General features: G+C 42.3%; 3 protein-coding genes across 3 annotated transcripts; 1 reads left to right on the top strand and 2 right to left on the bottom strand.

Moving 5' to 3' along the window:
* Positions 1-18,628: 18,628 nt before the first annotated feature.
* GNPNAT1 (glucosamine-phosphate N-acetyltransferase 1) lies at positions 18,629-35,810 on the top strand. Its single transcript, XM_060753197.2, has 6 exons — positions 18,629-18,770; positions 27,129-27,326; positions 29,590-29,652; positions 31,327-31,454; positions 31,714-31,775; positions 34,506-35,810. Exons 1-6 carry the CDS (start codon positions 18,713-18,715, stop codon positions 34,651-34,653), a joined length of 657 nt encoding a protein of 218 aa, XP_060609180.2. The 5' UTR covers positions 18,629-18,712; the 3' UTR covers positions 34,654-35,810.
* A 3,356-nt stretch (positions 35,811-39,166) lies between these two features.
* On the bottom strand, positions 39,167-76,884 carry STYX (serine/threonine/tyrosine interacting protein). The gene is made up of 11 exons (XM_060753209.2): positions 76,425-76,884; positions 62,111-62,143; positions 59,188-59,241; positions 58,135-58,232; positions 54,196-54,256; positions 53,586-53,622; positions 51,702-51,741; positions 51,564-51,614; positions 44,308-44,380; positions 41,876-41,960; positions 39,167-39,710 (listed from the first exon to the last, which is right to left on the bottom strand). Exons 1-11 carry the CDS (start codon positions 76,479-76,481, stop codon positions 39,640-39,642), a joined length of 660 nt encoding a protein of 219 aa, XP_060609192.1. The 5' UTR covers positions 76,482-76,884; the 3' UTR covers positions 39,167-39,639.
* Positions 76,885-89,701: 12,817 nt separating this feature from the next.
* On the bottom strand, positions 89,702-115,088 carry PSMC6 (proteasome 26S subunit, ATPase 6). The gene is made up of 14 exons (XM_060753222.2): positions 114,968-115,088; positions 111,981-112,060; positions 109,585-109,624; positions 109,319-109,371; positions 107,652-107,719; positions 106,586-106,700; positions 104,666-104,753; positions 103,231-103,292; positions 100,529-100,652; positions 99,307-99,368; positions 96,502-96,622; positions 96,135-96,215; positions 92,378-92,449; positions 89,702-90,164 (listed from the first exon to the last, which is right to left on the bottom strand). Exons 1-14 carry the CDS (start codon positions 115,050-115,052, stop codon positions 90,046-90,048), a joined length of 1,170 nt encoding a protein of 389 aa, XP_060609205.1. The 5' UTR covers positions 115,053-115,088; the 3' UTR covers positions 89,702-90,045.
* Positions 115,089-121,896: the final 6,808 nt, after the last annotated feature.

Here is a 121,896-nt window from a genome sequence, read left to right as displayed (position 1 = left end):
CAAGCATGTGGACAATTTCAACAGAAAGGAGGAAACCATGAAAACGAACAAAATCTGGCTACTAGTATTAAAAAAACTCTTGGATCATAACAGTAATTAAAGAACAAAACTCAAACACAGGACAACTCCAGACAAGAAACAATCAGGGCCAACTAATCACCTCCCAACAAAGGATTCCCCCAGGCAGTAAGAAGCCAGAGCTTGAAAATTGCTAGGCCATTAAATGCTAATCAAGATGGCCAATTGCTACATTCACACCTACCTCAAACAGACAAGAGTTCTTTCTCCCACCCGGGAAATTCCGCAGATATGTAAACTTACCCAGTTTTCAACAGATCTCACAACCTCTGAGGATTTTTAGTCGTGTCAGGAGCAAGTCGCTTCTGGTGTGAGAGAATTGGCCGTCTGCAAGGACGTTGCCCAGGGGATGCCTGGATGATTTGATGCTTTTATCATCCTTGTGGGAGGCCTCTCTCATGTGCCCACATGAAGAGCTGGAGCTGATAGAGGGAGCTCATCCGCCTCTTCCCGGATTCGAACCTGTGACCTGTCGGTCTTCAGTCCTGCCGGCACAGGGGTTTAACCCACTGCGCCACCGGGGGCTCCTACCTCTGAGGATGCCTGCCATAGATGCAGGCGAAATGTCAGGAGAGAATGCTTCTGGAACACAGCCATACAGCCTGGAAAGCACACAAGAACCCAGTCTTTTCCTATCATTGGGGTCATCTTGACCCAGGTAAAAGGAGAGGCAGGAGAACCGTGCACGAATTCTTGGTGAAGTCAGCAGCCCGTTTTGTGAGGACAGAGAGGCGGCTATTGCATGCATTCCTCGCCCTCGGCTGGAACAAAGATTATTATTTCTGAAAAGCACTGTCCTGCTTCCCATGGCCCTCGGTTGACCCCCTTTCCTCTTTGTAGCTCATTCCCACACTGACTTCAGATGTTTCGCCTTGATCTAGATGTGGGCAGCCTTTTCCAGCCGCTCTCAAAGCGAAACTCCTCTCTTGATGGGGTGATGCTAACCGGGCAGGATGGGGACAGCCTTGCTCTCTGCAAGCGCCACATGATGAAAGCGTGTTCCGGTAGCATGCAACTCCAGCATCCACATGATGAAAGCGTGTTCTGGTAGCATGCAACTCCAGCATCCACACAAGAAGGGTCTGTGCTGGGTCAAACCAAAGGTCTTTTCTCTTAGTGGCCAAATAGATCCTTCTGCTTACTAGCCACGGTTTGAAGCCAAGTTGCCTTCTTAACCAAGTTTGTACATTGGCACATTTTCAACTTCTGACTTCTTGGCGCTTTCCAAAATCTCTGTCTGAAGAGCTTTTGCCAGCCATGCTACTTCACTGTTTCTCAACCTGTGGGTCGGGACCCTTGGGGGGGAGGGGTTGCAAGGGGGTTTCAGAGGGGTTGCCAAGGACCATCAGAAAACATAGATTTCTGATGGTCTTATGAACCCCTTTGGCAGAAAAAGTTGAAGATCTCTCCGCTTGTCCTTCTCTTCCTTTTTGGAAATGATAGTGAATCCTCCCACCAAAAACCCTCCTCTGCAGTGATTGGCTGGCATTTCGGCCACGGGGAGGGCTGTTTCTGAGACTCCAAGCGAGAAGGGGAGAGCAGGCGTGCTCGGCGTATGGCAGCGTGGTGCACATGTGTAGACGAGGGAGAGCATGTGAGGCTGGAGGGAGGCTCACGCCAGCGAGTCCCTTCAAGGCATGGTGATTGTGTGCCATGAGAATCATAGAATCCTAGATTTGGAAGAGACCTCATGGGCCATCCAGTCCAACCCCCTGCCAAGAAGCAGGAATATTGCATTCAAAGCACCCCCCACAGATGGCCATCCGGCCTCTGCTTAAAAGCTTCCAAAGAAGGAGCCTCCACCACACTCCGGGGCAAGGAGTTCCACTGCTGAACGGCTCTCACAGTCAGGAAGTTCTTCCTAATGTTCACATGGAATCTCCTCTCTTGTAGTTTGAAGCCATTGTTCCATGTCCTAGTCTCCAGGGCAGCAGAATGCTATTTGATTGTAGGTGAACTATAAATCCCAGCAACTATAACTACCAAATGTCAAAATCTATTTTTCCAAAACTCCACCAGTGTCCACATTTGGGCAGATTGAGTATTTGTGCCAAGTTTGGTCCAGATCTCATTGTTTGAGTCCGCAATGCTCTCTGGATGTAAGTGAACTGCAACACCAAAACTCAAGGTCAATGCCTTCCAAACCCTTCCACTATTTTCTGTTGGTCATGGGAGTTCTGTGTGCCAAGTTTGATTCAATTCCATCATTTTTGAACTGCTTTTGGGGGAAGGACATCCCCACTTTAGTACATTTGGCTCTGGTTTTCCAATGAACATCTCATCGAGTCTCAACCCATTCAACCTAGTTTGTGGCAGCCACAAAAACGAAGTTTCTCAAGTGGAACAATGACTTTCAAAGTAAGTTCCACACAATTAAACAGGAAATAACACTTTCAAACCAGAAACAGAATTTTTCCCCGTATTTTGTTACATAGTTGAGGTCTTGACCTGTAGATGAGTCGACCCACTTTTTTAGGTTGGTTTTTTTTTTTTTACCAAAATTTCTAGACTTCTCTATGAGTACGAGGGTTGAAAAAACTCTTGGATCATAACAGTAATTAAAGAACAAAACTCAAACACAGGGGAACTGCAGACAAGAAACAATCAGGGCCAACTAATCACCACCCAACAAAGGATTTCCCGGATAGTAAGAAGCCAGACCTCAAAAACCCAATACTTGGGTTTGGGTGGGAATATTTTAATAAATCAAACACAAAAATAATCCTTAGAATGTGCTCTTTAACAACCACTATTCACTTTTCCACATAATCACCAGACAATTGGATAAATTTTTGCCAACGATGAACAAGTTTTCTGAAGCCATCATGGAAGAAGTCGACACTCTGTTTCCACAACCAGCGTCTCACAGTTCTCTCATCCTGGGTACCCATCGTGCACAGATCTTCCGATAGCCAAGCAAAGGAATAATGTGACCCATACGTCCTTGTGAAATGCCGACTATGCTTGAAATTTCTCTCTGATTGATACGACGATCATCCTGAATCAATCTGTCAACCTTTTGCTTGTGAAACTCAGTGGTTGCTGTCACAGGGCGTCCAACTCTTTGTCACACAAGTGAGATGTTCCCACCTCAACCTCTTTAAACTTACTCGCCCAACAACGCACAGTACTCACATCAACACAGTCACCATAAACAGCTTGCATTCTCTGATTAATCTCCTTTGGAGTGACACCTTCTGCTGTCAAGAATTCAATGACTGCACGCTGCTTAAGTCGCATTGACCAACCGTCTGCGAAGGGTTCCATACTTTGCACTTTAACAACACAACCGTTCAATGCTAAGGCTTCCTGCCAAAATGGAACTGTAGAGGAGAGTCTACTGAACAAGCCAGTACCTGCCGTATACCAGGACTGCCATCTGTTGAGGAGTTACGAAGGTGGAGGCATTACTTTTCATTCAAATCTCGTTCATAAGGTAAATTCAGTTGGGATATCTTGCAGGCAAAATCTGTGCACTGTGATTAGCTCAGCTCATCCTAGCCAACAAGCCTATTTGCAGGTCTATCTTCTGCAATTCATGCTTCCCACTGTGGCCTGTTCCCGTGTGTGATTGTGTCTTCCTGTGTGACAAGGGATTGGAGTGGATGGCCCTTGTGATCTCTTTCAACTTTGTGATTCTGTTCAGTCCCAGGAAACAGTCAGAAGGCATCCTTGAGGTGGCAGAAGTGAAGGCTTTCAAAGTCCCTTCTTTCTTGCACATCAGAGCTTTGTGGCACTGTGTACATCTTCTCTAAACCCTTGCAGTGGGATAAACACAACTTGAAATGGAGGATGTGAGATAGCCACGTAAGCCAGACATCTGGTGCTATCAAGGGGATTCCAATGGCTTAAAAACTTTGGGCAAGTAATTCCCCCCAGATGGCATTTCCTGGCAGCCTTTGAAGTGAAAGGTCTTGCAGATGTATGATGGGCTCCTCTCGCATGCATTCACTGAGTTGTGCACCATCAGCATTCAGAGATAAATAGTTTTTAGTGATCTCCTTTATCAGGAAGGGCAAGTATATTCTGAGGTCCTCCAGCTATTTGCTAATATTTTAATATTTTATTTGTCGTGTCAGGGCAACCAGTCAATTATATTACATTTCTAACAGAACAAAGCAAACAAACAGACAAAATACAAAATTTGTGAGTTTGGTAGTTGATTAAATGTCCTTTGACCAGTATCTGGCCACTTGGAGTGCTTCTAGTGTTGCTGCAAGAAGGTCCTCCATGGTGCATGTGGCAGGGCTCAGGGTGCATTGCAGCAGGTGGTCAGTGGTTTGCTCTTCTCCGCACTCGCATGCCGAGGATTCCACCCTGTGGCCCCATTTCTTAAGGTTGGCTCTGCATCTCGTGGTGCCAGAGCGCAGTCTGTTCAGGGCCTTCCAAGTCGCCCAGTCTTCTGTGTGACCAGGGGGGAGTCTCTCATCTGGTATCACCCATGGATTGAGGTGCTGAGTTTGGGCCTGCCACTTTTGGACTCTCGCTTGCTGGGGTGTTCCAGCAAGTGTCTCTGTAGATCTAAGAAAACTATGTCTTGATTTAAGTCGTTGATGTGCTGGCTGATACCCAAACAGAGGATGAGCTGGAGATGTCTCTGCCTTGGTCCTTTCACTATTGGCTGCTACTTCCTGGTGGATGTCAGGTGGTGCAATACCGGCTAAGCAGTGTAATTTCTCCAGTGGTGTGGGGCGCAGACACCCTGTGATAATGCGGCATGTCTCATTAAGAGCCACATCCACTGTTTTAGTGTGGTGAGATGTGTTCCACACTGGGCATGCATACTCAACAGCAGAGTAGCATAGTGCAAGGGCATATGTCTTCACTGTGTCTGGTTGTGATCCCCAGGTTGTGCCAGTCAGCTTTTGTATGATATTGTTTCTAGCACCCACTTTTTGCTTGATATTCAGGCAATGCTTCTTGTAGGTAAGAGCACAGTCCAGAGTGACTCCCAGGTATTTGGGTGCGCTGCAATGCTCCAGTGGGATTCCTTCCCAGGTGATCCTCAGAGCTCGGGATGCTTCTCTGTTCTTGAGATGAAAGGCACATGTCTGTGTTTTAGATGGGTTGGGATCAGCTGGTTTCCCCTCTAATAGGCAGTAAGAGCACCTAGAGCTTCGCAAAGCTTCTGTTCTACCATCTCAAAGCTCTCTGCTTGAGCAGTAATGGCACGATCATCAGCATAGATGAAACAGTTGCTATCACTTCAGTGTACAGATATCGGTGTATATCAGCTCCAAATGAAGGCACCAGCCAGCCTCTTGTGACATGGCATCCCATGTTTATAGGTTGCAACATGATTCAGCCCAAGACCTTTTGCCACTTGCGCAAGGCTCTTCATTAGCGCATGGACGCCACTGAAAGATCTTGGCAGCGCATGGATTGGACTTCCATTCATCCTGTGCCAGGAAAAGCATATCTCAGCTTCCATGGATTCCAGCTATCAGAGATGCAGCTATTTCTGGTCGGTTGCTGAGCAAAGTGTTGTCAGGAGGACCCTTACCCTGTTGGGAAGTTGCTTCTAAGTGTGTCTGTCATGGGATAGGTCCGTGATTCATAGTTTCCCAATCACACATTCCCTGGAAACACTGCACACTAGACTCAATGCCTCAAAGGCAAGCAAAAACAAACACAGCAGAGTCCTTATCAGCAGAGTACTTAACTGCAACATCTGACCTTGTCCTGCACACTGTTTAGAAAAACTCACTGAATCCGTTTTCATTCAAAATATCAGGAGACTTAATCTAGACACGTTGCTCTATATACAGATATGCACACAGATCAGAATCCCGGTCCACAATCAATCAATGACATATACAGCAATATACTCATGGCATAGGCAACAGACACAGTCAAGACTCTCCTTCCATCATTTGTATTTTGATTATTGCATTTTTAGAGAGAGAGATGGAACAATGGCTTCAAACTACAGGAAAGGAGATTCCACCTGAACATTAGGAGGAATTTCCTGACTGTGAGAGCTGTTCAGCAGTGGAACTCTCTGCCCTGGAGTGTGGTGGAAGCTCCTTCTTTGGAGGCTTTTAAACAGAGGCTGGATGGCCATCTGTCAGGGGTGCTTTGAATGCAACTTTCCTGCTTCTTTACAGAATGGAGTTGGACTGGATGGCTCACCAGGTCTCTTCCAACTCAATGATTCTATGATTCTACGTTTCAATGAATTTTGGTCCTGCTGCTGGTACGGATCTCTAGCACGGAGTGGAATGAAATGAAAGAATGAAGGCAAGCCTTCTCCTAAGCAGAGTGAGGCCAGGCGGAGCTTGGAAGTCTAAAAACAGCAATAGAAAACCATGTCGCTCTGAATTAAAGCACGGTGATTCACTGGATAGCCATGGGAAGCTGACCAGTTGTTCCCAGTTGCTGACTCACTGGTCCTGCGAGAAGTGAGTCGTCTCAAGGGTGGGGCTGCAAAAACCGATGTAAATGTTGGGTTTGGATGCTGCGGTTACTCCCCAGTCTCCCAAGCAAGACTCACACTTCTCTTTCCACTTCTCTTTAGCGCCTTCCCACATAAGTCACTCTCCCTGGAAAATACCACAATTCGCCTTGTTGAGAGTTAGTTGTGAAGATCATCTTGCAGTCTTGGCATACAAGTTGAACATGAGCCAGGAGTGTGACGCAGCAGCTAAAAAAGCCAATGGGATTTTGGGCTGCATCAAAAGGAGTCTAGTGGCCAGATCAGTGGTTCTCAATCTGTGGGTCCTCAGTTGTTTTGGCCTACAACTCCCAAATATCCCAGCCAGTTTATCAGGTGTTAGGATTTCTGGGAGTTGAAGGCCAAAACATCTGGGGACCCACAGGTTGAGAACCACTAGTCTAGATCAAGGGAAGTCATGGTGCCACTCTATACTGCTTAGACCAGTGGTTCTCAACCTGTGGGTCTCCAGATGTTTTGACCTTCAACTTCCAAAAATCCTAACAGCTGATAAACTGGCTGGGATATTTGGGAGTTATAGGCCAAAACAACTGGGACCCACAGGTTGAGAACCACTGGTCTAGATCAAGGGAAGTCATGGTGCCACTCTATACTGCTTAGATCAATGGTTCTCAACCTGTGGATCCCCAGATGTTTTGGCCTTCAACTTCCAGAAATCCTAACAGCTGGTAAATTGACTGGGATTTCTGGGAGTTGTAAGCCAAAACACTTGGGGATCCACAGGTGGAGAACCACTGGCTTAGACCTTTTTCTCCTGGAATGCTGTGTCCAATTCTGGGCACCACTTAAATCTTGACTTTAAGTTGGAAGGTGTCCAAAGGTTGTTGTTGTTTATTCGTTCAGTCGATTCTGACTCTTCATGACCTCATGGACCAGCCAAGGCCAGAGCTCTCTGTCAGCCGTCACCACCCCCAGTTCCTTAAGAGTCAAGCCAGTCCCTTCAAGGATACCATCCATCCATCTTGCCTTTGGTTGGCTCCTCTTCCTTTTTCCTTCAATCTCCCCCAGCATCACTGTCTTCTCCAAGCTTTCCTGTCTTCTATTTATGTGGCCAAAGTACTTCATATTTGCCTCTCATATCCTTCCCTCCAATGAGCAGTCAGGCTTTATTTCCTGGAGTATGGACTGGTTGGATCTTCTGTGTCCAAAGGAGGGCAACTAAAATGATCAAAGGTCTGGAGACCATGAATCCCTCTGAGGAGTGTCTTCAAGAGCTGGGCACGTTTATCCTGCAGAAGAGAAGGTTGAGAGGAAGACAACACAGAGACGCAAGATCTTCTGTGTCCAAAGGATGGCAACTAAAATGATCAAAGGTCTGGAGACCATGAATCCCTCTGAGGAGCATCTTCAAGAACTGGGCATGTTTAGCCTGCAGAAGAGAAGGTTGAGAGGAAGACAACACAGAGACGCAAGATCTTCTGTGTCCAAAGGAGGACAACTAAAATGATCAAAGGTCTGGAGACCATGAATCCCTCTGAGGAGCGTCTTCAAGAGCTGGGCATGTTTAGCCTGCAGAAGAGAAGGTTGAGAGGAAGACAACACAGAGACGCAAGATCTTCTGTGTCCAAAGGAGGGCAACTGAAATGATCAAAGGTCTGGAGACCATGAATCCCTCTGAGGAGTGTCTTCAAGAGCTTCGCATGTTTAGCCTGCAGAAGAGAAGGTTGAGAAGAAGACAACATAGAGACGCAAGAGAGGAGTGTCTTCGGTCTTGGCCAGGAATCTCGAGCCCCCTGTCCGCTCTGTTTGGATTGGCGGCTTTGGCGGCTTCAGAAGCAAGGCTGACCCATTGGCCTCGTTGCCCTCAATGGCAGCGAAGGGCCTTAATAAGGAGCCAGAACAGATGGGAAAGTCAGAGGCATAAACATTCCCACTCCCCCTCAACTCAGAAAAAATGTACATCTTTATCAACGGGGTTTCAGAGGCGAGGGGAGTATTTCCTTTTCGTCTCTCTCAGCAGAAGAAGAAGGCTGACCATCAAATTGTGGTTTAAGGACAGCCAAAGTGAAAGGGCAGAAGAAGATGAACAGATCCTTTGCTAAGAGAAGGGCCAGCGGGAGGGGGAGTACAATTTCTCCTACTTTCAAGTAAAAATAATATTGTACAACTGTTACTTCAAATAGCACTGAATTTTTTTTTGTATTCAGCAAAGAACAGAAGATCCTGATCAAGGGTGCATCTACACCCGGCATGGGCAAACTTGGGCCCTCCAGGTTTTTTGGACTTCAACTCCCACAATTCCTAACAGCCGGTAGGCTGTTAGGAATTGTGGGAGTTGAAGTCCAAAACACCTGGGAGGGCCCAAGTTTGCCCATGCCGGATCTATTCAATAAAATCAATAGAATTGATAGAATCCATATAGACTTAATTTGGATCTCCTGCCCTGGTAAATTCCACAAATGAGGCCAAGCAATTGCACAAGGGATTCCACAAACATGGATGGAAGTGTCATGTAAACACACCATGGTCACAGTCTGGTGAATGTTAGTCACGATTGAGATGCACAACCGCACTGAAAGCCAACACCATAGTTTTGTTAATGTGTAATTTGTCATCTCCTTACCATTCTACCACGAGAAACAAACAAAAGAAAAAAATGATCCTTTCTCAACCACTGTTTGGATCCCCATCTCAGAAATCTTCCTTCTTTTCTGGCCTTTTCCCAGGCTCATCTTTCCTCAGATTAACATTATGAGGCTACTTATTTATTATTTATTTATAGTATTTATATTCTGCCCTCACCCTGCAGAGGACTCAGGGCGGATTACAACGTACATACACATGGCAAACATTCAGTGCCATAGACTGTTGCAATCCAGAGCAGGAAACGAGGCCCTAAGATAACTATCCACCATACTTTACTGTGAAAAAACAATCCTTTTTTATTGAAGAAAAATTGTTACAAAATAAAGAAAAAATGCAAAGTCAAAAGCCACAGCAAAATCAGCAAACATGAATGTCTATGAAGAAGATCAAAACCCAAAGCCACACTGTAAAATACTGGAACCTGTTAGCAATCCACTAACCGTACTTAAGGTAAAGGTAAAGGTAGTCCCCTGACATTAAGTCCAGTCATGTCTGACTCTGGGGTGTGGTGCTCATCTCCATTTCTAAGCCGAAGAGCCAGCGTTGTCCGTAGACACCTCCAAGGTCATGTGGCTGGCATGACTGCATGGAGCGCCGTTACTTGGTGTCCTAGAAATCTTTCAAGACGATGGCCAGGGAAACCGGGAGAACTGCCAAGGTCTTCATCAATCTAAAACGATGCCTGAACTGAGAAAGTCAGCCTGGCGGAAGGCACTTAAAGCCAAGGAATTGGTTTCGTGAAACGCCTCCCTGCTTTGAAGCCGTTGTTTGTATTTTTTTTTTAATCTGGAAGACCTTCGCAAGCTGAGTGATTGACTCCTGTCTTGCCAGATCTGGCCCCTTCTATTCTCATTAAGGTCCCCAAGTGCAGAAGGGAGTGAAAGGTCATGGCTTCCCTCTGAAACATTCTCATAAACACTGGTACTTTCATTTTCCAAATCTACAGAAGTTTCTTCCTCACTAATTTCAGGATCATTGACATCAAGAAGTACATTTTCATTAGCATCGGGAAGTACATTTTCATTAGCATCAGTAAATATATTTTCATTAGCATCAGGAGTACAAACAGAGAATCAGGTTCAAACTCAGGCTGGACCCCAACATAGACACACCACATATATAGACAGACACACAGAGGCTATTTAACATTCCAGCTGGAAGGGACCTCCAAAGAGCTGGAAGGTGCCTCCAAAGACCATCCAATCCAATCCTCTTCTGCCATGCTGGAATACACAGTTCAATCTCTCCCAACAGATGGCCATCCAGCTTCTGCTAAAAAAACCTCTAGAAGTTTTTAAAGTAGGTTTTTTTTTTAAAAAAACTATTCATCTATTATTTTAATAATATTTATATATACCAAGCTTTATCTCTCCCAAAGGAAACTCAAAGCTGCCACAGCCTTCTAGCTACTACTGCTAGCAACAACTGTGGTTTTTCATTCTGAATATGTTTTTGGCCACATCATGAGAAGACAGGACAGCTTGGAGAATACAATGATGCTGGGAAAAATGGAAGGAAAAAGGAAAAGGGGCCAACCAAGGACAAGATGGATGAATGGTATCCTTGAAGGGACTGGCTTGACCTTGAAGGAACAGGGGATGGCCATAGCCGATAGGGAGCTCTGGCCTGGGCCGGTCCAGGAGGTCACAAAGAGTCGGAAGCGACTGAACGAATAAACAACATGCAAGAAAATGTGGGGGGGGGAAATCTATTCCTGGTTTGAAAGTTTTCTTATCTTGTGTCATTGCATTGAAAATTCAAAGAGATAGCTCTTCTAAGGCTCTTAAAAATTATGTTTTTAAAAACTTTGTAAATTCCCCAAAAATTATTGGATGAGTGAAATGTTCTGAAACTTCATGGGATAACAGTGGTAAATGTGAATTATAATCGTAGCAAGTGTCATGCCAATAGCTCTAACAATGAGGGGGAAAGGCATCCCTATTGACACAATTACTTAATGAAAAGTACCGAAAAAGTAGGTAACTCGTTATAGTTACACAATACAGACCCCATCCAATTTCAGAAACACTTTAGAAACCTCCTCCCACCCCGTAATTTTGTGTTGAAACATTCTTTTCATTGGTCTACACCAGGCATGGGCAAACTTCGACCCTCCAGGTGTTTTAAACTTCAACTCCCACCATTCCTAACAGCCTACCGGCTGTTCGGAATAGTGGGAGTTGAAGTCCAAAACACCTGGAGGGCCGAAGTTTGCCCATGCCTGATCTACACTGTTAGAGTGACGCTATGGCCTCAATACAACAGATGCCATAGTACTGTGGATGGCCATCTGTCAGGGGTGATTTGAATGCAATATTCCTGCTTCTTGGCAGAATGGGGTTGGACTGGATGGCCCATGAGGTCTCTTCCAACTCTTTGATTCTATGATTCTACTGTCATAAGGCTCTTGGGAGTTTGGGTTTAATGGGGATCGACTTTGAAATCTTATTGAGTTCTAGTTCCCTTCTCCTCCAAACTACTTTTCCCAATATATTCCAAGTGCCTGTTGACACCAGAGAATTAAATCGATTTAACCTTAAGTCCTCTCTTCTCACCCAACTAACGAATCTTATATTTCTTCTGCCTGGAGAAATATAAATATCATTAAACTGGTATTAAATTGATATAACATTAAGTATAGACGTTGAGGCACACAGAGTGCCATCAACATACGATACCTAAATGGGACCTCTGTGTCCCATTTAGGTATCATCTCAGGTGTCAAGGAGACCTCCGTCTGCCTTGATTCAGGACATCCTTGAAGCGTGATGCGACTGGACAATCTCCGAAACGCTGGCCAAGATATCCTCGCTGTCTGCGTTAGGTTCTTAACAGAACGTCTATTAATTGATTGTTATTAAGCCTATTCATCTTATTAATCCTCCCTGCTTAAGAGGATTGCCTTTTTTTTCTGCTGATGGAGCATTTATTGACAGCTGTGCACAAATTAGTGTTCTGCATTCACCACCTCTTCTTCTTTCTCAGAAGGAAACTGTAGAATTTGAGGTGACAACATGGTCACTGAAGGACCAAGATTGCCACCTAGGGATGGATTTATGATACGCAGAAGTACACAATCGAACGAATTTGCCATTTGGCTTATTTGTGTGATCTACTGTAGTCGACAGTACAAACAATTTCATAGTTGACTAAGTTAGAATTATTATTAGTTGAAACACAAGATGAGTACACAGCAAACAAGATCACTACTCTGGCTGTAGTATTGAATCACACGTCGGACACTTCCCAAGTGTCTAGGACTTTGTGATGTATCAGTGAATAATGCGTGCAGGTGGGGATTTGGTCGGAGTCAATTGTGTTTAAGTGCAGACCAAGGTCTTTAGGTACTGCACCCAGTGTGCCGATCACCACTGGAACCACCTTGACTGGCTTATGCCAGAGTCTTTGCAGAATTATTATTATTATTATTATTGACACAAAAGCACAGTATGTCACAGCAAATGAGATCTATATGCTGGATTTCATATCACAAAATCACAAGGCGAACACTTCCCAAGCGTCTAGGACTGTGTGATGTATTTTCGAATGATGCGCGCAGATCCAAGTCAGATGGCCTTTGCAGTTGACAGATTTTGTTGATGTTTATTGTTTCCAAATGCCGGCTGAGATCTTTTGGTACAACACCCAGTGTGCCAATGACCACTGGGACCACCTGGACTGGTTGATGCCAGAGCCTTTGCAGTTCAATTTTGAGGTCTTCATAGCAGCAGAGTTTTTCCTGTTGTTTTTCCTCAATGCGACTGTCACCTGGTATGGCAACATCAATAATCTTTTTTCTTTTCCACAATCATGACGTCTGGCATGTTGTGTTCCAAAACTTTGTCAGTCTGGATTCGAAAGTCCCACAGTATTTTTGCATGTTCATTTTCCATGACTTTTGCAGATTTATGATCCCACCAATTCTTTGTTGCTGGCAGGTGGTCCTTATGACATAAGTTCCAGTGAATCATCTGGGCCACAGAGTTGTGTCTTTGTTTGTAGTCCATCTGTGCGATTTTCTTGCAACAGCTGAGAATATGGTCCATGGTTTCATCCGCTTCCTTGCACAGTCTGCATTTTGGGTCATCAGCTGATTTTTCGATCCTGCCCTTAATGGCCTTTTTGATGGCTTGCTCCTGGGCTGCAAGAATCATGCCTACTTCAGTCTCCTTCTTCAGGGTTCCATTCATGAGCCATAACCAGGTCTTCTCCTTGTCAAATTTTCCTTCAATTTCATCAAGGAACTGCCCATGCAATGCTTTGTTGTGCCAGCTGTCAGCTCTGGTTTGTAGTGCAGTTTTCTTGTACTGACTCTTTGTCTGCTTTGCTTTGAGAAGTTTCCGATTATCGACTTCAATCCATTCATGAGTCAACTTTTCCTTCAATCTTCTCAAGGAACTGCCAATGCAAGGCTTTGTTGTGCCAGCTGTCAGCTCTAGTTTGGAGTGCAGTTTTCTTGTACTGACTCTTTGTCTACTTTGCTTTGAGAAGTTTCCGATTATCGGCTTCAATTAAAGCAGGTTCTTGGCTTTCCTTGACATATTCTGCCAGGGCATCGTGTTTTTCTTCTTCGACTGCTTGTTTTATTTGTAAAAGTCCTCTGCCACCAGACATCATCATCATCATCATCATTATTATTATTATTATTATCATCCTGCTTTTTCCCTCCACAAGGAGACTCAAAGCGGCAAACATTAAAACTATTACAATTCAAATTATATAAATATTAAAGCAGTATTAAACATATTTAGTATTAAAAGCAATTTGGATGAAATCCATACAAACTTATAAAACCACAGCAGCCCTTGATATGATCTTTAAAAACTATTTTAAAGTCCTGTTATCACCTCTACCTCTTCAAAGTACAGTTTTAAACCCAAACAGCAATGGCCAGATATTTTTGATCTCAAGAGAAATTATTTATCTTGGGGAAAAATAAGTAAAATGTGAAGAAAAATATAGGAAAGAAAGACCCTATGGGTGCCAAGAAGATGGAACAATCTACAATGCAGCTATGTTTACTTGTGTAAGTAAAACAATGTAAAGTTTTGAAGCAAATGCCCAGTAAGATTGGTCAAAAAGTTGAGATTACTGTGTTTTTCGGAGGCCTTGGTGGTGCAGCAGGTTAAACCGCTGAACTTGCTGACCGAAAGGTTGGTAGTTCGAGTTCAGGGAGTGGGATGAGCTCCCACTGTTAGGCCCAGCTTCTGCCAACCTAGCAGTTTGAAGACATGCAAATGTGAGTAGATCAATAGTGTGAAGGTAACAACACTCCATGTAGTCATGCCAGCCACATCACCTTGGAGGTGTCTATGGACAACACTGGCTCTTTGGCTTAGAAATGGAGGTGAGCACCAGGCCTCATAGTTGGACACAACTAGTCTTAATGTCAAGGGGAAACCTTTACCTTTACTACTGTGCTTTTACTGTGTTTAATATACATTTTACAGAAATATGTTTTAATATCTGTCTTTTATAGGGCTACATTATAACATGTGTGTTTTTAGAAAGTTTGCAATGTTTGTGTGTTTGACTGTGTTGTGACCCACCTTGAGCCATGACAAGAGGCAGAAAATAATAATAACAACAGCATTAATAACTTTACACTTTCTTTGTGTCCATTGTTTTCTCAATTAGTGGACACATTTTTGCATTTGTTTATTCTCTGAGCTTGGCATTTTTTGATGCCAGAAACGACATATTCAGCAGAGTGGAAAGAAGAGACAGTTCCTGGCTTCTGGAAAGACTGGACTTTTAACAGGGCGGGCGATTTTCTGCTCTCACTGCCTTTTATCTGTCTCTCATCTTCAGCTTCACTAGATTAAAACATGAACCCACATGGGGTTGCCCTAACTGAATGAGTGAACTGCAAAAAATTTGGCAGAAGTACAGAAAAATGCTTCCAAATGCCACCAAGTGGTTGTTTTAAGCATTGACACAAACCTGTAGACAACCACTTGCATCATTTACAGTAGACTGCAGCAAATGCTTCAGCTGTATCTTATAAAAGGAAAAATCGGCCTGTTTAGCAAGTCTTGCACAGGCTGATTTGGCTCGAGGGCTATATTTTCAGCTTAAGAAAATACTTCCCTTCAAACTTTATAAACTACAATACGTAACACGATTTTTGTTCCTGGGTTATAAATGTCATTTTCTAATTGGTTCTATCATAAAGGCATGGGAAAAGTTTAGTAAACTGCATAACTTTTTCTTTGCAAGAGGGACATCCTGCCATAGCACATTTTGTGATAGTTTTTCAATGAATATCTCATCATTGAGTCTCAACCAATTTAACCAAGTTTGTGCTACAAAAACAAAGTTTTTGTAGTAGAACAATTTTCAAAATAAGGACCACACAGGAAATAACACTTTCAAACCAAGAACAGAATTTTTAGTGTTATTAGATGATGATCATGATCATGTTGATATAATAATAATAATAATATCAAGACCTCAAAATCAAACTGCAAAGGCTCTGGCATAAACCAGCACAGGTGATCCCAGTGGTCTCTCACATAAGAGAGGAGGCACATATATTGGTTCTGGAAGTGTACTGACAGGTAAAAGTAGAATGTTTTCAAGATTGCTATAAATAAAATATATATCCTTCCTCTGGAATTCTGTGAGCAGATGTTTCAGTTTATCCCATTCTTCTTTTGTTGTGATGTCATGCTGTAAAAATGAAGTAGACAAAACTTATTTTTTTCTTGAATAGATTTTTTAGCCTACCCACATCTCATTAGGCATATTAAAATATTAAACAAGCAACTCGTGGAACGTTTCTATCAGCGTTGCCTCCAAAAAATCCTGCAAATCTCTTGGGAAGAGAGGTGGACAAATGTCAGCTTGCTGGAAGAAGCAAAGACCACCAGCACTGAAGCGATGGTCCTCCGCCATCAACTCCGCTGGACCAGCCACCGTCTCCCAAAGCAGTTGCTCTACTCCGAACTCAATAACAGAAAACGAAATGTTGGAGGACAGGAAAAGAGATGTAAAGATGGGCTCAAAGCCAGCCTTAAAAACTCTGGCATTGACACTGAGAACTGGGAAGCCCTGGCCCTTGAGCGCTCTAGCTGGAGGTCAGTTGTGACCAGCAGTGCTGCAGAATTTGAAGAGGCACGAATGGAGGGCGAAAGAGAGAAACGTGCCAAGAGGAAGGCCAACCCCGACCGGGACCGGCTTCCACCTGGAAACTGATGCCCTCACTGTGGAAGAAGATGCAGGTCAAGAATAGGGCTCCACAGTCACCTACGTACCCACAGCCGGTACACTGAACTTGGAGAACAATCTTACTCGGATAACGAGGGATCGCCTAAGTAAGTAAGTAAGTAAGTAAATGATTTAGAAAAAAATTGAGGGAGATGTCAAGAATGTCTAAAAGCTTTTGTGTTCATGTTATGATGTGTCTTTGTAGAGTTTTTAATGGTTTTAATTCACATTTATATGTTATTTATTTAGTTATGTTATGTATTGCTTGTATATGTATGTTTAACATTAAAATTTTGCCATTTTACTATAGTATACACCACTCTGAGTTCCCCCAGGGGAGAGAAGAGCCGTATAGAAATGCGACAAACAAACAAATAAATAATAAAGACATCAAAATAAGCCACACTATTTGTCTTTTGGTCGTTTGGCAACCCAGAGAGGAACCACCCTATGAATGATGTGTCTGGTGCGGTTGACAATGTCAAATACAACTCTGCAGAGCCAGGCCCAAGTCAGCACTGAAACCGACTTCTTGGGTGTGCCCAGCCCCAAAATGAATGTTTGTGTGGGTTTTTGGCCCGCTAATGTTGAGTTGTCTACATCACAAACTGGGTCGTTTGGCAATGTTGCTCGTAATGGAAGAGGATGACTCAGGAGGACACAGAGGATGTGGAAAACATGAACATTATATAGGAAACATGGGAACTGGAGGATTCTAGGAAATGTAATCCACACAAGTAACTGTTCCAAGCTCTGTCAGCTCTGTCAGCTCCTTACTTTTCCAGATCGGATGACAGACTCTGCGGACAATGGACAGCTGCCACTCAGAAGAAAGTTGCAGCAGAAGAAAGAATAAACATATACAGGCAGTTCCTGAGTTACAAACATCCAACTTAAAGAAGGACTCTGAGTTCCAAGTCATTTCAGGCAGAGTTTGACCCAGTGGTCTCCCTACGGATGGAAGACAGTCCCAACAAGGGTTGGCTTGATGCACCTCCTTCCTCTTGACATGTTTCTCCCCTCTGACTTCCACAGCTGAGGGGCCACCACAGAAAAGGCCCGGTTCCCTTATCCCCACCAAATGTCCTCTCTTGACAGGCTTCTCTCTTCCGCCCTCCATTGTTCCTCTTCAAATTCCACAGCACTGTTGGTCACAGGGGTCCATATGGTTTTTTCCATATATATTATTGTATGATTCGTTGACGCTCAAAGGCTAGCGCTTCCCAGTTTTCTCTTGGTGTCTATGACTCATTTTTGAAGGTTGGCTTTAAGTCCATCTTTGAATCTCGTGTCCTGTCCACCATCATTCTGCTTTCCGTTCTTGAGCTGAGAGTAAAGCAACTGCTCTGGGTGATCTTTGGACATTCGGACGACGTGGTCTTCAGTCCAGCGGAGTCGATGGTGGAGGAGCTTCGCTTCAATGCTGGTGGTCTTCGCTTCAGGACTGTGGTACATCAGGCCTGAGCAAGCTTAGGCCTTCCAGGTGTTTTGGACTCCAACTCCCACCATTCCTAGCAGCCTCAGGCCCCTTCCTTTTCCCCCTCAGCCGCTTAAGTGGCTGAGGGGGAAAAGGAAGGGGCCTGAGGCTGTTAGGAATGGTGGGAGTTGGAGTCCAAAACACCTGGAAGGCCTAAGCTTGCCTAGGCCAGGTCCAAGCTTGCCTAGGCCTAGTCAAAGTATCCATGAAGGCTCCTCACAACTCGCACTTTCACCAACATTTGTGCCTTTATATTCTCATTTTCAAATATTCCAGTTGGTCAAAACGATTCTACGACTGTGACTGAAGGGAAAAAAAATGCAGCTTTGTGGAAGGAAAATTCTCCTCAGGCCAAACGCACACTGCGCATGCGCAGCCCCTCAACAGGGACCTGTATTTTTCTACAGATCACGTTTTCCCGCCTTTCCTTTAGCGCATGCGCATTTCCAGAAGAGGGGGAGGCAAGCTCACTCGACGAGAGGGGGCGTGGCTGAGAGAATGTGTGTGTGAGAGAGAGAGTTAGCGCATGCGCTTTTGCGGAGGAGGGGAAGCAAGCTCACTCGACGAGAGGGGGCGTGGCTGAGAGAGAATGTGTGAGAGAGAGAGAGTTAGCGCATGCGCTTTTGCGGAGGAGGGGAAGCAAGCTCACTCAGCGACAGGGGGCGTGGCTGAGAGAGGGAGAGAGAGAGAAAGAGGGAGGGAGTGAGTTCTCTGATTGGTGGATTTGTGTCCCTTTTCCCCGCCCACTCGTAAGTTGTCAGTGAACCGCCAAGCCCCGCCCCCTCCCGCGCCGGAGTCGCCACGTCAGTCAAGCTACGCCCAGGAGGCGCGCCTGCGCAGTACGTGCAAGCGGCTTAGCGGTGGCTGGTTCATTCGTCGGTCTTCGTGGGAAGGATCCGGGAGCGCGGATGGGGTCGCGCATGCGCAGTTGGAGCACCGAGGGGAGTCCGTTGGAAGCAGCGCCGGGTGAGGGTCGACGGGGGTCTTATGGGGGTCTAGCCGAGGGAGAAAAGATTGGAGAGGGGAAGAAGGCAAGGGAATGCCCCCTTACCCTGGAGAGAGCAGAGCTGCCCGAGAGCTAGCTAGACTGTGACTCTGTACTATAATCCGGATTATCAAAGCGGATAATCCGGATTATCAAAGCACGATCAGGGTTGTCGAAGCAGACATTCAAAGCCAATAATCCAGATTGTCAGAGAGGATAATCTGGATTATCAAACAGGATAATCCAGATTGTCGAAGCAGATAATCCGGATTATCACAGCAGACAATCTGGATTATTGAACAGGATAATCCAGATTATCGAACAGGATAATCCGGATTATCAAACAGGATAATCTGGATTGTCACAGCAGACAATCTGGATTGTCAAAGAGGATAATCCGGATTATCACAGCAGACAGTCCAGATTATCGAACAGGATAATCCAGATGATCACAGCAGACTGTCCGGATTATCGAACAGGATAATCCAGATTATCACAGCAGACAGTCCGAATTATCAAACAGGATAATCCAGATTATCACAGCAGACAGTATGGATTGTCAAAGAGGATGATCCGGATTATAAGAGCAGACAGTCCAGATTATCGAACAGGATAATCCAGATTATAAGATTATAAACAATCCAGATTGTTTGCTGTGATAATCCGGATTATAAGAGCAGACAGTCCAGATTATCGAACAGGATAATCCAGATTATCACAGCAAACAATCTGGATTGTCAAAGAGGATTGTCTGTATTATCACAGCAGACAATCCAGATTACCAGAGGATAATCCAGATTATCTAAACACACATCAGATAATCCGGGTTATCAAAGCACACAATCAGATTGTCAAAGTAGACAAAGTGGATAATCTGGATTATTGAACAGAATAATCCGGATTATCACAGCGGACAAAGAAAGATAATCTGGATTTTCAAAGCATGCAATTCAGATTGTCAAAGCGGATAATCCGGATTATCAAAGCACGCAATCAGATTGTCAAAGTAGACAAAGCGGATAATCCGGATTATTAAAAAGAGTGAATTATCTGGATTATCAAAGTGGATAATCCAAATTGCCAAAGAGGATAATGTAGAATATCAAAGCGGATAATCTGCATTATCGGGCAAGATAATTCGGATTATCACATCGGACAATCCAGATTACCAAAGAGGATAATCCAGATTGTCAAAGCAGACAATCCTTTGACAATCCTTCAACTCTCATGTAGAATAGACCATGTAATAATGAATTATTATTATTATTATTATTATTATTATTATTATTATTTATATGTACATCCCTATACATCCTTTTAATTCTGATCTAAACCACGTAATAGTGAATTGACATGCGTATAAGGTAAAGGTTTCCCCCCGACATTAAGTCTAATCATGTCCAACTTGGGGTTGGTGCTCATCTCAATTTCTAAGACGAAGAGCCGGCGTTGTCCATAGACACCTCCAAAGTCATGTGGCCAGCATGAGCGCATGCCGGAGTGCTACCTATTGATCTACTCACATTTGCATGTTTTCGAACTGCTGTGTTGGCAGGAGCTGGGGCTAACAGTGGGAGCTCACCCTGCTCCCCGGATTCGAACCGCCGACCTTTTGGTCAGCAAGTTCAGCGGTTTAAGCTGCTGCGCCACAGGGCACATGCCTATGAATCCCCATTAATTCAAGGGTTCTGAAATAGTATTCACACCTGGTTGGCTTCATAGTTTTTGGAACCAAAAAGTGGACACAATGATTTGAGAACCGGATAGGATTGGTTTTTGCAATAGGAGAATGTTGCTTAATATGAATTTTTCCTACCGATGTCAAAAGGTTAATGAGCACCTGAGGGATGGTCTGTATTCATACATCAAAGCGTTATACCTGGTCTGTTATTATACCTGCATAAGAGAGGAAAACAAGACTTTATGGTGGTTGTTTGAACCCCTATTTGCAGCCCTTCAGTTTAATCATCATCATCATTATCATATGGCATTCATAAGATATGTTGTGAAATTTATCTCTATAAATTCAGAATGCTCTTTGATTGTAGGTGAACTATAAATCCCAGTAGCTACAACTCCCAAATGACAAAATCAATTTCCCCCAAACTCCATTTGTGTTCAAATTTGGGCAGGTGGAATATCCGTGCCAAGTTTGGTCTAGATCCTTCATTGTTTTGAGTCCCCATTGCTCTCTGGATGTAGGTGAACTACAACTCCCAAACTCAAGGTCAATGTCCACCAAACCCTTCTAGTGTTTTCTGTTGGTCATGAGAGTTCTGTGTGCCAAGTTTGGTTCAATTCCATCGTTGGTGGAGTTCAGAATGATCTTTGATTGAAGGGGAACTATAAATCCCAGTAGCTACAACTTCCAAATGTTAAGGTTTATTTCCCACAAACTCCATCTGTGTTCATATTTGGGCACGTGGAATATTTGTCCCAAGTTTGGTCTAGATCCTTCATTGTTTTGAGTCCCCGGTGCTCTCTGGATGTAGGTGAACTACAACTCCAAAACTCAAGATCAATGTCCACCAAACCCTTCTAGTGTTTTCTGTTGGTCATGAGGGTTCTGTGTGCCAAGTTTGGTTCAATTCCATTGTTAAGAGTTCAGAAAGCTCTTTGATTGTAGGTGAACTATAAATCCCAGTAGCTACAACTCCTGAATGTCAAAATCAATTTCCCCCAAACTCCATCTGTGTTCATATTTGGGCACATGGAATATTCGTGCCAAGTTTGGTCTAGAGCAGTGGTTCTCAACCTGGGTTCCCCAGATGTTTTGGCCTTCAACTCCCAGAAATCCTAACGGCTAGTAAATTGGCTGGGATTTCTGGGAGTTGTAGGCCAAAAACATCTGGGGACCCCAGGTTGAGAACCACTGGTCTAGATTCTTCATTGTTTGAATCCCCAGTGCTCTCTGGATGTAGGTGAACTACAACTTCCAAACTCAAGGTCAGTGCCCACCAAATCCTTCCAGAATTTTCTGGGTGTGGGAGTCTTATGTGCCAAGTTTGGTTCAATTCCATCATGGGTGGAATTCAGAATGCTCTTTGATTGTAGATGAACTATAAATCCCAGCAACTACAACTCCCAAATGACAAAATCAATGTTGTTGAGTGATGGTCACTTCTTGGGTTAGTAGGTGTCTTGTGGCCAAATTTGGCAGCCATTCGTCCAGCGGATTTTGAGTTATGACGACACTCAAAGCAAAAAGAGCATTTTTATTTATATAGATGGATGAATGAATTAATGTTTGATTTTGCCATAACCGTCTTGATGTGAAATTGTATTGATTGCTTGACGATGCTTTTCATGAATTGTTCTGGAAACCGCTTTGAGTCTAAACTACAAACTCCAAGAGAGGAGATTCCACCTGAACATGAGGAAGAACTTCCTGACTGTGAGAGCCGTTCAGCAGTGGAACTCTCTGCCCCGGAGTGTGGTGGAGGCTCCTTTTTTGGAAGCTTTTAAGCAGAGGCTGGATGGCCATCTGTCAGGGGTGATTTGAATGCAATATTCCCGCTTCTTGGCAGAATGGGGTTGGACTGGATGGCCCATGAGGTCTCTTCCAACTCTTTGATTCTATGATTAAACGTTGGGAGAAAGCCATATCTATATAAATAAAAATGTAATGTTCATTTGTGGGATCAACAGAACTCAAAAACCACTGGGCAAATTGACACCACATTTGGACACAAGACACCTAACAACCCAATGTATGTCCTTCACTCAAAAAATTGATTTTTGTCATTTGGGAGTTGTAGTTGCTGGGATTTGTAGTTCACCTACAATCAAAGAGCATTCTGAACCCCACCAATGATGGAACTGAACCAAACTTGGCACACAGAACTCCCATGACCAACAGAAAATACTGGAAGGGTTTGGTGGGCAGTGTCCTTTGGTTTTGGAGTTGTAGTTCACCTCCATCCAGAGATCACTGTGCACTCAAAAACGATGGATCTGGATCAAACTCTACAAAAATATTTAATATGCCCAAATGTGAACACTGGTGGAATTTGGGGAAAAGAGAATCTTGACATTTGGGAGTTGTAGTTGCTGGGGTTTATAGTGCACCTACAATCACGGTGCGTTCTGAACCTCACCAACGATAGATTTGGGCCAAACCTCCCATGTGGGCCACAGCAAGGCATGGCAGGGGACGGCTAGTAAATGAATGAAAACCATAACGATCAAGTAATGCACCAGGTGAGCAAAGAGGAAGCTGCATCCGCCAAGGTGGCAGCGCAGGAAGAGCCATTTCCTTGTTTGCTTTCTCCACCTTACGGCAAACATTTGCTGCATATCATATACCTTTAATCATTCACCATTGACTCTCCGCTGTAGAGTTTCCTTGTATGTATTTTACATGCAGGGTACATGTATGTCTCTTCTGAGTTTGGGCTCCACCTTCACTGTAAAAATGATGGAGTTTGAGACTACTTTAACTGCTAATGTTCAATGCTATACAATAATGGGAGTTGTAGTCTTAGTTCAGTGTTCCTCAACCTGGGGGTCGGAACCCCTGGGGGGGGGGTCGCCAATGACCATCAGAAAATAAATATTTCTGATGGTCTTAGGAACACCTTTGGCAAACACCAATTCTATCATTGATGGGGTTCAGAATTCTATTTGATTGTAGGTGAACTATAAATCCCGGCTACTGCAAATCCTAAATGTCAAGGTCTATTATCCCCAAATTCCACCAGTGTTCATATCTGGGCATATTGAGTATCCATACCAAGTTTGATCCAGATCTATCATTATTTTTGTGTCCCCGGTGCTCTCTGGATATAGGTGAACTACAACTCCACAACTCAAGGTCAATACCCACTAAACCCTTCCAGTATTTTCTGTTGGTCATGGGGGTTCTGTGTGGGAAGTTTGGCCCAATTTTATCGTCGGTGGGGTTCATGATTCTATTTGATTGTTGGTGAACTATAAATTCCGGCTATTGCAAATCCTAAATGTCAAGGTCTATTATCCCCAAATTCCACCAGTGTTCATATTTGGGCATATTGAGTATCCATACCAAGTTTGATCCAGATCTATCATTATTTTTGTGTCCCCGGTGCTCTCTGGATATAGTTGAACTACAACTCCACAACTCAAGGTCAATACCCACTAAACCCTTCCAGTATTTTCTGTTGGTCATGGGGGTTCTGTGTGGGAAGTTTGGCCCAATTCTATCATTGGTGGGGTTCAGAATTCTATTTGATTGTAGGTGAACTATAAATCCCGGCTATTGCAAATCCTAAATGTCAATGTCAATTCCACCAGTGTTCGCATTTGGGCATATTGGGTATTCGTGCCAAGTTTGGTCCAGATCTATCATTGTTTAAGCCCACAGTGATCTCTGGATGTAGGTGAACTACAGCTCCAAAACTCAAGGTCAATGCTTACCAAACCCAGTATTTTCTGTCGGTCATGGGAATTGTGTGTGCCAAGTTTAGCCCAATTCTATCATTGGTGGATTTCAGAATGCTCTTTGATTGTAGGTTAACTATAAATCCCAGCAACTACAACTCCCAAATGTCAAGCTCCCCAAATTCCACCAGTGTTTACATTTGGGCATTTTGAGTAGTCTTGAGTAGTTTGGTCCAGATCCATCATTGTTTGAGCTCTTTGGATGTAGGTGAACTACAACTCCCAAACTCAAGGCCAATGCCCACCAAACCCTTCCAGTATTTTCTGTTGGTCATGGGAGTTCTGTGTGCCAAGTTTGGTTCAATTCCATTATTGGCAGAGTTCAGAATGCTCTTTGGTTGCAGGTTAACTATAAATTCCAGGAACTACAACTCCCAAGTGCCAAAATCAATCCTTCTTGCCAAGTTTGGTCCAGATGTATCATTGTTTGTGTCCTCAGTGCTGTCTGGATGTAAGTGAACTACAACTCCAAAACCGTTCCAGTATTTTCTTTTGGTCATGGGAGTTCTGTGTGCCAAGTTTGGTTGACTTCCATCATTGGCGGAGTTCAGAATGCTCTTTGGTTGTAGGTGAACTATAAATCCCAGCAACTACAACTCCCAAATGACAAAATCAATCCTCCCCAACCCCACCAGTATTCAAATTTGGGCATATTGGGTATTTGTGCCAAATTTGGTCCAGTGAATGAAAATACATCCTTCATATCAGATATCTACATGACGATTCATAACAGTAGCGAAATTAGTTATGAAGTAGCAATGAAAATAGTTATGGTTGGGGGTCACCACAAATGAGGAACTGTATTAAAGGGTCGCGGCATTAGGAAGGTTGAGAAACACTGCCTTAGGTCTTGAACCTTCTCTGCCAAAGAGTGGTGGTGACTCAGCGAAATGGAGATCGCGATAGCATTGAGTCATGGCAGTTAAAGTGTCATCAAACCGCATTAGTTCTAGTGTAGATGCAATGAAGGGACCCATTGACCTCAAGATGGAAACAGATTTCTGGCTAGCTGTTCTAGCATCTTCTCATGGGCCATAGTAATTGGTCAAGATTGATCATGATTTTGTGGGAGGAGGTCTTGGCTGCTAGAGTCATTTCTTGATCCAGTGGCGAACAGTACACTACGAATTGCAAAACCGAATAGTACAATAAGAATTGCAAAACAACCTGGAGTCATCCCAAACATTGCCTTCAGCGGAAAAAGTTGTCCTCCCAACTTGGGACTTTTTAATCTCAAAAGAGTTGTAATGTTGATTTAACCCTCCTGGTTGTGATACTGGTTTTTTTTATCCAAAGCCTCCATCGGATGGAAAATAAATATTCTCTTGATGCCATTAACCTTTTGTTACGTCAAAAGAACGAAAAGTAAATAGTTTTTTTTTGGTTGGCATGTTGTCCGTAATTGCGAGATCATAAGCTGGGCTTACGATATCATTAATTGCTGATAATTCACATTTACAGTTGGGAAAAATTGGCCCCTCCCTCCAGGTGTTTTGGACTCCAGCTCCCACAATTCCTAACAGCCTACCGATATCATTAATTGCTGATAATTCACATTTACACTTGGGCAAATGTTGGCCCTCCCTCCAGGTGTTTTGGACTCCAGCTCCCACAATTCCTAACAGCCTACCGATATCATTAATTACTGATAATTCACATTTACAGTTGGGCAAACGTTGCCCCCCCCCCCCTCCAGGTGTTTTGGACTCCAGCTCCCACAATTCCTAACAGCCGGTAGGCTGTTAGGAATTGTGGGAGCTGGAGTCCAAAACACCTGGAGGGAGGGCCAACGTTTGCCCATTTTTTAATTTCTTATCAAAAGCATTGCATAAATTACTATAAAACCGATAAAAATAGAAGGAGCACAGGTGGCTAAATATCTTTTGACCAAAAACAGGCAACAGCAATGGCATTGTCGGTAGCCTCCAACAATTCTTCCTCTGTACATGAGGCACGGCAGAGTGGAAAAGCATACAGATGCGGAGTTGTCTGTTCTGCTCCACAGTCACACAAGGTGTGGGATTCTTTTAGTTTGACCATGCTTGTGATGCACTGTTGTGACTCAGCTTGACTCTGAGTCTGAAGCTGAGCTGTTTGGGCCTTCTGAACCTGATTTTGGGCCTTCCGAGCCTGATTTCCTGCAGGATGACGAGGAGGCTGATGGGTTACAGATTCATGTTTCAGATGGGGCTGATAGTCTGGCTGCTGAAGGAGAAACAACAAGTCAGTTCCCCGGGGAAAGGAATGTTCCTGCAGTTAGAGAAACTGATAGCGAGAGTGAAATCCCACATGGCCAGGTGGAGGATCCGTCCCAGCTGGACCCAGATAAGGGGTTGCATAGCCTTGCAGATAATGAATTAACGAGCAGACAAGATCGTTTGCAATTAAGGCTTCGGAGAAGCACTTGCTTGGCCAGCAAGCGAGAAGCCAAAGGTGCCCAAGGGCAACGCAATGCTTTCATGTTCACAAAGGGTATTTAGTCTTGTAGCTGACAGGCAGTTGTCAGTCCAACATTGCTCTTCCCATGTTAACTTCTGGAGATTTTCCTTGGCTTTTCGCAGCATGCTTCTGGCTTCCTGAGTCTGGGATTTGGGTCTTGTTTTCAACTGTTAACCATGGACTTTTGTTTGACCATTACTAAGGGATTATGCTTCATGTTTTTGCCTTTGGATCTTGGGAACTTTGCCTTTACATTTAAGTCTCTGTTTTGCCTCTGGAGCTATTGCATTTCTATTTCTTTGTTTTGATTTTGCTTTCCTCAATAAACTACAAAAACCTACAGCCTTGGTTTGGTAGTATCTGAAGCAAGGTGAAAACTACTCCGAGTTGCAACATGCACAAACTTAAAGCTAATCAAACGCAGAATAATGTTGGAAGACTTGAAAATATCACTTGGAGCTAATTATGTCCTTCTCTTTCAGTGCACCAGCCCACAGTCGCGGCTGCCATGATGCCCACGGAAACCACGAAGCCCAGCAGCACCCCGATGTTTGACCCTCAGCTCCTCCGAGATTTGGACTGGAGCCAGAACACTGTGACCTTCTCCCCGGCCATTTCGCCCATGGATCCCGGTGACGGCCTGGTCCTGAGACCCCTTTGCTCTGCTGACATCAACAGAGGTATCTTCCTCATTTGTGAATGATCTGTGTAGCATTCCTTCAAGTCATAATCTAGAAATGTACACATCTGATGTTAGGTTTGCTGAGATTATGCTTAGGGTCATTCCGTGCCAAGTGATCTAAACCGTCCCACCATCATGTTCTCCATTTTCAAATTCAAATTTTAGCTGTAGCGCCAGTCAGATGTTAAACTTAAGTTTCCCAAAATGCGAGGTCTCTAACTGCAATAGTTGCTGATTTAGACCGGGTTGTGGTGCAGCTGGTTGGGAGTCAGCTGCATTAAAATCACTACTGACCGAGAGATCATAAGTTCGAAGCCAGCCAGGGTTGGAGTGAGCTTCCGGTCATTGTCTAGCTTTCTGTCGACCTTTGCAGCCCGAAAGACAGTTGTATCTGTCAAGTAGGAAATTTAGGTACCGCTTATGCGGGGAGGCTAATTTAACTAATTTACGACGCCATAAAACTCTCCAGCAGCATGGAAAAGAAAGATGAAGTAATCCATCAGTGTCACAAGTTGCTACCCCTCTATTCTGCTTTGGTTAGACCACACCTGGAATATTGTGTCCAATTCTGGGCACCACAACTTAAGAGAGATATTGACAAGCTGGAATGTGTCCAGAGGAGGGCGACTCAAATGATAAAGGATCTGGAGAACAAGCCCTATGAGGAGCGGCTTAAGGAGATGGGCATGTTTAGCCTGAAGAAGAGAAGGCTGAGAGGAGATATGATAGCCATGTATAAATATGTGAGAGGAAGCCACAGGGAGGAGGAGGGAGCAAGCTTGTTTTCTGCTTCCCTGGAGACTAGGACACAATGGAACAATGGCTTCAAACTACAAGAGGAGATTCCATCTGAACATGAGGAAGAACTTCCTGACTGTGAGAGCCGTTCAACAGTGGAACTCTCTGCCCCGGAGTGTGGTGGAGGCTCCTTCTTTGGAAGCTTTTAAACAGAGGCTGGATGGCCATCTGTCAGGGGTGATTTGAATGCAATATTCCTGCTTCTTGGCAGAATGGGGTTGGACTGGATGGCCCAGGAGGTCTCTTCCAACTCTTTGATTCTATGAAGTAGACGGTGAAGCGATAGCTCCCCCGGTGGCCGGAATTCAAAACATACCCTCATGAACCTGGAAAGTTAAATAGCCTCTGTGTGTATGTCTATATATGTTGTGTGTCTACTGTAAATACATAAATAATAAATAGACCCTCTTATCCGAAGGGTGATCAGTCAGCATTTGCACAACATTTAAGAAAATGCCATTTTTGGGGTCAAATAAAATAGAAACTAAATGTGTAAGAATGGCTAACAAATTGAAATCCTGTACAATTTTTTCCTGCTGATTCCGATGAAATTAATTTTAACATTATGGATGCAAAATCCAGTCAAACAAGTTGACTCAAAAGTGTGCATCAAAATGTGTTGTGACCAATTTTGACCAATATTCAGACTGTAGCAATTATGATGCAATCGAAGATAAAGACCTGGAATTTTGACCAAGCGTTATGTTTGTGCTACACATAACACTGCCAATGTATTTTCGAAGGCTTTCATGGCCGGAATCACTAGGTTGTTGTAATTGGGGGAGGGGGAGTGCTATATGGCCATGTTCTAGAGGCATTCTCTCCTGACGTTTCGCCTGCATCTATGGCAAGCATCCTCAGAGGTAGTGAGATCTGTTGGAACTAGGAAAATTAGGTTTATAGATCTGTGGAATGACCAGGGTGGGACAAAGAAATCCGAAATAAATAAAATAAATGATAGCAAAATGTGCTGCAGGATGTCCCTCCCATAAAGCCAAAATGTTTGCAGTTTAATAAACCCTTCCCATATTTTAAAGATAGAAGCAATTAGGAAACGAAATGGGCAGAATAAATTGTAACAGTTTTAAAAAGTCACTTGGGTAGGAAAATGCCTTTGCAGGATGGTCGGCCCTGCCTAATTCTTTAAATTTAAATTTTCTTCTATTTTACTTGAAGCGTTATTATCAGCTTTATTAAATCTTGATGCTCTGCTTATTTATAGATTGTTGCCGGTTATTATTATTGTTTTTGCTGGTGGACAGTCGCCTTCGTTGTATATTTTATTCACTTTGGTGAACAGCAGCCTTCAGAGAGTTCAGGTTTTACTGCACTCGGAAGACTGATGATCCCCACTCGTTGCTTTGATTTCCAGCTTGTTATTTTTCACAGATCTTTCTGTAGAGTGAAATGTCAAGAGTACAAAAAAACAAAAACAAAACCCTGATGTACATTTTGATTTGCAGGATTTTTAAAAGTCCTGAGTCAGCTGACCGAGATTGGAGTTGTCAATCCTGAGCAATTCATGAGTAAGTATCCGCTGGAGAACCATTTATGAAGGCAAATGTGAGGTAGCACTTTACATCCTGGTGTGGTTTTGGGTTAGGATGGGGCATGGACGATGGGATTTGCAGTACCTTCACTCACTTCCAGAGATTACGAAGCCTGGACTAAATGACGAGCCTGGACTAAACTTGACACACAGACACAATGTGGCCCACTTAGTGACCTGGTACAGTTTGGTGGGGGGGGCCAACCACGGATGATGGGATTTGCAGTATCTTCATTCAATATACCACCCACACACCACTGTGATGCCCACAAATGACAAAACTGGACAAAACATGGCACACAGAACCCCCCCATGACCCACTTTACATCCTGGTTTGGGCTAGAGGAGACAGGACCATGGATGATGGGATTTACAGTACCTTCACTCACTTCCAGAGAACACTGTGACCCACACCAGTGATGGATCAAGACCAAACATGGCACAGAGTCCACATGACCCACTCTACATCCTAGTACGGTCTGTGGAATGACGGAATATGGACGATGGGACTTGCAGTGCCTTCACTCACTTCCTCAGATGATTGCAACCCACAACAGTGTATTGTTACGTTGTGTTTTGAGGCCTTTGTAAGCCGCATCGAGTTCTTCGGGAGATGCTAGCGGGGTACAAATAAAGTTAATAATAATAATAATAATGTCTGATCAAGATCAAACTTGGCACACAGAGCTCCCATGACCCACTCTTATATCCTGGTACGGTCTGTGCAATGATGGACCATGGACTATGGGACTTGCAGTACCTTCACTCACTTCCTCAGATGATTGCAACCCACACCAATGTCTGATCAAGATCAAACTTGGCACACAGAGCTCTCATGACAAATTCTATGTCCTGGTATGGTCTGTGGAATGACGGACCATGGACAATGGGACTTGCAGTACCTTCACTCACTTCCTGAGACTATTGCAACCCACACCAATGTCTGATCAAGATCAAACTTGGCACACAGAGCCCTCATGACTACATCCGTACTACATCCTACATCCATACTACATCCTAGTACGGTCTGTGGAATGACAGACTATGGACAATGGGACTTGCAGTGCCTTCACTCACTTCCTCAGATGATTGCAACCCACACCAATGTCTGATCAAGATCAAACTTGGCACACAGAGCCCCCATGACCCACTCTTATGTCCTGGTACGGTCTGTGCAATGATGGACCTTGGACGATGGGACTTGCAGTACTTTCACTCACTTCCTGAGACCATTGCAACCCACACCAATAACTGATCAAGATCAAACTTGGCACACAGAGCCCTCATGACCCACTCTACGTCCTGGCATGGTCTGTGGAATGATGGACCATGGACGATGGGACTTGCAGTACCTTCACTCACTTCTTGAGACCACTGCAACCCACACCAATGACTGATTGAGACCAAACTTGGCACACACAGCCCCCATGACCCACTCTACATCCTGGTGTGTTTTGGAAGAGGATGGACCATGGACGATGGGACTTACATATGAGAGTTGTAGTTCACCCGCACCCACTGAACCCAATCGACATTGGATCTAGACTTAAGTTTAGATAAACAATGCCTTTCTCAAATAACCTGAGTACCGCCAGGTCCCCAAGCTAGTACCAAATCAATGCTCAATTGTTTATTGCCTGTCTTTCTGTAGAAACCTTTGAACACATGAAGAGTTCTGGGGACTACTATATCATCGTCGTAGAAGACACTAATCTAGGAGAGATTGTGGCGACTGCAACTCTGGTCATAGAGCATAAATTCACTCACTCGTGTGCAAAGGTAGGTGTCATGAAGAAGAAGAAAACCTGTTATCTTAAATAAATAAATATCTTATGTCAGACATGGGCAAACTTTGGCTCTCCAGGCATTTTGGACTTCAACTCCCACCATTCCTAACAGTCCCAGGCTCTTTCCTTTTCCCCCCTCAGCCGCTTAAGCGAGGGAGTTGAAGTCCAAAATGCCTGGAGGGCCAAAGTTTGCCCATGCCTATCTTATGCTCTCCCTACTTTGTGGTTAAATATTTGTGCCTGTTTTTCAGAGGGGAAGGATAGAAGACGTTGTTGTAAATGGAGACTGTCGCGGAAAACAACTTGGGAAATTGTAAGTAGCTCTGCATGATTGTAATTGTTTCCCATCTTGAAAGGTGTGTTTTAATTAAAGATGGTTTAAACCAGGCATGGGTAAACTTGGGCCCTCCAGGTGTTTTGGACCACAACTCCCACAATTCCTAACAGGCTTAAGCAGCTGAGGGAGAAAAGGAAAGGGCCTGGGGCTGTTAGGAATGGTGGGAGTTGAAGTCCAAAACACCTGGAGGGCCCAAATTGGCCCATGTCCGATCTAAACAAATATGCTTTACCATTAGATGTTTTCACATATGCTGTTAAAATGTATTTATTTATGTATATAAATAAAAATGATGTTTGTTTGTGGGATTAACATAACTCAAAAACCACTGGATGAATTGACACCAAATTTGGACACTACACTCTTAACAGACCAACAAGTGACCATCACTCATAAAATCCCCCCAAAAAGAAGCAGAAAGAACTTTTAAACCCCCAAAAGCTAAATGACAATACAGATGTAGATGCATGGCTTACTAACCATGGAGTCCTTGCTCTGCAGAGAGCAGGGACGAACCTCTCTCAAGCGCTGCCTTCGAGCCCAACTCTTTTCCGGCCTATGTCTAGAAGGAAGGAATGAAGGAGGGAAAGAGAGAAGGAAGGAGGGAGGGAAAGAAGGAAAAAAGCAGAGAAGGAAAGAAAGAGGTAGAGAAGGAAGGAGTGAATGAGGGAGGGAAAGAAAAGAAAGGAGAGAAGGAAAGAAAAAGAAGAAAAGAAGGAAAAAGAGAGGGAAGGAAGGAGAGAAGGAAAGGAGAGAGAGAGGGAAAGAAGGAAGGAAAGAGAGAAGGAAGGATGAGACCAAAGAGCAAAGGAAGGAAGGAAGGAAGGATGGAGGAAGAGAAGGAAGAAAGGAGAGAAAGGAGAAGGGAAAGAAAAAGGGGGAAGGGAGGAAAGGAAGGAGAGAAAGAAAGAGGGAGGGAAGGTTGGCCACAGCAACGCGTGGAGGGTACAGCTAGTATCTATATGAATAAAAATGTAATGTTCGTTTGTGGGATTAACAGAACTCAAAAACCACTGGACGAATTGACACCAAATTTGGACATAAGACACCTAACAAGCCAATCTATGTCCTTCACTCAAAAAAATTGATTTTGTCATTTGGGAGTTGTAGTTGCTGGGATTTATTTATTTATTTATTCTATGTTGTTGTTCACCGCCACGAGTCGCCCTTGGGCTGAGAGTGGCGGTAAATAAGTGCAAGAAATAAATAAATAAATAAAATAAAATAAATATTTATTTCCCAGTTTTCTATACCGAGCTTCTCAACCTCATTGAGGGACTCAGCCTGGTTTCCAGCCATAAAAAACATATACACTCATTAAAATATCATATATCACAATTACAAAAACAACTTTAAAAACACTATATATAAAACTACAGTGGTCAGTCGTCCTATTAAGATGGATCTACATCATTTATAGATGTAGATCCATCATTAAGGTGGATCTACATTTATAGTTCATGTACATTCAAAGAACATTCTGAACTCAACTAATGGTGGAATTGAATCAAACTTGGCACACAGGACCCCCATGACCAACAGAAAATACTAGAAGGGTTTGGTGGTTGAGTTTGGGAGTTGTAGTTCACCTACATCCAGGGAACACTGTGGACACAAACAATTATGGTTCTGGACCAAACTCTCCATGAATACTCAATACGCCCAAATGTGAACACTGGTTGAGTTTGGGGAAAATAGAATCTTGACATTTGGGCGTTGCAGTTGCTGGGATTTATAGTTCACCTAGAATCTCAGAGCATTCTGAACTCCACCAACGATAGAATTGGGCCAAGCCTCCCACACAGAATCCCCATGACCACCAGAGTGGGCCACAGCAACGCGTGGCAGGGGACGGCTAGTAACTTATAAAACATTAGCTTCTGTGTCCTAAACTACCCACATTCCTAGTCATCTTTATAGTACATAACAGGTTAACTCCCAATTAAAAGAAGGGGGCAATGACAAATTAGAGAAAAGAGATTTGGTTTAAGTGATATCTGTAAGGGAAGAGAGGAAAGAACCATAAAGAGAGCCATGTTACAGTTAGAGGGAGGCCCTCAGAGGTGGAGAAGGGAGAAAGGAAAGAAAGGGAAAGGTAAAGGGAAGAAGGGAGATGAAAGGAAAAGGAAGGAAGGAAAGAAGAGAAAAGGGGGGAAAGTATGATTGGAGAGAAAGAAAGAAGGGATGAAAGCAGGGAGACAACTGCCCACGACACCTGGGCAATGGCAGGTAGATACACTCATGTTAAATACAGTAGTCTCTCGCTTATCCAACATAAATGGGCCAGCAGAACATTGTATAAGCAAAAAGGTTGGATAATAAAGAGGGATTAAAGAAAAGCCTGTGATTTTACAAATTAAGCACCAAAACATCATGTTTTACAACAAATCAACAGAAAAAGCAGTTCAGTATACAGTAACATTATGTAGTAATTACTGTATTTACAAATTCAGCACCAAAACAGACAAGGGTTTTTTCTTTTTCCCACCCTAGACATTATCCTGCAGGTAAATATGCACTCCTCTTACCTGTGGATCTGGGTGTTGTATAATACAAAACATTGGATAAGTGAAGGTTGGATAAGTGAGACTCTACTGTATATCTCTCTGGGGCATTTACACACTGGTCCTTGCTTCCATGTAGTCTGAAATTGTTATTCTAATGAGTTTCCTGTTTAATTCCAAGTATTAATCTGCCTTCTTTTAGGCTGATGTCAACTCTTAGGTTGCTGAGCAAGAGACTGAACTGCTACAAAATCACCCTCGAGTGCCTCCCCAAAAACGTAGCCTTCTACGAAAAAATAGGATACTCCGTGTCTGAAGAAAATTACATGTGTCAAAGGTTCTTCAATTAACGAACTTCCAGCTGTCATTTCCTGCAATGAACTTTTGGTGGAGGCGTTTCTGCGACTGTCTTCGTTCTCTAGGAAAACAAATTTGCTGCAAAAGAAGTAATCACCTTGACAAATACTTTGGTACTGAAGACAAATTACTTTGGGTTTCCTTGGCAACAGCGAAACCTATTCAAAGCTGTTTCCTACTGTGTGTACTACACACCGCTTTTTGATAGCTGGGACTTGAACAAAATGCGACAACAATGTCGGTTTGGGTTTTTACCTGGTGTTTTTTCTCGCCTTGTGTTTTGCGCCCAAGAGATCTGCTGCTTTTTGTCGGCAGCCAGATTGTGGTTGTAACTGAAGCTGGGCCCATTTGTGTAATTTTTTTTGGGTCACACAGGAATAGAAAACACACATCTGGGCCAGAGTTAACTATTTCTGTGTTGGCATTAAGGAACCTCAGTTTTTTTACAGGCCTCTGGTGACAACTCTCAAAAGCGTGGGTGGTTTTATTGGTCCCACGGCAACAACAGCGGGTGGAAACGGCTGCAGACAGAATGAGCCTCCACTTTCTCATGCAGTTTAATACCTCAAACCACAAGCAAAAACCTGGGCATGGAGCATTTCACAATTTTTAAAATGCATCGAGAGGCAAAATACTGTAACTCTTGTGGCTCTGAAAATGCATAGCGCTCACTGTAGGTCTTGCTGCAAAGAAAGCGCGTGAGAACATACCTTTCCTGCTTAGGTTATCATCTCTTTTCTTTGCAAAAAAGCCATCTTCTTTAGGAACATCCCAGTCCATAGATTGCATAAATCCAAAGTCGGTCTCGCAGGTTTTCTGTGTTTAATCTTATTTTCCTTTATTATTATTATTATAAACAATTCAGCACTTCTTACCATCAGGTGGTAACTAAGCCTACAGCTCCTCTCTTGCCATTTCAACTGGAAGGGGGTGGTCATAGTATAGCTTCAGGGAATATGAAGGTTATTAGAGAAGGGTTTTATAGTTGAGTCATTAGCTTTATAAAATATTACCGAAAGGCTGCTTTAAGAAAGGATCCCATTTCCTGTGTTTCGGGGCACTCTTGACTTTTTGGGAGATGTTTAAGTTTTATTTATATTTTTAAAAGCATTGTCAAATGAAAATAAAGAGAAAATGTGTTACGGTATAATTCAGTTCAAAATATCACTTTATTTCTGGTTGACTTCGGAGTCGGAGGCTCCTTCCCTCAGAGTATGAAGTGTGAGTGCAGTTCATTCATTTAGGACAAATGCATACAGTTCACGGGAAACCATGACTCTTACTTCTCTAGAATGTTCTCCTAATGTGCTTCTCAGTCGTGTCTAGACCGTGAACATGGAAATCAGTCATCTCCATTTGAATTACAGATGTTGGCTGGTGTCTTGCTGGAAGATGAGTCACTAAGACACTTAGTAACTTGGCTTTTAATGGCATGTACTAATGCCAAAAGCGACCCGTTTTGTAGTCAGAGCCTTTCAGAATCTGTGCTCTTTGATATGAAATGGAGAAGCTGCTATTACCTTTATGTCGTTCTCCTCTAATACACTGCTAGGCGCTCTTTTGTCAAGAGAGAACACAAAGAAAAGGCTGGTTGAGCAGAGAGAAAACATTTAAACTGGCTTCACTAAATGGAGCTAGCGTGGGAGAAAAAATCTAAAACAATTCATACCAAAAAGAAAAAGGTATAGGTTTTGCCTAAGCACTTTGGATAGGGAAAATAATGTTGTTCTTTTCCTAAAAGCCACTTGAAGGCCCACGGTGGTCAAGGTGAAGATCTTCAGTACTGCAGACAAGCAGACATCTGGGTGGCATTCACTGAAAACTCCTTAAGAAAGGAGACCAGAAGAAGTCACTATTTTAACTCAGTGTGAATGGAATCTGCTAAAAGGCTAGTAAGTGCAGTTAGGTAAACCCATGTGTGCAACATATCAATTACCTGCAGTAGGCACAGCCCCTCTTTACATGAGATTGCAGCTCTCCTCCAACCTGAGAGCCTACATATAAGCTGGACTAATTTCAGAAGTAAGTACCAGAGTGGCCCAATTACTCTGCTTCAACAACTGTGTTTTACTTTGTGATGCTATGTTTAAGAAATGCTCTACTTGTTCTCTAGCAACCTTTTAGAAATGTCCTAAAGCCAAATTGTGAGCTTTTAAAGTTGCCCTTGCTCCTATCCCCATGATGCCATTTCCTCTTAATGTAGTGTGAGGAAATCATACCTGTCAGCAGTAGCCTTAAAATCCCATTCACTTTAGTCCACCTTAGAGAGTTTCTCTTAGAGGCAAATAACAGGAGCATAGCTTTCCCACAAATGATGTTGTCTGCAACACTTAGATCCTACATTACTACATTTGTGCTGATGAAGGGAGAAGCATCAATATCCTGTTTCTGGTGTCTCTACAAAGAGATCCCAGCTCCTATCTACTTCCCATCATAACTTGTATTTTAAATAGAGTTAATTGTTAATTGGTTAACAACCATTGGAAGGCACTCACTGCGGAGATTCTAACATATATCCCCCATGAGGTCCCTGAAGGAAGAATGGGGATTAAACATTAAGTAAGTTAGAGGGAGAAAACGTGGAGGCAGTATTTGTATTTCTAGGTGCAGACATTACTGTAGATGCAGACTGCAGCCAGGAAATCGGGAGACATTTCCTTCTTGGAAGGAGAGCAATGTCCAATCTCGATAAAATAGTGAAGCGTAGAGACATCACACTGGCAACCAAGATCCACATAGTTAAAGCCATGGTATTCCCTGTAGTCACCTACGGATGTGAGAGCTGGACTTTAGGGAAGACTGAGTGAAGGAAGAGAGATGCTTTTGAACTGTGGATCCAACCAGTCCATCCTCCAGGAAATAAAGCCCAGCTGCTCATTGAAGGGAAGGACATTAGAAGCAAAAATGAAGTACTTTGGCCACATAATGAGGAGACAGGAAAGCTTAGAGAAGAGAATGATGCTGGGGGGAATTGAAGGAAAAAGGAAGAGGGGCCGACCAAGAGCAAGATGGATGGATGGCATCCTTGAAGTGACTGAATTGACCTTGAGGAGCTGGGGGTGGTGACGGCTGACAGGGAGCTCTGGCGTAGGATGGTCCAGGAGGTCACGAAGAGTCGGAAGCGACTGAACAAATAAACAACAAATGTATATAAGAAATTTCCAAAAAAAAGCCTTGGTGTTCACACTTCTTGCTTTGTAAGCATTTTTTTTTTTGCAAAATCATGACTTAGATCCTTGGTATCCTAGTATATGATATATACTGGGATATGAACCCCAAAAGGGTGCTCAACATTTCTTCCTCTTCCCCTTCATCCTCTTCATCACTGGAAAGAAGTGATGAGCGGAGTGCCATAAGCAGGGTTCCCAGTCTTGTTCAGGATCTTTATTAATGACTTAGATGAAGGGCTAGAAGGCATGATCATCAAGTTTGCAGATGGGACCAAATTGGAAGGGAGAGCCAATACTCCAGAGGACAAGAGCAGAATTCAAAACGATCCTCACAGATTAGAGAGATGATGGGCCAGAACTGGCCTGCATCAATCAGAGTCTACTGCGTGGATCCAGGGAAGTCATGTCCCCGCTCTATTCTATTCAGCATTGGTCAGACCACACCTGGAATCACACTGTCCCTTTCTGGGCACCGCAATTAAAGGGAGATGTAGACTATTAGCTGGAATGTGTCCAGAGGAGGGTGACTCAAGGGATCAAGGGTCTAGAGAACAAGCCCTATGAGGAGCGGCATGTTTAGCCTGTAGAAAAGAAGGCTGAGAGGAGACATGGATCAAGGTGTGAGGGGAAGTCATAGGGAGGAGGGAGAAAGCTTGTTTTCTGCTGCCCTTGAGACTAAGACATGGAACAATGACTTGAAAGAAAGGAGATTCCACTAGAACACAAAGAAAAACTTCCTAAGAGTGAGAGCTGTTCAGCAGTGGAACTCTCTGTCCTGGACTCCTTCCTTGGAGGTTTTTAAGCAGAGGCTGGATGGCCATCTGTGGAGAGTGCTTTAAATGTGATTTTCCTGCTTCTTGGGAGGGAGTTGGACTGGATGGCCCACGAGGTTTCTTCCAACTCTTCGATTCTATTATTCTTATCGAACAACCATATCAAGTTAGCCTTGACAAGGAGAGAAACGTTTAACCTATGATTCATCTCTGTTACTGGAAAAAAGGTTAATTCTATGGTAGGCCTTGATTATGAGTGTGTGTGTGGGGGGGGGGGGGGAGATACAATTTGGTTGTGGTCTGTAATATTCATTTGAATTGTCTTTTGATCTTATCCTATGTGGTGTCTTATGAGGAAAATCACACTTCCAATGGCTTTTTGACCTTCCAAAGGGGAAACAAAAGCGCAGCTAGAGTTTTCCATTAAACAAATGGCAGCAGCACAGAACCCGCAATTTTTACTTCATGGTGGACACCACAATATGCATTGGTAACTGCCAAAACTTGGTTTTCCTCTGCCTGAAGCAGATACTTGAGAAAATGAAACAAACACAAAAACATAGTGGATTTTAAGAATTTGTTTCTTTTTTCTTTTTTTTTACTAAATACTCTTGTTATAAATTACACAAAACTTTATAAACAAATCATCCCCACTTGCATTTTTGCCGAAGTCATAACTTTAGCAATACAAATAAAGAAAATTTCAAGTATGAAAAGTGCATTATTGCAATAATACCTCTTTGCAAGTCCAAAGTCTTGGTTTAGGGTATAACTATAAAGTGTAAAAAAAAAAAAAAAAAGACCAGGAGGAGTAAAACAATCAGTGCCATCTAGTCAGCCAAGGGATCCAATACCTTTAAAATGTTGCTTGGTGTGCTACTGGAAGAGCAGGTTTGCATAAGGAAGGTGGATTTATCTCCCATGTTAAAAAAATCACATCCGGTGGTTGTTCATCCTGGTGAGATTAGCAGCTGCCACAAGAAGAAAGTCCCAAAAGAGAAAGTCCCAAAAGAGCAAGTCCGAGGGGCCCTTGGCATCAACCGTTCTGAGCTGCTGCTTGCATATTGGCGATCTCTTCATCTTCTTCGTGAGTACGTTTCAGGCTTCCTGGAAAGCAGGCCAGGGATTGGAGAAAGCAGTCAAGAAGATGGAAACACAAAGCCTTCCAAAAGGACAGAGCAAGTACAACTAGCGCCAATTCTGAAAACTGCTTTAGTTTTGCTTTAGTTTAGGTGACCAAGGTTCCCAAGATGAATTTACAGAAAATAAGAAGCAGAAATGTAAATAATTAATACATTCTTATTAATTACATGCATATGAGTTTTGTTCAGGATCCAGTCAACTTCCCTCTGCATCCATTTCAACCAGATCTTGGAGTCCTTGTGGACAGCAAAGTTAAACATGAGCCAACAATGTGATGTGGCGGCAAAAAAAGCCAATGGGATTTTGGCCTGCATCAATAGGAGCATAGTGTCTAGATCTAGGGAAGTAATGCTACCCCTCTATTCTGCCTTGGTTAGACCAGACCTGGAATATTGTATCCAATTCTGGGCACCACAGTTCAAGAGAGATATTGACAAGCTGGAATGTGTCCAGAGGAGGGCGACTAAAATGATCAAGGGTCTGGAGAACAAGCCCTATGAGGAGCGGCTTAAGGAGCTGGGCACGTTTAGCCTGAAGAAGAGAAGGCTGAGAGGAGATATGATAGCCATGTATAAATATGTGAGAGGAAGCCACAGGGAGGAGGGAGCAAGCTTGTTTTCTGCTTCCCTGGAGACTAGGACACAATGGAACAATGGCTTCAAACTACTAGAAAGGGGATTCCATCTGAACATGAGGAAGAACTTCCTGACCGTGAGAGCTGTTCAGCAGTGGAACTCTCTGCCCTGGAGTGTGGTGGAGGCTCCTTCTTTGGAGGCTTTTAAACAGAGGCTGGATGGCCATCTGTCAGGGGTACTTTGAATACAATATTCCTGCTTCTTGGCAGAATGGGGTTGGACTGGATGGCCCATGAGGTCTCTTCCAACTCTTTGATTCTATGATTCTATGATAACTGTCTTAATTCAAATGATCACTTGTCATGAATAACTTTTCAGTTACAATTTCCAGTGTGAGAGGGTATATCAGATTACAGAAAAACATTTAGACAAAGAATGACATTGGACATACAGATATATAGATTCTATGCAGCTACATTAGATTTACAATTACATGGCTAACAAACAAACAAAGGAGAATTACATTTTCACTCAACATTCGCACCTCATGTACACGCATTCATCCTCAGGCATTCAAATATTACCATATCCTTTTCTCCGTCCTTGGAGAAACACCTGTTAGGCCAGGACCTGCTTTCCTGCAGCCTGTCAATGCGTAGTTCCATAGCGCCAACACTTCAAAATGCTGAAATGCCAAAACTTCCTTCCCTAAGAACATTGCCAAGGACCAGATCTCTGTTTTCCATACAGCAGAACCTGACTCCCTGCCCAAAATCTAAGACTCCAGAAGCACACTTCTTCCTCCTCCCTTGAGAAAGAAGCCCCAAAGTGACCAGAATCATGCTTTCTCATAGCATATCTGCCATATAGGTACACTATCTCTCTCCTTCCCATGGAGCAGAGCATTGCGGGTGAACCAGACTCCTCAGGTCTGCCCCACTTTGAGCATTATTAGACTGAGTCTTTTATAGGAATATTCTGCTGATGTTGTCCCAAAGTTGTAAATTAATGATGGACTTCTTCCATGCTGGATCCATCTCAGTTTCCTGGCCAGATGTTGATCTTCTTGATTGGTGTTAACAAACACAAGGCTTGTGTTGATTTCCTTTTTAACATTGTAAACATTTATGTTATCATTGTCCCATTCTTATCAGAGTTTACTTTTTTCAGCTGTCATTAGCAACTTTTAATTACAGTCCAGCAAGCAGGTAGTTAGTCATTGCAGGCCTTAATATTTTACTGGTGTTTCCAAAATTATTAACTCCATTCATATATCATTCCATTCTTCCATTCATTCCCACACATCACTATATCAAATCCACATTCAAATCTGCAATGATATTTTTGTGACACACTTTCCTCACAACCCCACCCCCTGGAGGCTTCTGTAAAAGTTCACACTGATATGTCCAGTATGAACCACCTCCCATTTAATGATCTCAACTAATTTTGGGAGAATTCTAAAGCTACATTTTGGCATCTCATACTAGTATCCACAGACCAATTAAATCAAGAATAATATCTAGCTATAAAGTACAAGAAAGAGCTGCTCACCTGTACTAACAGACAGTGACCGTTCCAGCTGTCGAGGCGACATCATTTGGATAGTTAACTTTGCAAGATAGATGGCTTCGTATTCCTAAGAAAGATAGGTGCAAACAGTTAAAGAAATGGACTCTACCTGAATAAGAATCTTGACAATAACAAAAAAAGCAAAAGGAAGGAAAGCCATGCTATTCCAAATAAAGGAAAAACAGTTTTGCAACTGGAAAAGAATTATTAAAAATACTGGCATAAGTCCTTTTCTAGACCTAATTAGAGAAGGCCTATGGGAGCCCCTAGTGGTGCAGCAGCTTAAACTGCTGAGCTTGCTGACCAAAAGATCGGCAGTTTGAATACAGGGATCAGGGTGAGCTCCTGCTGTTATCCCCAGCTCCTGCCAACCCAGCAGCTTGAAAACATGCACATGTGAGTAGATCAATAGATACTGCCTCTGTGGGAATGTAACGGCGCTCCAGGCAGTCATGCCGGCCACATGACCATGGAGGTGTCTATGGACAATGCCGCCTCTCTTTAGCTTAGAAATGAAGATGATGCTCTCACTACGGAATAACATGCAGGTCAAGAATAGGGCTCCACAGTCACCTATGTACCCACCGCCAGGACAATCTTATTTGGGCAAAGAGGGATCACCTACTTAGTAGCACCACCTCCCAGAGTCGGACTCGACTAGATTTAATATCAGGGGAAACTACCTTTACTAGAGAAGGCCTGTTGAAATGTATGTACATGTTGGTCTGAGAAGTTGACATGAATTCCACTCTTGCCAAGTAACCCCATGGTTGTCATACCTTGAATGCAGACAACAACATGTGACTACTGTGCTACCTTGAACTAGAATGCGGGTATGTGGACATGGGGCAGCTTTTCAGCTTATCAGGAGATTCTGAGAAGGAATGAAACTGTTCCTCACAAATCAAATAACATCAAGCCCTGGAGAACAACAGTATATAATGGAAGCAGGACTTAAAACTCACTAGCTTCACTGCTAAAGTCCCAGCTTCCTGGGATAAGAAGTCTAAATGTCACCAACTCCTAGTTTCTGTTTACTTTGCCAACTAAGATTAATTGATCACATCTTCAAATACTCAGATATATGCAGGAGCCAAATCAAACAAAAGGAATGAACACAAGTAATACATTAATCTCCAAAGCATGAAAGACAGAAACAGGCAGCCAGGGGAAATGGAGGGGCCTTTAGAAAATATTATTTATATCCTGCTTTATCTCTCCCGAAGGAGACTCAAAGTGGCTTACAATTAAAAGTATGACCACATAATTTAAAACATACACAAATGTATACATTAAAAGAGAATTAAACATAACAGTATTAAAATTAACAGTCAAAATCCATTAACTTTTTTTTGTCTCCCACAAGTGAAGTTAATCTACTGAAGACATGGAAGAGGGCCTTCTCAGTCATGAGACTTCAATTACGGTCTTAAGTCTTCCACTGTAGACAAGACAATCCTCCAAAAGTGTTATTCAAGGAGGTGGGGAGGGGGGTGTAACTGGCTTAGGCTGCCCCCACTTTTTCTTGTCTTAGAATCATAGAATCATAGAGTTAGAAGAGACCTCATGGGCCATCCAGTCCAACCCCATTCTGCCAAGAAGCAGGAATATTGCATTCAAAGCACCCCTGACAGATGGCCATCCAGCCTGTTTAAAAGCTTCCAAAGAAGGAGCCTCCACCACACTCCGGGGCAGAGGGTTCCACTGCTGAACAGCTCTCACAGTCAGGAAGTTTTTCCTCATGTTCACATGGAATCTCCTCTCTTGTAGTTTGAAGCCATTGTTCTGTGTCCTAGACTCCAGGAAAGCAGAAAACAAGCTTGCTCCCTCATCCCTGTGACTTCCTCTCACATATTTATACATGGCTATCGTGTCTCCTCTCAGCTTTCTCTTCTTCAGATTAAACATGCCCAGCTCTTTAAGCCGCTCTTCATAGGGCTTGTTCTCCAGACCCTTGATCATTTTAGTCGCCCTCCTCTGGACACATTCCAGTTTGTCAATATCTCTCTTCAATTGTGGTGCTCAGAATTGGACACAATATTCCAGGTGTGGTCTAACCAAGGCAGAATAGAGGGGTGGCATTACTTCCATAGATCTAGACACTATGGCTATCTGTTTTTCTATTGGGTGTTCTACTGAGGAATGTTTCAATTACATCAAAAGGCCAGTCTCCTAATTATGCTGTTATCACACTAAGGTTCTTCTCAAAGCTTCCTGGATTCCTGCCTATAACAGCAAAAGGGAGGAACAAACCTTCCATCCACTGCTGAAAATGTTATATCACACAAGATCCTGTATTTGTTTTTACTTCCAAGTCAGAAGAAATACCAATGCATTTGAGATACGTCCCCAGTAAAATACATCAGACACTTTACAATTATAAATATCATCTCACTGATGGGAAAAAGACTTACCTGAAGTTGATGAACAAATCCAGCATTGGGATTTATACAAAACCTTCTTTCTTGCACATACGTAAATGCATCCCTAACAAAAGAGAGAGAGAGAGATAGAGAGATCTTAGTTGTCATGTTGGATTAATACTAGTTTGCATTTGGTTTCTGACTCATGAACTTGGTATTATTTGTTTAGTTATGTTTTCATTCTTCCTTCCCTTAAGGGAGCTTAGAATCACACACAAGGGCCCTCAAGAAACACCCATCCACATATTAGTCATGACCAGTAGAGGAACATTTTGCTTAACTTTAGTAAAAGTTAACAGTCCATAACCATTTGCTGATACTTATGTTTACAGATTCCTCTTTATATGACATTCTAAATTCCTGGTTCAGCCATTAAGCACTGAACCAGGACAGAATAATAATAATAATAATAATAATTATTATTATTATTATTATTATTATTATTATTATTATTATTATTGTGTGGTTTTCTGGCATTGTATATTTCTGCCGCTTCTGTGATTATTCATTTGTATTTTGATTCTGTAGTCCACTTTTCGATGGATGTCCAGAATCAGCAGCATCCACCGCGGTCCTTTTTTTCCTGGGCGTCAACCGAGCCAGTATAGACTTCGTTTTGGTTTGCTTCTCCATAATGCTAATGGGTTGGGTGCTCTTAGTTCTACTCCTCAGGACCTTATCAAGACCTTAACATCGAACTGCAAAGGCTCTGGCATCAGCCAGTACAGGTGGTCCCAGTGGTCATCAGCACACTGGGTGCCATGCCAAAAGATCTCAGCCAGCATTTGGAAACAATGAACATTGACAAAATCATGATCTGTCAACTGACTTGAATCTGCATGCATCATTCGAAAATACATCACATAGTCCTAGACGATTGGGAAGTGTTCGACTTGTGATTTTGTGATACGAAATCCAGCATAAAGATCTCGTTTGTTGTGACATACTGTGGTTTTGTGTAAGTAAAATAATAATAATAATAATAATAATAATAATAATAATAATAATCTTTATTTATACCAGGCATGGGCAAACCTTGGCCCTCCAGGTGCTTTGGACTACAACTCCCACAATGCCGGCTGTTAGGAATTGTGGAAGTTGTAGTCCAAAGCACCTGGAGGGCTGAAGTTTGCCTATGGTTGATTTATACCCTGCCACCATTTCCCCAGAAGAACTGGGGAAATCTGGTAGCAAGCAAGACTTGGTGAGGGGACCAGGGCCAATGAAACATAGCTGCAGCAGTCCTCAGTGAGTTCATTCCTACAACAATCCTATGAGAAGCATCATTTCCATTTTACAAATGGAGAACTGAGGCTGAAGGTGCAACGATTCTATGACAAAAGCCGAACTTGAATCCTGGCACCAAAAGATCAAGCCAAATATGTTCAATTTCCCTAGACAAAGAGAGTTCTTAGGCATACTAATGCTTGAGGCACAATTACAACTACACAGGCACACTCCTCCTGCAATATAAAAAATCCCAGACACAATCCCATCCCTTCAGCCTGCCTTAATCCCGACCATTATCCCTAAAGCCCACCCGTATGCTATTCCCATCCTTACTATTAAAGCCAGAGGAGCCCAGCCCCCTCAACCAAAGGGCCTTCTGCCGCAACCCCAGCAGCAGCACAGTTTGCCCCACTTTTGCTGCTGAAGACAGCAGTGTGAGAGAGAAAAGGAAACATAGCTTGACACAAAAACAAAACTGCAAACCAGGCTGTTTTCATCCCTTTCATCTTCTAAAACACACTACTTTCAAGCTCATCCCTTCGCTTTGATAAGATGCAATTAGATGTTAGTGGGAAAGTATTGATTTAACAAGACACACAATATTATTTATTTATTATTTATTTAGAACTTTTATATCCTGTTCTCCTCTGCCTCTGTGGAGGGACTCGGAACGGCTAACAACAGCCAAAAGTTCAATGCTACACAATAAATAGCATTTTAAAAACAACATACATAATAAGTAAGTTACAAAATACATATAAAAAGACAGTTCACCAAGTCAAAAACATCATCCAACTCAATCCAAACATTGTGATCCAATAACTCTTAGTCTTTATCGGTTCCTTCCATCAATCTGCGAATGCCTGATTCCAAAGCCAGGATTTCAGTTGCTTCCAGAAGGTCATGAGGGAGGGGGCAGACCTAACCTCATTGGGGAGAGAGTTCCATAGCCAGGGGGGCCACCACAGAGAAGGCCCTGTCTCTCGTCCCCACCAAGCGCAACTGCAAAAGTGATGGGACTGAGAGCAGGGCATCTCCGGAAGATCTTAAAGTCCTTGATGGTTTATAGGGGAATATACATTCGGACAGGTAAACTGGGCCGGAACTGTGTAGGGTTTTATAGGTTAAAACCAGCACTTTGAATTGTGCTCGGAAGCTAATCGGCAGCCAGTGGAGCTGGTGTAACAGGGGAGTTGTGCGCTCCCTGTACCCCGCTCCCATGAGCAACCTGGCTGCCAAGCGTTGGACTAGTTGGAGCTTCCAGGCAGTCTTCAGTGGCAACCTCAATGTGTTGCAGTAATCTATTTCGGATGTAACCAGAGTGTGGACCATTGCAGCCAAGTCAGACTTCCCAAGGTACCGGCGCAGCTAGCGCACAAGTTTTAACTGTGCAAACGCTCCCCTGACCACTGCCAAAACATGGGGTTCCAGGCTCAGCAATGAATCCAGGATCACTCCCAAGCTGTGACCTGTGAATACGGAAACATTTTAAGAATGAAGCTATATTTGTGCCATTGCTTTCTTTCCTACATCAGCTCTCACCTCCTTATTGTATAGCTTGGTCCAACCTAGCTTACTACTAGTCCTGGAGGTGAGCTTATTGCTTTAACAAAGAAGAAAGATAATAATTACTCTATTTCTTTGATTCCAAGACACACTTTCCCCCATATAAAGACCTCTAAAAAGGAGATGCATTTTAGAATTGAGGGCATATTTATATCTATACAGAAATAAAGGCTTTTGTTTCTGTTGGTGGTACTGAAATTAGCATGTGTCTTATAATCAATGTTCATTTTCATGGTTTCCTCCTTTCTGTTGAAATTGTCCACATGCTTGTGGATTTCAATGGCTTCTCTGTGTAGTCTGACACTCTCACAACCACCATGTCAGACTACACAGAGAAGTCATTGGACAATTTCAACAGAAAGGAGGAAACCATGAAAATGAACAAAATCTGGCTACCAGTATTAAGAAACTCTAAAATTAAAACAGCAAAACAGCAGAGGGAAAACAATCAGGGACATCTAATCACCCCTCAACAAAAGATTGCTCCAAGCACTTCCAGGCTATCAAATGCTAATCAAGGTAGTCAGTTGAAACATTCACACCTAGCTCCAGCAGACAAGAGTCCTTTGTCCCACCCTGGTCTTTCCACAGATATATAAACCCATTTTCCTAGTTCCAACAGACCTCACTACCTCTGAGGATGCTTGCCATAAATGCAGGAGAAACGTCAGGAGAGAGTGCCTCTAGAACATGGCCATATAGCTCAAAAAAACCTACAACAACCCAATCTACCAGTTGAGAACAAACAATTATTGTATGAAGGTGCCTTGTGTAAGATTGAAACGTAACCTTTTCTGCAGTTGTGAGGAGGGAATCATTTATGCTGGGTCTGGCTCCTGCTTGCGCTTGACAGGCAGGGCTTATCTGTCAATCATCTTCACTGCCCTAAGGGTAAGATACCGTCCCACCTACATTTCCCAATGATGGAATGACAAAGGAAAACACACTGCCTATGGCATGAAACCAAACAAATACACCAGCAAGACACCAAAATTACAGAAAAGGAAACCTCACGGCAAGGCAGTTCTTCGTAGTGGGACCGACACAAGCATTTCACCGTACTACCCGGGTGGCCAACACAACCTGCGGCAGAACGTGTCTTCCAAAAGACAAATCCTTTGAAACAAATTTCTCAACCCTGCTGTGACTGACAAGTACGGTTCTAAAAACCAACAACAAAGCTGTCATGCTCAAACCCTCAGAAATGGCATCACTACAAGCCTGAATTCCCTCTGGAACTGATTTGCAGCTACGCACATAACCCTACTCAATATACTATTCCTAACAACAGAAGAAGGTAAAAGAACATACCCAGTGGCTCTTAGCTAACTCTTCAAAGAAGACACACATATCTATGAAAACCCCTAGTTCTGCATAGATTGGATTTCAAGGATTTACACACATCTGATTCATGTCACGCTTCTCCCTGTGGTGCCTTAAAATCTGAACAAAAATGAGGCAGAACAGTCTCCTTGGAATGAGAGAATACATAACTTACTTTAGGAAAACAAGGACCCAAATGAAAAGCAAGAGAATCCTTATGAAAATTGCATTACTTCTCCTGGAGTGATAAGAGACATCAATTCAGGGACTCTGTGAAGTGACAACAGTCAAAACCAAAACTTTAAAGCTAAGAAATTTCAATACCAAAGTCTGACTTGGCCACGGTAGTCCACGCTCTGGTTACATCCCGTATAGGCGTTGCAGTAGCGTATAGGCTACTGCAACGCGCTCTACATGGGGTTGCCTCTGAAGACTGTTCGGAAACTTCAAATGGTCCAAATAACGGCAGCCAGGTTACTAACAGGAGCGACGCTCAGGGAATGTACAACCCCTCTGTTGCACCAGCTCCACTGGCTGCCAGTTTGCTATTCAAAGTGTTAGCTTTAGCCTATAAAGCCCTAAACAGTTCTGGCCCAACTTACATGTCCGAACGCATCTCCCCTTATGAACCATCTAGGACCTTAAGATCGTCTGGGGAGGCCCTGCTCTCATTATCGCCTTCGTCACAAGTATGTTTGGCGGAGACGAGAGACAAGGCCTTCTTGTTGGTGGCCCCTCAGTTGTGGAACACCCTCCCTATAGACATTAGATCAACCACCTCCCTTTTAACATTCTGGAAAAAAGTCAAGACAAGGCTTTTTGAACAAGCATTTGCAAATGCAGAGTAACTGACATAGGAAAATGGAACGACTAGACAATGAGTCCGGACAATGTTTTCAACAAGGAGACACAATGAATTTATATTTTATTGATTTGGTTAGTTTTTATTATATGTTATGTTTTAATTGCATTTATGACATTGTAAGCATTGGATTTTGCCCTGTTAACCACCTTGAGTCGCCTACGGGCTGAGAAAGGCAGTAGACCAATGGTTCTCAACCTTTGGGTCCCCAGATGTTTTGGCCTACAACTCCCAGAAATCCCAGCCAGTTTACTAGCTGTTAGGATTTCTGGGAGTTGAAGGCCAAAACATCTGGGGACCCACAGGTTGAGAACCACTGCAGTAGACAAATGCAGTAAATAAATAAATAAATAAATAAACAGAGCCTCCAACATGGTAGATAAAACTACAAGTCTCATGCAGGAGAGTGATGGACGTTCTTGGTTTAAGCAAGAAATAATTCTGCACATAAGAGATGCAAGAGGATTATCTTGCTGATAATCTGCAAAACAGAACCTAAGGCTGACACATATCTCTTAAGAGTGTTAGCACTGAGACTCTTATTCAAACTGGACTGCAGAAAAGTCACAACAGACCTTGGTCACTTTCCCCAGGAGAGAACTCTCTATTCCTTTTACTATTAGACTCCACATGTTTTACTTGCTTCTGGCCACTAGAAGGCTCCTGAGCAACAGAGTTTATCATGGAGATTCTGTTTACTTTCACTCCTTTTCTGATAGTATTCAACCTGTCCATTTGAAGGAATTGAAATGGACTCGCCACCACCTCTCTTCCCCATACAAACACTTCAAAATCAGAGTAATCCAACTACACAGCACATTGGCTATTAGCTATACAGTTAACTGGCTATTAACTAAAAGGGGAGGAGAGGGAAAGGAGGAGCCAGGCCCGGCATGAAGGATTGCCTCACCATACTGCAGGAAAATAAATCACTGCACAGTACTGTCCATGCGAACAGGTCATGGCTAACTAGTAAAGGAATTTATTATTATTAGTATATTTATATTTATTTATTTATGACATTTATATGCTACCCTTCTCACCTCGAAGGGGACTCAGAGTGGCTTACAAGTTATTAGCATACCCAGCTTACCTGTCCTAACGTATCTCCCTCTATGTCCTGCCTCGCAGTAAGTGTTTGTGTGGGGAGAGAGGTGGTTTAAGATCATCCAGGGAGGCCTGCTCTCGGTCCCGCCAGCCTCGCAAGTGTGCTTGGCGGGGATGAGGCACAGGGCCTTCTCAGCGGTGGCCCACCGCCTGTGGAAGTCGCTCCCCAGCGAGATCAGGTCAGCATCTTCTCTCCTTTCTTTCAGGAAGGAGGTTAAATCATGGCTCTGGGACCAGGCCTTTGGCCAGCAAGCATGACAGCACTTTAGACGAGGAATCAGATAGAAATTGGAATCGGCTATATGGATTGATGACTATGTTTTAATGTGTTTTTAACTTAATGTTCTATTCATTGTTTTAAACTGTTATTTTTGTTTATATTTTTATTATCTTGTGGCATTGAATTGTTGCCGGTGTAAGACGCCCTGAGTCCCCCCCCCCCCCCATCCCATCCCCCCTTTCCTGGGGGTTGAGAAAGACAGCAACCCGAAAGACAGTTGCATCTGTCAAGTAGGAAAATAAGGTACCACTTTAAAGTGTGGGGAGGCTAAATTAACTGATTTATGAGGCCATAAAGAAGACTCCAGCAAAGCATTCCAGCGGGGAAGCATGCGGGAATGCGGAAGTGCTTCATCATCGTCGCAGATGGACAATGAAAGCGACAGCTCCCCTGGTGGCCAGAAAAAAGTTAAATAGCCTCTGTGTATGTCTGTATATGTTTGTATGTCAAAAATTGGCACTGAATGTTTGCCATATAGGTGTACACTGTAATCCGCCCTGAGTCCCCTGCAGGGTGAGAAGGGCGGAATATAAAAGCTGTAAATAAAAAAATAAATAAGACTGAAATAAATAAATAATATTTGTACAAGTTATTAGATTGGCTTTATCTATATTTATATCCTGCTTTATCTCTCCTAAGGAGACTCAAAGTGCCTTAACATCGAAGCATTAGCATACAATTTAAAATATACAAATATGCAAGTATTAAAACAGGATTAAACATAAATAGTCTTTTTAAAATCCCAGGTAAAAACCATTGAAACATATTCCAAGTTAAAAACCACACTACCTAGACATGCTAATGACTAAGCCTCGCCATTTCTACAGGCTCTGGAAGTAAGAAAATCCCTTCACAAAATAGTTCAAAGCAGGTTCATACCTGTACTTCACTCCAAATGTTTCCATTATATATGCAATAACTAAGGCAGCACTGAAAAGAAGAAGAAAAAACAAGCAAAGTAAGATATGTTGGCCACTCCTTATGAATGTTTTCTTTTTAAAGTGTGAACTTTGTTACCTTCTGGAAATCCCTGCGTTCCCATGGACAAGAACTTTCCCTGGGAATGAAGAAAGTTAATTTATACAAGAAAGCAGAATTTCCACAGTAAGTACATTTCATACTTTTGTCACTTAATGTAAACCCCAGCATACAGTCCATAACCCTTTCAAGAAACAGTGACCAGGTGATCAGGGTTGCAGAGAGACCGCACTTCTGTACCTCTGAAGGACAGAATGCTAAGCAGGGAGGAGGCCTGTCCAGCAGCCTAAACAGGAGTGAGTGCAACTCGCTTAAATCTACATGGAAGGTAGACAACAGGACTCTGGCAAAGCAGAGCCTCTGAAATCAGCCAGGGAAATAACTATTATAAGCAAAACCATTAGAGAAAAACGATCCACACAGATGCTAGTTTAACAAAACACTAATTTAAACCATTGGCACAATAAGCACTAGCACTAAAATCTGCATGAATCTGCATCATAAGCACGCCTAAGAGGGAAACAGAATGATAGACTAAGCAAGCTTGTTTCCTTCCCATTAACGAGGCTACCATGTGTGGTTGGGATTCATCCAGTTCCACCTTGTCTCCTGTGCTATGCTAATAATATAATGTAATGTAATATATTGTATATACATGTAATATTTGTAACATTATAATGCAATACAATATAATAATACTATTAATTATATTATATATACATAGAAGACTGGGCGACTTGGAAGATGCTGAACAGACTGCGCTCTGGCACCACAAGATGCAGAGCCAATCTTAAGAAATGGGGCTTCAAAGTGGAATCCATGACATGTGAGTGTGGAGAAGAGCAAACCTGCTGCAATGCACCCTGAGCCCTGCCACATGCACAAGGGAGGACCTTCTTGCGGCAACACCAGAGGCACTCCAAGGGGGCAGATACTGGTCAAAGGACATTTAATCAACTACCAAGCTTGCAAATTTTGTGTTTTGTCTGTTTGTTTGTTTTGTTCTGTTAGAAATGTAATACAATTGCCTGGTTGCCCCTGACAAGATAAATAAATAAATAATTTGATATGATATTATAATTATATATTTTATATTACATGTAATATGACTAATAATATTATGATATAATGGAATATAGTTATACTGATATTGTACTATGCTAATAATATAATATATTGTGTGTGTATATATATATCTTGTAAGCTGCTCTGAGTCCGCTTCGGGGTAAGAAGGGCGGCATATAACTGTCGTAAATAGAATAAATACATAAAATAAAAATTTACAGCTAGACACCATTTATAAGGTTTAACCTATTGTACTGGGGCATTAATCTTTGACTCTGAAATACCATTTTACAGCCAGGAACTTGTGCCATTCCAGATGGTGCTGGGCTACAACTACCATAATCTGTCATCGCCATCTATCTGGGTACAAAACTGCAGTCTTGCAGGTTCACACCCCGATTAAAAGGATCACCAAAAGATATTCACGTTGACTTGTGATTGTAACCAACTGCCATATTCCCTGATGAAGACAATACAAGGACACCTTACAAAACTTTTTGTGGGAGCCCTCCCTTCTTCCTTGTTTTCTGTCTGGTCAGAAAAGGCCTCTAACCTGAAAGAAACTAACTTTGCCCTTCACCATGACAAAGAACATCTACCTCAAATCTATACACATGAACCCTGGGGGGGGGGGGGGGAGATGGGGTAGAGAAGATATATAAACCCTTTTTCCTAGTTCCAACAGACCTCACTACCTCTGAGGATGCTGGCCATAGATGCAGGCGAAACGTCAGGAGAGAATGCCTCTAGACCATGGCCATATAGCCCGAAAAAACCTACAACAACCCAATCAATCTATTTGCAAAATATCTATCTTCTCACTTCATCAATTACAAATAGAGAATTGAAAGCACATACCTCCAGTCTGTAAGCTTTCATCAATAAACTCCTTAGTCTAAAGAAATGGGGGGAAAGAGATTCAATTCCCATTACAGCAAACTCAAATGTCCTTATGCTGATACAGCCAAATCAACATCAAAGATAGCAGCACGTTAATATTTTTATTATGCTAATGTGCCACGCACTGCCCTTGTTCTTCAAAATGGATATGGGGCTAACAATTCCCATCAATTTTGGGAAGTCCTTCTGCACATATCACTTTGGAATGAAGAGGAGCCATGCAAAACCACTGCTGAGCTCTTATACTGGTCCAATTTATTTATTGGAGTTTGTGCAAGAGAACTTCCCAGTGAATTGTAACCATGGCAACTAGGAATACTACCAGTTAACATTTGATCCGTTTTGTTATGAGGGCAGTGCAGAAGACAACATGAAAATAAGCCATATAAAATGCTACCTAGGGTATTATTATCAGTCTCTGCTGGTGGAAGGAAGTCCCTGGTTCACCTGGCAGAAGTGTTCAGACAGGTTGCCCCACCTCCCACTCACAGGGCTGCATTAACTCAGATTATTTCTGAAAGGTAGGCTAATAAAACAATTTAGCAGACAAGATAAGAAAAACACTTACCGTAGGGAAAAACCTTATTATGTTTTCAATGGGATTATCTGCAATATCCAAGACTAAATACCTATGATTAAAAGAAGTGCTTTAAGTACACAGCAAGGATTTTGATTTTTCAAAAGTGTTGACATCTGTCCTAGAAAACATTGCTCTCATCATATGAAACCGCTATAAAGAATGGGAAGTTGAAAGGCAGGTTCCTGACATAGGATAAATAGTGTACGTTACAGCTCTATCCTATGATGCTGCTCACAACTCCTTCTGCTACTAAATGCCCTTCGCAAACCACATCCAAAACCTCAGGAGACAAAGATGGCTCAGGGGAGGGAAATTTCAGGAGAAAAGCAATCAAGCGAGTGATGCTTCACTGCTCTCTTTCTTTCCAGCCTCTTGCCACTACCAAAAGGGATGGGCCAATGTTCGATTTACGAAGCAGAAGATATGCTTTATTCTTTTTGGGTTCCCCTCAGTTACATATTTTCTATTCCTACCTCATCCAGGGTTTTATCATTTTACTTCGTCCATTCGGTCTGCCCATTCAGTTTGATTTTATATTGTGTTAATTTGCTTTATTTATTTTGCTACTGTACGTATTTTATTTTATTTTGATGTAATTTTTGTTGTCTGCATTTTGTATTTTATCTTGCTGTATTTCACCTTTGGGCTTGGTCTCATGTTAGCTGCCCCGAGTCCCCTTTGAGGAGATGGTGGCAGGGTATAAATAATAATAATAATAATAATAATTATTATTATTATTATTATTAACTGCCCCCTGCCACGCGTTGCTGTGGCCCAGTCTGGTGACGTGGAAAATAGTGTTGGTTTCTAATAAATGGAATTTCTTTATGCTTGTGGGTAAACAGTACTTCTTGTCAGTGTTGATGTAGAGATTGTCTGGTTTGCCTACTCTGGAACATGCAACGTATCATTGCCCTTCCTTAGAGGTCCTTTCAAAATTTCTGATACTATATCTGGCATATATGTGTGTGTATGAATCATATCTAGGGCTGGGTGGCTCTTTCTCAGGAGGGCTTTGATTATTTTTCTTGTCCTGGTGAAGGAAGTTGGACTGGATGGCCTTAAGGCAGCATTTCTCAACCTGGGGGTTGGGACCCCTGAGGGGTTGTGAGGGGGTGTCAGAAGGGTCGCCGAAGACCACCAAAAAACACAGTATCTTCTGTTGGTCATGGGGGCTCTGTATGGAAAGTTTGGCCCAATTTTCTCGTTGGTGGGGTTCAGATTGCTCTTTGATTGTAGGTGAACTATAAATCCCAGCAACTACAACTCCCAAATGTCAAGGTCTTTCCCCCCAAATTCCATCTGTGCCCATATTTGGGTATATTGAGTATTTGTGCCAAGTTTTGTCCAGATCCATAATTGTTTGAGTCCACAGTGCTCTCTGGATGTAGGTGAACTACAACTCCAAAACTCAAGGTCAATGCCCACCAAACCCTTCCAGTATTTTCTGTTGGTCAGGTGATTTCTGCATGCCAAGTTTGGTTCAATTCCATCACTGGTGGAGTTCAGAAGGCTCTTTGATTGTAGATTTAACTATTAACCCCAGCAACTACAACTCCCAAATGACAAAATCAATTTTTGAGTGGTCTCTTGTTAGCCTGATATTGTGTCCAAATTTGGTGTCAATTGCCCTGTGGTTTTTGAGTTATGTTAATCCCACAAACGAACATTACATTTTATTTATATAGATTATTATTATTATTATTATTATTATTATTATTATTATTATAATACAGAAAATCTGAGTATAAAACCTCTGGCCAGGGAATAAATTACCTGAAACCCATGAGGAAAGGTGAGTAAATATAGATCCCAGGCCAGATGTGCTACCCAACCCCCCTTTTTGTGGCCCTCTCCTTCTCCCAATGAAAAAAATTACTAGAGTAGCAAGATCTCATCTGAGCAGTTTGTTCAGCATTGGAGCGCTTCTCCCACCCACGACAACATAAAGAACTTTGTTTTTATTATAGAAACAGAGAAGGCAAGGTCTCCTTTCTGTCAAGAAACTCTTTGCACCTTTTCTCTTGGTGCCAAGGATCAACTTCTTATGTCAAAGAAAACTGAAACAGGCTGAACCAGCCACTTGCAGATGAAAGCAGGAAGCTGATTTTGGGCAGTGAAGAAAAAGACAAAACATTTCAGATATTTGAGGTGTTGCCTGTATCTGTCCCCAGGGCAGAGCTCTTTGGCTCATTTCTGCAGGGAGAGGACTTTGGCACTGCCATGCCACTGCCTCCTCTTCCTCATCTTTGCTGGCTGTTTTTTGCCTTCCTTCACGGTATTTCCAGTAAAAACAATTGAGTAATCAACATCTCAAAGAAAATAAAACATATTAAAAAGGTTTACAATCCCAGAGGGATGGTGCATGATTTTCCAGAGCCCCACAGAGGAACTGCTGCAGCCCCCAGTCCTGCCCTAGAAAGCCACTAACAGCTAATGAAGGCAATAGTGAGAGATAAAGGACCCATTGTCTGACATGGCAGCTCTCTGTCCCTACGCTAGGATTTTGTCACATGCTACTGCAGTGAAACATGCAATTTGATACTTAGGTTCCCCATCTCCAAAACAGAGGCAGCACAATTATCTAAGCTGTTTAAGCAAAGATTTTGACATTTTCTCAGCAGAACAGGTCTCCACCTCTCAAATGTGCAAAGAAGACAGAGGGAACCTAGGATGATGATCTATTATTTGAAACAGAACAAGAGTTATGATTTGTCCTATGCACTCTACCAAAAGTACACAATATCTGTGGGGCTAGGAATCACTTTTCAGAGTGGACAGAGGCTTCAGATCTATACTACGCATCCAAGGAGAGATGGAGTTTAAAACAGATTAAAATTGATATTTCCCACTTTGTAGTGTTTTATATTTTACATTTCTTTTTCAAGAAATAAAATACCCATAGTCATTATTAACTAACAGATTTCCCCAATTATGTAGTATTACTGAATTTATGTTTATATATAAACTAGCCCCCGGTAGCACAGTGGGTTAAAGCGCTGAGCTGCTAAACTTGTTGACTGAAAGGTCGCTGGTTCAAATCCGGGGAGCAGTGTGAGCTTCCGCTGTCAGCCCCAGCTTCTGCCAACCTAGCAGTTTGAAAACATGCAAATGTGAGTAGATCAATAGGTACCTCTCCAGCGGGAGGGTAACGGCGCTCCATGAAGTCATGCTGGCCATATGACCTTGGAGGTGTCTACTGACAACACCAGCTCTTTGGCTTAGAAATGGAGATGAGCATCAACCCCCAGAGTTAGACACGACTGGGCTTAATGTCAGGGGAAACATTTACCTTAGCTGCTGAAAGGACTAATCTGAATATGGGGAAAGCTTTCGACTATACTAGGAGTAACATAACCCAAATCAGTGCCTTCAGGGAAGAGAGGCAACCCATATCCCATTAATACATTAGTATCAAAACATGCCTCTATAAACTGCATCGTGTACCCAGATTTCTTGAACTGTGGAGATATAAAATGATAGTCCCATCCTATTAAGTACGCTACTGCTGCTGGAATTAAGTGAAAATAAAAAATTAGTTAGCAAAGGAAACATGGAAGAAAATCATGCTGGTGTAATTTTGGAATAACTGGAAATATGCCCCATATTTCAACAGGACAGAGCATGTAAAAAAATTAGAATAGCACACCCTGTCTTTGCATCATCATTCCATCCTTTTTTCTCTCAATTTTCCCAAGTTATAATACTGCACGGAAGTTCTGTATCTCTCTCTCAAACACTTAACTTTTAACTAGTTGACTACTAACATACAATATACCAGACAAATAACAGGGTCCACAGAGACTTGTCACATATGGCCTGCTATTCTGTTTTGCATTACTATTACTCAGAACTACACCTAGGCAATAAGAACATAACTAAAGAAGGCTTTGTGGTGGTAATTTTCAAATCAGGATTTTATCTTACCTAAATAACTGCTGGAAGTTTGGTTTTATAAAGTTTGCTTCAATATTCTGCCTTATGCATATTACATGAGTGATTCCATGCTTCTGAAGTATAGGTAGCTGTAAAAGAAATTTTCAGGACAAAAAGTGAGAACTCCTTGAAACACAGATTGACAAAACAGAGACAAAAGCTCAACGTTACAGAATTTGTATTCCGAACAGGTGAATATATAGCTAGTTGTCATTTCATTATGAGACATGGGTGCATGTTGCGTCAAAGTCGCCTGTCAATTTATGGCAACATCATGAATTTAGTAAAGTTTTCTTGGACAAGAAATCCTTAATGGCAGTTTTGTCACTTCCTTCCTCTGAAACAGAGCCTCTGGCATCTAGTATTTGTTAGCAGTCTCCCATCCAAGTATTAACCAGGACTGCCCTTGCTTTGCTTCCAAGATCATATGAAATCTCATGCTTTTAAATATGTTCAGAATTATTTTGAAAATTCAGTGAGGTTCTGATGACTTAAAACCAAATTAACAAACATACTTTCCCAAAAATCTCATCCACATCCACCTGAACTGTATCTTTGTCAAAGATACAGTTGATCAACAAATAATATCATCCTCAAGGATGCCATGTGAGAAAACATATGTAGCTATTTCTAAGTGGTGTCTGTGTTTATTTTTAATTAAAATATTTCTACCCCCTCTTTCCTTGGGCTAGAATCTATTGCAAATGAAAGCAAAAAATGTAAACACAATGAAATGAAAAAAAATACAAATATGAAGGAAACGCTAAAATAGTAGGGTAAAAATAAACAAATTCGTTAAAATAATTTCCAGCAATTCAAGCTGTTTTTCAAGCTAATGTAGAACATTAAAGATCCAAAAGCCTTCATCAAAGAAGAGTCTTCAGGACACTGTAAAAAAAAAAAAAGAGGCTTTCATGAAGGAGAAAAAAAGAAACCAGCTCTGAACATGTTTCCAAAACTTAGGTATGGCTTAGTTATGACAGTTGTACTTCATTGAAATAGCCTCGGCATTGTGAACAAAAGTTAATCAAGAGGCAAACCAACCTTGCTTTTCATAGCTGAAGAATACGGTCCCAGGAACAACCCAGGTAAAATCTCCTAAAAAAAGAAGCAGGGAAAAGAAACAGAATTCAGTCTTCTACTAGATAGTAAGACCAACATTGGTGGAAGGTTTGTAGAAAGAATTAATGAAATAGGTATTATTTGGGTTCTAATGGCTTTTGACAATTCCCTCACTAAAGGGGTCCAAGAGACACATAGCAACAGATCCAAAGTTTAAAAAAACGAGATTCTACTTAAACATTAGGAAATACTTCCTGATGGTAAGATTTGTTTGACAATAGCTGCCTTGGAATATGGCTTGGAATATGGCAAAGTCTCCTTTCTCTGGCAATTTTTAAACAGGCTGATCTGCCATCTGTTGGAAAGGCTTTCATTGTGTATTCCTGCCTGTTAGCTTTGAGGTTCTCTTCCAACTCTAGGATGTTATGATGAAAGTCTTAGCAAATCATGTCTGAAGTCTCTATTTATTTTCCTGAAGTGATAAGCACTGGAGCTGCAAGGAAACGTGCTCAGCCAGAACACAAGAAAGTGACACAGTGAGAACATCTCCAAAGCACCCTGAGGTTGTCACAAGTGTGAAGCTCAATCACAGGGCTTAGTCGCAACCAAGGTCTGCCAGGAAGAGTATCAACACTGGGTTCTGATGATTCACTACTTGGAAAGCTCTATGAAAAGGGGGGCTGTCAGACACATGCATGAGTCTGGAGAAACAAGAGAGGTGGAGTGAAAGGCTTCAACAGCAGGCAGCTGCCCCTTCCTGTCAAGGTAATCCTATCCCCAGGCCAGAATTCCAAGAACTGCCCTGCTTCATGGCTGCTCCCCCTCAGCTCAGAGCCTTAGTCCTCAAAGGCAATTCAAAGCCTAGCATGGTTGAGGTTAGCAGAACCAAAGTGCAAGTTGCCCCACAAACAAGATAATCATTTCAGGCTGAGCCAGGGAACATAATCACATGCACAGGTTGAATTTTCACTCAAAACTTTCAATGCCTGTTTAGCTACAGCCTGCCTCTCCCTTATATACCCCCTCCCCCCATCTTCACTTCATCATGGCTTCTTCTCTCTGGATCAATTAATGTATAATCTGGATTTTTTTTAATCTGCTGCCCTGAGATATGTACATTGGCTTGCTTACCTGAATCATCTAGATTGTTTAAAGCAGTTATGATAAAGGGGGGGGGGGGTTGTTACACAAATATTACTGGCAGGATTTCTAAATGCACAACAACCTGACACTTATTAGACAAAGCTCTTTTTCTTCTGAATATCTGCCTCCAATGCAGCTGTTAATGGTGACAGGAAACTACTCACCCTCTCTGCACAACTCAGAACCCCACAAGCAACACTTGAAAATCTTTTAAATTGGGATTGCCATGCCATAATTCAAAGGCTGCCAAGTCTAAAACCAATGCAGCTAACATCTGAGTAAACATATTCATAATAATGCAGATAGTAGTAGCTTGTCTCATGCAGCAGATTGCAGAAAATTATTTCCTTTGTTGCTATTGTATTTTTGTACTTTCAAGGTAGTATTTGTGGGAATCTCCACCTCAGGCACCAACATAACATGGGCAACTTTGAGTACTATGCGCTTTGACTCAAGAGATGGTGAAAAGGGGAGTCAGCTGTTCATCTGCCTCAAGCCCTGTTCTGAATCAAGGACTCTAGGAATGTGATGCAAAGTTTAACCCCCAAATATTTATTTTGCTAACAAGAACAGAAGGAAATCTCTTTAAGAAAGGAAGTACCCACTGCATGTACACATTTGCTTACTTGCACTGAGGCAACAAGGCTTTTGTCTTATCTTTAAGTAATATCCTAAAATAAGCACTAATTTAAAGAAACTTTTGCATAGAATACACATTGTGAAATGATGGCAATGCCCTTTTAACATTTTGAAAATCACAATTCCAAATGTATTCATTACTTTTTGTATGGATGGATGCAACCAGGCCCGTAGCCAGGATTTTGATTCGGGGAGGTGGGGGCTGAGTCTAGGTGAAAGAGGGTCTACCCCAGCAAACCTTTTGTATCATTACCCCAATACCCTCGTGCATATGAGATATATTGAGCATGGTGATCAGATCATGATATGAATAAACATAACAATTTAAATAATGCACTAGTAAGGCCTTCTAGTGGACCACCATGAGAATTTCAGCCCATGTTATGTTGGTGCCCCTTGGTTACATGCCTGGATGCATCCTTCCAATTTAGACACTTCCTAAGCGTGTTAATTGAAGGCAAATGCAGCCAGGGTGTTACAACATGAGCATTAGCCTCCTCCACTGCCCACAGTCAATCAGAGGATCAGTTCACTGCCAAAGCCAGAAGCCTCCAGATGCCGGAAGTGACTCCTGCATTGGAAAAAAACCACCAAGAACCGCAAGCAAACGGAAAGGGAACTTCCATCATATATAGGAACAGAAGAGGGTCAGCTGCTTGGGGCAAGGATAGTAGTGGTGGACATAATGACTTTCAGGACAAAGATGTGGGAACTGTGCAGTATTCTTTTCAAAGTTAAGAAGGGGGTGCAGATATCACTCAATTAGAAAGTAATATAGGGCCACGTCTGGTTAAAATACAGAAAGTGTGTGGAGTATAGAACACAGTTCCCCAAAAGCCTGCAGGAGCTGTCTTTTCTTAGGAGAGAAGGATTTTCTTTTTTACCAAGCTGACCAAGATTTGCAATGTGAAATAAACATGGATGGTGAATTTTCACAGATCCTGGGTTGGTGGTAGCTCTAACTCATGCAAACACGTTCCCAAGGTTTCTTTGGGAATAGGTTTGCTCGTTGAACAATGCATCTCCAACTCTGAAACACACGGGAGTGTCCCAGGGCATCATGTGAATCTTTACAGCTGCAGCAAGTACCTAATGAACTACTTACAAAAAGTTATAGCCATACCTGCATCTCTCTTCTCATTGGATATGTCCAGTCCTAAAGAGAGAAAAATAAGATTCATATATCAATATTAAACTATAAGACAAATGAGCTAAAAGTAATCAGATTCTTGGATAAGGTGCAAGGTTAGGCAATCCAGTTGAGGAATAAATCACTTTGGTTACTCGTGAGGAGCTTCCAGCAAAGACACAAGGGGGGAAATTAAGTATTCTTTATTCAGATGCCAGGTCTAGGTTTCAAAACATTTGACAGATTTGCACCAAAGCAGGTATTTCCACATTGTATATGGATTATAACATAATACAGGGTAGGACTACACCTGAGCTGAAGTTGAGCATGTTGTTAAAGAAAAGCAATTTCTTAGAACATGTGGGAGAAGTCTTAGTAGTGGTATAAAAACAATGCTTGTCAGTCTATCTCCAGACAGGATAAAAAGGGATGGGACATGTAATACTAATTCCCATAAACTGTACTCAATGTAACCAATTTTGTACTTTTGCACATTCATTACTGTTCCCTGGCTGGCATGAGAAGATTTCATTTAAGCGCCTCTTGCCCACTCCCCACATTAAGGGGAAAATGTGAGTAGGGACTTAGTCATATCACATTCATTGTTGTCTTTCATGCTGGGAAGAAAATTAAAAAGTTTTATCATGGGAAAGGCCGGGAATAAGGGAGGGGCGGTCCTGCAGAACACATTGAACCATATGTCACCAGTTGTCTACATCTAGTTGAGCAGATAACCAGGAAGCCAAAAGAAACAGTGGCATTTCTACATTTAATTTTGCAGTGGGCTTGCAGTACATATGCTGGATTCTAGCACAATGAAGATGTGCAGCAAACGCCTGACAAGGTTAACACAAAAGGGTTAATTATAATTACAACACTAAAAATCATTGCAAAAGACTGGCCGTTTTGTGGTAAAGACTTGATTCTGCTAGCAAGCCACAAGAAAAGAATATAATCTACACCCTAATTGCCGCTGTTCACATCAACACCCAGATTGTACATTCACACCTTTGTAATTTAGTCTCTGTTTTGTTCATGCCCCATCTAGGATGATTGCCTTCATGAACAATTTATTTAAATCTCAAAGCGTTTTGTTTATGTATTAGATGTACAGCAACAAATAAAAGGTAAGCCAACAAATGACTCCAACCCCGACACTGCAAAAAAGAAAACCAGAGCTGAAAAAATTACAGAAAATGGAAAGTAAAATGGCCAAGATAGAACTATTTGATTAAGTAACAAAACTTAGAGATATTTTTATCTTAGAAAAAGCACAAGGAGGACATGAGGATACAAGATTGGGCATGGTACAGGTAAAGTCCTAGGTATTTTTTCTGTTTCACCACAGATATACTTGGTGGAAAAAGGTAGGAATTGGGGTAGAAGAACAGCTGCTGCAGGTAGGAAACTGAGACCAGGTAAAAGGAACCATTTCTTCACACAGCACATATTTAAAGCATGGATTTTTTTCATTCCATGTGTTTTGCTGGCCACCCACTATACTGCTTTAAAGGGGAATGGTCACAGTTATGGAAGATAAGGCAACTAGTGGATACTATAAGAATCCTATTGTACTCTAAGGAAATAGTTTCTGGAGAGTCTGACTCAAGTCAGATTCCTGTCGACACCTGCTTGGTCACTGTGGGAACAGAATGCTGGACTAAGTGCTCTTGAAAGGCTTTTATGTCTACACACAACATTTTTAAAGGTGCACCATATGGCTAACTGTAGTGTACATTACTTTACTGCAAAAGTTAAGCCCCATGATTCATCTCCGTAAGATGATGTTGTGTATGTTTAAGAAAGGCCAAAGAACATGCTTAAAAACAGAGAGACATTCTGCGAGAACTGCTGTAATTTTAGGCCTTAAATATTACCACAATCACATACTATTTTAATACCCTATGAAACACATGAAGCTTATCAACCAAAGCAAGTACTTTTATATGGGCTGAAGAAAAACATATACATATACATATACATATACATATACATACATACACACACACACACACACACACACATATATATATATATAGTTGGTCAATTCCAGATCCTGGGCACCCAAAGCTATAAACTTTTACTTCAGCACCGAACAGCTTTTCCTGGAAGTGCTATTACACTAATTTCAATGGAACATTTCCAAAGTTCTCAGAATTACAACTTTAAATCAGAGACTGACCATAGCTGAAGCTTAGTAATGACTCAGAGATGCTACTACACATCGGAAGCATGTCTAAAAGCCAATGATAATTTCTCCTGCTGCTTTAGATATGTCTAGCCAGTTCTGATTCTTGTCTGTCACATGTGGGAGCTACTCTAGGAGCTTTATATGTGAACAGCAGGGTAAAATGAGCTAATGAATAAGTAAATAACATTCTTAACCTCATGCTCACTCAAAGGGAGGGAAGCAACTCACTTGTGGGCTGTAATACAGTACAGCACAGCAGAGTGTAGTAGTTCTGCATCTGGACCCTTCCAGGCTAAGCTATATATATATTCCAGACTTACCATACAGCAAGCATGGGCAATCTTCGGCCCTCCAGGTGTTTTGGACTTCAATTCCTAACCAGCTGTTAGAAATTGTTGAAGTCCAAAACATCTAGAGGGCCAAAGTTTGCCCATGCCTGTCACAGTCTCTGAAGTCTCCTGCTCCCTCACAGACATTCCATGTCTTTTGAGAAATGGATGTAAGTAGAGAAGAATCTGGCTAGGTCCCCAGATGCAGATACAAAATGAATGCATCAGGGCTGGGATCTAGTGGGATAGCCCAGAGCAGTGGTTCTCCAACTGTGGATCCCCAGATGTTTTGGCCTTCAACTCCCAGAAATCCAAACAGCTGGTAAACTGGCTGGGATTTCTGGGAGTTGTAGGCCAAAACACCTGGGAACCCACAGGTTGAGAACTACTGGCCTAGAGGTCTCAGCCGATTATAAGCATTTCATGTTTGGTTATGGGGACAGATATTTATCTGATACTGACCACTCTTCGCAAGACATGGGAAGCTGAGGAGAGCTTCAGACGCTGCAAAATAAATCTCCAGAGAAGGAGCCTTTGGTCCTTCAAAGAGAGATGGATAATATTAACCTCCACAACACCAAAAACACCTCCAACCATACATAGAATCATAGAATCACAGAGTTGGAAGAAATCTCATGGGCCATCCAGTCCAACCCCATTCTGCCAAGCAGGAAAATTGGATTCAAAGCACCCCCGGCAGATGGCCATCCAGCCTCTTCTTAAAAGCCTCCAAAGAAGAAGCCTCTACCACTCCAGGGCAGAGAGTTCCACTGCTGAACAGCTCTCATGGTCAGGAAGTTCTTCCTAATGTTCAGATGGAATCTCCTTTCCTGTAGTTTGAAGACATTGTTCCATTGCATCCTAGTCTCCAGGGCAGCAGAAAACAAGCTTGCTCCCTCCTCCCTATGACTTCCTCTTATATATTTATACATGGCTATCGTGTCTCCTCTCAGCCTTCTCTTCTTCAATTCAAACAAATAGCTGCTTCTCATAGGGCTTGTTCTCCAGACCCTTGATCATTTTAGTCACCCTCCTCTGGACACATTCCAGCTTGTCAATGTATCTCTTAAATTGTGATGCCCAGAATTGGACGTGGTCTGACCAAGGCAGAATAGAGCATGGAGAGCATGACTTCCCTGGATCTAGACACTAGACTCCTATTGATGCAGGCCAAAATCCCGTTGGCTTTTTTTTACCGCCGCATCACATTGTTGGATCATGTTTGTTGTCCACGAGGACATACGAAGGCATAAAGGAAACATAAACATGCCATATGCCTCTAACGCGATGCATATTCTATGCAAGTTCTTAAAACAACTTTTATCCAAGATGCCCAAAAGTACATTCTTTGCATGCTGTATTTCACTGATTCTAAATTGTATTTTTCCTACTTTTGTGGAACTCCAAAAATGGGGTGTGGGTTTCTAAGAATTTTCTCGCACTTTGCTGACAGTGCAACAGTTGCAGTTTTGGAAGCGAATCCTGCTCCCGCTATTGTATTTGAATACAAAATGACATGCTTTGCAAGTGTGTAGCCTCTGTTACGGAACAAGGTTTTACTTGTATCTTTGAAAAGCTGAATTACTGGAGCTGTCTTTCATGCACTGCGATCCTTCATTTTGGACCTCAAAATGTCAAAAAGATTGCACTACAAAGCTGCATTCAAAGGAAAGTAATTGAATATGCAGAACAACATGGCAATAGAACTATGGATTGACATTTGAACATAAATGAGATAAATGTTTGCTGTTGGGGGAAAAACTTTTCTCCAAAAACCACAGCTCCGAAAATGGGGTGCAATTTAGATGCAATAGCACCTCAGATTTGGTGAAATAGAATAACTGCATTTAATCACAAAATCAGATTTTTTTTAAAAGTGCAAATCATAAGCCAAACTTTTAAATGACTGTTGCACTGAAAATTGATTTGAGGACGCATGCCATGAAAATTACTCATATTGCTGCTAAATTCAGCCTTACCATTTCAAGATTGTACCTATTCCTGCCAAGTGTTAGCTTTACTAGAGTTTTGGCACCTGTTGTAATTATGCAGTAAAATAGGAAAATGCAATAAATATTTACCACAAAGAAACAAAAAATATTCAGCTTTCTAATAATTAAGTCTATGTAATATTTTAATGATTGGCGCGGTGGGTTAAACCACTGAGCTGCTGAGCTTGCTGACTGAAAGGTCGCAGGTTCGAATCCAGGGAACGGCGTGAGCTTCCACTGTCAGCCCCAGCTTCTGCCAACCTAGCAGTTCGAAAACATGCAAATGTGAGTAGATCAATAGGTACAGCTCCGGTGGGAAGATAACTGCGCTCCATGCAGTCATGCCGGCCACATGACCTTGAAGGTGTCTACAGACAACGGCAGCTCTTTGGCTTAGAAATGGAGATGAGCACCAACCCCCAGAGTGAGACACAACTGGACTTAATGTCAGGGGACAATGTTTACCTAATATTTTATTGCTAAGAGCTTTAAGCCTTAGAGGTGGTGACACTTAAGAGCTACTATTTATAACGCTGATGTATCACCTCTACTTCTAGAGGCAACATACCTCTATATATCAGGTAATGAAGAACCCTGAAACGTTACTGGACTCTGTCCTATTCATGGCCTGCCCATCCTGGTATCCGAGTGATCAGTGCAGAAGCAAGAGCATTGGACTTTGACTTGATCCAGCAAGGCTCTTCTTATAATCTGAGCAATTAAACCGGCACAGTGAAAACTACTGTATAGAAAGTGACAGCGTGACACGTTAGAATTCAGTGAACAAGTGCTATTTTGGACTTTAACACACACTAATTTTGATCTATCGTTGCAAGAGGTTGCTTCTTCTATCTATCTCTAGCATTCGAAATGGAGCATGTTTCATTTTGAAAATTCTCAATGTGGTGAATTGTTAGTGTCATAAATATGACTGAAAAATGTGTAGCAGACAAGAATAGGGTTAAGGTTGCAGTTCAATTGGTCTGGGCTCTGAGAGGAAGAAGGATATTCTAAAAATAGTAACAAAGTGTAGCAAGAGTGTTTATGGAGGGTGAGAGTAGTAAGAGAAAGCAAGCACCAAAAGGGACGATACAGAAGACAAAGACCAACACACATGAAGATTTTGAAGATAAAAAGGTCAGAGAACTAAACAAAAGAAGTCTTGGAAAAATTGCTCCTTTAACTGTAGGTTACTTGCAGTAGGCCCTTCACACTTGTTAGGATTATTTTCACACCCACAAATGTCAAAAATCAGCATATTAACACCTCCTCCCTATTTTTCAACAACTGGAGTAGTATTAGCTCTAGGAATATATATGTCTTCCAGTGTAACTCTATGGCAGAAGTTGATCATAGAGCCATGCTGAATGACTTGGACATTGATAGAGAAAACATATTAATCAAATCTACAAATGTGGATTGTTTTATAATTAACTCCAGTTCACAATTATAGCTATTGGACAGCCCAGGTTTTAATCCTGCAAGCAAATTTCCAGGGACGTTCTCGTGAGATTTCATTTAAATGATCTCCCATATGGCCACACATGTCTCATTTATTTATTTATTTAGTACCGCTAATATCTCAGCCTGTGCGGCGACTCATTGCGGTTTACAACATATTTAAAAATACAATATTCACTTTAAAAATATAAAATAAAATATTTCAAAGTCTTTATTCTAGTTTTTTGATACAACAGAATTGTAGTATGGTTGACCCTCTACATTTGTGGTTTTGACTTGATTATTAACATCTTATTAAAATATTCTCTTTAGCATCTCTAGGTTCTCCAGTACAATGCATGCTCAGCCTCTAGCAGAAATTAAACACAGCCATACTTAGGGAGGTGTTCTCTCTGAAGTATAGACATAGCACTTGACAGTTACTGACAGTCATCATCCAAATACTAACCAGGGATGACCCTGGTTAGCTTCCAAGATCAGACAGGATCTGGCACCCTTCAATTATTTAGGCTACTCAGGTGGGATTGAGTGCTATTTGGGGTGTCTCTTGCAAGAACTGCCTTTTGCAATGGCCATTCTATTTGTCCATTATGATATTTATCTAACACCATAAGGAACTGGCACTTGAATTCACTTCTTCTCTACATCCTTATCCAATAACAACAATAACAACAGATCCCATCCTCAGCTGCTGCAAGAAGATTGCGCAGACAGACTACAAGCAGAGGCACAACACCGTTGCTCAGATGATTCATTGGAACTTGTGCCACAAATACCATTTGCCTGCGACAGAGAACTGGTGGGATCACAAGCCAGAAAAAGTTACACAGAATGAACACGTCAAGCTACTCTGGGACTTCCAGATTCAGACAGACAGAGTTTTGGACCACAATACTCTTGACCTCACAATCATATTTTTTAAAAAAAACTATGGATCATCGATGTTGTAATCCTAGGCGACAGCAGGATTGAAGGGAAACAACTGGAGAAGCTGACATGATATGAGGATTTAAAGATTGAACTGCAAAGACTCTGGCACAAGCCAGTCAAGGTGGTCCCAGTTGTGATCGGCACACTGGGTGCAGTGCTTAAAGACCTTGGCCTGCACTTAAACACAATCGGCGCTGACAAAATTACCATCTGCCAGCTGCAAAAGGCCACCTTACTGGGATCTGCACATATTATTCACCGATATGTCACACAGTCCTATACACTTGGGAAGTGTCCGATGGGTGATCCAATACAACAGCCAGCAGAGTATCTGCTGTGGACTCATCTTGTTGTGCTTCAAATAACAACAACAACAACAACAACAACAACAACAACAACAACAACAAGAAACTTTATTTATATACCATCCTGTCACCCCTACGACACTCAGGGCGGTTTCCAACATATAACTATTCAATTCCCAGAAAGGAAAGCCATACAGACAACCTAAAATAAACATAATAACCTGCTAAAACATATAGCAAATATTTAAAAACCAATTTCATTATAGCTCCATCAGATGGGTTCAAAATACCAACAGACAGGATTAGAAAATGGAGGTGACCAACCATAAAAGGGATGGGCAAGGGGTAATGCATGAGAGTATCACAGGGCCAGGATGAAGTACAGTACAGAGTACTATCTAATCTAAGTACACCCGAAAAGACTACTAGAATCTCCTGTAGAAAAGAAGGGGGTGAGGAAATAATTACAACTGGTCCTACAGTTCTAGAAGCATGATTTCCAGCTACTACGGATTATCACACCCCATATTAGCATATGGTGGCAATGGGAATATGGACATGCTGTATCATGGAGTTGGAAGAGACCTCGTGGGCCATCCAGTACAACCCCCTGCCAATAAGCAAGAAAATCACATTCAAAGCACCCCCGACAGATGGCCATCCAGTAGAAAAGCCTCCAAAGAAGGAGCCTCCACCACACTCCAGGGTAGAGAGAGAGAGTTTCACTGCTGAACAACTCTCACAGTTAGAAAGTTCTTCCTAAATGTTCATGTGGAATCTCCTTTCCTGTAATTCCTGCTGAAGAGTGCAGATTCACATTGCCACCATTTAGTATGGGGTTTTAAAAAAAATAAAACTGTTTATTTTGGTTATGGTACATAACAGAAAAACAAATCGGGGCAGATATAATCAGGTAACAGTATTTTTGATGTGTGCATGCCTATCTACCTTAGTCAATCAACCAGTTAATTTTGACACTGAGTACAAATTATTATCATTTACATAATACACATAGACTTGCTATTTCTGCCTGTTTTCCACTACTTTCAATCAAAGCTTTCTATTCATTTTTTTTCCATAACATTCAGAAAATCAGCACATAGCATTTTACACACAGCAGACTATACACTCATCCCAAAAGGGTTTTTCTTTTCAAAGTCAGATCCTAGAAGCAGAATGTCTGTGGGTACCATAGACCCACTATGCTTTTAAACCTTCATAACCAAGTTGCCATGGATTTATACTATACTTTGGCCTTGAAGAGACCACAAAAAAGAGTTACAGGTTGCTAATTTTCCATCCAGCACAACGTATTTCCTAAAACAAAGGATCTTCTGCAAGTAATAGGAGATATTTAACACTGCAGGATAACCAAAATCTTATCAACAGGTGTGACAACAGCTTGTACAACTGAGTTCTTAGGATAACAGCAACAACAGATTAGAGAAAAGTCTAAACTGATAAACAGATAAACAGTTAAAGGGAGTTCCAGGAAAAAAAATCACATTGGGGAGGGGGGGATGCCATCATTTGATATGTCAACTAGTCTACATATCAGACTCACTAGGAAGCAGCTTCCAAGAATCATGGAAGTTGGAAAGTTTACCAAGGTTTGCTTGCCACAAGCCCTGGCAATACAAGAATCTACAGCTAAAGCACCCCTGAAAGGTGGCCACCCATCTTCTATTCAAAATTCTCCAACAATAAAATCATAATTTAAAAATAAATACTAGGAGTCATTGTGTCTAGGGGGAAATCCCCTTGAATGCTGCTGTGAAGCTCGGAATTGTTTATAGAAAGGAACTGAAATGTGTATTCCAAAAATGAAACAGGAGGGAATCTACAGAGCAGAGGCACAAAAAAACCCAAATGGTTCTGAGGGGGAAAAAACTACGACAAAGTATATATGTGAGAGTGATAAAAGCCATTCCAGCAAGAAAAGTAAAAAGCAGTTAAAAGTGGAAGGGACGTTACATATAATGGATGGTAAATGTATCACCCTCAATGCTTCTGGAGTGCAATTTCCAGCAACCTGACTCTGTTTGGGCAACAATGGGGGATGAGGGGAATTTCAGTCCAAGAATATCTTGAAGCACATGTTTCCTGTCTCTGTCATAAAGGATACCCTTGCCATGATTGCTCCTCACGTTGGTGTATTAGCAACCCATAGAGATATGACACTTACAGTACAGGTCTTCCCCCCATTAGTAAAAGTGTACATTCAGGTGTAGATATACAGAGACAAATTCATCACTAACAATTTTAAAGATTCCTGGATGCAGTGCTATTTGTTTGCACCATCCTTTTTGTTTTGACAGTTTTATCCCGTAATGTTTATGATAAAAGGCAACTTATACACATTTTAATAAATAAAATAATAAGTCAAGGACAAAATCCTTTAGGTCAGCATTTCTCAACCTGGGGGTGAGGACCCCTGGGCAGGGGGCTGCGAAGGGGTGTCAAAGGGGTATTTTTTGTCGGGCATGGGGGTTTTGTGGAAGGTTTGGCCCAATTCTGTCGTTGGTGAGGTTCAGAATGTTCTTTGATTGTAGCTGAATTATGAATCCCAGACACTACAACTCCCAAATATCAATGTCTATTTTCCCCAAACTCCACCTGTGTTCACATTTGGGCATACTGAGTATCCATGCCAAGTTTGGTCCAGCTCTATCATGTTTTGATTCCACAGTGCTCTCTGGATGTAGGTGAACTACAATTCCAAAACTCAATGTCAATGCCCACCAAACTCTTCCAGTATTTTCTGATGCTCATGGGAGTTCTGGGTGCCAAGTTTGGTCGAATTCCATCATTGGTGGAGTTCAGAATGCTCTTTGATTGTAGGTGAACTATAAATCCCAGCAATTACAACTCCCAAATGACAAAATCAATCTCCCCCAATCCCATCAGTATTCCACTTTGGGCAAATCAGGTATTTGTGCCAAATTAGGTTCAGTGAATGAAAATACATCCTGCATATCAGATATTTACATTACGATTCATAACAGTAGTAAAATTACAGATATAAAGTAGCAAGGAAAGTAATTTTATGGTTGTGGGTCATCACAACATGAGGAACCGTATTAAGGGGTCGTGTCATTAGGAAGGTTGAGAAACAATGAATTAAATAATGAGAAGACTACCAAGGATGACCTGTGTGCTATGTAGGGTGTTCATGAAGTGGAAAAAAATTAACAACACCCTTCAAATTCTGGACACTAAATTTACACAGGGTAACAACTGGGAACATCCATAGTACCAAGACAAATATATGAAAATGTTAAAAAATCTACCATGTCGGATGAATGGAAAATGCAGGAGAAAGTGAAAAAGAGGTGCTATTGAGCATTCACAACAGCCAGTGTCCTGGGAGGAGACAACAGATTCAAGAACAACAACAACCCTGCTCAGAACACCACAAATGCAGCAGAAAAATTAAATTTTCTTAAGTGTTGTAGATGCAAAAATGGTTATAAGTAAGACAAAAGACCTATATTCCTACTAGCTTTATTATTCACTCTGTCTTACTGAAATGCAATTTGTAAGTAGGAACAAGTCAAGGTACCTGCTGGGTACCTTCATCAGATGGAAGAAATTGGACATTGCTGATTGAGAGGTATACAGGTCACTACTACTACTACCATAACCATGCCTTTCCCCATAACTGTGACTCCAAGATGGTTCACAAATCCCAAAACAGTCTAGGAAGAAGAGACTGAACAATATGCACCTTGATTATATCCAAATGGCCAAGCTGACAAATAGCAGCAGAGGAGGAAATAATGAAGAATTTGCAAACAAATGGAGGCTGGCACTTGGGTATTTGGAAAAGAAGACAAAGGTAAACTTGAAGATTGCCATAAAGGGGATTCAGTGAAAGAAGGTATTTGGGTAGTTGTTGTTTAGTAATGTGATCCTGTTTTGAGGGGTTTCGGAGGTCAGGGGTTGGGGTTCATGGGTGGGGGACAGAGGGTTATGTAATGTTAAGGTATAAATAATTGTACAACCAAATCTGGTTATACTTATGTTTAATGAGCACTGAATATTGACTCTTTTGCATATTTTTCCTTTGCTCATTTTTTCCTTTTGTTCATTTGTTTTGTTTTCTGCATGCACTATTAAATAATAAAAAAAATATTAATAATAAAAAATAAGCAACTTGAAAGAGCAGGAAAATGAAAAAGATCCCTTGAGAGATTTGGGTTTCTTCGTTCTCGTCCCCAAATGAGTATATGACTGCAGACTCGTCATACAATCCATACATGACAGTTGCAGGAGGGAGGAGTAAAGGGCTTCCTAGAAGATGCTGCAGGCTATAAGTGCCACAATGTTATCTTATATACTGGAGTATGAGTATCCTTTTTCTGGAATCCCAAAATCCCAAATGCTCCAAAATCTAAAACTATCCACATGGGCAACTGAAATATTGATTTTGTTGGTTCAGTGTGCACCAAATTTGTTTCACGCTGGAAAATATCCATACAATTACCTTCAAGCTATGTCTATAAGGTCTGCATGAAACAAATGAATTTGTGTTTCAGCTTGGTACCCATTTCCAAGGTTATGCACATACACACAAACACAGATATTCTAAAATCAGGGTAGGAGGGGAAGGGGAATCCAAAATCCAAATCACCTCTGGTCCTAGGCATTTTGGAGAAAGGATACTCAATGTGTAGGAAGGAATGAAAATCTGTGCTAATTTTTTAAAAATCCCTAACCAGCTTCAGGTGTAATGTGTAAAGAAAATCAAAGGCATTGTAACACACACAAAGGCACACATTGAGGAAGTTCTCTCAGGTCACTCATTTTTAATGATCCCAATTCATCATAAAGAGAAGGAAAGAAGGGAAGGGAAGGGGGAAGAACCAAGCAGCACATTCGAGACTACTTCCCCATCACATATATTTTGAAGCAGAAAAGAAGAGAACCCAAAGTCTCAGAGCAAGCCTTGAAGTGGGAGAAGGAGAACACAATTTAAAGGGGAAATTATTATTATTTTCTATATATCTACTCCACTTTTCTTAAGACACAGGTACTCAAGACAACTTACAGCAAAAGATATAATTAAAAACAGAGCAAAGGCATTAAAAGATATTTTTAAATGATTGAAATATTTTGTGTTATGAAACATAAACGTAAACATACAATTAAAACTGCATTGAAAAACTACACAGCTCCCCACAAATCCCAGGCACACCATCCTCAGCAGCCTGTCCCTCATCATTCCCTAAATGTCTGATGACAACATTTACATTATCTGGGAGAAATAAAATTCTGTAAATTGTGTTTAATACCCATAGCATCATACACAGTATATACAAGAATTAAATTTACATTAGATGTGTTAAAAAGCTTCATGCCTTTTGGTCCACTCTATATCATATATTAATCTTATATGATACTATAGTAATATGATATATTCATATATAACATAAATATATAATATACAATTATATCAATAATATTTAATGTTTATGCTATATTACTATTTTATACTATTATTATAATACAATAATGTGGTAGTATGATAATATAATAATTATTATTAATATTGTTCACTTCAGCCCGCCCTCTTGCAAGTGACTTTTGCCCACCTTATATTATATACTGATATCCTATTATATCGTGGGCTGGTCCATGAGGTCACGAAGAGTCGGAGATGACTGAACGAATGAACAACAACATCCTATTATAGTATATTCATATTATGTGTCAACATATATCAATATGTATGACTATATTGTGTTACATAAATATTTTATAACAGTATTATGCAATGATATGTAATGATGATGATGATGATGATTATTATTGTTATTATTATTTCAAATGGTTATTCCCTTTGGCACACACCTTTGCAGCATATAGTTCTCGTTTGCTGTGACATACTGTGCTTTTGTGTCAGTAAAATATATGCAATAAATTGTATTGCCTTGGTTTTTCTGTAAGCTACTTTGAACCTCTCTCTTTCTAGAGAGAAAATGCAGGGTAGGCATAATAATAATTACAACTATAATAAATACAATAAATTGTATTGCCTTGGTTTTACTGTAAGCCACTTTGAACCTCTCTTTCTGGAGAGAAAATGCAGATAAAATAATAATAATAATAATAAATACAATAAATTGTATTGCCTTGGTTTTACTGTAAGCCACTTTAAACCTCTCTCTTTCTAAAGAGAAAATGCAGAGAGAATAATAATAATAATAATAATAATAATAATAATAATAAATACAATAAATTCTATTGCCTTGGTTTTTCTCTGAATTTTCAGGAGAAAAAAATGCAGGCTATACATAATAATAATAATAAGAATAATAAATACAATACATTCTACTGCCTTGGTTTTTCTCTGCATTTTCTGGAGAAAATAATAATAACAACAATAATAAATTGTATTGCCTTGAATCTCTCTCTTTCTGGAGGGAAATACAGAGTATACATAATAATAATAATAATAATAATAATAATAATAATAACAACAACAACAATTGTATTGCCTTGGTTTTACTGTAAACCACTTTGAACCTCTCTCTTTCTGGAGAGAAATGCAGAGAAAATAATAATAATAATAATAATAAATACAATACATTCTACTGCCTTGGTTTTTCTCTGCATTTCCTGGAGAAAAAAATGCAGGGTATTGCCTTGAACCTCTCTTTTTCTGGAGAGAAAATGCAGTGAAAATAATAATAACAACAACAACAACAAATTCTATTGTCTTGGTTTTTCTCTGCATTTTCCAGAGAAAAAATGCAGAGAATAATAATAATAATAATAACTACAACAATAAATTGTATTGCCTTGAATCTCTCTCTTTCTGGAGGGAAAAAACAGAGTATACACAATAATAATAATAATAATAATAATAATACTATTCTTCCAAATAAAGGGTCTTGCCTGGGTTTTCCTGTAAGCCGCTTTGAGTCTCCTTCTTTTGGGGGGGATCTACAACAGAATGGCCATCTCCTTCTCGTGTGGTTGTTGATCCCCTCCCCCTCCTCCTCCCCCTCCCCTTGCAGGTGAGGCACCTGTGCCCTCCCTTTCCCCTCCCCCTCCCCGGCCTGCCTCCCTCCCTACACAACCCCAGGGTGGGCTCACCTCGGAGTCCTCTTTGGGCTGGGGCAGCGCGGGGAAGACCGGCTTGGCCAGCTCCATGGCCGGGCGGCGAGGGACCGGCGACGACCTCCTCCTCCTCCCTTTCTCTCTCTCTCTCTCTCTCTTTTTCTGTCAGGCTGCCTCCTTTCTCCTCTCCTCTCAGAAGGGAAGAAGAAGAAGGGGGCCAAGGAAGAGGCCGAGCGAGGGCCTACGAGGGGCTCCCGCGGAGGAAGACGCCAGGCCGCCAGGAAGGAGGAGGAGGAGGGAAGGGAAGGCAGAAGGGAGAAGAAGAAGAGGAGGCAGCGGCGGCGGCTCGCGCCCAGCCGCCATGCTGCTGGCTGGCAAGCAAGCGAGCGAGCGAGCGAGCGAGCGAGCCGGCCCCTCCCACTCCGCCCGGTCACTCCTTCCTTCCTGCCTTCTTTCGCCTCACAAGCACCGCGCACGCGCACTCCTCCTCGCTTTCCCTCTCTAAGCCACGCCCACTCTAAACCCGGCCTCGAGTTACCCAAGCCACGCCCACTTTCGGCCTTCTCTCAACTGTCACTTAAGCCACTCTCTCAGCCGTCCTAAACCACGCTCACTCTAAACCCGGCCTCGAGCTGCCCAAGCCACGCCCACTCTACTCCCTGCTTCAATTTACCCAAGCCACGCCCACTTTCGGCCCTCTCCAACTGTCACTTAAGCCACGCCCCCTCTCAGCCATCCTAATCCCGGCCTCGAGTTACACAAGCCACGCCCACTTTTGGCCTTCTCTCAACTGTCACTTAAACCACGCCCCCTCTCAGCCATCCAAATCCCGGCCTCGAGTTACCCAAGCCACGCCCACTTTCGGCCTTCTCTCAACTGTCACTGAAGACACCCCCTCCCTCAGCCCTCCCTAAGCCACGCCCACTCTAATCCCGGCCTCAATTTACCCAAGCCACGCCCACTTTCGGCCCCTCTCAACTGTCACTTAATCCACGCCCTCTCCCTCAGCCCTCCCTAAGCCACGTCCACTCCAACCTCGGCCTCAATTTACCCAAGCCAAGCCCACTTTCGGCCCTCTCTCAACTGTCACTTAAGCCACGCCCTCTCCCTCAGCCCTCCCTAAGCCACGCCCACTCTAACCTCGGCCTCAATTTACCCAAGCCACGCCCACTTTCGGCCCCCTCTCAACTGTCACTTAAGCCACGCCCCCTCTCAGCCGTCCTAATCCCGGCCTCAATTCACCCAAGCCACGCCCACTTTCGGCCCTCTCTCAACTGTCACTTAAGCCACGCCCTCTCTCAACCGTCCTAAACCACGCCTACTCTAATCCCTGCCTTTATTTACTCAAGCCACGCCCACTTTCGGCCCTCTCTCAACTGCCACTTAAACCACCCCTCCCCCAGCCCTCCCTAAGCCACGCCCACTTTAATCCCTGCCTCAATTTACCCAAGCCACTCCCACTTTCGGTCCTCTCTCAACTGCCTCTAAGCCACGCCCATTCCCAATCCTTCTCTTCAGCGGTCCCTAAACCACGCCCACTTTCAGGCTTTTTTGTATTCTTTCTGCGCACGCGCACTTCTCGCTTTGTCTTTCCTTCTACGCCACGCCCACTCTCACTCCTCCCTCGACTGTCCCTAAGCCACGCCCACGCTCGATCCTGCCTCAACTGCTACCAAGCCACACCCACTTTCAGGCCTCTCAATTGACACTCTCGAAACTGTACTCTCGAAACTGTCTCCCCAAGCCACTCCCACTTTCAATCACTAAGCCACGCCCACTCTGCACTCCTTCAACTCTCCCCAAGCCACGCCCACTTTCAGCCGTCTAATCTGTCGCTAAACCACACCCACTTTCACTCCTCTCATCTGTTGCTAAGCCACGCCCACTTTCACTCCTCTCATCTGTCGCTAAGCCACGCCTACTCTCAGTCCTCTCAACTACCACTAAGCCACGCCCATTTTCAGTCCTCTCAGCTGCCGCTAAACCACGCCAGCTCTGTCCTCCCTCAATTGTCCCTAAGCCCCACCCACTCTGTCCTCTCTCAACTCTCTAAGCCACGCCCACTCTACAATCCTGCCTCAACTGTACCCAGACCACGCCCACTTTCAGTCCCCTCTCAACCGTAGCTAAGCCACGCCCACTCAATAACACCCAATTTACCCAAGCCACGCCCACTTTCAGCCCTCTTTCAACTGTCACAAAGCCACAGTCTCAGCCCGCCCTCAATTGGCCCTAAGTCACGCCCACTCTCAGTCCTTGTCGTTTTCCCTGCCGCGCACGCGCACTCCTCCTCGCTGTTTTTCTTCGTAGCCACGCCCCCTCTCGGTCCTCCCTCCCCCTCCCCAACGGTTAATTCTGTCTTCTCCTCAGCAGCAGCGCGCTCCCGAGGTTTCCCTTCTGCGCATGCGTGCGCGCACTCCTCGCATTTCTCTCCTCTAAGCCACGCCCACACCAGCTGTCACTCATCCACAACCTCCTTCTCCCTCACTTTTTATCTAGCCACGCCCACTTTAGATCCTTATTTTTTTCGCCCCGCTTGCCACGCCCACTTTTGGACCATCTGCTTTCTCCTCACAAACAGCGTTTCTGAGGTTTCCCTCCTGCGCATGCGCACTTTTCGCTTTTTCCTCTCTAGGCCACGCCCACCCCAACTGTCACTTATCCACAAACTCGTCTCCCTCGCTTCCCCCTCCCCTTATAGCTAGCCACGCCCACTTTCTGTCCTTATTTTCTTCTCCACACTAGCCACGCCCACTCGCTCCTCAATAGTCGCCGGCGACGCTCTCGAAGGCTATTTGCTCTGCGCATGCGTACTAGCCCCATTTCATCCCTTTTTCCCTTCCTACGGGGCCCACACACTCTCTCCAACGGCAAGGGGGAAAGGGGCGTGGCCATTAGACGCGCGCCTTATAAGGAGTGGGCGTGGTTAGCGGCAGCTTGACAGAACAGATCATGCTGCTCACAATGCAAAATAGGGGGCGGGGCTAGGATTTAAAGGGAAAGGAGCATTGAGTCAAAGCAGTTAAAGTGGTGTCAGACTGCATTATTTGTAAGGTGTGGATGCAATCAAAGTCACCAAACTGGCTCAGATTCTTCTCTTTTCATTTCATTTCATGTTGTTGTTGTTCATTCGTTCAGTCGTCTCCGACTCTTCGTGACCTCATGGACCAGCCCACGCCAGAGCTCCCTGTCGGCCGTTACCACCCCCAGCTCCCTCAAGGTCAGTCCAGTCACTTCAAGGATGCCATCCATCCATCTTGCCCTTGGTCGGCCCCTCTTCCTTTTGCCTTCCACTTTCCCCAGCATAATTGTCTTCTCTAGGCTTTCCTGTCTCCTCATGATGTGGCCAAAGGACTTCCACTTTGTCTCTAGTATCCTTCCCTCCAGTGAGCAGTCGGGTTTTCTTTCCTGGAGGATGGACTGGTTGGATCTTCTCGCAGTCCAAGGCACTCTCAGAACTTTCCTCCAACACCACAGCTCAAAAGCATCGATCTTCCTTCGCTCAGCCTTCCCTAAGGTCCAGCTCTCACATCCGTAGGTGACTACAGGGAAGACCATGGCTTTGACTAGGCAATGGATCTTGGTTGCCAGTCTGATGTCTCTACTCTTCACTATTTTATCGAGACTGGACATTGCTCTCCTCCCAAGAAGTAAGCGTCTTCTGATTTCCTGGCCACAGTCTGCATCTGCAGTCATCTTTGCACCTAGAAATACAAAGTCTGTCACGGCCTCCACGGTTTCTCCCTCTCTTTCCCAGTTGTCAATCATTCTTGTTGCCATAATCTTGGTTTTTTTGACGTTTAGCTGCAACCCGGCTTTTGCGCTTTCTTCTTTCACCTTGATTAGAAGGCTCCTCAGCTCCTCCTCGCTTTCGGCCATCAGAGTGGTGTCATCTGCATATCTGAGGTTGCTAATGTTTCTTCCAGCAATTTTCACCCCAGCTTTGCATTCATCAAGCCCCGCACATCGTATGATGTGTTCTGCATACAAGTTAAAAAGGTTGGGTGAGAGGATGCAGCCTTGCCGTACACCTTTCCCAATCTTGAACCAGTCTCCTGTTCCGTGGTCAGTTCTGACTGTTGCTTCTTGGTCCTTGTACAGATTCCTCAGGAGAGAGACAAGGTGGCTTGGGATGCCCATCCCACTAAGAACTTGCCACAATTTATTATGATCCACACAGTCAAAGGCTTTAGAATAGTCAATGAAGCAGAAGTAGATGTTTTTCTGAAACTCCCTGCCTTTCTCCATTATCCAGCGGATATTGGCAATCTGGTCTCTGGTTCCTCTGCCTTTTCTAAACCCAGCTTGAACATCTGGCAACTCTCGCTCCATGTCTTGCTGGAGTCTTCCTTGCAGGATCTTGAGCATTACCTTACTTGCATGAGAAATAAGGGCCACTGTACGGAAGTTGGAGCAGTCTTTCGCATTTCCCTTTTTTGGTATGGGGATATAAGTTGATTTTTTCCAGTCTGATGGCCATTCAAATATGTTTTCCATATTTGCTGGCAAATGGCATGCATCACCTTGACAGCATCATCTTTTAAGATTTTAAACAGTTCAGCTGGGATCCCGTCGTCTCCTGCTGCCTTGTTGTTAGCAATGCTTCTTAAGGCCCATTCAACCTCACTCCTCAGGATGTCTGGTTCTAATTCATTCACCACACCGTCAAAACTATCCTCGATATTATTATCCTTCCTATACAGATCTTCTGTATAGTCTCGCCACCTTCTCTTGATCTCTTCAGCTTCTGTTAGGTCCCTGCCATCTTTATTTCATGTTATATTATGTTAATATATTATATATTATTTATTGTTATTTATACCCTGCTTTTTCTCTCCATAAAGAAACTCAAAGTGGTTCTATTATATATTATATATTATTATTATTAATATTAACATTAATATAATATTAATAATAATCATATCCTGCTTTTTCTCTCCACAAGGAGACTCAAAGGAGCTCTATTGTATTATATATTATATTATATATTATGATATAATATATCATAATAATCCTCACTACCTCTGAGGATGCTTGCCATAGATGCAGGCAAAACGTCAGTAGAAAAATTGCCTCCAGAACATGGCCATATAGCCCGGAAAAACCTACAACAACCCAGATCCTGACACTCCTTCGGATCTTAAATTCCAACCGATCAGCTCTATCTAAGCCTCCGGCTCCATCAAGGTCAATTTCCTCGTTAATGCTTTTCCTCTCATTATCAGGCTGAGAACTATCTTCTCTTCCTAAATCATGCACCTGGCTCTCAGTAGTTTCCTTTTCCCCAGCGTCATCCCTTGCTGTGGGAAACAACTTCTACTCCCTGTTCCTGGTCTTCTTCGTCTAACACAGGGACATCATAACTTTGCAACTGACTGTGCATCTGAAACCCACCATCCCCATCAGAATCATTGACACTATCACTCTGAGATTCCAGCTGAGTCACAATAGGGGACAGATCTAATGTCTCTAGGAGGGCGTTCCATAGCCGGGGGGGGGGGGGGGGGCACCACTGAGAAGGCCCTGTCTCTCGTTCCCGCCAGTCGGATCTGCGAAGAAGGCGGGACCAAGAGCAGGGCCTCTCCAGATGATCTTAAACACCTAGATGGTTTATAGGAAGAGATGCATTCAGACAGGTAAATTGGGCCAGAACCATTTAGGGCTTTAAAGGCTAAAGCCAGCACTTTCAATTGTGCCCGGTAGCAAACTGGGAGCCAGTGGAGCTGGTGCAACAGAGGAGTTGTGCGCTCCTTGAGTGCTGCTCCTGTTAACAACCTGGTTGCTGTCCGTTGGACCAATTGAAGCTTCCGAACAGTCTTCAAAGGCAGCCCCACGTAGAGAGCGTTGCAGTAGTCTATACAGGATGTAATCAGAGCGTGGACTACCGTGGCCAAGTCAGACTTCCTGAGGTACGGACTCCCCTGGTCACCGCCGAAACCTGGAGTTTCAAGCTCAGCGATGAGTCCAGGATCACACCCAAGCTGCCCCATTAATACCCTATTAAAGGCCGATGTAAACATTGCTGTTGCTTGAATCCAGTCCTGCCCTATTGCTGATACGAAATCGAGATGAAGAGCAATGACTGAGTTTTGCAGACCTGAAAACATATACTGTATATACTGCTTGCCCTTTTGCAGCTGGAACTGGTTTCCACGCGCATCCAAGCCAGTGAGAATGTAGGTCGCATCATGGCCGAGGGGCTGGGTCCCCACCCATCAGCTAACCACATAGTGGCCTTAATCCAACCCTTCAGCTCTGCATGCGCCGCTACTCAGGCCGCGCAAGGCTTTGTCTCTCTTCCTTTCCCTGCCTGACATCTCCTGAACCAGAGCTAATTATAGGCTCCAGCTCCGTAGAGAGGCTCCTGTGTCAAGCTTAATTCAATTCCATCATTGGTGGAGTTCAGAATGCTCTTTGATTGTAGGTGAACTATAAATCCCAGCAACTATAACTCCCAAATATCAAGGTCTATTTTCCCCAAAGCCCATCAGTGTTCACAATTGGGCATATTGCGTATCCATGCCAACTTTGGTCCAGATCCATCATTGTTTGAGTCCACAGTGCCCTCTGGATGTAGGTGAACTACAACGCCCAAACTCAAGGTCAATGCCCACCAAACCCTTCCAGTATTTTCTGTTGGTCATGGGAGTTCAGTGTGCCAAGCTTGATTCAATTCTGTCATTGGTGGAGTTCAGAATGCTCTTTGATTGTAGGTGAGCTATAAATCCCAGCAACTACAACTCCCAAACTCAAGGTCAATGCCCACCATACCCTTCCAGTATTTTATGTTGGTCATGGGAGTTCAGTGTGCCAAGCTTGGTTCAATTCTATAATCGGTGGAGTTCAGAATGCTCTTTGATTGTAGGTGAACTATAAATCCCAGCAACTACAACTCCCAAATGTCAAGGTCTATTTTCCCCAAAGCCCATCAGTGTCCACATTTGGGCATATTGGCTATCCATGCCAAGTTTGGTCCAGATCCATCATTGTTTGAGTTCACAGTGCTCTCTGGATGTAGGTGAACTCCCAAACTCAAAGTCAATGCCCACCAAACCCTTCCAGTATATTCTATTGATCACGGGAGTTCAGTGTGCCAAGCTTGGTTCAATTCCATCATCGGAGGAGTTCAGAATGCTCTTTGATTGTAGGTGAACTATAAATCCCAGCAACCACAACTCCCAAATATCAAGGTCTATTTTCCCCAAAGTCCATCAGTGTTCACAATTGGGCATATTGCGTATCCATGCCACGTTTGGTCCAGATCCATCATTGTTTGAGTCCACAGTGCTCTCTGGATGTAGGTGAACTACAACACCCAAACTCAAGGTCAATGCCCACCAAACCCTTACAGTATATTCTATTGGTCATGGGAATTCAGTGTGCCAAGCTTGGTTCAATTCTGTCATTGGTGGAGTTCAGAATGCTCTTTGATTGCAGGTGAACTATAAATCCCAGTAACTACAACTCCCAAACTCAAGGTCAATGCCCACCAAACCCTTCCAGTATATTCTATTGGTCATGGGAGTTCAGTGTGCCAAGCTTGGCTCAATTCTATCATCAGTGGAGTTCAGAATGCTCTTTGATTGCAGGTGAACTATAAATCCCAGCAACTACAACTCCCAAATGTCAAGGTCTATTTTCCTCAAAGTCCATCAGTGTTCATATTCTGGCATATTGAGTATTTCTGCCAAATTTGCTCCAGATCCATCATTGTTTGAGTTCACAGTGCCCTTGGATGTAGGTAAACTACAACTCCCAAACTCAAGATCAATGCCCACCAAACCCTTCCAGTATATTCTATTGGTCATGGGAGTTCAGTATGCCAAGCTTGGTTCAGTTCTATCATTGGTGGAGTTCAGAATGCTCTTTGATTGTAGGCGAACTATAAATCCCAGCAACTACAACTCCCAAACTCAAGGTCAATACCAACCAAACCCTTCCAGTATATTCTGTTGATCATGGGAGTTCAGTGTGCCAAGTTTGGTTCAATTCTATCATCGGTGGAGTTCAGAATGCTCTTTGATTGTAGGTGAACTATAAATCCCAGCAACTACAACTCCCAAACTCAAGGTCAATGCCCACCAAACCCTTCCATTATATTCTGTTGGTCATGGGAGTTCAGTGTACCAAGCTTGGTTCAATTCTATCATTGGTGGAGTTCAGAATGCTCTTTGATCGTAGGTGAACTACAAATCCCAGCAACTACAATTCCCAAACTCAAGGTCAATGCCCACCAAACCCTTCCAGTATTTTCTGTTGGTCATGGGAGTTCAGTGTACCAAGCTTGGTTCAATTCTATCATTGGTGGAGTTCAGAATGCTCTTTGATTGTAGGCGAACTATAAATCCCAGCAACTACAACTCCCAAACTCAAGGTCAATACCAACCAAACCCTTCCAGTATATTCTGTTGATCATGGGAGTTCAGTGTGCCAAGCTTGGTTCAATTCTATCATCGGTGGAGTTCAGAATGCTCTTTGATTGTAGGTGAACTATAAATCCCAGCAACTACAACTCCCAAACTCAAGGTCAATACCAACCAAACCCTTCCAGTATTTTCTGTTGGTCATGGGAGTTCAGTGTGCCAAGCTTGGTTCAATTCTATCACAGGTGGAATTCAGAATGCTCTTTGATTGTAGGTGAACTATAAATCCCAGCAACTACAACTCCCAAACTCAAGGTCAATGCCCACCAAAACCCTTCCAGTATATTCTATTGGTCATGAGAGTTCAGTGTGCCAAGCTTGGTCCAATTCCATCATTGGTGGCATTCAGAATGCTCTTTGATTGTAGGTGAACTATAAATCCCAGCAACTACAACTCCCAAACTCAAGGTCAATACCAACCAAACCCTTCCAGTATATTCTGTTGATCATGGGAGTTCAGTGTGCCAAGCTTGGTTCAGTTCTATCATTGGTGGAGTTCAGAATGCTCTTTGATTGTAGGTGAGCTATAAATCACAGCCACTACAACTCCCAAACTCAAGGTCAATGCCCACCAAACCCTTCCAGTATATTCTATTGGTCATGGGAGTTCAGTGTGCCAAGCTTGGCTCAATTCTATCATCAGTGGAGTTCAGAATGCTCTTTGATTGCAGGTGAACTATAAATCCCAGCAACTACAACTCCCAAATGTCAAGGTCTATTTTCCCCAAAGCCCATCAGTGTCCACATTTGGGCATATTGAGTATCCATGCCAAGTTTGGTCCAGATCCATCATTGTTTGAGTCCACAGTGCTTTCTGGATGTAGGTGAACTACAACTCCCAAACTCAAGGTCAATGCCCACCAAACCCTTCCGGTATTTTCTGTTGGTCGTGGGAGTTCAGTGTGCCAAGCTTGGTTCAATTCTATCATTGGTGGAGTTCAGAATGCTCTTTGATTGTAGGTGAGCTATAAATCCCAGCAACTACAACTACCAAACTCAAGGTCAATGCTTCCAGTATATTCTATTGGTCATGGGAGTTCAGTGTGCCAAGCTTGGTTCAATTCTATCATTGGTGGAGTTCAGAATGCTCTATGATTGTAGGTGTACTATAAATCCCAGCAACTACAGCTCCCAAACTCAAGGTCAATGCCTACCATACTCTTCCAGTATTTTCTGTTGATCATGGGAGTTCAGTGTGCCAAGCTTGGTTCAGTTCTATCATTGGTGGAGTTCAGAATGCTCTTTAATTGTAGGTGAACTATAAATCCCAGCAACTACAACTCCCAAACTCAAGGTCAATGTCCACCAAACCCTTCCAGTATTTTCTGTTGGTCATGGGAGTTCAGTGTGCCAAGCTTGGTTCAATTCTATCATTGGTGGAGTTCAGAATGCTCTTTGATTGTAGGTGAACTATAAATCCCAGCCACTACAACTCCCAAACTCAAGGTCAATGCCCAATGCCTAGATTTGGGTTTCTGTCTATCTCAACTGCAGCAATCTACCAGTCATTGTGGGATATTGTCAACCAGACTGGAATCCCATCCTCCTTAGGCATTGGGGAGAATGGAAATTGCAGCCTGACGCATTGGGATGATGGGGGAGGCAATGGAAGTTGTAGTCATTGCTCTGCTCTAGATAGAGAAAGTGGAATCGACATCTTGGAAATGCAATCCCCAAACATTTTGACTTCTTGTCTTCTTGGGTTTGTCAGTTCTCTTCCAGCCTCTCGGTTCCTCCTTCCCGTCGCACCAAAGAGGCCGGAGGGTGGATTCGTCTTCTGCCTTTCTTCAGAGGAAGAGTTCACAAGAGTTCATTGCAGTCACTTTAATGCATTTCAACCAGTTGGAAGAGCCTCTTTTCCACCCTTTTCCCACCCTTTGACTCCATCTATTTGGTTTGGGTATTTATCAGTTTGGGTATCAGCCAGCACGTCAACGACTTAAATCAAGACATAGTTTTCTTAGATCTACAGAGACACTCGCTGGAACACCCCAGCAAGCAAGAGTCCAAAAGTGGCAGGCCCAAACCCAGCACCTCAATCCGTGGGTGATACCAAATGAGAGACTCCCCCCTGGGCACACAGAGGACTGGGCAACTTGGAAGGCGCTGAACAGATTGCGCTCTGGCACCACGAGATGCAGAGCCAACCTTCAGAAATGGGGCCACAAAGTGGAATCCACGACATGTGAGTGTGGAGGAGAGCAAACCACTGACCACCTGCTGCAATGCACCCTGAGCCCTGCCACATGATGCGCAATGGAGGACCTTCTCGCGGCAACCCCAGAGGCACTCCAAGTGGCCAGATACTGGTCAAAGGACATTTAACCAAATACCAAATTTGCAAAATCTGTGTGTGTTTTTTCCTTTTTCTTTTTAATCTCTGTGTTTGTTTTGCTCTGTTAGAATTGTGATACAATGGTTGCTGATGACACGATAAATAAATACTCCATCTATATTATTTACTTATTTTATTACTGCGCTTGTAATATAAATAATAATAATATAATAATATTATAATAATATAATAATAATAATAATAATAATATAATTTATAATAATATAAATAATAAATATATTACTTACTTACTTAGGTGATCCCTCGTTTGCCGAGTAGGATAGTCTTCCAGGATCAGAATTCCCTTGAGTCTGTATGTGGCCGTGGAGCCCTACTCTTGATCTGCATCTTCTTCCCCAGTTTATTTATTTTATTTATTTACGTGTCAGGGCAACCAGTCAATTATTTTACATTTCTAACAATACAAAGCAAACAAACAGACAAATACAAAATGTGTGAGTTTGGTAGTGGATTAAATGTCCTTTGACCAGTATCTGGCCACTTGGAGTGCTTCTGGTGTTGCTGCAAGAAGGTCCTCCCTTGTGCATGTGGCAGGGCTCAGGTTGCATTGCAGGAGGTGGTCAGTGGTTTGCTATTATTATTATTATTATTATTATTATTATTATTATTATTATTATTAGCTTTATTTGTACCCCGCTAGCATCTCCCGAAGGACTCGATGCGGCTTACACAGGCCGAAGCCTCAGAACACAATACAATAGAAACATAACACAACAATAAACAAAGCAAATCAAATAATTAAGCAAATAACAGCAACAGTGACAATGCATCAAGACACTTTAAAACTGGGCCGGCCGGCGCAATGGGGTACAGGGTTAAAAGTGCTGAAATGGCAGGAGGAACGTAGGATTAAAATAGCGCGGTGTGCAGTAATATTGATTGTACTAAAGTGCTTCTAGGACTTGGGATGGGGGATTCCTAATCTGAGAAGGCACATCGGAACAGCCAAGTTTTTAGGTTCTTTCTGAAAGCTGCTAAAGTAGGGGCCTGTCGAAGATCTTTTGGAAGGGCATTCCAGAGTCGGGGGGCCGCCACAGAGAAGGCCCTGTCCTGTGTCCCCACCAAGCGCGCTTGCGACGTGGGTGGGATCACGAGCAGGGCCTCCCCAGATGACCGGAGCGAGCGTGTGGGTTCGTAGATGGAGATGCGGTCTCCGCACTCGCATGCCAAGGATTCCACTTTGTGGCCCCATTTCTTGAGGTTGGCTCTGCATCTCATGGTGCTAGAGTGCAGTCTGTTCGGTGCCTTCCAAGTCGCCCAGTCCTCTGTGTGCCCAGGGGGGAGTCTCTCATTTGGTATCAGCCATTGGTTGAGGTGCTGGGTTTGAGCCTGCCAGTTTCGGCAAACATTCAATGCCAATTTTTGACATACAAACATTTACAGACACACACAGAGGCTATTTAACTTTTTTCTGGCCGCCAGGGGAGCTGTTGCTTTCATTGTCCATCTGCGACGCTGATGAAGCCCCTCCGCATTCCCCGCACGCTTCCCCGCTGGACAGGACTCAATGTCACAAATGAATGGTAAAGCGGCAACTCCCCCGTGGCCAGAACTGAGCACACCCTCATTTATTTATTTATTTATTTACTTACTTACTTTATACCCCGCAAAATCTCCCGAAGGACTCGATGCGGCTTACCAAGGCCAAGGCCGCCAACAACAACAACATACAAATATAACAGTAAAACTCATAAGCAAATAATAAAACATCAAGCAAAAACAATAAAACACTAAAAACAATGACACCATGACGCACTTAAAACCTAAAACCTCATGAAGCCGGAAACGCTGGAATGTTAAATTGCCTCTATGTCTGTCTATATATGTTGTATGTCTAAATGGCATTGGATGTTTGCCATGTGTATGTGCACTCTAATCCGCAAACAATGCACAAATATCTATAGTAACATAGAAACAAGAATGTATGTATGTGTATTTTAGAAGACTCTCAAGAAAGTAATATAAATCAGGATTATATGTTCTCTAATGGAGTAAACTGTCTAGACTTTACAGCATTTAACAGTAATGTTATCAGCACATTATAAGTAAATGTAGATTATCTTGTCAACATAGACTGAACAGTAGACTAAATATAATAAAGTCCATCCTTTCCTGGAGTCGGATTTCAGTGAAGGAATTCAACAGTCTCTGTCTTTATCCTCAAAAGAATTCTTCTTTTGGCAACACAGTCTTAAGGAGTACTTCTTAGGCAACAGAGTCTTCCTTAGGTAACAACAAGGTCTCCCGGTATGTTCTCCTTGTTTCGAATAATTATCTTCTTCAGGATGTAGTCTGTTATCACATTATACTTAATGCAACTCTCTTCAGTAGTACAGGCTCTGTTCTGGTAGGAGTTCTATAACGAGCCAGAAAAAGTTAAATAGCCTCTGTGTATGTCTGTATACATTGTATGTCAAATTGGCATTGAATGTTTGCCATATATGTGTACACTCTAATCCGCCCTGAGTCCCCTGCGGGGTGAGACGGACGGAATATAAATACTGTAAATAAATAAATGAATACTGGGGAGATAATGGGTTTCAACAAGTTTTATTCAACTGTTTGAGGGAGGGGCAAAAATACACTTATATATAAAATCAGGCGCACACTTTCATAGGATCTGTTGAATGAAACGAGCCTCGTAGAGAGATTCTCCGTGTGAGGACATATTTTATTCTGCACTCAACCAGGAGACTAACACAGGCCGCGCTGTCATCCAAGTGCCATGCGCTCTGCTATAAAGGAGACATGGCACGGACACCGAGCGGCCGGCACAACATAAGAACAACCAAGGGGGACTTTTGCTTCTCCCTTCACCAGTCAAGCCCACGTCCTCCATGCAAGTCAGGGTCGGCCATGTCGCGGCACGGGCATACATTCAGACGGGCTTGTAGTCCAGCTTCGACTCCAGCTTCTTGGAATCGGCCACTTTCCTCACGGCCTTCATGAAGTCTTCCTGGACCACGAAGTCGTGGTCGGCACGGATGGCAAACATGCCTGCAAGGGACAAGCGCATAAGAGGCACGCAGAAAGAAGCAAACTAGTTAATGGCAGGTAGAGCCAAATTCCGATTTTCTCACCCACCCAGAAGCTCTTTCACACTACATACCCCCATTTACTTGATTCTAAATTACTGTTGTGACTCAGCAGCTTGACTCTGAGTCTCAAGCTGAGCCCTGTGGGTTTTGTGAGCCAGAGTTCCTTGATGAGGAGGATGATGGGTTATAGATTTCTGTTCATGTCTCAGACAGGGTTGGAGGTGAGGCTGCAGAAGGGGAAACAGCAAGTCAATTCTCAGGGGAAAGGAATGTCAGTGAGACTGATAACAAGAGTGATTTCCCACACGGCCAGGTGGAGATGCCTTCGCCTTCTTTGCCTTCCCACAGTGATCCAGCACAGCTGGTAAACCAAGATAAGGGATTAGAGAGCCTTGAAGATAATGAATTAATGAGCAGACAAGATTGCCTCCAATTAAGGGTCCGGAGAAGTTCTCACTTACCTAGTAAGCGAGAGGCCAAGTCGGCCAAAGGTCATCGCAATGCATTCATGACTGCAAAGGGTATTTAGCTTTCTGGCTGACAAACAGGCGTTGTCAGTTCAGCATGGCTCTTTCCATGCAAACTTCTACGGATTAACCTTAGCTTTAAGCAGCACACTTTTGGCTTCTCGATTCTGGGATTTTGGGTCTTGTGTTGTGCCAGCTGTCAGTTCTAGTTTGGATTGCAGTTTTCTTGTACTGACTCTTTGTTTGCTGTGCTTTGAGAAGTTTCCGATTACTGACTTCAATTAGAGCAGGTTCTTGGCTTTCCTTGACATATTCTGCCAGGGAATCATGTTTTTCTTCTTCAGCTGCTTGTTTGACTTGTAAAAGTCCTTTGCCACCAGACTTTCTAGGCTGCTGGAGCCGGTCAACATCACTGCGAGGATGTAATGAATTATGAATGGTCATGAGTTTTCTTGTTTTTCTGTCCAAACTGTCCAGTTCTGCCTGTGTCCAGATTATGATGCCAGCAGTATATCTTATGCCAGGTATGGCCCAGGTGTTGATGACCTTGATGGTGTGGCCTCCCTTGAGCTTGCTTTTGAGAATTTTTCTGACCCTTTGAAAGTATTCTTTGCTGACGACAGTTTCACATGTTCATGTTTGATGTTGTCCAGCTGTAGTACGCCCAGATATTTATAGGCCTCTGGCTAGTGACACTTTATCGCCTGGCCATTGGGTATATTTATGCCCCCACTTTCAATGATTTTTCCCTTCTTCAGTGCCACTGTTGAACATTTGTCCAAACTGAACTCCATGTTGATATCTGTGCTAAAGATTCGGATAGCGTTAGTCGGAATCATCTCGGCCAGAGAGTTGTGCCTCTGTTTGTAGTCCGTCTGTGTGATTTTCTTGCAACAGCTGAGGATATGATCCATGGTTTCATCAGCTTCCTTGCACAGTCTGCATTTTGGGTCATCCGCTGATTTTTCAATCCTGGTTTTAATTGCATTGGTTCTGATGGCTTCCTCCTGAGCTGCAAGAACCAGGCCTTCTTCTGTCTCCTTCTTCGGGGTTCCATTCGTGAGCCATCATCAGGTCTTCTCCTTATCAACATTTCCTTCAATCTTCTCAAGGAACTGCCCATGTAAGGCTTTGTTGTGCCAGCTGTCATCTCTGATTTGGAGTGCAGTTTTCTTGTACTGACTCTTTGTCTGTTGTGCTTGGAGAAGTTGTTGTTGTTGCTGCTGCTGCTGCTGTTGCTATTATTATTATTATTATTATTATTGGAAATCTTGGATACTGAAATCCACAAAAGTGAATCTTGGAGGGGCAACTGTAGTGTGAAAGAGCCCCAGCTTCCAGAAACATTATGGTTCTCTTTATGAAAACTACAGACCTCATTTTTTTGTTGCTCTACTACAAGCCTAGCCAAACTCTGGCCTTCCCTCCAGATGTTCCCTCCTAAGTCCCGGTAGACTGTTGGGAGTTGTGGGAGTTGGAGTCCAAAACACTTGGAAGACCCAAGTTTGCCTATGCCTGCTCTACAACTCCTAATCAAAAATATCAACAGTGAGAGATATTGGGAGTTGCAATCCAAAACCGACCACCTCTGCTTAAATAGGGTTTCAAAGACTACTCATTCCCCCTCTTCTGTTCAGACTAAATTATCTGAGCTTGCAACAAGGCTTGCTTCAAAAGAAGCACTGAAAGGCTTTCGGTTCCTTACCTGCTTCAGTACAGACATTTCTCAGATCCGCACCATTAAAGCCATCAGAAAGCTTCACAATTGCTTCATAATCTAAGTAACGAGACATAAATTGCTAGATTAAGCAGATCATAGAGTTGCATGCTGCACCTTACTATAAGAACTATTCTGAATCTATATAAATACAAATGTAATGTTCATTTGTGGGATTAAAACTCAAAAACCACTGGATGAATTGTCACGAAATTTGGACACTATACCTCTAACAGACCAACGAGTGACCATCACTCATAACCCCACCCACCCCCAAAAAAACAGTGGAAAGGACTGAAAAACCTGAAGGAAGAGGGAGGGAAGGAAGGGAAGAAAGAAAGGAAAGAAAGAAGCATGGAAGCAAAGAGCGAAGTCAGGGAAAGAGGTAGAGAAGGAAAAAAGGCGAGAAAGAGGAAGGAAAAGAAAAAGGGGGAAGGAAAGAAAGAAGCAGAGGAGGAAGGGAGGAGAGAAGGAAAGAAAAAGAGGAAAGGAAGGAAAGAGGGAGTGAAAGAAGGAAGGAAAGGAGAGAAAGAGGGAGGGAAGAAGGAAAGAGAGAAGGAAGGATGGAAGCAAAAAGCAAAGGAAGGAATGATGTAGAGTAGGAATAAAGGAGACAAAGAGGAAGGAAAAGGGGGAGAAATGAAAGAGGTAGAGATGGAAGGAAGGAGAGAGAGTGAAGGAAAGAAAAAAGGAAAGAAAGATAAGAGAGGAGGGAAAAAAGGAAAGAAAGCAGGAGGGAAGGAAAGAAGGAAAGACAGAAGGAAGGATGGAAGCAAAAAGCGAAGGAAGGAAAGGGTAGAGAAGGAAGAAAGGAGAGAAAGAGGAAGGAAAAGAAAAAGGGAGAAGGAAAGAAAGAAAGAAGCAGAGGAGGAAGGGAGGAGAGAAGGAAAGAAAAAAGGAAAAGAAGAAAAGAGGGAGCGAAGGAAGGAGGGAAAGAAGTAGAGAAAGAGGGAGGGAAGAAGGAAAGAGAGAAGGAAGGATGGAAGCAAAAAGCAAAGGAAGGAAAGATGTAGAGTAGGAATGTTGTTGTTGTTCATTCGTTCAGTCGTCTCCGACTCTTCGTGACCTCATGGACCAGCCTACGCCAGAGCTCCCTGTCGGCCGTTACCACCCCCAGCTCCCTCAAGGTCAGTCCAGTCACTTCAAGGATGCCATCCATCCATCTTGCCCTTGGTCGGCCCCTCTTCCTTTTGCCTTCCACTTTCCCCAGCATCATTGTCTTCTCTAGGCTTTCCTGTCTCCTCATGATGTGGCCAAAGTACTTCAACTTTGTCTCTAGTATCTTTCCCTCCAGTGAGCAGTCGGGCTTTATTTCCTGGAGAATGGACTGGTTGGATCTTCTCGCAGTCCAAGGCACTCTCAGCACTTTCCTCCAACACCACAGCTCAAAAGCATCGATCTTCCTTCGCTCAGCCTTCCCGAAGGTCCAGCTCTCACATCCGTAGGTGACTACAGGGAATACCATGGCTTTGACTAGGCGGATCTTTGTTGCCAGTCTGATGTCTCTACTCTTCACTATTTTATCGAGACTGAACATTGCTCTCCTCCCAAGAAGTAAGCGTCTTCTGATTTCCTGGCTACAGTCTACATCTGCAGTAATCTTTGCACCTAGAAATACAAAGTCTGTCACGGCCTCCACGGTTTCTCCCTCTATTTTCCAGTTGTCAATCATTCTTGTTGCCATAATCTTGGTTTTTTTGACGTTTAGCTGCAACCCGGCTTTTGCGCTTTCTTCTTTCACCTTGATTAGAAGGCTCCTCAGCTCCTCCTCGCTTTCGGCCATCAGAGTGGTGTCATCTGCATATCTGAGGTTGTTAATGTTTCTTCCAGCAATTTTCACCCCAGCTTTGCATTCATCCAGCCCCGCACACCGCATGATGTGTTCTGCATACAAGTTAAAAAGGTTGGGTGAGAGTATGCAGCCTTGCCGTGCGCCTTTCCCAATCTTGAACCAGTCTGTTGTTCCGTGGTCAGTTCTGACTGTTGCTACTTGGTCCTTGTACAGATTCCTCAGGAGAGAGACAAGGTGGCTTGGGATGCCCATCCCACCAAGAACTTGCCACAATTTATTATGATCCACACAGTCAAAAGCTTTAGAATAGTCAATGAAGCAGAAGTAGATGTTTTTCTGAAACTCCCTGCCTTTCTCCATTATCCAGCGGATATTGGCAATCTGGTCTCTTGTTCCTCTGCCTTTTCTAAACCCAGCTTGAACATCTGGCAACTCTCGCTCCATGTATTGCTGGAGTCTTCCTTGCAGGATCTTGAGCATTACCTTACTGGCATGAGAAATAAGGGCCACTGTACGGAAGTTTGAGCAGTCTTTCACATTTCCCTTTTTTGGTATGGGGATATAAGTTGATTTTTTCCAGTCTGATGGCCATTCCAGAGTAGGAATAAAGGAGACAAAGAAGAAGGAAAAGGGGGAGAAATTAAAGAGGTAGAGATGGAAGGAAGGAGAGAGAGAAGGAAAGAAAAAAGGAAAGAAAGAGGGAGGGAGCAAAGGAAGGAGTGAAAAAAGGAGAGAAAGAAGGAGGGAAGGAAAGAAGGAAAGACAGAAGGAAGGATGGAAGCAAAAAGTGAAGGAAGGAAGGAAAGAGGTAGAGAATGAAAAAAGGAAAGAGGAAGGAAAAAAGGGGGGATGAAAGAGGTAGAGATGGAAGAAAGGAGTGAAAGAGGGAGGGAAGGAAAGACAGAAGGAAGGATGGAAGCAAAAAGCGAAGGAAGGAAGGAAAGAGGTAGAGAAGGAAGAAAGGAGAGAAAGGGAAGGAAAAGAAAAAGGAGGGAAGGAAAGAAAGAAAGAGGTAGAGAATGAAAAAAGGAGAGAAAGAGGAAGGAAAAAAGCGGAGACGGAATGAAAGAGGTAGAGATGGAAGAAAGGAGAGAAAGAAGGAGGGAAGGAAGGAAAGAAGGAAGGATGGAAGCAAAAAGCGAAGGAAGGAAGGAAAGAGGTAGAGAAGGAAGAAAGGAGGGAAAGGGAAGGAAAGGAAAAAGGGGAAGGAAAGAAAGAGGTAGAGAATGAAAAAAGGAGAGAAAGAGGAAGGAAAAAAGGGGGTGAAAGAGGTAGAGATGGAAGAAAGGAGTGAAAGAGGGAGGAAAGGAAAGACAGAAGGAAGGATGGAAACAAAAAGCGAAGGAAGGAAGGAAAGAGGTAGAGAAGGAAGAAAGGAGAGAAAGGGAAGGAAAAGAAAAAGGGGAAGGAAAGAAAGAAGTAGAGAATGAAAAAAGGAGAGAAAGAGGATAGAAAAAGGGGGGAGGAAAGAAAGAGGTAGAGAAGGAAGGAAGGGAGGGAGGGGGAGTGAAGGAAGGAGGGAAAGAAGGAGAGAAAGAGTATATAAATGAAAGTAGCAGAAATTGGGGGGGGGGGGGGGTTTAAACCATGGATTGCTAAAAAGACAACCTGATGAGGACCAAATCAAACAAAGCTGGAACATTCACTAGAAGCCACAATGACTCAACAGACTGACATACTTTAGACACACGATGAGATACTAATAATGTGCAATAAAGCGGAAGGCTATCAGAAAAGGGGAACAGTGCACAACAGGCGGACTGAATCAAAGTCTGATTTTGCAAGACCACAGCAGGGAAGTTAATGACCAGAGCCTCTCGCAACTATAAACTAAAGATATCGTGATGGCTTATAACATCAATATATGACACAAGCTGGACCAGGTTCCAAAACTACACATAACATGTAATCCAGAAGGCCTATAGATACCATTTCAATGTTTCCAAAACTTACCAATTTCTCCATGTTTGGTTATAGGCCCAGCATGGATCTTCAGGATGTCTAACCTGGCTTGTTCATTTGGCAAATCAATATCTAGGAAGGAAAGAAAGAAAAATAATAATAATAATTCTGCATTCTTATCTGTGGTGGAGGCTTCTTCTTTGGAAGCTTTTAAACTGAGGCTGGATGGCCATCTGGAAGGGGTGATTTGAATGCAATATTCCTGCTTTGGTAGGGGGTTGGACTGGATGGCCCCTGGGGTTTTTTCCAACTAGGATTGTATGATTCCAAGCTGCATTGAGTCCCAGTCTTGGGGAAAAGGCTGAGTATAAATAGAAAGGGATGCAGAGAACTGTGCAATCACAAAATGTCCACTCACGGATTTTCCTGTCCAGCCGCCCAGGACGCAATAGGGCCGGATCCAGGGTATCTGGTCGATTTGTAGCCATGATCATTTTAACTCTGTGCAGAGTGTCAAATCCATCCATTTGATTCAATAACTGAAAGGTGATGCAAGAAAGCAAAGATGTCAGTTCTTCATCCCAACTAGGAGCCTGAGAAATGGAGTGAGCAATATTGCTTTGCTCTGCTTTCCAAATACATGCAATGTAGAACGTAAGAGATATCCTTATAACCTATCCCAGTCTCCTTAAACCTGAAACCATTTGGAAAAGATCACAGAATTGAAAGAGGCCCCCAAGTCCAATCTCGCTATGTGGGAACCGTTGGACCAGTGTTTCTCAATCTAGGGGTCAGGACCCCTGGAGGGGTCGTGAGGGGGGTTCAGAGGGGTCGCCAAAGACCATCAGAAAACACATGTTTCTGATGGTCTTAGGAACCTTTTGGCAGAGAGGGCTGAAGATCTCTCCGCCTCTCCTTCTCTTCCTTTTTGGTGTTGGTGAACTACAACTCTCAGAATTCAAAAACATCCCACCAGGACTGAATGATGGCCATGTAGGTAGTGTGCCAAGTTTGATGCAGATCCATCATGGACTGGGTTCAGTGTGTTCTTTTATTGCAGGTTAACTATAAATCCCAGCAACTACAACTCCCAAATGTCAAGGTCTATTTTCTTCAGTGTTCACATTTGCGCATATTAAGTATCCGTGACAAGTTTGGTCCAGATCTATCATTGTTTGAGTCCATGGTGCTCTCTGGATGTAGGTGAACTACAACTCCCAAACTCATGGTCAATGTCCCTTCCAGTATTTTCTGTTGGTCGTGGGAATTTTGTCTGCCAAGTTGGGTTCAATTCCATCGTTGGTGGAGTTCAGAATGCTCTTTGATTGTAGGCGAACTATAAATCCCAGCATCTACGAATCCCAAATGACAAAATCAACCACCCTCCCAACCCCACCAGTATTCAAATTTGGGCGTATTGGGTATTTGTGCCAAATTTGGTCCAGTGAATGAAAACACATCCTGCATATCAGATATTGACATGATGGTTCATAACAGGGGCAACATTACAGTTATGAAGGAGTAACAAAAATTATTTAATGGTTGGGCGGGGGTCACCCCAACATGAGGGACTGTATGAAGGGGTCGCTGTATTAGGAAGGTTGAGAAGCACTGCGTTGGACGAATATAATAATATAATTAAAAACTTTATTTATACCCCACCACTTTCTCCCCAAAGGGGACTCGGAGCGGCTTACATGAGGCCAAGCCCAGCAATACATTACAGCAAAATAAAATATAAACAACAAAAATAACATCACAATAAAATAAGTAAGCCAAGCAAGTAAAATAAACAGTGCAAAATAACATAATGGAAAATCAATGGGCTTATTAACAAAAGGCCTTCTTCACAAATCTATAGCAGGGTAAATTATTAGCAGCAGTATGGCCCAGCATCAGTAGCCCAAAGTGACACAAAGAACAAAACACACACAGACCAATGTGATCTCTTCTATAGCTTTATAGCAAAATAATATGGTTGTACTATTTACAAGAGCAAGGTTTCCATAACACAAATAAAGTTCTTTATCTTCCTTCTTTGTTTCCACATTGGGCTTCTTTCTCACAAAGATAAACAGCTTCACTCTCACAGAGCTGCCTCTCACAACAAACTTGCATAGGAGCTTCACACAGTAGCTTTACACACAAGGCCTTCAACCTGGGGCTTCTCTCACCAAAGCTTCTCACACCAGGCGTTTTCTCACAGACTAAGACCTACCTCACACAGAGGCTTCTCTCACAGACGAATGCCTACCTCACACTGTGAGGCCTTCTCTCACAGACTAAGGCCTACCTCACACTGTAAAGCCTTCTCTCACAGACTAAGGCGTACCTCACAATGTGAGGCCTTCTCTCACAGACAAAGGCCTACCTCACACTGTGAGGCCTTCTATCACAGACTAAAGCCTACCTCACACTGTAAAGCCTTCTCTCACAGACTAAGGCCTACCTCACACTGTGAGGCCTTCTCACACAGAGTTAAGGCCTACCTCACACTGTGAGGCCTTCTCACACAGATTTAAGGCCTACCTCACACTGTAAAGCCTCCTCTCACAGACTAAGGCCTAACTCACACTGTGAGGCCGTCTCACACAGACTAAGGCCTGCCTCACACTGTGAGGCCTTCTCTCAGACAGAGATCTTTCTCCCACTGAGGCCTACTAAGCTACAGGCACACCTACTTATACAGGCCTGAAGCTTTTGTTGAGTCACTGCACCCATTTAACCCTTTCAGTGTTTTTCTCACATTTTTGTAATTAAAAACACCTGGTTAATTTTTAATATTTCTGACAGGAACAAACAATAAAAGCCCCTGCAAGAGATGGCCAGGAAGTTTTTCCTAATGTCTTCCCTTGTATTCTGAATCTATTGATCCTTGTTTAAAGCCTCTAGAGCAGCAGAAAACAACCTGGCTGCTTCCTAAACGTGACATCCTTTCAGATATTTAAGCATGGCTATCATGTTGGACTACAATTCCCACAATCAGCCAGGAAGCATACCTGGAGAACATGAAAGGTTACAGTCCAACCCATCCAAAAGATTCTAGGCTGAAGCAGAGATCACTCATGTGCCTTGATTAATCTGAGTTCCACTCTGTACATTTTCCTTTTTTGTATGTGTCATTCAAGCCTGAGTATCTTATGGCCGTTGGAAACATGAATGACTTATATTTCTTAATCACATGGCCCAATATGATCAGATAAATTATATCTGGGAATTATACCTCCATTAAAGTCCTTTGAATTTCCCTGTCAGCTGACGTTCCCTCTGAAAACCGGCGCCCACCTGGAGGGAAAAAACAATAACAATCAGAAAATACATTTATTTATTTACAGTATTTATATCCTGCCCTTCTCACCCCAAAGGGGACTCAAGAGTGGATCACAAAAGACATATACGGCAAACATTTAATGCTTATTATACACTGAGAAGACAGACAACAGTACATAGATGGAGGTATATATAGCCTTTCCCATCTTTGGCATCTTGGAGGCTGTGCTCGGTTCCGGCCACAGGGAGGTGCTGTCGCTCTACTTTCTCTGCCAAAGAGCTGTGTTCATAAACCTCCTCCTTGATCGAATCATCGGCATTTTTCTGGCATTTCCTTGTAGGTGCCTGAATTCCTCTTTAAACAGTACCTATTTATTTACTCAAATGGCTGCTTTTGAAACTGCTAGCAAGGCAGAAGCTGGGCTAAAGGCCAGGAGCTCACCCTGACCCGGGTTTTGAACTGTCAACCTTTCAGTTGGCAAGATTTACTGCAGCTGACAGTTAACCTGCTGTGCTAAAGTTCAGTCCTTATAGTATTGTACTGACACAATTTGAAAGTTTCAAAGTTTTTGCTCAAAATCAAGACTTTAGTGGAAACCCTGCATCCCCCCTCCCCCCCCCCAAAGTGATTGGATTTCAATTTCTATAAGCTTCACAGTCAATCATAAAGAATTATAAGAAATGTTTCATTTCCTCCATTGTTAGGAATTGTGGGAATTGAAGTCCCAAACACCTGGAGGGCTGAAGTTTGCTAGATAATGGCCACCAGACTGGTAATAGTTCGGTAGACTGTAAGTATATTGTTTTAACGTTTTTATGCTTTTAACTATTGTAATTATTGGTGTTTTGTATTTTATTATGTGGTATCCAATTGTTGCCAATTGGAAGCCGCCCTGAGTCCCCCCAGGGGTTGAGAAGCACAGGGTAAAAGTTTTCAAAATAAATTATAAATAAATAAATAAATAAATAAATGCCTGCTAGACTGCAGCTGCTGTCTATGCAATACTGTTTATGCAGTCCAGGGCCGATGGATTTTGTAGTCCAACATCATCTAGAAGGGCACATTGTCAGTAAGCCCATCCCCACAACACATTTGTCTCTATGCAATGCAATTCAGATGCTCAGAGGGACAGATTTTTTCCCTGAGGAGAAAACCAAGGGCAGATCTGCCTTACCAATAGCATCAATTTCATCCATGAAGATGATGCAGGGCTGGTGGTCCCGGGCATAGTTGAACATTTCTCTGATCAGCCGAGCACTTTCCCCAATGTATTTGTCCACAATGGAACTAGACACAACCTGAGGAAACAGGATAGGAGGCAACATGAGCAGCAAATACATTTTGTTTAACATCCCAGAAAAGAATTTCATGGGCCAAAGACCTAGGGAAAAATACTGGTTTGGAGAAATGGGATTATTATCGATGGGAAAGAAGGTTTAGATTTTCAGTAGCTGGGATCTATTACATAAAATTTATTTATTTATTTATTTACGACATTTCTATGCCGCCCTTCTCACCCCGAAGGGGACTCAGAGTGGCTTACAAGTTGTATGCACATAAAACATACTATATTATTAGCATAGTACTAATAAATCATTCGGCGCTCCATGCAGTCATGCCGGCCACATGACCTTGGAGGTGTCTACGGACAATGCCGGCTCTTCGGCTTAGAAATGGAGATGAGCACCACAACTCAGAGTCAGACATGACTGGACTTAATGTCAGGGAACAACCTTTACCTAATAAATCATTCATAATATTAGTATTATATAGTATCATATTGTTGCTGGGGAAGGGGCTCTGATGTTGCAGGAGACAAGACGGAACTGTCTTCTCTGCTCCCTTCTTTGTATATGTATAAATTATCCTATAGAAGTTATATAATGCCAGGGATGCTAGCTAAACTTCACCAAGGGGGATGCTGGAGATGTAAGACACAGAAGGGCACTTTTTTCCACATTTGGTGGTTATGTAGGATAGTACAAGATTTTGGGGAAAACGTGGTTAAGGAAACAAACAAAATTATGAAAAAAGTAAAGAAAAACCCAATAATAATAATAATAATCTTTATTTATACCCCACCACCATCTCCCCAAGTGGACTCAGGGCAGCTTACATGAGGCCAAGCCCAACAACACATCAGTAAAAACAAAATAGCAAGCAAATAAAACAGTACAATTAATATAACTCACATATAAACAATAACATACAGAATTTAAAACCTACTGACCGGGCCAGATGTAATAAATTATTTTTTTAAATAAAAAATTTAAAATAAAATGTGTCTTTTAGGATTATTTAGGGAGGGAAATAGTAAAGGGTGTGCAGAAATTTGTCAATATAGCTTTCTAAACAACCAGATGGGTAATTGAAAAATCTTGGAAGGGGGAAAAAGATCTATCTAAAAAGGACTGGAGAGAAAAGTTATCAGGCTAAATGGCCAAGCTATCGAATGGTATTCGAGGAGGAAATAATGAAGTGTTTGCCAAAAAATTAAAGCTGATATTTGTATATCTTAGTTGTTCTAGTATCTGTATTTGTTTGTCTCTTGTATACAATCTATATAAATAAAAATGTAATGTTCGTTTGTGGGATTAACATAACTCAAAAACCACTGGAAGAATTGTCACCAAATTTGGACACAATGCACGTATCAGGCCAATGATATATGTTTATAAAGTATATGCTTTATACTTTAATGCTATGTTGTTTATTTTATTGCAATTAAGTGTAATCTGTTGTTCGGGTTTGGCCTCATGTAAGCTGCCCCGAGTCCCCGTTGGGGGAGATAGTGGCAGGGAATAAATAAAGATTATTATTATTGAGTGCCCATCACTCTTAAAAACACTGAAAAACACAGCAGAAGAGACTTAAAAAGCCAAAAAATAAAAAATACATTACAACACCTATGCAAAACCACATATATAAATGCAAAACACATATATACACATATACACAAATATACACACACACACACATATACACAGACGGCCATGGCACCGTGTGGCAGGGGATGGCTAGTATTATTCATTTCATATGCTTCTATCCCACCCTTCTCTCCATAAGGCAGTGGTTCTCAGCCTGGGGTCCCCAGATGTTTATGGCCTTCAACTTCCAGAAATCCTAACAGCTGGTAAACTGACTGGGATTTCTGGGAGTTGTAGCCCCAAAACATCTGGGGACCCCAGGTTGAGAACCACTGCCATAAGGGGACTCAGGGCAGTGAGTCTTACAACGTATACATCATAAGAATAACAGTTAAAACAGTAAAAACATTTTAAAACATTGTACAAATAAACCAAAACATTCATTTAACAATAATATTAGCATGCCAGTAAAACCAAAAATCAAGCCGGGGAATCCAATATCACAAACCCAAAGTTCCTTTTCCTACTGTCACTATCATCTAGTTCAGAGGTTCTCAAAACTTTTTAAATAGAGGGCCATGTCACAGTCCCTCTCACTGTTGGAGGGCCGGATTATAATTTGAAGAAAAAAAACATGAAGGAATTGCTATGCACACTGCACATATCTTATTTGTAGTGCAAAAACACTTAAAAACAATACAATAATTAAAAAAATGAAGAACAATTTTAATAAGTATAAACTTATTAGTATTTCAATGGGAAGTGTGGGCCTGCTTTTGGCTGATGAGATAGGATTGTTGTTGTTGTTGTTGTGTGCTTTCAAGTCAATTCAGACTTAGGTTGACCCTGAGCGAGGGCCGGGTAAATGACCTTGGAGGGCCACATCTGGCCCCCGGGCCTTAGTCTGAGGAACCCTGCTCTAGTCAAACACCTGGCCCGAGAGACAGGTCTTCAGTTGTCTTCTAAAAAATAAACAAAAAAAATCCAGAAAAGAACTCTTAATTTTTACCTTTAAGAAATTGCAGTCCAACTGACTGGCAACAGCTCTGGCCAGGAGAGTTTTCCCTGTGCCTGGATGGGAAACACACAAAGTTCAAGAATAAAGTGTAACGTAGAATGTCCTTTAAAAAATGTCAGCTACTGAGACAGGGTTGGCCATTGGACAGGGCAGAAATGTAATGAAGGGATGGAGCATGGTCCAAGGAAACCTGCAATCAAATTCTCACTCTGCCATGAAACTCATTAGGACCATTAAGGAAACCATATTGTCTCCATTCCTTTTGCTTGACTCAGCTTTCTTTACAAGGTTGTTAGGAGAAATAGGAAATCCTAATAATAATAATAATAATAATGACAACAACTTTATTTATATCCCTCCACCATTTCCCAAAAAGAACTCTGAGCAGCTTAGAAATTAGCACAAGAAAAGTGCAATGCAGAACACATAAGAGTACAACAAAACTTATGAGTAATATTATGAACCCATGAAGGGCAAAAAACTTATATACTGCCTAAGATAGAATTTAAAAATGGAATAAAGTGGATTTTCAAAATTACATTTTAAAGGCACTAAATTTTACATTACTATTCAAGGCTGGAACAAACCTAGATGAAACCCATGCTATCAAGGTATATTAGTACTCTCTCCGTTCTTTGGGGATGGCTCCTAAAATCTGGTTAGCTTTACTAGCCTTACCACCGCTTTAAAGTCATTTAAGAGAGAAATAGCTGCATATAAATAAAAACAATAAATTTATTTTTTTTTGGTCGTGTCAGGAGTGACTTGAGAAACTGCAAGTTGCTTCTGGTGTGAGAGAATTGGTTGTCTGCAAGGACATTTCCCAGGGGACACCTGGATGTTTTGATGTTTTATCATCCTTGTGGGAGGCTTCTCTCATGTCCCCGCATGAGGAGCTGGAGCTGATAGAGGGAGCTCATCCGCACTCTTCCCGGATTCGAACCTGTGACCTGTCGGTCTTCAGTCTGGCCAGCACAGGGGTTTAACCCACTGCGCCACCGGGGGCTCCATTAATAAATGTAATAATAACTGTAATAAACCCTTCTTAGATTGTTTGTCTAAGAAATCCTAAACCACAACTAAACGAAGCAGCTCCTCTTCCTCCAATAAGAACATTCTAGGCCTTCTAAAACAGCATTACTCAACCTTTCCTATACAGTCCGCCCTCCACAGTGCAATCAAAGCGTGCTGGCGAGACCCACAGGTTGGAAATTATGGCTCTCCACATCTTACGCAGTTGTCCAAGTCTTGTGGAGTACTCTTCCCTGGAATTGTTGCATCCTAATTGGGCTTGGCACTATTTGCCCTCAAAAAAGGGAATGCCATCACTCAACACTGGTCCGACATGAAATATCCCCAAGCGACCGACTGACTTATTTGCTCAGGAATGGAAGAGGTAAGCACAAAAGACTCTCAGGAGACCAACCTGGAGGGCCGTACAGCAAGCAGCCTTTGGGAGGTATGATCCCCACGCGCTGGAACAGTTCTGGGTTCGTCAGGGGCAGCTCTATCACCTGCGCAGAAGAGGAGCAATAGGAAAGATGTTTCTGCCACTTCAAGGAACAGGTCAGATCGGTTTAACCTTAATGAAGCAAGTCTGAAGCAAATAATGGGCCAGATCTTTGGGGGATTGGTTCAGTTGGAATACTGCCAGGAAAATGCCAAGAACCACAGACTCAGTTATCATCTTAGTGTTATGTGATTCTAGTTTAACAAACAGCACCATGTGGCACTTAGACTATGCCAACTTCATAGGAAATACAAAATTTGTGCAGATTATCATGGTTTTTTTCTTGTTGTTGTTCCGACACTGAATGCATAAAGATAATCAAACAGCAATGAAGCTACAGTATAGGAGGGCAAATTGGCAATTTGAAAACACTGGCCTGAAATCTGTTGCTAAACTTAACTGGAGTAAACAGATTGAATTGATGAGATTCATTTATGTGTTGGCTTATCATTTTATAACTGAACATTAATGAAAAGAAATCAGGAGAAAATAATCCTACAACCGTTGTAATAAAAGCAGGTACACTGGATTTATGTTATGTAAAGCTATAATTATTTGCATGTATACATTTCTAAAAGAATGGAGCTCTGTGAAGTTGTAAAAATAATACCATATTCAAAGTCAAACTTAGAATTGATATTTTAAAAATTAGAAGACAGAGTTGTACCGGGACTGTGGCGCAGCTGTCTGAGTGTCAGCTGCATTAAGATCACTTCTGACCACAAAATCATGAATTCGAAGCCAGCCCGGGTGAGCTTCCGACCAATTGTGTAGCTTGTTGTCGACCTTTGCAACCCGAAAGATAGTTGCATCTGTCAAGTAGGAAAATTAGGTACCACCCATATGTGGGGAGGCTAATTTAACTAATCTGCAAGGCCATAAAAAAGACTCCAGCAAAGCACTCCAGCAAAAGCATGCGGGGAATGCGGAAGTACTTCATCAGTGTCGCAGATGGAAAGCGACAGCTCCCCTGGCAGCCAGAAAAAGTTAAATAGCCTCTGACTGTTTGTCTATATCTGTTGTGTGTCTTTGGCATTGAATGTTTGTCATATATGTGTACATTGTAATCCACCCTGAGTCCTCTGCGGGGTGAGAAGGGCGGAATATAAATACTGTAAATAAATAATACACTAATTGGAAGTAGTCCCACTTCTGTTTAGTTAACTTAGTATTGTAGGTGTAGTGTTTAGTGTTTCAGTGTATTCAACCTTTCATAATCAGTTAGTTATGCAAACATGCATACTTGTTACTCTTCCTGAGTCTTCTCGATTTTGTCTAAAATTTACCCATATAAATAAAAATGTAATGTTCGTTTGTGGGATTAACATGGGCGAATTGACACCAAATTTGGAAATTTGGACACAATACACCTATCGGGCCAACAAGTGACCATCGCTCATAAAAACACTGAAAAACTCAGCAGAAGAGACTTAAAAAGCCAAAAAAAAAAAAAAAAACAATCCCAAAATACATTACAACGCATGTGCAAAACCACATATATACACAAACACACATATATACACATATACACAAATATATATAAATACACACACACACACAAAACATATATACACAGACTGGGCCACAGCAACGCGTGGCAGGGGACGACTAGTGTGAAATAATAATTTAAAAAGAAAGAAAATGAAGTAAGTATACTGCTTTTCTCTAATAACACCTCTGAAAGTAATTTATAATAGTAAAATGACCCACAAAAAATAGAATAAAACCAATAAACAAACTAATAATAACATAATTAAGAACAAAGACTATGCATGCACAAAATCTACAGGGGATGGATGAAAGCTCAGCAATTTTTTCTTGATACAGTGAAAATACCTCTCTGAGTTCTCTGATTTGTTCCGACAGCCCACCAATCTCAGAATAGGAGACATCACCAGGATCTTCATGAGACATGTTGTACACCAGCGGATCAACTTCTCTCGGCAAATATCTAAATGGAAGAAATGATAAGAAATATTATATTTTGATTGTGATGGAGACATTTAAAAATCTCTCAACATCACCTTCTAAACTTTATCTACTTCTGTAGTTGTATTCCAAAGTTTAAAAATCAACATCTAAGAAAACTATTTATATGGCACTTTTTCAAAAGGCAGTTCGTACAAAGCACTGAACTGTCAATTGACACAAAAGGAAAAAAACGCCGATTTAACTCAATATGCCTTGAACTCATGTATTTTTCCTGACATCTCCTCCTGGAGAGGAACAATAAAGCAGATTCAGCTTCATTTTAGCAAATTATTGGCTTACTCTTATGGCGAAAATAAAAAAAAAATGGTATGGGATAATTGTTTGCTGATTCTTTAAGCAAACACATAATAAACCCTGGCCAAAGTCCACTCTCTTCACTCCACAGTTGTATAGCTAATTCTGCTACAGGGTGAGTATCCCTTTTCCTAAAGGCTTGGGATCAAAAGCATTTAGATTTCTGAATCCCTCCGCTTGTATTTATGGACACAACAAGATATCTTGGAGAAGGACCCAGGCGTAAACACAATATACACCTTTATCCATATAGCCTGAACGTGATTTTATACCATATTTTTTATAATTTTGCATGTAAATCAAAGTATGTGTACACTGAGTCATCATAAAGCACAGGTGTCATTATTTCAGCCACTCAATTGGACAATTCTGGAGGATTTTGCAATACTGGATAAGGGGTGCTCAAGTTGTATTTTGCAGTAACTCTGCTGAACGCTTCCTCCATCTCTCTATTGCAGGCATGGACAAACTTAGGCCCTCCAGGTGTTTTGGACTTCAACTCCCACAATTCCTAACAGCCTACTAGAGGTCCTGGAGGGCCCAAGCTTGCCCATGCTTTCTCTATTGCCTCCCACCGTCTCTGTACCCCACAAAGCAATGGATAATAAAAACGCACCTCATAATAGTTAGAGTGGTCATATCTAAGGCAACTCTTGTCCCAGGCTTCAGTTTACTTTTATCGAGCTAAAGATCAAGAAAAAAGAGGCACAATTGTTAAGTCTGTTCCTAAAGAGTTGAAGAACCATTCAAATGTATACTTTTGCACAGAATGCTCTCAATAATTACCAATACATATTAGTTCATCTTGCTAGACATAAAACATTAATGCCTTCTTCCACAAATACATCAAGAATCGAATGAAGAAAGGCAGGAATGATCAGACCAAATTCATTTCTCAAACCAATCTGAGGACAAAATCCACAGGGGCAAATAAAAAGATTAGAATATTAATTGCAGATAAAGAAGGACCCTTCCATTAATAATAAGAGGTGGCTTGAACTGTAAGAACGAATTCAAAATGGCCATTTACAAGGGTACAGTCATACCAGTGACAGGAACCAACAGCTCCATAGCTGAATCCAGCTCAAGTTAAAGAAAACTGACCCTCTTAACTTTCTCTGAGGCTGCTCAAGATCTTCAGTCCCATTGCTCACCCAGAGTTCAAGTACAGGCAGTCAGTCCCCAAGTTAGGAACAAGATAGGCTCTGTAGGCTTGTTCTTAGGTTGAATTTGCATGTAAGCCAAAGCAGGTACATTTTAAACTGAAGCCACACACACACACATATTTATATATAAAATAAAACTTTATTTATATCCTGCCACCATCTCCCCAAGGGACTCGGAGCAGCTTATATGAGGCCAAGCCCAACAGCACATCAATAAAACAAAAAACAAAAATAATAATAAAATAAACAAAAACAATAAATACAATACAATTAATACAAATCACATATAAACAATAACCAATAAAAAGTAGCACACAAGGATTTAAAAACCTATGGCTGGGACAAATGTAATAGTTTAAAAATTAAAAAAATAAACGCTGGGCATGAACAAGGTAGGATATATCTGGTATAGGGTTTTAAAAGAGAGATGAGGGAGCGCAGTCAATCCTAAACCAGTAGTAAAGTGCATTCTGAGGACATATTGCTGGGAATTTTCCTTATTCTGGGAAGGCACACTGGAACAGTACATACATACATACATACATACATACACACATACATACACATACACACACACACACACACACTCTTTGGATAGCATTGGGAAGGCTTAACGTCCCTGTGGGGTTTGTTTGGCTGTCTGTACTCCTGTTCAGAAGATTACACTTTTCATCCTTGTGATCACTGGATCTTGGAAAATTTGGCTTGTTGTGGAAACAAGGATTCGTGATAAAGCTTCAGTGGAGACTCCTTTTCCCCATTATAACAACTCTTCCAGGAGTGGATTTCCCTTTTGAGGGGCAGACTTCTCTCATTTCCTGTTGTCTCGCCCCTGTTCTTAAATATGAGTCGTTTGTAGTAATAATTATAATAAGGAGATTTTATTTCTAACCTGCACCTTAAAAAAGGGCTGAAAAACTAGGCTTATACTCAAGTATCTACTAATGAAGCCTTCAGAACAACTCAAGTTTTCTGTAAGCCATAAAAGCTTATACCAGATAAAACATGTCGAGTTCACAAGGTGCCACAAGACTATCTCCTGTTCATCCTCAAGTCTACTCATGTCAAATTCTGATCTGAGAAACTGAGACAGAAACATTCAAAAGCATCTACTCACCTGCCGCCGACAGCCAACAACATATCTTGGTCCATTCGTTGCTTTGACAATGACTAAAAGCAGCAAAGAAAAGCAAATGACAATATTTTAATTCATGTAGGATTGTGGCTTCCACAGAATAAGTAGCAAGAACATTGGTTTTCATATTCTACTTGCATGTAACATAACTATGACACTATTGATATGCAGCTTATGGCCATTTAAAAAAAATCTCATGTTAGAAAACCCAACTGTCTTATTGATTTATGCCAACACTGGGTACTTACATTTCTCCTCTGTTAACTGTTTAAGAACCTCACCAACAATCTGTATTTTAAAAGAGAGGGAATGTTAGCTTTAGGAACACTGTAGACTTGTTTATGATTCCTTGAAAAAAATATGAATTCTCTACAGCAGCCTTTCTTTATTAAGTGCTCTCCTAACATGTTAGATTGTGCTCTTCTCTAGAATTGTTCAACTTCCTGAAAACATTAGAGCCACAGGCCACTCACTTAAGCTAAATGTATCAACTTCAGGGCAAATAGGACTCTTATGTGTTGTCCAGGTAAAGATTAAGTTTACTTGCTCTCATCGAGTCTATTGCAGATACCACTAGATCATATGGAACTAAGCTGGCCACAAATGGAGACATAGTAATAATACTACTAATAATAATAATTAGTGCTCTCCCCTGTGTCAAACTTCCAACCTGTCCCGTCTTCAGTCTTGCTGGCACAAGGATTTAACCCACTGTGGATCCATTTTTCCAATAGGAAAAAATAACAAGAAAAACTCAGCCATTATCAGGAACTCAAAATCGAACTGCAAAGGCTCTGGCATAAACCAGGACAGGTGGTCGCAGTGGTAATCGGCACGCTGAGTCTCAGCCGGCATTTTAAAGCAATAAACACTGACAAAATCATGATCTGTCACCTTTCTTGGATCTGCGCGCATCATTCAAAAATCCATGACACAGTCCTAAACGCTTGGGAAGTGTTCAGCTTGTGATTTTGCGATACAAAATCCAGCATATAGATCTCGTTTGCTATGTCATACTGTGTTTTTCTGTTAGTAAAATAATAATGTTTATTTATATTCTGTCCTATCTCGCTGAAGGGACTCAGAGCGAATTCCAGTCGCAAAAAGGCAAACATTCAATGCATGGACATAACAACTAATAGACACATAATATTTATTTACAACATTTACATGCCACACTTCTCACCCCAAAGGGGACTCAGAATGGCTTACAAGTTATATGTAAATACAATATATTATATTATTAGCACAGCACAATATTAGTACCATGCATTCCCATACTGTACTATACCATTATACTGTAATATTATTAGTAATATTACATGTAATATGAAATATATAATTATATTATTATTATATTGCATTATAACATTATTGTCAGTATTATATGTGTATACAATATATATTATTAGCATAGCACAATATTAGTATTATATATTACTAAATTGTACTATACCACTATACTGTAATATTATAATAATATTATTATATTATAATAACAAAAAATAAAGTCCACAGCATATAAAAACAAATTATAACTTAGTGAATTAGAATAAAATTTAAACAATCTATTATATCAGACATAAAACAAACATAAAACATAAAAAGAAGCATCAATTTCCCAGTCAATACAGTTCCTTGGACTACTCAAGATGTCAACTGAGCTAGTGGGGCAGAAAGACCCAAGTACAGATTGCAGATGTTACTCAGAGGTATAATAGCTTTAAGAGCTATTGACAGTACTTTAGAGGTTGATTTTCCTACTGCTGAACAGAAGAAGCCCTTAGGGGATGACCAAGGGAAAGGAGAATTCTTTCTTGTTGCTACATTTCATGCAACAACATGTCCATAGGCAGTGTGGATCCACGGAGATATCAAAATGGGAGCCATGACCTCTTTGTCTTGCAGAAAAACTAAAAGTCATTGAAACTGGCCAGTATATGGTTCCAAGGGAGGTGGCGAGGACTATTTTCCCACTCCAAGCTCATATTGGTGACAGCATGCTCAGAAATTGATATAGGCTTGATATAGCTAAGAAAACAGCTGTGGTTAAATGTGTATATTCTTGCAAACAGGTGACTGTAACCTACAGTGAAGCATATAAAATCAGAGATTTCTAAAAACAACAATAATTTACAAGGATTAGGGGAGCAAGTGAAAGCAAAAAAGTTTCAAAAAACCATAACACTTTTTAAAATCCAACTTCTCTAAACATTTACAAGACTTTCATTCTTTTTTATAGCCAACTTCCATAGACCACAGAAATATGCCAGAGGATCTGGAGTTTTTAGAAGTGTTGTCTCAATTTTTTTAAAAAATGCCTTCGCAATTTTTATTAATACAATAATCCATTAAAATCAATTCTGCAAAAGTTAAACCCACAAACCCAAATTCAGAAACCCAACAGCTTAAAACAGAAGTAGGGACATCAAGATATTGTTGAACTCCAACTCTCAGTAGGTATGTGGGGACTGTCAGAGATGGTGGGAGCTAGCATTATCATATCTGTAGAGCTAAAAGTTCACTAAACTTGGATTAAAGGCCCACGAAGTATCTCCTTTTCCATTCAGATGCACCTCTCCCCTTATTTCCACTCCCAAAGACAGATTTCCTTTACAGAATTAAGCAGTTAGCCATGACTCACCTGTCCAACACTTTGCAGGGCCTTGAGATCATTTTCAGATTTCTCATACTGCTTGGTAAGCTCTTTCAGTTGTTCCCTCACTGTAATCAAAAATGACAGGGGGAAAATGTGATGTATTTGAGATCAAACTAGCTGGGATTTTTGAGAGTTAAAGGGGGCATCCACATTCTACATTGTAGAATGACTGTAATCTGACACTACGTTAACTGCTGTGGCTCAATGCTATGGAATCATGAGAACTGTAGTTTGGTAAAGCACCACCACTCTTTGGCAGTTGTAAAAAACTACAAAGGGCCCCCCAGTGGTGCAGCAGGTTAAACCGTTAAGCTGCTGAACTTGCTGACCGAAATGTTGGCAGTTCAAATGCAGGCAGTGGGGTGAGCTTCCGCTGTTAGGCCCAGCTTCTCCCACCTAGTTCAAAAACATGCAAAGATGAGTAGATCAATAGGTACCGCTCTGGCAGGAAGGTAATGGCTCTCCATACAGCCACATGACCTTGAAGCTGTCTATGGACAACGCCAGCTCTTTTTCTTAGAAATGGAGATGAGCACCACCCCCCAAAGTCAGCCACGACTGGACTTAATGCCATGGGGAAACCTTTACCTTTACCTACAAAACTACAAACCCTGGGATTCCATACCATTAAGCTAAGGGTCCATTCATAAAGCCCTATATCCCAGGATATCATGGCAGAAAATCCCACATTATCTGAGTGTGGACCCAGATAACCCAATTCAAAGCAAATATTGTGGGATTTTCTGCTTTGGTATTCTGGGATATACGGCTGTGTGGAAGGGCCCCAAAACAGTCAAAATAGTGTCAAATTGCATGCAAACTCCTGAAGGATGAAAAGCTGGGAACTGTTGTAGAACAATGGTTCTCAACCTGTGGGTCTCCAGATGTTTTGGCCTTCAACTCCAAGAAATCCTAACAGCTGGTAAACTGGCTAGGATTTCTGGGAGATGTAGGCCAAAACACCTGGGGGTCCCACAGGTTGAGAACCACTGCAGAAGTTAAATAACCCCCCCCCCCCAAAAAAAAACACATACACACACACACCCACACACAAACTGAACGGCATGTCCAGCTGGATAAAAGGGATCCTCCATGACCAAAACTAAGGTCTTCTACACGGCCATACAAAATCCAGATTATCTGCTTTGATCTGAATTATAGTGCAGTGTAAGGTCATATAATGGATAATGGAGAAAGACAGGGAGTTTTAAAAAAACATCTATTTCTGCTTCATTGACTATTCTAAAGCCTTTGACTGTGTGGATCATAATAAATTGTGGGGATACCATATCACCGTGTGTCTCTCCTGAGGAATCTGTATAAAGACCAAGTAGCAACAGGAAGAACTGACCATGGAACAACAGACTGGTTCAAGATTGGGAAAGGCGTACGGTAAGGCTGCATACTCTCACCCAACCTATTCAAGTTGTATGCAGAACACATCATGCGATATGCGGGGCTTGAGGAATGCAAGGCTGGGATGGAAATGGCTGGAAGAAACATTAACAACCTTAGATATGCAGATGATACCACTTTGATGGCCGAAAGTGAGGAGGAGCTGAGGAGTCTTCTAATCAAGGTAAAAGAAGAAAGCGCAAAAGCTGGGTTCCTGATAAACATCAAGAAAACCAAGATTATGGCAACAAGAATGATTGACAACTGGGAAATAGAGGGGAAAAAACGAGGAGGCTGAGACAGGGTTTGTATTTCTAGTTGCAAAGATGACTGCAGACGCAGACTGCAGCCAGGAAATCAGGAGATGCTTCCTTTTTGGGAGGAGAGCAATGTCCAATCTCAATAAAATAGTGAAGAGTAGAGACATCACACTGGCAAACAAGATCCGCACAGTCAAAGCAATGGTATTCCCCGTAGTCACCTATGGATGTGAGAACTGGACCATAAGGAAGGATGAGCGTAGGAAGAGAGATGCTTTTGAGCTGTGGTGTTGGAGGAAAGTGCTGAGAGTGCCTTGGACTGCGAGAAGATCCAACCAGTCCATCCTCCAGGAAATAAAACCCAACTGCTCATTGGAGAGAAGGATATTAGAGGCCAAGATGAATCACTTTGGCTACATCATTAGAAGAAAGGAAAGCTTTCCCCACTTATGCTGGGGAAAATGGAAAGAAAAAGGAAGAGGGGCCGACCAAGGGTAAGATGGATGCCTGGCATCCTTGACGTGACTGGATTGACCTTGAAGGAGATGGGGGTGTAGTGCCTGATTCTAGGCACTACAATTCAAGAGAGATATTGACAACCTGGAATGTGTCCAGAGGAGGGCGACTAAAATGGTCAAGGGTTTGGAGAACAAGCCCTATGAGGAGCGGCTTAGGGAACTGGGCATGTTTAGCCTGAAGAAGGGAAGGCTGAGAGTTGACATTATAGCCATGTATAAATATGTGAGAGGAAGCCACAGGGAGGAGGGAGCAAGCTTGTTTTCTGCTTCCCTGGAGACTAGGACGGAAGGGAACAATGGCTTCAAACTTCAAGAAAGGAGATTCCATCTGAACATTAGGAAGAACTTCCTGACTGTGAGAGCCGTTCAGCAGTGGAGGCTCCTTCTTTGGAAGCTTTTAAACAGAGGCTGGGTGGCCATCTGTCAGGGGTGCTTTGAATGCAATATTCCTGCTTCTTGGCAGAATGGGGTTGGACTGGATGGCCCAGGAGGTCTCTTCCAACTCTAGGATTCTATGATTCTACATTTCAACAGAGATAAATGTATATTACTGCTGTGAGGCAATAAAAATAAAATGCACAGAGACAGAATGGGTTTATCTGGCTTGTGAGAGGGATCTAGCAGTCTTGGTGTGTGATGTGGCAGCTAAAAATGCCGTGTTCTGGAGGCTGAGGCCTTGTGAGGCCCAGGAATGACAAAGCACGCCCGGGAAGGAAGGCCTGCTGAGCCCGGAGAGAGGCCTGCGTGCCTGGCCTGGCCTCCGGAGCCCCTCCACCCGCTTCCCGGCCCGTCCACTCACGCTCCTTGAGGCGCCCGTCGATCTCCTTGTGCTCCAGCAGCTTCTTGCGGTAGTCCTGCAGCGCCTTGTCCCGCGGCTCCGCCATCTTGGATGAATGACCAGCAGCCCGGGCCGGAAGCCGGCTCCTTCTGCCGCGCATGCGCACACACGCACCGAGCGCTCCCTCTACCGGCCGGGAGGGGAATGGCAGCAAGCATCTTGACTTCTAAAGTCTGTTTTGCAGGCTTCGACTCCCGCGCATGCGCACACACGCATGGAGCGCTCCCTCCACCGGCCGAGAGGGGAATGGCAGCAAGCATTTTGACTTCTAAAGTCTGTTTTGCAGGCTTCGACTCCCGCGCATGCGCACACACGCATGGAGCGCTCCCTCTGCCAGAAGCGAATGGAATGACAGCAACTATCTCAATTACTTCTAATCTAAAGAATCTTTTACAGGCTTCGACTCCCGCGCATGCGCACACACGCATGGAGCGCTCCCTCCACCGGCCGAGAGGGGAATGGCAGCAAGCATTTTGACTTCTAAAGTCTGTTTTGCAGGCTTCGACTCCCGCGCATGCGCACACACGCATGGAGCGCTCCCTCTGCCAGAAGCGAATGGAATGACAGCAACTATCTCAATTACTTCTAATCTAAAGACTCTTTTACAGGCTTCGGCTACCGCGCATGCGCACACGCGCTCCCTCTACCGGCGGGAAGGGGAACGACAGCAAGTGTCTCATTGATAATATCAAAGGATTTTGTGTTTTTGCTCTGATCCTTGACCTGCACAATGGTTCTATTTGGACACTAATTTTGTTTAATCCAAAACATTATTAAAAAGTTGTGTATACAATTAGTTTCAAGTTATGTATATATTAAAAATAAATGGCTATTTATTTTAACAGTCCCCAGTTTCATTCTATTTTAGTGTTTATATTTTAAGCTGTATTATTTTTCTTGTTGTTCACCAATTTGGGTCTCTTTTAAGAGAGAAAAAAGGATGACTACTACTACTACTACTACTACTAACTACTAAATTTATTATTTAATGTTTAAACTTGGATCCCACCTCTGAAATTTCCCACTATTATGCCAATACAGGTATTCACTACTACTACTACTACTACTACTACTTTTATTATTTAATGGATCCCACCTCTGAAATTTCCCACTAATATGCTAATGCTGGTATTCTGAAATCTGGTCCCTTTCCAGTAAGGGATACTCAACCTGTGTCCAAAACTATGGGTAGATGCATATGGACAATGGTTGTTTTTGGACACTAATTTTGTTTAATGCAAAATATTATTTAAAAGTTGTGCATACAATTAGTTTCAAGTTATGTCTATATGGTGACTATACAGAAAACACAAATGGGTATTTATTTTTAACAGCCCCCAGTTTCATTCTATTTTAGTGTTTATATTTTAAGCTGTATTATTTTTCTTATTGTATTGTCGAAGGCTTTCATGGCCGGAATCCCAGGGTTGTTGTAGGTTTTTTCGGGCTATGTGGCCATGGTCTAGGGGCATTCTCTCCTGACGTTTTGCCTGCATCTATGTCAACCATCCTCAGAGGTTTGCTCCAGGCACAGTCAGCCCATTTTATGCTAATCAAGGTGGTCAGTTGAAACATTCACACCTAGCTCCAGCAGACAAGAGTCCTTTGTCCCACCCTGGTCATTCCACAGATATATTAACCCTTTTTTTCCTAGTTCCAACAGACTTCACTACCTCTGAGGATGCTTGCCATAGATGCAGGCGAAACGTCAGGAGAGAATGCCTCTAGACCATGGCCATACAGCCCAAAAAACCCTACAACAACCCATTTTTCTTATTGTTCACCAATTTGGGTCTTTTTTAAGAGAGAAAAAGGGTAAATACTACTACTACTACTACTACTAATTTTATTATTTAATGTTTAAACTTGGATCCCACCTCTGAAATTTCCCATTAATATGCCAAGATAGGTATTCTGAAACCTGGATCCAAGCATTTCCAGTAAGGGATATTCAACCTGTGTTAGTATTATTGCTCTTGTCGCTATTATTTTTTTTGTAGTTTATTGAGGGAAAATCCAAGTCAAAATAAAGAATAAGCAATGCAGAGTTTCAAAGACATAGGTTAAATGCAGAACACAGTTCCAAATGTCTTCAGGTAAAGACAAAAGACATAATCCTTTAAGCAAGGGTCAAAACAGAGTCCATGGTAAAAACAGTGAAACACAAGCCCCAAGGATCACGATGCAGGAAACCCAAAGCGTGCTGCTTTAAAGCCAAGGTTATTCCATGAAGCTTTCAGGCTGACGAGCCACATTGAACTGACACTTTCCCTTTGTTAACTGGAAGCCTAAATACCTTTTGCTAACATGAAAACATTACGCTCTCGCCAACATGAAAGCATTACGATGACCTTTCCTTGAGCTGGCTTCTCTTCTGCTGGCTAGGCCTGAACTCTTCCTGACCCGCAAATCAAGACGTGCTTGCTGGGTCAGGTCACTATCAAGGCTTTCTGCACTATTACTATCACCGTGGGAAGGTAAAGGCCTCTCCACCTGTTTGTTATCTAATTCATTGGCATTTCTTTCTTCTGAGAACCACTTTGTTGACTCTCCAGCTGCACTATCTGCACTGTCTGTTGGAGCCTCAGAAAAAGACATAGGAACAGGCTCAGGAATCTGTCGCACAGAAAAAGAGCCGGGAATCTGAATCCCATCATCCTCATCATCAGAGGACATCTCAGGTGCTATTATTTTTATTGATTCTTTGTCATTGTTATTGTTGTTTGTAAAAAGTTCCAAAAGCGGGCTCTCCTTTCTGCAAAACAGGGCAGCTCTTCTAACAAAGGTGGCACAGAATTTAAATAAATGAGCCATGGAAATTGTGAAGCACAAAAATCTATGTTGATATACACTTCAGATGACTTGCAACTTGCATGAGATTGCTGATAAAGGAGATGGTGATTTTGCAATACATGTAGAAGTAAGTAAATCTCATGGAGCCTCACATAATCTACATACAACTGCAGTATTGTGCATTTAAATTTTACATATTTTTAATGTTACAGCAAGAAAAAAAGAACATGTGTCACAGAACATCTATCACCAAAGAAGATAAAGAAAAGGACATACATAAACCTAATAATAATAGTAATAATAATAATCTTTTAAAATTAATTAAACATTGTTTAATTAAATAATAAAAATAAAGACACTGCTTCAGTGTCTTGTCTAAGGCCCCTTCCGCACTGGTATATAATCCAGATTATCAAAGCAGGTAATCCATATTATGTGTTTTGAACTGGATTATACAAGTCTCCACTGCTGTATAATCCAATTTTTCAAGATAATCTGGATTTTATATAGCAGCGTAGAAGGGGCCTTAATTTCAGTTTTTTATATAGCAGCGTAGAAGGGACCTTAATTTCAGTTGCAGGCGAAACGTCAGGAGAAAATGCCTGGATGGATTTCAATGGAACCACTGACTGCACCAGGAAGCTGATGAGGAAACACAACATACAAACTATGTAAAGACTCACCAAGAACATCCAACCAATGCTACGTTCAGCAAAGGACAAGAGGGATCCTCTCACTTCTGATGGAGTCTACCGTGTACCATGCAGCTGTGGACAAGTCCAAACACGAATCAAGGAACATGAAAGGCACTGCAGACTACTTCAACCAGAGAAGTCAGCCATAGCAGAGCACCTGAGGAACCAACCTGGACACAGCAGATTATTTGAGAACACAGAAATGTTGGACCACTCTCACAACCACCATGTCCGACTACACAGAGAAGCCATTGAAATCCACAAGCATGTGGACAATTTCAACAGAAAGGAGGAAACCTTGAAAATGAACAAAATCTAGCAACCAGCATTAAAAAAACTCTAAAATTAGAACAGCAGAGAGAAAACAATCAGAGACATCTAATCACCTCTCAACAAAGGATTGCTCCAGGCACTGCCAGGCCATCAAATGCTAATCAAGGTGATCAGTTGAAACATTCACACCTGGCTCCAGCAGACAAGAGTCCTTTGTCCCACCCTGGTCATTCCACAGATATATAAACCCTTTTTCCTAGTTCCAACAGACCTCACTACCTCTGAGGATGCTTGCCATAGATGCAGGCGAAACGTCAGGAGAAAATGCCTTTAGAGCATGGCCATATAGCCCGAAAAAAACTACAGCAACCCACAATTTCTCTCTGTTTACATCATGGAAAACAGCTCCCAAAAGCTCAAAGATGTGTCTTTAAGTGTGCCATTTGTGAGCAGAGTTCAAAATATAATGTCACCAAGGTGTGCAACCCATTGTTTGTGGTATGCCGCGTTCTTTGGTGGGCTTTTGGGTGTGTGCAGGTATTTACAGTTTCTTCAAATGCGTATCTCCTGTCTTTCTGCTCTATTCTTAAGAGTGCCCGAGGCAACTCGAACCACAAACCTTAAAATAACACTATGTAACATGATATTTACATATCAGGTTATAAATATTGTTTCCTAATTGGTTCTATCATAAAAAACACAGGAAAAGTTTATGAAACTACAAAAAAAATGTATTTGCAGGAGGGACATCCTGCAGCATATTTTGCTCTAGTTTCCCAATTAATATCTTATTGAGTTTCAACCAATTCAATATAGTTTTTGCCATAAAAATGAAGATTCTGTAGTAGAACAACTACTTCCAAATAAGGACAACAAATTAAACAGGAAATAACACTTAGAAAGAACATTTCTCAAATTTCATTACGTAGTGTTATAAAAATATAGTCACCAACAATAATACAAAAGCCATAAAATGAATTTATAGGAACAATCTAGTTGTTGGGACTAGTTTCCAACAGATCTACTGCTGGAATAAGAAATGTTTTCAGAGTGCATCTAAACAATGTTACAGAGGTAAACAGATTAGTTTCTGGCTCAAAGAATTCCAGATCTTTCAGGTTTAAGATGTTGTTCCTTGTGAAATGCATTGATGTACGAAAGACAAGTATTGTATTTAAACACTGCTTTTTTCCGAATGAAGCGGATAAGCGAAGACCACAGATAAGAGGATCCGTGCCCGGTGAAAATATGCTAAACCGAATGGGCCAGGACAGTGAAACACTCACCAGGTGGAAGAAAATCCACAGAGATGTATTAAATTTAGCCAAAGGAGATGCAAGTACAAGCATAGAATCATAGAATCAAAGAGTTGGAAGAGACCTCATAGGCCATCCAGTCCAACCCCCTGCCAAGAAGCACAAATATTGCATTCAAATCACCCCTGACAGATGGCCATCCAGCCTCTGTTTAAAAGCCTCCAAAGAAGGAGCCTCCACCACACTCCGGGGCAGAGAGTTCCACTGCTGAACGGCTCTCACAGTCAGGAAGTTCTTCCTCATGTTCAGATGGAATCCCCTCTCTTGTCGTTTGAAGCCATTGTTCCATTGCATCCTAGTCTCCAGGGAAGCAGAAAACAAGCTTGATCCCTTCTCCTTGTGGCTTCCTCTCACATATTTGTACATGGCTATCATATCCCCTCTCAGCCTTCTCTTCTTCAGGCTAAACATGCACAGCTCCTTAAGCCGCTCCTCATAGGGCTTGTTCTCCAGACCCTTGATCATTTGAGTGGCCCTCCTCTGGGCACATTCCAGCTTGTCAATATCTGTCTTGAATTGTGGTACCCAGAATTGGACACAATATTCCAGGTGTGGTCTAACCAAAGCGGAATAGAGGGGTAGCATTACTTCCTTAGATCTAGACACTATGCTCCTATTGATGCAGGCCAAAATCCCATTGCCTTTTATTGCCGCCACATCACATTGTTGGCTCATGTTTAACTTCCTGTCCACGAGGACTCCAATATCTTTTTCACACGTACTGCTCTCGAGCCAGGCGTCACCCATTCTGTATCTTTGCATTTCGTTTTTTCTGCCTAAGTGGAGTATCTTGCATTTGTCTCTGTTGAACTTCATTTTGTTAGTTTTGGCCCATCATTTCTCTAATCTGTCAAGATCGTTCTGAATCCTGCTCCTGTCCTCTGGAGTATTGGCTATCCCTCCCAATTTGGTGTCATCTGCAAACTTGATGATCCTGCCTTCTAGCCTTTCATCTAAGTCATTAGTAAAGATGTTGAACAGGACCGGGCCCAGGACAGAACCCTGTGGATGGCACTCCACTTGTCACTTCTTTCCAGGATGAAGAGGAAGCCTTGGGGAGAATCACCCTCTGGGTTCATCCGTTTAACCAATTCCAGATCCACCTCACCGTAGTTTTGCCTCGTCCACATTGGACTGGTTTCCTTGCCAGAAGGTCATGGGGGACCTTGTCAAAGAAGGCCTTCCTGAAATCCAGGTACGCTACATCCACGGCATTCCCCGCATCTACCCAGCTTGTAACTCTATCGAAAAAAGAGATCAGATTAGTCTTGGCATATGCTTCTAAATGTATAAGCATTTTGAATGACTAGCAGGCAGGGAAATGACAGCTAGGGATCGGTCAGCCAATAGACCAATAAGCTGGTGTGATGCTCCTCAGGGAGGAGGCATGATCCGTAGAGACAATGCTAAAGAGATTAGAATGAGCTTTTTGATTAGCCCAGGAGTCCTGTGTTAATAAAGGTAGGAGCTTCTGAAGACAAAGATGCAAAATTCCTAAAGCAAAAGGTGGTGATCTTGGGCAATCGGGCTGGGCTGTCTATAAAGAGGTTTAACACATGTCTATACTCTGGACTTCTGTTTCCACAGTCAGCAATCTCTCAGCCTCAAGTGAACCATTTACCTAGACAAACAATTTGGGGTTGATTGAGGCTGACACAGGAAATCACCTATCTCTGCATATATAGAGAGCCCAAAGGAGTGCTAGGTGTTGATTCTTTTTCGAATGACACTGATCCGTAAATGACTGCTACCCTTTGGGTGTAACTCAGACTAATTGTGTATATCCACCCATTGATGATGCCTTCTTCATTAA

This window comes from Anolis sagrei, chromosome 1, assembly GCF_037176765.1.
Source record: "Anolis sagrei isolate rAnoSag1 chromosome 1, rAnoSag1.mat, whole genome shotgun sequence".
Lineage (NCBI taxonomy): Eukaryota > Metazoa > Chordata > Lepidosauria > Squamata > Dactyloidae > Anolis > Anolis sagrei.
The sequence above is the reverse complement of the archived record's forward strand: the minus strand, read 5'-3'. Positions and strand labels throughout refer to the sequence as shown.

Bases quoted from the DNA above. Each gene is read 5' to 3' on its own strand.
- PSMC6 (XM_060753222.2), bottom strand. From the start codon at position 115,052: ATGGCGGAGCCGCGGGACAAGGCGCTGCAGGACTACCGCAAGAAGCTG. The intron at 106,701-107,651 runs GTGCGTTTTTAT...TCTTCCATTTAG, and splicing joins ACCACTCTAACTATTATGAG to ATATTTGCCGAGAGAAGTTG. The intron at 96,216-96,501 runs GTGAGTGGACAT...TTTCCTTCCTAG, and splicing joins GCGGCTGGACAGGAAAATCC to ATATTGATTTGCCAAATGAA.
- STYX (XM_060753209.2), bottom strand. From the start codon at position 76,481: ATGGAGCTGGCCAAGCCGGTCTTCCCCGCGCTGCCCCAGCCCAAAGAG. The intron at 59,242-62,110 runs GTATGGCTATAA...TTCTTTTTTTAG, and splicing joins CAATGAGAAGAGAGATGCAG to GAGATTTTACCTGGGTTGTT. The intron at 39,711-41,875 runs GTGAGCAGCTCT...CCTGCTTTCCAG, and splicing joins GTCACTGTCTGTTAGTACAG to GAAGCCTGAAACGTACTCAC.
- GNPNAT1 (XM_060753197.2), top strand. From the start codon at position 18,713: ATGGGGTCGCGCATGCGCAGTTGGAGCACCGAGGGGAGTCCGTTGGAA. The intron at 18,771-27,128 runs GTGAGGGTCGAC...CTTCTCTTTCAG, and splicing joins TCCGTTGGAAGCAGCGCCGG to TGCACCAGCCCACAGTCGCG. The intron at 31,776-34,505 runs GTAAGTAGCTCT...GCCTTCTTTTAG, and splicing joins GGAAAACAACTTGGGAAATT to GCTGATGTCAACTCTTAGGT.